Source organism: Equus asinus, chromosome 16 (assembly GCF_041296235.1).
Source record: "Equus asinus isolate D_3611 breed Donkey chromosome 16, EquAss-T2T_v2, whole genome shotgun sequence".
Classification (NCBI taxonomy): Eukaryota; Metazoa; Chordata; class Mammalia; order Perissodactyla; family Equidae; genus Equus; species Equus asinus.
Window position 1 is genome coordinate 25935076 of NC_091805.1, and position 144179 is coordinate 26079254.

Here is a 144179-nt window from a genome sequence, read left to right on the forward strand (position 1 = left end):
TGACTGACACCTAACAGGTGCCCTCCCTGGCATGACCTTAGAACCCTTGCTCATGCACCAGGGCTGACCTGGAGGGCTTGGCCCAGTGGCCTAGGTTTTCTGTGAGAACCAAAGTAGTTAGGGAAGATCCTTGAAGGAGGAGCTGCCACACCCTCCAGCCTCTACACAAAGAAATGTTCTGCCTCAAGCCCCGTGTTTGCAGTTGTGGTGTCACAACTGCTGAACCTCACCCACTCTGCACTTCCTCTCACCATTCTTTTATCCTTCTCCGTCCAATGATTCTGCCTGCTGTCTACAGCTTCATGCCAGTGTTGCTTTTCTGATGCCCAATTCCATTTCCCTTGGCTTCTGATCCTAATTTGCCTCTGGAAACTTCTGAACGTCTCCTTGCCTCCTTGGTGCAGCCTAGTGCTAGAGCACTCTGGAGACAGTTGCCTTGGGGTTTAACCAGGCTCCTGGCACCACACTGCTGTTTTACGTCGTCCCTGGGCACTTTCCCACCATCTATGCAGGTATCCTGAAAAGTAGGAGGATTCATGAGAGGCAGGTCTTAAAGACTGGGTCAGAGTCAGAAGGGCGAATAGGAAAGGTTGGCAGGTAGTGAGAACTACAAAAATTGGGCATGAAGAAAACAGGTTTTTCATGAGATGGGGGCTTTGGATCAGTCTTCTGAGGATTTCGCCCTGGGGCTGGACCCTATTTCAGCGCACTGCTATGTTTAATTAGTGCACCAACTATTTGCTATTAAGGGCCAGCTTGTATGATCATTCTGTTGTATGTACTAATAGAAAATCAACAGGTTTCTAGATTTCCTGTGGCCACACCCTGGAGAACTTGGCAGAGCCAGCAAGTTCTGAGCACATCTTTTGGGACTAAATTGATATGAAGCAAAATGATAGTGTGAGTTAAGTGGCTCTAATTCTGTGAGGACTAGAAAAGCTGTGGACAGCATATGCTCTGTACAGAGCCCTGGGAAAGGAGCATAGTGTGTGGAGTCAAGGAAACAGACTGCTTATGGAGGCTGCAACAGTCAGCTCTCTCTGGGCTACCCTATGACAAACAACCTCAAACTCTCAGTGGCTACAGTAGCAAATGTTGCTTTCTTGCTCGTGTTATATGTCGTCTCATATGAACAGGAGATGGGACTGCCTCCTCCTATAAGTCCCCGTTGCCCTAGGATCAGCCTCCATGCTGGTTGTAACTCTTCCACATTTTCTTCATCCTAAGATCCAGGCTGAAGGAGCAGCTCCAATCTGGCACATTGCCATTTTCTAGGAAGAGGGAAAAGAAAGATGATGAGAAACCAGAATGGCTCTTTCTCAAAAGTGGTACATGTCATTTTCATTCACATTTCACCGGCCAAAGCAAGTCACATGGCCAAGCCTGAAGTCACTGGGTGGGAAACTATAATTCTCCCACAGAGGAGGACAGCAGGTATTGGGAACAACATCATAGCATCCACAAGGATGGACCTTGAACATCAGACCCACTAGTTTATAGCTAATGCGTCAGGAAACCACTGTAAGTTTCTGAGACAAGCAATGGCACCAGGAAGCTGTATTACAAGGCCATCTGCTTTTCCTGTAAATACAGATTGGAGGGGGCACAGAGTGCTGTGTAAGGACCTCAGCTGGAGACCATTAAATTAGTTCAAGAGTGAGCCAATGGATTTTATAGAGGGAATGGAGAGAAACATTTGGGTAGAATAGTTCTTTAAAGGAAAAATAGGATAATTCACCTGGTTAGATATGGGGGCTGGCAGGGTATGAGTCAAAGATCATCCAAGATTTCTCCTCACTAGCTGGGCTGTGAGGCATTGAAACATGTTATTGAGTTGATGGTAGAGAACATTCTAAAGATTTCTCAGAATGACAGCATATTGACTTTCAAGGATGATTTGCAGCAGCTATGATGTGCCATAAAGAGCAGTGAACTTTGCCTCAAAAATGTGGGCTTGGTTTCTGGGTCAGGCATTTATTAGCTGGGTGGCCATGGGCAAATCCCTTCACTTCTCTGTGCCTTGGTTTTTGCATATGTAAAAATGGAGGTAGTGATACATACCTTACAGGATTGCTTGAGGACTAAGTTTCTCTGAAAATATAATGATTTATAAGGTATGAATATCAGAGTCCTAGCTGGAAGTACCTCCTTAGTCTAACCATCTGATAATTATACTAATTATTTACTGTGCTGCGCTTTTGGGGGCTTAAGGCATTCCACCATTTCATTTTTGAATTCTGTTTAGATGTTTCCTTTCTGAAAACCTGAGAAAGCAGCCAGGTAACACAAACCATGGATCACAAGCTCAAATTCCTAGAGCAGCCGGATAGGCAGTTTAAATGTCGGTTGGGTATAGGAAACGTGAATCACTTTTGTAGGGAATATTAAGAATGGTACCAAGAAATGTTTCTCTGTTTTAGAAAAAACAATAGTGTACACAAAATAATAAAGGGCAATTGTCCCTCTTGGCTTCAGAGCCAGGGACAATGGGGAATGGCCCAGGCGCTTGTGAATTGCAGTGAGAACTAGCTGGAAGGGGGCAGGCTACTCAGTCCCAGGAGGATTTGCTATGCAGGAATTAATCCAGGTTTTCCAGATGTTTCAGTTGTTAAAAGTGCTGGCAATCTGGATATTTATGTGACATTTCCTGATTATTAAATATTGGCAAGTGATTAAAAATTTTTTTTAAGAAAACACTATGCAGTTGAAACATATCTGTAGGCTTTGGGTCTACAGGTTGTCACCCACATATCACACAAAAAGAGAAGAGAGACTCACATAGTTAACTCACAAAATTCTTACTCCATTAGAAGGAGAGAAAAAGAGTAGAGATTTTTAGGAGATCAGGTAAACACTAACGAGGAAAGAAGGAAGAGGAATTATCTATTAGAGCAAAGGAGATAAACTTCAGGGGACATCATAGAATCTTAGGAATGGAAGGAACCTGGTCACCTAGTCTCATGTGTTCAGATTTAGACTCACAGCCTTAGGTCCCCTTGGGCTCAGGTGCTCTACCTGGGCTGAGCAAAGGCTCTGACTTCGAGAATGATCAGGAACAGGAGATGGACTGCTGCCTCCTCCTATACAGCTGCATTGCCCAAGGAGCAGCTCGCATTAGGACAACGCTGACTCTCAGTTTCATGAACACAACCTCTCAGTCTAAATTTTATTTTCAAATCATCTCCAGCCCGCACTGTTTTCAAGAGCTGTCAGATGTAGTTTCAGACAGTGCCCAGACATAATAATCTTTCAAACCAGAATGCTAGAATTTCACCCATGAGTAAGAAAACCCCACACATTGGCTTCTCTCTTCCTGTCCTCCACATTCCTCTCTCCAGCCCAAGCACTGCTCAGCCTCATCTTGACATTTAAGGTTTCTGGCTGTGCTCATCTTCTCTTCCCACAGACAAGAGCTCTGACGAGACATCCTAACAGACTGAGTTCCATGAGGATTTTTAAACAGTCAGCTCACCATTTGGCAACAGCAATTACTCTTTCTTCCTCTTTTCAAATGACCGTACAAATTAGTTTGCTTTGGGGGCTGATTTTGTTTTGTTTTGTTTCAAAGTATTGCCCAATTCCTTTTTTATGGTGCTTTTTCTCAGGATTTTTGTGTCATTTCAACTTTCAATCAACAAAACTATAATTAAGATCCCCGCTTGCTATTTTATGTCACGTCTACGTCCCTTCATTTCACTTAAACCTTTTCTTTTAGCCAGATTAGAAGAGATAGCAACTTTACTACACAATATGACAGTTTTAAAGTAAGTAATATGTTACAAGGAAGTGACTGTTTAATCTGCTGTAACATTCTTTTCACTATTGTGTTACTTTGCTTAAATAGTTTCCTTAATAAGAATATAATTTAGGACTTTGGAATTATTATTTTATAATTTTTTCTGTTCACTCAGGTCAGGTTGTTTTCCTTTTCCTGCTTGCTAAGGGACTAGCAAAAAGGCAATATGTTTTGCTGTTTCTTCTTTGCCACATAAACTACTCGGTGCTGTTCTAGTAAAAGGTCTGAATTTGGAGACTCTGACTATGAACGGCTTTTTCTCAGTTAACAGATACTTAGAGAACAGCATATGAAAAAAATCTCCTCCTCGGAAAAATTTCCCTGAGTTTACGTTGATTAGAAATCTGGAAAAAATTCATTCATTCATTAAACCATAATTACTGAGTGCCTACTATGAGCCAGACACTATTCTAAACACATGGGATAATGAGTGAGCAAGACAAACTCTTTTTTATTGAGTTCATAATAGTTTACATCAGTGTGAGATTTCAGTTGTACATTATTTCTTGACTGTCACCACATAAGTTTTCCCCTTCACCCACAGTGGCCCCCCCATACCCCTTCCCCTGGTAACCACTGAACCGTTTTCTTTGTCCCAGTACTTGTTTATATTCCGCATATGAATGAAATCATATGGTGTTTGTCTTTCTCAGTCTGGCTTATTTTGCTTAGCATAATTCCCTCTAGGTCCTTCCATGTTATTTCAAATGGGATGAATTTGTCTTTTTTTCTGGCTGAGCAGTATTCCATTGTGCGTGTGTATATATATATGCCACATCTTCTTTATCTAGTCATCGGTCAATGGGCCCTTGGGTTGCTTCCATGTCTTGGCTATTGTGAATAGTGCTGCAATGAACATAGGGGTGTATATGTTACTTTGGATTGTTGATTTCAGATTGTTTGGGTAGATGCTCAGTAGTGGGGTAGCTGGGTCATATGGTGGGTCTTATTTTTAGTTTTTTGAGGAATCTCCATACTGTTTTCCATAGTGGTTGCATCAGTTTGCATTCCCACCAGCATGTGTGAGGGTTCCCTTCTCTCCACACCCTCTCCAACATTTATTTTTAGTCTTAGTGATTATAGCCATTTTAACAGGCGTAAGGTGGTATCTTAGTATAGTGGGGATTTTTTTTTTCCAGGAAGATTAGCCCTGAGCTAACATCTGCTGCCAATCCTCCTCTTTTTGCTGAAGAACATCCGTGCCCATCTTCCTCCAGTTTATATGTGGGATGCCTGCCACAGCATGGCCTGCCAAGCGGTGCTATGTCTGCACCCAGGATCTGAACTGGCGAACCCTGGGCCACTGAAGCAGAATGTGTGCACTTAACCCCTGCACCACCAGCCGGCCACCTTAGTGTAGTTTTGATTTGCATTTCCCTGATGATTAGCGATGTTGAACATCTTTTCATGTGTTTATTGGCCATCTGTATATCTTCTTTGGAAAAATGTTCATCTCCTCCACCCACTTTTTGATCGGGTTGTTTGCTTTTTTATTGTTCATTTGCATGAGCTCCTTATATATTATGGAGATTACCCCCTTGTCAGATATATGACTTGCAAATATTTTCCCCCAATTGGTGGGTTGTCTCTTTGTTTTGGTCCTATAAACTGTCTTTTTTTTAAAGGACTTATATTCTAGTAGGGAGAGATCGATATTAAACAAAAAATATATATAATAATCAAATGATAAGTGCTCAGAGGAAAGTAATAAAGCAAGGTAAGAGGAATGAGAGTAGGCAGAGAGTTCCAATTTTAGATATGGTTGTCAGCGTATGCTTCCCTGAGTAAGCAACATTTGGGGCTGGAGGGAATGTAGATCATGTGAGAACCTTGCAAGTCACTGCAAGGACTTTGGTTCTACTCTGAGTAAAATGGGGAGCTATCATAGGGTTTGGGCAAAGGAATGAGATGATTAGACTTACATGTTAAAAGGGTCACTTTGGCTGCTGTTGAGAACAGACTATAGGGAGGGATGGGCCGAGAGTAGAAGCACATAGACTAGTTAAGCAGCTAATGAGTTCATCCAGGAGAGAGGATTGGTCGATGGAACTAAGGTGGAGCAATGGAGGGGTATATTTAGAAGGTAGAGCCAACAGGATTCCCTGATAGTTTCAATGTAGGTTGTGAGAGAGAGAAGAGTCAAGGATGACTCCAAGGCTTTTAACCTAAACAGTTGAAAGGATGGAGTTGCCGTTTACTGAGAGGGGGAAAGCTGTGTGAGTTGCACAGGTTTTGAGGGGAAATCAGGAGTTTGGTTTTGAACTTAAGTTTGAGATATCTATTAGATGTCTAAGTGGGAAAACCAAGTGAGCAGTTAGAAACACAAATTGGAGCTCAGGAGAGAGAACTATGCTGGGGATATAAATGTGGGGTTGTGGGCATAGAGAGGGAATTCAAAGCTATCTGACTGGATGAGCTCCTCAAAGGGAGTCAGTGCATGGTCGTGGAAGGCAAGACAAGGCAGTTCACCAAGGAGAAGGGAGTAGTCAATGGTGTCCAACGCTGCTGAGAAGTCAATTAAGGACCAAGAATTGAGCACCATATTTAGCAAAGTGGAAGTCACCAGATACATTGGGAGCATCAGTTTCAGTGATACATTGAGAGAAAAACCCTGATTAGATTGAGTTGAAGAGAAAACGGGAAGAAAGGATTTAGAGACAGTGGGTTTATACAATTGTTTTGAGATATTTATACAATTCTTTTGAGATGTTTAAATGCAAAGGAGAGAAGAGGAGTGGAGAAAGCAGGGTCAACAGAAATTTTATTCCTTAAGATAGGAAAAGTAATAACATTTTAAAAAAATAGTGCTGGCGTTCACCGAGTAAAGAAGGGAAAATCAATGATATAGAAGACAGGAGACAATTTCTGGAGTTATCATTTGAGATTGGATGAGAGCTGATGCAAAAGTGAAGGGACTGACTTTTGATAAGAGCATGGATAAAGAAGGCAGGGGATATGGGTTCAGATCCTCAAGAGGTTGAATTTGGTGTTTCTTTATGTTTTTTTTTTAATTTCCCCAGTGAAGGGCTATCAATGAAGAAGCACTAGTTTACCTAGATAGGCAACCCTAATTTTATCACTCTATGAATCCATTTTAGAATGCATAAGGCCACTTCTTTCTGCTCATTGTGGTTGATTAAGACATGTACCCTTAGTTTTTCTGGTTTCAATTTCACCATGTTATTTCTAACTATAGCAGTCTGGCAATTTCTCTTCCTCTTTGGACCTTACTTTATGTCAGAACTCATGGAGAGTTACCCCACACACTCTGCCCAGTTCCATTTCCTCCACACTCTTCTCCTCCCTCAACCTGCTCATTTCTAGTCTAGTCTCCAGAATTGTCCAGAATTTCATTTTCCTCAGCTATGAAGAAGGGAGACAATTTGCTTCCTACCTCTAAGGCTGAGAGTTTAAATTAGTCTAAGAAGTGAAAAGGTTTAACCTATCTAAAGAAATAGAAAGAAGAGGAAATTGGGAGGCAGTGCAGAAGAAGAAAGCTGAGAAGACAACTGCTTTACCCTTTGCTTAGGCTGAGCCCCTCTTCTATAAGTGTAAACATATGTATATGAACTCCCAGATGTCACATATTATGTTAGCTCTAGTATTCATAGAGTCACCATAGATTAAGAAATCTGGTCACACTTATAATACATAGATACACTTATAATAGGTAACATTTCCTGAGCAATGTCTATGTTCTAGGCACTTAGCTAAGCCCTTTCCATACATCATTTAATCCTTGGCCTCAAAATAACTTGATATATGTTATTATTATTTCCATTTCAGACCAAGAGAAGTGAGAGAAAAAGAGAGAGGCTCAAATAATTTGAAATCCTGCATCTCTTTAGCTCTTCAGCATTACTGCCACTTTCCAAGCAGACATAGTCTACATTTATCTGTGTACAATTATGCAGGTATATTCAGACTTAGCCCCTTCCCCCCAGGGCTATTTTTCACTTTACAAGGAGTTCATCATGATACTATTCATAAGCTACCCCACTGTATTTGGGACCCATTTATAAACCTTGATCACTGCACAGTATTTCAAAAACACGTATACAGATTATTGAAATTCATATTGCTTACCACATGTTGGGCACTCTACTAGCTGATGAAAAAAGGAACAATGCAAAATCACTCCTCCAAGGGGCTCAGCTTCTTCTCTAGTAGGAAAGTCAATTATTTATTCATTCAATAAGTATTATTGAGTGCCTTATGGCATGCCAAGTGCTATGGTTTAGGTAAACAGAATCACCTCAGAATTACAATACTTGGTAGAAAGAGATGCACATACATTGGCATTTATCTTACATGGTCCTTTTAGACAGTATTGTAAGTGCTTGGACTTCTGGAACCAGGCTGCCTGACTTAAAAGTCTAGCTCTGCCACTTAAAGACTGTGTGATTTTGTGTTACTTATATAACCTCTCCAGGCCTTTGTTTCCTGTCTAAAAAATGAGGATACTAATAGTATCTACCTTAGAGGGCTGCCGTGAGGACTCAAAGTGAATATCTGTAAAGTACTCTGAGCCATCATAGGCATTGCATTAGCTGTTGTTAGTTTGTACAGATTTACCATGTGCTGGAACAGTTGCTGATCCCTGACCACAATAACTCAGCAGAAGACAGTAGGTGCGCTCTAGGTTTTCGTTCCCTAGAACTTCCTTGAAGCCTTATTGCGTTTCCCCCAGCTCATCCTTTCAGACATGTCTCAAGTAGCCTCAGATTCCTTTTCTATCATATTTCCTAACTTTGAATCCAATGTCAAATCAGTCATTGTCTTTTGCTGCCTCCTTCCTGTTTGTTTTCCTTGGGGAATAGGGGAAGCTGACAATTTTTTACATCCTAGACCGTCAGAGTGACCTTTCATTATTTGTCATGGGTAGAGCTTTTACCAATTTTATCTTTAAAAAATTTTTATTATTTTCCTTATTATCAAAGTAATATGTGCTCCACATAAAAACAATTCAAACACACAGCACTTTTTAACAGAAAGTGAACAGCCCAGCTAATCTCACATCCAGACAATCACTGTTAACTGCCTGATATGCATGCTTCCAGGTTTCCCCTAAGCATACATTTAATAACATGTATATTTTATGACAAAAAAAATACAAATAAAAATGGGGTTATGCTATTGATAATGTTCTGCAACTTGCTTTTTTTCACTTACAGATTTTGGACATTCTTCCACATTGGTATCATCTTATTTTTAGTAATGACTGCTTGAGGTTTCCTTCTACAGATCAAGCATAGTTTGCTTAAGTAATTCCCTACTGGGATTTTGTGTTTAGACTTTTACACCATTACACACTTCCTCTATTACAAACAATGCTGCATAAACAAACTTGCACACGTGTAAATATTTCTGAATACATATTTTTTGCAAACATATTCCCAACGTATAAATTCCTAGATGTGCAACTGCCTGATCACAAAGAATACACAGACTTATTTTATCCAAAATTGCCAAATTGTCCTCCAAAGGCAGTCACCCAATTTGCACTCACATTTATAGTGTATGAGATTACCTGTTTCTCCACAGTTGACTATTTTCTGAATATTGCTTTTTTCTTTTCTCAATTTATACCCATCTTGAAATGACATTTCTCTCAAATCTAGAATCATAGTTTAAAACCCAGGGAAGATCAAAACGTGGAACAAAGTGTTTTTACAAACAACAAAACATTCCAAATTAATTATAATAGTGGGATGTTTTCAATCAAAATATCACACCACTAGATGTTGACAGTTGTAAAAGTGTTTTAACCTCCCAGATCGGCAAATCTGGTCCGGGATGAGATCACCCGTCACACAGCCCCCGCCCACACACCTCCTTCTTGGCTGGGTGTGTGGAATAGGAGAGGCTGCTGGCATGAGCGACAGGGCAAGGGAAGTGAGAGAGCAAGAGAAGGTCAGAAGAACTCAAAATCTAGTGTCATCCTGTAAGCAGTCTAGGACAGTCCCTCGAGTGTGCTCTGGACCTCTCTGTTCATACTCTTTCCTGTCAGGCTGCTCATCTTTACTTCCAGCGCCTGGTGAACAAGTGCTCACTATCCAAGAGTCAGTTCTATCACCCCTTCTCTCTGAAGCCTTTCCCGAAACCTTGGAAAACCACTCTCTTTAGTGCCTCGCTACAGCTGCGCCCACACCGTCCTATCTGTAACATTTTGCGCAGCCAGCTTATGAAGACCATTTAGATGCCGAGGGAATGTTGACTGAACATTCAGTGACACGGAGAGATCTTGGGAGAAAAGAGATGAGACTTCCCATTGTTCACACAAACGGGTGGATTCAGATAGAAGGAGAGAGGGATCAAAGTACTGGGGTGGAACCATTGGTCAACAATTCCAAACATCTCTCCTGACTATTTCTCGACCCCTGCTTCTCCCCACCCACGAAAAAGACTGCAAATCTACTTCGATCTTATAACAAAAACCAGAGGGAAAACTATCAGGTTGGAAAACGCCTCCAAGCAGAAGACAATCTTTCATCCGCCTGCGTCAGATACAAGATATTTTTGGCAAAAAGCAGTGGAAAAAAGAGTAGACTCAGATTAAAACAAGAACTTACTGTCTAGTATATTCTAATAACAGAGACCGAACGAACGTGGCCAGGAAGCTCTTCGTGCCGAGATAAAATTGTGTGCGCCCCAAATCCCACGTAAGTACTTTCTCTTTAGGGTTGGAAGCCGCTTAGATTACTTTTACGCAAATTTCCCCCCACCCTATCATTGCATTTCTCCCTAAGTCCTAATATCCGAGTTTTGGTAAAGAGGACAGACTCAGAAGAGGCCACCTTGCCGCGCTCCCCGCTGGCCACAGCGGCTGCCTGGCACCGCGCCCTGCCCAGGTGGCTGTTTGACAGATGAGTGTTTCGGCGACGGCGCTCTGCGGCTGCGGCTCTTCCCCGCCCCACGCACCTGCTAGGCGTCTAGCAGCCTGTCGCCGCCAGTCCCCGACCGTGGGCCCCCTCATTCGCCACACACGCCCCTCTAGTCAGCCCGGCCGGCCGGCTGCGGAAGCGCCCCTACCCTCGGCGGGCGCCACAGGACAACCCAGGGAAAGCGCTCGCAATCACATGGAGGCCCGGGCCCGCGCCATTGGCTGCGGCCGAGCCAGTCGCGGCGCTCGCCGGCTGCGGTTGGTCCCGGAGCTGCAGCGCCTGTACGGGCCCGGAGTCCATGTTACGCTTTGTCTAATTCCCCCCGTTACAGAGTCATGTGCTGCTGCTCCCGTCGCCGCCGCTGCCGCCACCCGTGGTGCCCCGGCTCCTGCGCCGCGCTTCGAGGTGGCAGCCGCGGGCGGGGCCGCGGGAGCAGGGTCCAGGGCGCCGCGCGTCTTCGCCGCCCCGGCGCGTCCCGGTGCAGCCGCCGCCCGCCGCAGGTGATGCCGCCACCTCCCGCTTCAGCCTAAGCCGGGGCTCGGCGGCCAGGCTGCCCGGGCTGCCCCCCAAGGTTGGTGCGCCCCTCTCGGGGCAGGGGCCGGGGGCTGCGCGGGCGGGAGCCGCGCCGGGGTCGAAGCGCGCCCCCCGGCGCCCGCGTCCTGCCCCGCGGCGCCGCGGCCTGAGCCGAGGCTGCAGCCGGGAACTGGGGGCGGGGGATGGGGGGCGCAGGCGGCGAGCGGGGCCGGGCTGGGCTCCCGTCTCTGACCGCCCGGGCCCGGAAGATTGTTCCGCTTTGGGCAATGGGAGCGGCGGGCGCCTCGGCCGCCGGCGGTGGGGCCTCGAGAGGAGCGCGCGGACGGCCTCCCTCCCGCTCGCCCTCGCGCGCGCTCCCCTTCTCGCCTCCCTCCGCCCAGTCGGAAGGGCGGGGAGACCCGGTTAGGGCCCCGCGAGTTCCTCCAGGAGGTGGGTGTTCGGCGTCGGGCCTTGCTGGCCCGGGGCCCAGAAGGTGAGCCCTTTAACTTCTCCAGAAACGCCTCCCCTTCGCCCCCTTCCCTCACGGAGCGAGCTGGGCGGGGAGTGCGGGCCGCGCCCCGCCCCCGCGCCAGGGGGAGGGCGCAGGGGGCCCGCAGGTGCAGCAGCTCGCCGCGGGCCATCTCCGGGTTGGGTACCGGTATAATCCGCTTCTAGCTTGTTTGGAGGCGTGGGCACTCGGGAGCGGGACTTCCCCGCGAATCCTGTCCTGGGTCTTGCAAAGGAGTAGGATTTGGGGGTGGTTGCCCAGAGAACCATCACCTCCGCCTACTGGAGGGTTGAAAGGGACCTTCCTCTTTCTGTCCCCCTTTATCTGGGGTATCCCTTACGGGTTAAGAAATGAGTTCTTTTGGTTTGTTAAAAAGCCAGACACAGTGAAGAAGAGCTGCTCCAGGTCGAGGGGAGGAGAGGTAGGTCCCTGCTGGAGGGGGAGAGGCGGGGTGTGCCACCCCAGCGGTTACGCGGTTGCGGGGGGTGTGGCCCGGGTGGGAAATAGGCTTGCCGGAAAGAAGCTCAAACGTGAGAGGGAGGGAGCTTTCCGGAGGTCGGCAAAGAGATGGGGAATAGGAGTGAATTGGGGAGCCCTGGCCGACTGTGAGCCCAACTTGAGCCCCTGTGCTTTGCAGAGTTCATTCTTTCCTCCTCCTCAACTTTGAAAAATATTTCTTATTCTGCAAAGAAAAGTGTGAGGACATATTTTGAAAGAGACACCGGAGTAAAGAGAGAGAGAGAAAACTTCCTTAGCAGCTTTGATAATAAAATTCCATTTAGGCAACGTTTATTGAGCAGCTATTACGTGTACTGTGCTGGACGTTGGAAGACTGGACAGGCAGGGAATTCTGGTCTGCAGAAATGGTGAGGGCTATTTACCTCTATAAACAACCAACGGGCACTTCCAAGTGCCAAGAATGACAGTGATTCAGATCTTCCCCGTCAACGCTTCTGGGGCCTCTGCTTACAGACCTGTGGGAAGAGTCCTGCGCCATAACCAGTAAACGGGGTCTTCAGACAGCATTTATGTTTACGGTCCATAAAAACTGACCAGATACGGATCATCTCCCAGGACAGGGATAGAGTTGTGGCTTCTCCTGTCTTCGACATCAGTTGACTAAAACCCTGTTAAAATGCAAGAGCAAGATAGGAAAGATCCTGAGATGAAAATTAGGTGGTTAAAATAGGGATCCTGTAAAGGTGATTTGGAGTATTTGATGTCTAGGTTATTTAGGGAGCCTCCCATAAAATGATTAGGTCGTCCACGGAGCTGGGGGAAAAAAAAATCCAAAATCTTGACTTGGCATGGTTCATTTCTATATGCGAGCATTTTATTGTAGGTTTGTCTCGTTTTTATTGAGGGCGTGTGAGTGTGTACTTTGTTGATTAAAACTGAACACATTAAAAGGTTGGAGAGGAAACTGTCCTTAGCTGACCCAGTCCCCTGGTCCTTTCGTTACCACGTTGAGTAGTGTATGATGCAACAGTTAAAGTATTGAGCCATACTTCTATCTTTTTCTCCCTGCCAAGGTTTACAGAATTAAAAAAAAACTTGGTCAAAACTTGGCCTTTTTTCCTTATTTTTATATTGTACAGGGCATTTTTTGATTACTTTTAGATAATGTTGATGTGTTTGTCATGTTCCAATAGCTAAATTGTTTTGGTAGCTGTGTTTTGGAAATTAGTCTTGGTTCAGTCTCACTACCGTAGGAAAATTGGCACTAGCTATGAAAAAGTCAAAGTTTTGTCGAAACCGTACTCATGATCACACATGTTCTTGAAGTGGTAGTTGGTAAGAAATTTCACATATTTTTAACTTATAATTGGAGCTGGTGTTTGATGTTCTAAGAAACACCAGTCAGTGTTTATTGAGTACCAGGAGTAAGCAGAGAACTAGAGTGGGGGCTACGATGCCTTAGCAATGAAAGAGAGGATTCTTGTCCTAACAGAGAGTGGACAGGTACCGCCGAGGACACCACCAGAAGCAAAGGATTGTGTTTGTCTAGGAGGTCAAGGAATGCTGAAATGGAAAGGGTGTTTGGCACCTGAGGGGAGTGTTCTGTGTGTTGGGGAAGGGGGCAGGAGCACGGATTAGGGGAAGCTTTGAGGTGTGTCATAGGTCAAAACCAGTAAATAGGTTTGCCTGGCTGGAGCAGAGAACAGGACTGATGAAGGAAAGTAGAGGGAAGCTGGTTAGTGGAAAACTTGAACCACAAGGCAGTAGTGTTAATCATTTGCCTCAAGAAGAGTGGTTCTCAACAGGGGGTGGTTTGGCCTTCCAGCAGACATCTGGCAATGTCTGGAGACATTTTTGCTTGTAACTGGGAGGGAGGTGCTGCTGACATCTAGTGGGTAGAGGTCAGGGATCCTGCTAAACATCCTGTAACGTGAAGGACATCCCCCCACAGCAAAGAATTATCCTGTCCTGACTGTCAGTAGTGCCAAGGTTGAGAACCTGGCCCTAGAGGGTGAACTTAAAGCCTGCTGTGAAGTTGGATCTTGGAACAGGCACTGAGGAGGGTGGTTCTTGATGCGTGAGTAGGGACGCTGAGGTTAGGAAGCCAATCTACGAGACTTCTGTTGTGCGTAGGCCTGAAGTGCTTAGGATCTGGGCAAATCCTATTCAGAAGAAAAGGGCATTTTCAAGAGATCATGGCAAATGAGCTAGCAGGGCAGTATAATATTGGGTAAGTGGGGAGTCATAGATTCAGATTTGGAATTTTAGAGAGGCCCTGGTCTGACTTCTTTATTTTAGTAAATTCTTACGCTTGCTAGGCAGCCTCTGTTTAAACACCCCCAGGAACAAGGAACCCTGTACTTGTGAAGACATATCATTATATCTTTGGACTGTGTGTATGATTATTATTTGAAGTGAAGACTGCCTCCTTGAAACTTTGTTCCATTGATTCTATTCCTTTAGAATGACCCCCTTCCACAGGACAGCCCTTTGAAAGCACAAAGACAGTATGATGTCCCCCCTTCCCCCAATTAACTTTTCTCAATGCAAAATAGTCCCAATTCTTTTCTCAGTCCTGTGTGGGACATGGTTTCTAGCTGTCTTCTCAGTTTGTCAGCATCTCTCCTGAAGACTAACGAGTGTCTGGAATTGAAGATGATAATTAAGATGTGATCTGGTCAACAAAGAGTACAGTAGGACAGCTCTTTCCTGAGACCAAGGCATAAGCATCTACTTATGCAGCTTAAGCTTACAAAACTGCCTTTTTTTTTTTCCAAGCAGTGCCTAGCACAGACTCATGTATAGGTTCTGGATAGTCAGAACTCCCAGATATTTGTTGTTTGGGCTGCTGCATCCTGTATTTGTTGAGCAGATTTTTTTTGAGAAGTTGAGTGGAAGTTTTTTGGTCACTTTGTTTGTTTTTTGTCCCTGTTCAGTGCTATCCTGTTTATTTTGGTCCAGTCTTCAGGTCTTTTGAGATTTTAAAATCTTGATTCTGCCTTCTAATCAATATGACAGAGGAGTGGAGGATGACTTTGCCAAAAGCTTTGTAGTCACTTGTATTAATACTATATGAAACATGGTAGTTTGGCAATGCTGGTCCTATTTGAGAGCCGAGGGTGCTAAGTGATGGAGATGAATTGCAGGGGTTGCTTTTAGTTTAGGGGCTTCTGAGAAATCTGTGTTCGTGGCCCAACTACATTGCATTTAGCTCTTGCAGATGTTTGCACCTAAGGTGCCCTTTTGAAATTATTTGAGTCTGTTGCAAGCTTCTGAAATCCGTACTCCATCCTCTGGGGTCTTTGTAATTCTGTTTAGACATCTGGAAGAGAATTTGTAATGTTCTGTGCAAATCTGAAGCTTGCCAGATCAGAGTTGCTTTTGAAATTTGTGAAGAGGTAAACAGGATAACTGGTACTGGCAAAAACCATGTATGAGCTTGCTTCCCACTCAGGATAAGTTTTTTTTCCTTTTCTTTTTGCCACTATGCCCAAAATACTTAATTAGTGATAGCTTCACATTTGGGGAAGGAAAGAGGGTTGGGACTTAGAAACAAGCCTTTTTCCCAGAACTAGGCTTTAGCTTGTCATCGATGTAATTTTATACTTATCAGATTTCCTGTGTCTTCACTGAGAAGACATTAGGAAATTACGATTCTGAGGTGTCTTTTGAAGCAGGCAGGTCAGAAATCCTAGGTAACGTAGTGTCAGATTCTCCAAATGTTCTAGATCTATCCAACAAACTAGATTTAAATAAATTACTTGGTTCAGGTGGTAGCCATCCAACAGTGTCGAGAGTGCTAGAACAACATTCCGGTTCTCATAGCCAATATGTGCACCCTCTTTGTTGTGAATGTCCATTGTGCCCAATCCCTTGCTGGTGTGTTATCTGTCCAGATGGTACAGTCTGCCTGCTCTCACTTCTGTACTGGCCACATGGGAAACCTGTCTATATCCTCTGGAGATGAAGGCTATGCCTGTGAGAAGAAGGGATGTTTTGTGAATAGATGAGATTTCTCAAGGGGGAAAATACTTGAAAACCCTCAGATATTGTCCTTTTATATTTTCAAAGGCTGTATCAAAGTTGAAGTCATCTTGGAATTAAGGATGCAGTGTATCATTTTGAAAAGAAAGAAATAATTTTATAGATGGAAGGGATCGATGCTTGAATTTGTGGGTGAGCAAATGGAGGCACAAGGAGGTGATGGGATTAGCTGCAGCTTACACATGTAGTGACAGAGCAGGCATTAGAATCTATCTGCCTTAAAGACCACAAATAATGGCCTGAGGATAAAGATTTCTCCTCTGCTTGGAGGTGTGTAAACAGTGGGGTCCCTCAGGTCTTATTTACATAATTGATCCAAAAGAAGATGCACACAGTGGAATTTCTAGGTTTACAGTTGACAGTAAGCTCTTCTGAATTATGAAATCTCTAACCAATGGGGATTTACTCCAGGGAAACCATACTAGGATATGTTAGTCATCAAAAGATTTGCAGGTGAGTTTCTTTGTGGACAAATATAAGGTCAGGTATTAATCTTGGACCTGTCGTAGGATGGTATTTTGGTGGGAAAACCCAGGGAAGGGCTTCGAAAATACTTCTGTAATGTCGTCCCAACTTGCTGTTGCAGATTAAAAAGGACAGGAAATGCTAAGCTTCATCAAAAAGATTTTGGAAACAAAATAGAAAATACAGTATTAAGTTTCTACTATGCTCTCTTCATAGCATGGACACCTGACTTTAGGAAAGACACCAGGGCTGGTTGACCAATGTAATGGTATATATGTAGAAAGTATAGACATTCCTGCTAGATGGAAGCTCCATGAGCACAGGGCCTTGCCCATCTGTTTTCTGATAAAAATCTTAAGATTTTTAGTATCTGGAAAGAAGACAGCTGGGAGGAGAGATTATTGAAGCCCATAAAACCACTACGATAGGGACAGAGGAAACCTGGATTATTCACCTAATCCCAGCAAATTAGAATGTGGTATTTCAGTTGCCTGCTTCCTTGTCTTACAGGTTCCAGTGCTCTGTCAACGTGGTAAAGGCATAATATACCTGTCTTGTTCTCCACTAATTTCCTAGTGCTCCTCACATGTCAGGCCCTCCATCCATACTTGTTGCCTGAAGGAATGCATAAAGAGGTATACCTTAAAGCCTTATAAGACGTCAATTCAGGATGAATGCAAAAAAATATGGTACCAGTTTTTCGAAACTCTGGCTGCCATCAAAATCAGTCTGGGGAATATTTTAAAGTTACACAGCCCAGACCCTCCTCCATTCCTGTTGAATCAGAATTTCTGGGAGTGGAAGTTCATTTTGAAAAGAGTCTTTTGTGCCCACAAGGGAGTCTGATGTGCAGCCAGGACTGAGAACCATCATCTTACATAGTTGTACACAAAGGCTGGGGTCTGAGTGAAGATGCTTTCCAAAAGGTTTTGAAACATCTGTGGCTGAGCAGCCCACAATTCGTTATTAAGACAAACAAGGAGCTTTAAGGATACATCTGTATCCTTGGAAGGTGATGACCAAGACAGCGGATGGTCCACAGTGTGGCCCTTGGTGCCTCCATGAGATACTGCATCCTGGACTGGATAGCGTGATGGGGCCAACTCGCAATCCGTTCTTGAACAGTCTTTTCTAGAGTGGGTGCACAGTTTCGTTAGCCTGTGGAAAAGTAAGAATAAAGACAATGCAGCAATCTTTTCCATTTTAATTTTAGTGCTAAGTTTATTCAATTGAATTTGAAGGGCCTTTTTATTAAAAAAAAAAACTTGGGTTGTCCTACTTTGAGGAGTTAATTTTTTTTTTTCCTTTTATGAAAGGATGGTGATGGTTTGCTTTTTGTTGTCACTTCTTGGTCATCTAAAACCTGGCAATTTTAGGATAGTCTTCCTTTTGAAATTTTCCTGATCTAGGAAATCAAAAGTGTAGCAATTACCACTGCTCTGAGGTTTCCAAGATGTCTGTATCCTCCTCTTGACACCTGCTCTTGGGGAAGGCTCATATATATCGATGTTAGATTCCATTAGAACATTTCTTTTCTTAAAAACCTTTTTACTTTCCTCCTCTGCTTGCTGGGAATAGTTAGGAACATTGCCAAAGAAGGCTTCACTTCCCCAGCAACTCATAAATTTCGCTGCTAAATCTCAGCATCAAGAGATCACCAACACTGCAATGAATTGTACAAAGCAGGGAGAAGAAAGGAAGTGCAGACAACCCTTCTCTCTGAAGGATATTGACCACCAGGAAGCCGTCTCTCTAGATCTCACACCATGGGCACAGGACTGTTTCATGGCCATCACATTGTGTATGAAATGCCATCAGTCAAAATTCTCTTCACGGATTGTTCCCAACCCAGTTCTAAGAGATGTTTGAAAATTAAAATTCTTTGGAAAATGGCTCCCATGGTGCTTGCAATGGCACCCTACTGAATAAGCTTTTAAAATCAGTTTATTATATATAACTAGTTTTTTTAAATTTAACTGGTCAGGAAGTAATTGGACACTTTATGGAATACTCAAAGTTAACAATAATAGCTATTTATTAGGCATTGACTGATTGTCCAAACCTATGCCCCTGGAATTTACATGCATTCTCATTTAATCCTCAGAACAGTCCTGAGTGGGAGGTGGATTTATTCCCACTTCACAGATGAGGTAACTGAGGCTTGAGAGGTTATGTGATTTGCAGAAAAATCATACAGAAGTGATGGAGGTGGAACAGTAGTCTTGTTTATTCCAAAGCCTATTCTCTTATCTACTGTTCGCGTTTCTCTTAGATTTCTTTGTATTCATTTTATAATACCTATTAATATCTCTGTTAAAAAAACAAAAATGAGAGTCAGATTTTGAGGTATAGAGACAACTCATCTAATTTGTGCTCCTCATTTATGGATCAGCTCTGAAAGGTGAGAACCCAGCTGTGAAGAGTAGAGCTGTGCTGGCACCCAGGTCTTCAATGTTCTCATCAGCCCACAGCGGTTTTAGAAAATATCAACCTGTTGGTAAAACCACTTGCGTGAAAGTTTATCCTAGAATTGAGAGAGTAGTTTAAAACCACTTGTTTTGGTGCTTTCTCTAGCCCTATTCTCTTTTGTCACCAGTATTGGTGATAGAATGCCACTTGTAATAACACACGTTAAGCACCCTCTTCCCAATTAGATCTGACCTTACAGTAACTACTGTACACAAATATTAAAGATGTAGCTAATATTTGTTAAGGTGTTATATCCAAATACTTGCTGACTAAATGCTATATGCCATTAGGAACAAGTAATCATGATCCATCTTCTCTCAAACTGCTAAGGTAGAAAGTTTAACGTAATGAATCTACTCTACTGAAATGATCACACTTGTCTGTTTTACTTAGAGGTTTATTATGCTCAAGTGTGATCATTTCAGTAGAGTAGATTCATTACGTTAAACTTTCTACCTTAGCAGTTTTATTTTTCGTATTAACATGAGCCATTAATGAGGTACAAATTGGGAAATGGTCTGCAGTGTTACACAGCTCGCACAAGTGCTCCCCCTTCCTATACACACTCGTACGGAGAGAGACTTTCCTCTTTCTTTAACTTGGTTCTTTTCAAATATTTTTCTATTGTGGAATGTTTTCCTTTTTGCTTAGTTTTATGTTCTTTTCCTTATACATTATTTGTACCTGGAAAATTCTGTACCAAACAGAAACTTTATAATTACATCTGTAATTTCTGCACTAACCAAAGAGAGAGAGAGCGAGAGAGAGAGTTGGAGACTAGCTATGGCCTGGGGGTCTCCAGCAAAGACCAAACAAGGCCTCCTGTGAGATGATTTATGGCAGCTGGGACTCAGCCTCAGGGAGGGTGATCAGGAGGGAGTGGGGGGTGGACCTGGGCTCAACTAGAAAATGCAGGTCCTGTCTAAAGGGGTCTGCTTAGCAGATCTATTCAGCAGCCAATTGTTGCCATATGGGAATGTGGGCCAATCTTGCCAGATCTTCTGATTTTTCACTGTAAGTCAGAAATCTGGATTATTACTTAAGTATCTCCTGATTTTAAAGATTGGCTAACTCAACATTTTAAATAAGAACTTCTTGCAGACCAAACAAAATAGCTTTGTGGGCTAGATACGGCCCACGAGCTTTGGCCCTTAGAGGTAGATAGCCCTTTCGTGGCCCAATAAACAGAAGCATAGGATTTGAATAAAAGCACAGGACACTTTTAATATCAGTTTAAGTGGAAACAAATCAAAACTTGATTTCATTGTTTTATGCTTCTCTCCCCACCCCAAGCAGAACAAAACAAAACAAAAGCCCCGTACTTGTAATGGTAACAGTTTCTGCCCTTTAAATTTGGTCTGGAGTGGGTGCATTTGAAGATTGTCCTGTCTGAGGAGTTGTAGATTCAGGGAGAAACATGTAGAGTTTGAGAGTGAAGCAGCTAGAAGATGATAACAGGTATGGGGGCGGGGCAGGAGGCGCAGTAATAAGAATGAAGGGTAAGTGCCACTTGGAGGTGAAGAATGGAGCTTGGAGGTGAAGAATGAGGTCATCTACCCCAGAAGATGAGGGAAGAGGAAGATTTATTTATATCTTAAAATTGTTTGAGGGACAATAGGGAAGAGAGGGAGAAAAAAGAGGAGTCCTTACATGAGAAAGGGAAAATTATGACCGGATAAATATTTAGAAATAGTGCAGAATCTACGTGGGTGGGCAGGATGCTATTAGTTTGCCATACCCAGTGTGTGCACGTTCATTTGTGTTATGGCTCCTGCAAAAGGAGAATTGGCATGAAAAGGAGGGGAAAGTGTTTATGTCAGAACTGAGAATATGGAGTAAGGGAAAGAAGAGGGGAGCACAGAACAGCCAATAGCAAAAAGCCAGAAAGCTGGAAAAGGTTTGCATTGTAGAAAGTTGGCTATGTTCGAGGAGAAACCAACAATTTTTTTTCCCAAACCACAGCATTGACTAAGGGGGTATGCATGGCAGCCCCCAATTCCCAGATGCCTCTGGACGCCAGCTTGTTTTGCTTGTGGAGTGCTGGTGTGCTCAGCGCCTCTTGCAGCAGCCCCCACAGTCCTTTGTGTGAGGTTCAGGGCTGCATGGCTGGGCTGCATCTGCCCCATCAGGCATGCTGCTCGGAGAATGGCGTAGGCTGAATGGAGAGGGGTTTGAGCCCCTCTCCTTGACTGGGTGCCCCTGTGCAGGATGGGACCCCAGGCCTGTGTTGTCACCCAACTAGGGCTCCTGTCCTGACTTTTATCTGCTCTTCTGGGGAAAATCCTTGTATCATTGGAGTATAATTTGTTGTACATACGTCCTCTCTGAAAGAGAAGGGAGGTGGTATTTTAGTAGATCTCTATCACCAGCTGAGTCGAGACTCTAGCCTGAGAGGGGATTTTTAAAAGCATTTTTCTCTTAATCATCCCAAGTATAGCACATTGTTCCTGGAATTTCAGCATTTTCTGGGAAGGAAACCTTTTGATTCATCAGCAGGTTTTATTCAGTATTAGGGCTGTCATCCCTGTGTGACCTGAACCTTGTCTTTCTCAGCTGGTGTAACTTTAAATTTTTAACACTTCAGTTGCTTTCAGAATAAAAAGCACATTTTAAAAATGCACCCCACATTAGTTGGTTTAATGCAATGAGGGTCTTAGTTTTTTGCTCATTATGGAAGCCAGTTTGTAGTATTGGGAGAATGGGTATGGATTTCCTTGCACTGTTGCTGGGAAGAAGAAAAATTCTTAGAATTCCACTGTTTGTTCTTCCAGAGACTCTAGTCCACAGATGGAAATCATGGAAGGTCCTATCAGGAAGCGAAACTTGTAAATAATCTTTATGCTGGTTTGGCACATTATGGATCAGCGAATTGTACAAGAAGACTTCTTTCACATTTTTATAAAGATGCACTTGAGAAAAGAACACAATCCTAGAAACTAACCTATTCTGGAAATAATAATAGGAAACACTTAACGTGGTACTCACGCATGCCTGGCACTGTGTGGAGCGCTTTATGTATATTAGCTCATTGACTCCTCACAGCGTCCCATTTTGTAGCAGAGGACACCAAGGCCCAGGTGCCCAGTCTGACTGCACTTCCCCATCACTGTGAGCATCACCGGGAGCAGCCAAGGAACTCAAGCCCACATAGCTAGAAGTGGGAGAGCTGTGATTTGAACCCAGGCAGTCATGGCTTCAGGATCTGTGCTTCTGAGGACCGCATTATTGCCTCTGGTATTTTCTCACAACAAGGATCACAGATTTGTTTTAGAGAGTCTTTTGCTTTCCACATCACCTCAGCTTTAAACTCAGGATCAGGGTTTGATTAAAAAAAAGAAAGGAAATTATACTCCTTCCCTAATACCTCCTCCCCAAACCAAAAAAACAGACAAAATTATGGGAAGACAGTTTCCATCCAGGAAGAGAAAGCTAAAGGGGCTTCCTGGAATGCTGTGCTAGAATGCTGGCCTGGTCACTCTCAGGGCTGCAGTTGAGGCCGTGTGCTGTGACAGTCCTTACTCTGGGCACTACATTGTTTTTAGGAGCAAAAAAACTATTTTAGCTTGACAGCTAGTGGATTTGGTGAGTTGAGAACATTTTTAAAATTACTTTTCACACTTACTGTAGGGCAATGGGAAGGACCAAAGATTTGGAGTCTAGAAGACTTGAGTTCTGGTCCTGGCACTCTCTTCTGCTGTCTGTATGACGTTGAATATGTCAAGACTTAGGTTTTATCCACTGTAAATGGTGGAGGAGACAATAACAGCAATATGATTGGTTTGGAGAGGAGAAGAATCTGTTAGATATGACAATATTTTATTAACCACAATAGCCATGTATGTTAGGCAGTGCGTGGACCAGCGTGTCCTCTGTGAGTCTTGGGCGTCCTTTTCCATGGGTGAGTGGTGAGGCAGATGCTTGGGAGAGTTGGGGAAGGTCTGCCTTGATCTGAGCCTCTTTCCTTTTCTGTTCTCTCCTTACCTGTGTTATAGTGTGGACCGTGGTGCGGGTGTCGACTCAGTTTCTGGCCTGAACTCCTTTTCTTGGTTTTTCCCCCTCCTACTTTGGGCTCGCCTCCAGTTTGCCTACAAAGTACTGTTTGTTGTAAGGGTGAAGCGGGCGATTCTCTGGGCAGCGACGCTGTGGCTGCAGGCAGTTACTGTAGTCCAAAGCAAAAAGCCAAGCTGGAGTAGGAGGGACACTGACTGGGCTTGTTAGTTAGAATTTTGTACGAAAGGAAGGGGAGTAAGAGATGACTTCTCAATAGAAATATTATGAAATGCCCTTCATAACAGAACAAAATTGGGTAAGGAGAAAGGGCTTTAAGAAATCACTGCTTATTACTTTGAAAGCAAATGCTTTTTTTTGTTTTAATGAAAACAAATGCTTTTTGAGCACTTACTGTATCTGCAGTGCATTCTAGTACGATAGGAAATAAATTAGTAATAAAAACAGCTGTCGTTTTGGTGCATTTTAGGTGGTCCACTTTGGGCTCCCTTTTCATGTTTTATCCTCACATCAGTTATGAAGGCAGGTATCTTTTTTTTTTTGTCCCTTTTCAAAGATCATAAAATTGAGGCTCAATGTGTTTAAATAACCTACCGAGGGTTGCAGTGCTAGTAGGTAATTGGAAGAACTTCAGTTTGAGCCTAGGTGTGTCTTTCATCCACAGTCGGAAAAGTGAGTAAGATACACCCTGCATTCGGGGGGAGACCAGCCTGTAAACAGTTGAGTATAAGTCAGCACGGAGTGCAGCGTATGCTGTAATTCCTGCACGAGCTAAATGCTTTTGACCTTCTCTCAGAGGAAGGAGAGGCTGATTTTGACTGGAAAGATCAGGGAAGATTTCACAAAGGAAAATGACAAGCGGGGCCTTGAAGGATGAGAAAGATGGTGACTGGTAGGGAAAGAGTGGGAGAGCTGAGGGCACATTGGGGCAGCCAAGTATGGAGACGTGGAAGAAGTAGGTGATGTGTTTGGGGAAAGGTGCTGTGACAGAGTAAGAGATGCAGGAGGAAGGGAGGACAGGAAAGTAGTTTGGGATGGATTACACAGGGCCTGGAGCTCCGACTAAGGAGTTTGGACTTCATTCCGTTGCCTTTGAAGGTTACTCCATTAAAGGCTCTTGAGCAGGGAAATCATTTGCTCTCGTCCCTGACTCCAGTGACTGTGGTGGTGTAGTGAAGAAGAGTAGAGTGTCTGCAGCAGAGGGCCCCAGCCGGGCTGCACCTTAGGGTCACCTGGGAGTTTCCTAAAGGTACAAACTCTGAGAACAGCCTCCCCACCCCAGTGACTCTGATGCTGTGGATCTGGGGTGGGGCCTGGGAAATTGTGTTTAAAAGGCCCTGCATGTGACTCTGAGTGCAGCCAGTGGAAGGAATAGGACATCTTGGAGAGGGTTCTGGGCTGAGGCTAATTGTGGGTTTGTCATTGTGTGGATGATTTTTAAACCATGGGGTGGGGACCAATAATCACACCTTGGGGAGGATCTGTCTATTTGGTTTTATGCTTTGCTTTTTATTCTCTATAAATATTAAATAATAATCTCAGATCATCGTCATTTTCATATAAATTTTCCCATTCGTATCTAGAATGTAGTATGGCTCTAATCTTTATGTCTTTGTGCTATATTTCCCTTATTTTTGTTTATTTAGAAGGAAATGCAATTTGTAGGGTTTCCTTGGTGACTGCCTCTTCATCATAGAGCTCAGGCTCTATGAGAGACCATCGATGAACAGTCACCAAGGAAATCCTACATATTCCATTCTAAATAAACAAACAAACAAAAAAAGATGGTTACAGAGCTAAAAGTTCAGTTCTTCAATCTCTTAGGAGTTGAATGAAATGATGCTCACTTGCACATTTCCTGGGACCCAGCCCAAATTTAGACTATTTTTTCCAAATGTTACAGACCTCTCTTACTCCCATTTCTTGAGTTCTAAATCAACTACTGACTTTCAAAGTATAATTTTTGCTGGGAAGGCAAACACTTCTACCAAGGGAGAAGTGATTTCTCAACATTAAAGAAATTAGAAATTATAATTTATGCTTAAAAAAATAATGTTAGTCCAAGTTTTAGCTCTCTTCTCTCTTCCTTCTCCACTGTTCTTTATTCTGTTGTATGTTTGCAAACCATTCTCATGACCTTCTGCCTGTGCAGCATATTTGTAGTGGGGCCAGATTATACATACACCACTGATTTTTTCATCTGACCTCTAAATTCAGTCTTTGAGCCTCTTGATTTCTTAGAGTTTTGCTAACAAAGTCTTCTTGTTGAAAGGAATATTATTTCCCATGAAACTTTACTGGTGGCGTATGAAATAATAAGATCATACTTCCTAAAGTTCAGACCTAAGGTCCTAGAATTTTAAATATATCAAGCTTACTATTGCTTACTTTATTTACTTATTTACTTATTGCTTGCTTTACTTTATTTACTACTGCTTGACTTTGCACAGTCTTGGCATTTCGGGTCTAGAGGCGGTTCCTAGCCATTGGGCATCTTGGCCCCTCCCTGAAAATTAAAGGGATCTCAAAAATGAAACCGAACTTCTTGTTTTCCTTTACCTCTCTGTTAATTTAACTAAGTCAAATGGCTTGCCCTCATTTGCCCTTTTCATACCTCCCAGATTAATGTTATGTGCAAATTTGATTATAACAGTGTATAATTTCTGTTACGTTTACATACACATTGAATGCTGTTCCCTATGGTTCTTTCCTTCATCATACTAGTAGATAGATCCAGGCTTTTTCTTTCTAGCCTGCTTAATTCCTGTGTAGTTCTTGTAGCCACATAAGTTTCAGTTGATTTAGTGATCCTGATTTCATGAGACACTGTATCAAATGCTTCTCCAAGATCAAAGTACACGGGGTTCATTGCGTTCCTTTCTTTGCTAATTCAGTTGTGCTGTAGCCAGACAGTCCTGGAGCCTTGCAATCCAGGATTCTGGTCAAGGTGAGGAAGCAGCCCTTCTTCTTGGCTTTTCCATTCTGCAAATATCTTTTCAATATTCATTATTCAGCAACCATGTAGCAGGCTCTGCATCCTTGACCCCCTGCAACCAGTGGTTACATTCTTGTTGCAAAAAGGAAAACTTCTGAGCCTTTCACACTGCTCCTTCTGCCATATCCATGGGATAGTCCCCGTGAACTTTCATGCTGGAGAAAGCAAGCCCAATCCAACTGTGCCCTGTCGGTAGTAAAATGTGTTGGTTGAAAGTAGACTCTGTGGCCAGCCAGGCTGCCCAAGTTCTGGTATTTGCTAGCAGTGTTATTTTGAGCAAATTATTTAATATCTCTGTGTCTGTTTCCTGATCTGCACTATGGAGGTAATGGTAATTCCTGCCTCATAGCATTGTTGTCAGGAATAATTGAGTCAATGCATGTAAAGTGGTTGGAATTCGTTTAGCTAGGTTTAGTTTAATAGTTGATGAATAATCTGTCAAAAGTTTATAATAACGTTTCTGGATTTTCCAGGCACTTTGTTTCTCTTTCATGCTATTTGCCTTAGTCATTCCATTGCAGGCAAAGGAAAGGAAAGGAAAAATCAAACTACCCGATTTTGCCATCCTCAATTATTCATAAACTGCTTTTCTTCTTCAGGTCTTCCTTACAGTAGGTAATTGATAATTGATACGTTCCTTAGACAGTGATGTGTGTAGCTTATTCTCTTTCAGCACGTATATTTTGCTACCTTCTGATGTGTTGTACAGATGCTTATATATTTTTAAGTCCTTTTTAAGACCATAATTCTCTTAGTCATGAACATTATGTTTATTTGATTCGTTAGGACCAATCCATTTAAGTTGTTGGATTTTTAATGTATATATTTTAATGGATGCCCAAAGAGAATTAAAAAATATTTTTTTAAATAAGGAAGCAGAAACACCCACCACAGAAGATGAATAGACAAAACATGCCTTCCAAAGAAAAATGTCGCATAGGACAGTGTTTAGTCTACACAATAGACATCACCATCAGCAGTCAGTAAATAACCCAAGGCTGCTCGTTGCTGGCAGTCTATGTTGGACGCATTTTGAATGCTCTTAACTTATGTACAGGTATTTGCATTTAGTCAAACTTTTGTGGTTTCTTGCTATTCTTTCATATTTATGCCCACTAAATCACAGTACATCAGTCAGTATGGCCCACTTTACACATATATTTGCATACTAACTGAAGAATGAGAGAGAAGACTTGGAAAACATGTATTAAGATTTTGTCCATCACAGTTTCACCAGTGGATCTGCCTTGTTTATATTTTATAAAATAATATTCAGCTGCAGCGCAAGAGCATATTTAACTTAATTTATACTGACTTATATTGTTGGGGCTTAAAATCAGTTGGGCTGTTGCAAAACACAAGTTTAGAGTTTACACTTTACAAAAATTTGGCAAGGTGATAAAGTGACATGCAGTTGAGAGAGAACATTGCAAGTTGTGTTTTAAAAGTGAGATTCTTCTGAGTAAAGAATGTGTAGCACAGAATAATAAATCCACAGCCAAAGTGCACCCACTCATTTCTCTTCAGTTAAAAGGAGGAAGAACAGACACGGGGTGAATTTTAGCTCTATTACCTACTGCTTTGAGAAAATGACTTAACATCTGTGAGCTCCACTTCTAACACCGTGATAAAGACTCCTTCCTGCACAGGCAGTTCTGAGAATTCAGTCAGGCAGGGCACGTGAGGGTCCTATGTAAATGTTGCTACTTCTGTGCGACGTGGGTGAGTTCATATGTGTGTGTTTGGAAGCTGAGGAAACTGAATCACCGAGCTGAGGGACTTACAGCTCAGGCCTGTAGCTACCCTGGCCCGTGTTTCTTACTCTCGCTGGGTCTTCCAAGTCATGCTGTGGGCTGCTGTAAGTAGCTTTCCTTCTCTCCTTGCTCAAAACCGGGAAACTCTGTGCCCAGGAGGGAGCGTAAGCCATCTTGCAGGCAGATTTTTTAAAAAGATGATTTGCGCCTTCTTGCTACATTTTTTCCATGAAATGACACTCTGGCTCATTGAAGATGGCTAACAACCCTCTGTGAGTAAATGCCAATCAAGCCAGCCAGTTGGCTCTGAGGACATCTTCCTTGAAAGCCAGGGCCTAGGTTTTGCAGAGGCCAGAAGGTGAGTGTGAGTGCCAGAGACCTCCTTCACAGAAAAGCCTGTTGATTGTGCTACCCTGGAGGTGAAGACAGAGACAGGGACACGGATGTGAAGGCTGCTGGTACAGAGGCAATCTCTTAGGTAACCAGACAGCTTGTCATTTTCTTATTCTTGTTTGCAAAATTCAGCTATAATAATGGCCAAGCATCCTCATAGAGAGAAATCTTGTGAGAAACGTTAACTACCAAAGTAAGGTCTTTCTCTTTTAAGATGAAGAAAAATAAACAGCATCGTTCTTAGGTGTGAGTTTATCACTTTCTCCTCCACACCCATTAGTCCTCAGAAAAGCTGTCTCTTGTCAATTACTTTGGAGCCTCTAAAATGGCTTTCACAATGTCGCTCTCTTCATCCATGGACTGTAGTACTTAGGGAGTGGAGATTTTCAAAGTCAACCCCCAAAATTCTTTCAAAATTAATTTGCCCTTTTGTGGCATTATTTGTGCCTACATGGGAGCATATTTTTGCTCATCTTATGAGATTGTGATTTCCATATTGTTTTTCCTACTCAACAGCATTAAGGAAGAAACACTTCTCTATGAAAAGCAGAAGGGGCAAGAGAATAGCTGAGCCATGGGAAAGTACGACGATGCTCACGCCTTGTGCTTTTTAGGAACGTCAGGAACTGATGTCATCTTAGGAGTGTTGTATTATTTGACCTATGAACTTTGGGATCCATACATGTTAATTTTAAGCATGTTTCCTTTGCTCTTTCTTAAGAATTTTATTTTTTTTCCAGAGTTTTTCCTCCTAGGCTCTTGGAGTTATAATGAGTAACAGAAATGAAGGTAGGGTAACAAAAGATATTTTAAAATAGAATTGGATGTAAAAACATGGTAATTATTGACAGGGTTTTTTAAATGAGAGAAGGGAGAGAAGTTTTGAGCTGAATGCCCTCCTTCCCTCCCACCAGGTTCTTTGTGGGAAAGAAATGGCAGTGCTTTGGGAAGAAGCATTACGTTTGTGAAAGGAGATGAAGAGTTGACAGGTGCAGGGTAAGCAAGGGACAGAGAGAAGGGAAAAGCTGGCAGCAGAGGCAGAGCTGGACCCTAAAACGATGCTAAGACCCCTCAAGAAGTTGTTAGTAATGAGCCCTCATTCAACTGTGTGTGCCTGAAGGATAGGAATGGTCTCAGCCTTGCCCAGCCACTGCCCTCACGCTTGGACTGCCCTTGCCTGACATTCACTCTCCAACTCCAGAGTGTGTGCTGCTTTGTGAGGTGGTGGGGAAGGGCAAGTGGGATGCGGTTCATCTGGAGGCAAGACGGAACCACTCACTGTCTCCCTCACTCTCTCTGCGTGTGTCTGGGGTCTCACATTGCCCATTTTTAATCACCGTTCAGTAATATGCTGTTTCTTGGCTTGTCAGGATAGTAGCAGCAAGCTACTGACAGGTGAGTGTGAACTAAGTGCTAAAGCAGAAGGAAATGGAAAATGAGAGGATTTCTACGGGTTCACTAAGTTGAGGCCATGCATATTTCTTTTTCTCCTTAAAAAGGCCCGGATAGAGAAAAAGAGTTCAGGGAACAAGTGTTAGCTGATTAGGTTCTGAACTGGACAGACTTTGTACCTTGACATATGAGTTGCTATCCCAGAACCTTTTGAACTTTTGCCACCAAGTAATTCTGAAAAGGCTGACAGAGCCAGTAGTAGATAACTGAAAAGGGCACAGTGTCCTCTGCTCAAGTATTCAAGGTACATATTATTCAGATGGATAAGGAACCTAGCTAGTTCAACAGAGTAATAGCATGTAAATTGCAGGGTCATTTGGAGATGAAGGAATGGATCACAGATGGTCACTGTGCTTGATTTTTCTCCCGGAATTCACTATGGTTTTGAAAATTAGCAGTGTGTAGAGGAAATAGCCCAGATTTTACACTTAGGAAAGACCTATTATTCAACTCTCCATTTGACCGCTTTCTAGCTGAGACACTGGGACAGTTACTTGGCTTCACTGACCCTGTTTCCTCAATTGGGAATATGAGCATAGGACTTTTGCAGATCTGTTGGGGAACGTTAAGACCAAGAGGAGATTGAAATGAGATGCCGTCTAGCACTGAGTAGGAGCTTAATGTCAGTCAGTTTCTTTGTACTTCAGTCAAAATTTAGCTTTTAGTGAAGAATAAACATCCTTTATAGTCTGTTCTCCATATCGAGTTTTGAAACATGAATAAATTTTATTTAAGTCATCAGCTCGATGATAAAAGAACTGTTTATCAGAGACAGTCCTATAAGTGCCATGTAACTGGATAGATTTGTGGCAAGGGCAGGCAGGGTACAGATGGAGCCGTCCACACCTGGAAGCCCAGAAACCCGGCACTGAACACATATGTGAACTCCTAGAGCTGGCACACTCTGCATGTGGCAGATTCTTAAACCATCTGTTCATTATTTTTTAAACACTACCCTGAAGTTTGCCTAAGTCAGAGGGTAACAAAACTTTGGAACTGCTCTGTGATTCATACACAGAGAGAAATACTGAATTGTTTTTTCGAGGAATGCACTTACACTATTATCTTTCGTGTGGAATTGGTGTATATAAACGTTAGGAGACTGTGAGGCTGAGGAGCCCAGTAGAGAGAGAGCCTAGGAACCCGGAATACTTTTTTTTCCTTTGCAGTTCGTGGCAGCTGTGTGCACGCTCTGTCTTTTGAGTCAGCGAGGCGCAAGACAAGTAATTTCCCATCCTGAGGCTCTTTAGGCTGCTGAGCTGTAGTGGATATACTGGGATGTGGCTCTTAACTTTAAATTTTTGCATGAATCCAGCCTCCACTCCCTTGGAAAGGCTGTCTTGTCTTTTACACCTTCTACAGGGGATTTTTTTCTGGGGCGGGGGCGGGGAGGCGAGGAAAGGAGGAAAAGGCAGGCAGACTGCACTCAGGGCCGGGAGGAAGCGCGGAGTCCATCGCCTTAGGTACAGAGGGGAGAACCCAGGCCGGAGCTGGAAACGGAAGGGCTGCGAGCGCGCGGGCGGGCGGCGAGGCCGCCGGCAGGGGAGGCCCGCCGGCCGCGGGAGCCACCTCGCGGGAGGCGGCGTGGCGGGTCGCCGCCGGCCCGGGGGAGAGCGCCTGGTCCCGACCATGGCGATGCTGGCGGCGGTGCTTATGCAACCCGCAGCCCCCTCGTCCTCGCTCGCCGCGGGCTGCGTCCCTCCCTCCACACTGCCGACACTCGGATCTCTCTCGCTCTTTCTCTCCCCCGTGTTTTCAAACAGGAAGTGCACGGCTGTCTGTAGCGTGCTGCCGGGTCCCAGGATGGAGGAGTGAAGAAGTCTCCGCGTCGCCGGTGCCAGCCTGCGGAGCCCGCCAGAAGCCGAGTCCCCGGAGAGCGCCCTGAGGGAGCAGGGTGGCCGCCTGGTCCAGGTGCGTGGGACCGGGCTGTCACTGGCCGCCGCCCCCAGTGTCGCTGAGCCTGATCGCTAGCTCCGCGCTGCAGCCTCACTTGCATGCTTCTTCTTGGTTGCGCCCCTTTACTGCTTTCTCCCCCAAGGTCTCTGCCAAGCTCTGTCGCTGCGCCTCCCGGGTGTGCTGAACCCGGGTGGGAGGGCTTGGGGCCGCACGCTGCGCCCGCGGGACCTGCGCGAGCTTACCTTGGGCGGGAGCTGCTGGGCTGCCTGAGCCCGGGAGGCCTCCGGAGTCCTCAACTGCCCTCTCCACCCTCTCCTCCTCCTCCTCCTGCTGCCGCCTGAAGCGGCGGCTCTTTGTTCCTCCCTCGCCGGCCTGGAGTTATCTACATGTCTGTCGGGGAGGCTTGGGTGTTACTAAGAGTGTGAGAGGTGGGGCCGTAGGGCTTTCTCGAGAAAGAGGATGAGTTGGGGGTGAAGTGTATGGAGAGCAAGAGTCTTGGTGTCCAGGCTCGGAAATCCCACCTCCTCAGCCTGAGGAACCCCTCTCTTTGCTTTCTGTTTGGGGAGAGCCAGGCCGTCAGGAACTGAGGGAATTAGTGATGCAGACACACACCGGAAAGGTAGCGACCAGGAATGAGCGACAGCTAGTTCTGAAGTGTTTAGTCTGGTGTCTGGCTTGTTAACTCCAGTTGTGGTTTCCTAGCCGGGCTCCCTTGCTGAGACAGAAAGCACTTTTAAAGGTAGGAGCCAGACATCTTTATTCATTAAATTCCATTTTTCATCAGAGTAAAATTGTGAATGACTTTTCTCAAATTCACTAGGTAGATTGTAATTTCACATGCCTGTCTTCCTCCATCTCACATGTTCATAGGTGGACAATAAAACGCTAGAGAAAAGATTGGTTTTGTGTACAGACTTCTTGGTTCTTGCTTTTCCTGGCAGCTCCTCTCTCTGCAGACCGAATTATATTGGCTTCTCCCCCAGTGAAATCCTGGCCTTGTTACTCCACCTATATTTATCTACCTGGTAAGACTCCAGTCTTGTGGAGGGACACTAAGGGGGGTGAGGTTGAGAAGAATAAGTTTGATGGGAAGATTGTATGGTTTCAAATTAAATATTTGAATAAGGTTAAAGCCAGTAGCATCTTCTTACCTCTATTTTGGAGGAAGGGATGTGAACAAAGGACTAGAGGGGAGGAAAGTGAGATTCTGCAAAGAGGGAAAGTACCTAATCACCGTACTGCATGCGCTTTGCTCTTTCACCTTATTGGACGGCCAAGCTTCCTCAGGAAGCAGGGTTAGTTGTAGGCTTTAAATTCCTGGTGTCGTATGCCGACTGTGCCATTCTAATTTGAAAATTTTATGATAAGTTATATTTATTCCATAATTAATTTTGCTCTGAAAGGAAAATCTTTTGTAGTCAGGTAGCCTGGTAAATTTGTACTAGCCCATCCTCTCTTTTTTTCCCTAGCCGTATGGTGGTAATTTGAATTATAAGATCCCATTATTCCAATAGTCCTTCAGAACCTTAATCTCTTTCAAAATGCAGCTGCTTTGAGCATTGCAATAATATCAATAAGTGGCATAATTGTATTAGCAGTAAGTAGCCAAGATACACTATGAGAACTGAGCAATTTTATCTTTTTCTGGATAGATAGACGTGGACTTCTTAAATTTGAATTTATTTATGAGATATCTGTGTCTATGCCTCTTCTCTTGCCAAATACATCATAAAATTAAAAGTGAAAACTAGTCGTTAAGAGAGACTCTTGAAAGACCTTTACAACCATAGTATTTTGCCTCTATTTTTATACCCAGGTATACTCCTGGCCCTCTGGTTCATTAATTTATTTGAAGACTTTCTTCAGTATCTATCACTCTGCTTTAAGATAAAATAGAACAACCTCTGTGACCTCCCATACCTGTCCCCTATTTTGGAACAGGATTTACTCCCACCTTCATGGTATTTCATAGTAAATAATAATCAAAGAGTAATTATAACTGGCCTTTAGATCCTCGTTTGCTGTCTACAGAACACGTTTTCTGTATCTCATTTATGATTTGTTACTCCTTTTAACACTCTGGTGAAATAGGATTCTTGTACTCCATTTTCTGCAGAGAAAACTGAGGCTGATAAAATGTGGCTTGTCAGTGGTCACATTAGTAAATGGAGGTGCTGGGACTTGAACAAGAGTCTTCTGATTTATAGCCCTTGGCTCTTTTGTAATCTGGGAAGGTCTCCACCTCAGGAAGAGATGACAGTGATGATTCAGGTAGTCCTTAGCCATTCCAAAAGAGAGCTGGTAAACACTGGCTCATCATTAGCCTGATCTCAATCTCCAAATCTTTTTCCACTTCTCTCCACCCAGAACTCGGGGTGTTTGGGGTTTTTTTTTCCATGTTTGAAATTTACACTTCCTCTATGTTACTGACTAGAGTTAGCTGTGTTTAGATCCATGTGGTTTGTTTATGTCAAGTCTTAGTGAACAGTATCTTTTTTGAAGGGTCAGATTAGCATATTTTAACTTTTCAGAATAAAAAAATAACACTTGTGGTTTACCCCAGGACAGTTTACGTCCCAGAAAAGAAATAATAAATTGCTAATAAATGAGGTATGTGACTCTCCCCATATCCCACTACCATATATACCATACTACCACCATACATAGCCCCTCAACTCGCCCACCCCAGTGCACGATAACCTACTGAAAAGCTCATATTGCAGAAAGACATGGGCAAACCCATATACTCTTTAAATTATATATTAAATATTTTTGTAATATTCCTCAGATAGATATGTTTATTTTTCTTATCTTTGCAGTGCTTAAAATTGATGCTCTCTTTAGCTAGGGTTTTATGTTGCATCAAGAAGAATATAAATTAAAATTAGGAGTATGTTTTCACTGGGAAGTGCTGGATAAAATACTTTTCTCTTCAACACCTGGAGTATCTGTAGTGATCTATAACTTCCCCTCTATGGAATTGTGTCAAAGCATCAGAGAAGGAGAAGAAGGTGGCAGGGAGGAAAGAGAGATAAAGTGAGTGGTCTTTCTTTTGTAAGTGAGGAATGAAATGATATATGTATATTTTCTTAATTACACAGTCCACTGCCATTTCTGTCTGTTTTGGACAGTTGCAATGGCTTGTGAACTAAGAATGAAAAGGTAACTAGCTTTGATGTTAAATGCCAAGGAAAAGTTTATGGCCAAGAGAGAAATAGGAGTGGAGATAAAAGTGTGTTAGGATTTTCATTTTTTCAAAACCCTCTCTCTTTTTCCTTCATGTCTATTATAAAATAAAAATTATCTTCAATAGGAAATTGTAAACTTTAAAGCAGTGGTTCTCAGCCCTTGTAAAAATAGGGAAACTTTTATTTAATCCTAAAAGATTTTTGCTTGTTTAGAGTTTTACTCCTTATATCTGATGATTGTTAATATTTAGTGACAAAGTTACTATTTATTATCACTCAGCTGAATATATATTGTAAATAATGACCACAGCATCTTCCTGTATTTGTAAAATAGAAGTACCTATATGTGTGAGACGGGTTCAGTCCTCAGACCTCTGCCAGTGCCCCGAAGTCCACAGGTTGGGAATCAGGACCAAGGTAAATAAAGCAACTACTCCAGGCTGAAAATGCCAGAATGGTGATATGAAAGGTACAGTGTGTTAGCCATCAGGTTCTGAAGAGACCCAGGTGGAATTTTTCCTCTTTGTTGTACATTAAATAGGTGATGTGTAAAGTCTTGACTTTGGATCTGATCTTGTTTCTGGGTTGTTTTTCATGGTCGGCTGTGAGGTCTTGCAGTTGCTCAGTCATGGAAAACTAGTTTTCGTATAAGAGCGTTTTCCCTACAGCTGCGAATATTCCTTCCTTGTGTTTATAGAGTCAGGACGCTGACACCAGTTGCAGCATCACCCCGTCGTAACTTTCACCAGCCAGAGCCTTAGATTCATTTCTAAGAAGCTGAAAGAGGCCTCCCAACCTTAACCTTTACAGTTTTTGATAAGTATATGGAAGGGGAGATATTACGTATCCCTGTTTTGTAGTGGAAAAAACTGACTTAAAAATTCATATTGAATCAGTCTCTCTGGTTTCCATGCCTGTTGCTGTGACTTTGCTATTCTATTTAAGAAGGGTTAGACAGGGCACCAAAATCTATGAGGGTTAGTACATGATGTTCTCTTTTCTTGTTAAAAAAAAAAAAAATCATTCCTATTTATTGAATACCTTGTATGTCCTAGACACTTTACGTGGATTATCTTTAATCCTGATATTGTGCAGGGTGGGTAATATCCTTGTTTTATAGGTGAAACCGAGGCAGGCAGAGATTGTAACTTATCCAAGTTGTAAGTGGACAAGCTAAGGTTTGTGCAGTCCCCTTGCTAAAACATTTCCCTCATCACGTCTGCTGCTTTTTCTGTCCTTAACCTCCCCTATGAAGAGAAATGGTAACATTTTGTTTAGTCTTACCCATCTTTTCAGCAAAGGTTCAGTTAAAACCAGAGAGAGGGGCTGGCTCCGTGGCCGAGTGGTTAAGTTCGCGCGCTCCGCTGCAGGCAGCCCAGTGTTTCGTTGGTTCGAGTCCTGGGCGCGGACATGGCACTGCTCATCAAACCACGCTGAGGCAGCGTCCCACATGCCACAACTAGAAGAATCCACAACGAAGAATATACAACTATGTACCGGGGGGTGTTGGGGAGAAAAAGGAAATAATAAAATCTTTAAAAAAAAAAAAAAACCAGAGAGAATATGCAGATGTTAGGAATTGGGACACGGAAGAGTCAATATTTTAATAAATATTTTTGGCTTTCATGCCATATGTGTTCATTTTTTTCCTAAGAAGCCTGGGTATATTGGATCTCTTGGTGAGAGTTTCTTGAGGCCATACAGTATTGCTCACAAGCAGTTTTGCTAGATCATAGGATGTAAGGACACCAATTTTACTTTATGTTAAATAGTTTTATTTTAACTTAATTTAATTAAATTAAATTATTAAAAAATTAATTTGATTTTAACTGTGTAGATCTTTGTCAGTTTATATCTCCACCAGTACTGTACAATGATTTCATTTTTTAAAGAAATAAATTTCCTGATTTTTGCTAATCCAGTAGATGTTAATTGTACCTCATAGTTGAATTTTACCTCTTTTTGGTTACAAGTGAGGTTGAGCATATCTTCATTTACTTGACTTCTCTTTTCTATGAATTGAGTCTCTTCCCTTTTTCTTGTAAGAAGTTCCTTGAAGGAGTTCTTCTGGAGTTTCTTGTATGTTCTAGAAATTAATCCCTTGTTAGCTTTGGCTATTGTGAATACTTTCTCCCAGTATGTCACTAGCTTGGTAACATTGTATTAACAACAACAACAAAATCTTTAATTTTAATGTATTCTAACCCACCAATTGTTGTTTTGCTTTTTTTGTGAGGAAGATTGGCCCTGAGCTAATGTCTGTTGCCAATTTTCTTCTTTTTGCTTGAGGAAGATTGTCACTGAGCTAATATCTGTGCCAATCTTCCTCTGTTTTATGTGGGATGCCGCCACAGTATGGCTTGAGGAGCAGTGTGTGGGTCCGCACCTGGAATCCGAACCTGTGAACCCTGGGCTGCTAAAGTGGAGCGTGTGAACTTAACCACTATGCCTCGCGGCTGGACCCTGAACCCACCAGTTTTTAATGTTATTATGGTCTGTGCATTTTGTGTCGTTTAAGAAATCCTTCGCTATTGTGTGCTCACAATATAGTCTCTCTGTACTTTATTAACTTTATAGATTTACTCTTACTTGGGTTTTTAAACTATTTGAAATTTAAGATATGAGGTATAAATCCATTTTTATATTTAAAAAACTGGTCATATTGTGAGCCAGTTTCCCCAATGCTAGTTACCAAATAATCCACTCTTTGTCCACAGATTTTTGGTGCCATATTAGCATATGATTGCACATTTGTATGTAGAGATCTCTTTCTGAGATTTTTGTCGAGGTGGCTTAAATGTATATTCCTGGCTCATTGATACACTTTTTAAATTACTATGGCTTTGAAATATATCTTGTTACATGTACATTTATTTATTAGCACGGTTGATATAAATTTAAAAATTCAAAAATATTTTAGATAGATTTCTTGCCCTTATTTACATGTGTTCATGCTTTAACCTGCAAATGTATTTTCTAGAAGTGTGTTTACTTTTCTGGGAACATTCTTTAATTTATTTAGTAACAATTTAATTCAATTTCAACATTCCTAACCTTACATTTCCTTCTCAGTTTTATTGTTATATATATATCTATCTATCTATTTTTAGCAGTTATAGCTTCCCTTCCAACTTGGTCATTTATGTAGGGTAGTCGGTGTCTCGCTCAAAGCCTTCTCTTTCTTCTTCAGTGCTCTGCATGTGCTTATGCAGCTGGGTTGTGTCTTCCTGGTATGGCTTTTGAATGAATGTTTTATGAGGTGTGATGCCGTAATACAGGGCTGAATACTCTTGAAAGCCTGTTAATTATAGATTATTGGGAATAAACATTGCCAGTTTTGGTTTTGTTTTCTTCAAGTTTACAGTGCTCCACTCTGTTCTCAGTTCGTTGGTTCTCCTTCCTCCTGCAGTCTCCAGTTTATGTCACACTGAATACTAGGTCACTTTATTTGATAAGCCGACATTTACATGCCTATGCAGAGTACAGTGTACTTTTTCCTTAGTTTATAAAATGCGATGAAACCATGTTGTTCATAACATGGCTTATTATTATAAATAAATTTGAAATTATTGTGAGGGATAAATTGTGATCTCAACATAGATATTCTATGACATGGTTTGTCTAGGCAAAAGATGTTACCCTTAGCCATCAGTTCTAGGGTTATATGGGTGAAAGGCTCTTTATTTTTCTTTCATCTAGTTCTTAAGGTGCTTTATGGATATGGGAGAGGGTTGTAATCTAACTATTGAAATTTACTAAGCTTGCATGAAGTCTCATAAAATTACAGTGTAGAATGTTCTAGGGTCCAAAACCTGCTTAGATTGATAAGACCGTTGTCCTTGGGCTGTTGGAATTGTTCTCCTATAGTGCTTCAAACAGAGTGTATTCACCTGAGTTTGATTATAACAGGCCCAGCTACGGACCTGACTGAACTTGCATACTCAGGAGAGGACTTCTTCAGTGTGAATGTTTTCCATTTCTCATTCAGGTTCCTCTGTGTTCACCTCACCAGCTGTCAGATCCACCTGTCTTACCAGCCTCCTCTGTTACTCAATTATTCTAATATAATTGACAGCCAAGCTACTTCATCCGTTTAACAGACATTTGCTGAGCTCCAAACTATTAAATCTTAGTTCCCTTGTTTCTCTTCCTCCTGCCTGCTGTGTACCAGTCATTGTGCTAAGTTCTGAAGAAAGAGTGTGAGTGCGATAGAGTGCCTGACCCTAGAAGATAGACACATAAATCATTAACTGTAACTTAGAATATGCGACACTTGACAGCAATACATTGTGATAAATAGTAACAGAGAGTGGGGCACAAAGAAGGGAGTGATTGGTTCTTTCTTGTTTGTGAGGAAAGAATCCATGAAGGAGGTGATTTTGATGCTGAATTTTGGAGGAATAGGATTATTTACCAAGCACTCAACAACAGAAGAAACAGCCCAGGTTCAGAGCCCAGAAATGCTCAGAGTGTGAGGAAAATGGAGTATGAGTGACTGGAGCAGAGAGATCGTGGGGCAGAGCGGGGAAGAGGCTAGAGGTCCATCTTCAGATTCTTGGTCCAGCCATGTTTAGGCCATGTCTAGGGCCATGCATGCTGTTTCTGAGGACTTGTGTGGACTTTTTCCTGACAGCATTGTGGAATCATCAAAGGTGAAATAAATGCTTAAATCACTGTCTTAAGGTATGTGAAAAGGAAGCAGAGAGAAGTCCAATGGCTACTAAAATAATCCAGGTAAAAATAATGAGGAACAGAGCTAAGGTGATGTTGGAGGGAAAGGAAAGGAGAGGATGGATTTGAGAATCATTTAGGAGAAACAGTTGGTTACCGATTTGATGGAAAGTCGGAGTGGGGAGTAAGAGGGAAGAAGAAAGATGACTCTTGATGTTTCTGGTTAGGAAGATTCACTGTCTGAAGGTGTCATGAGTCAGGATGGAAAATGTAAGAGGAGCAAGTTTGGAGAGAGAACAGTGAGTTCAGTTTGAAGTCAAGTTGGGGTTCCTGTGGAGCATTCAGCTGATCTTGAGAGGACTAGGCCCCAGGAGAGAAGTCGGGGCAGGAGAGTGTATCAGGGAGGGACTGGAACTGGTGGTTGTAACCCTGAATGTAGCTGAGATCCCCAGGGGTTGCCCAAGGACCAAAGACTGAGCAGACAAAAGAAGGGGAGAGAGGATCAGGAAAATCCACAAACATGATGATAATGTTGAGCACTAGGGTTTTTAGATTTTCTTTCCATATATCATGTCATACAATCCTTATAACAATACCATCTGAGATAATTATTGCTACTGTCTTTTACAGATAAGCTATCTAAAGCTCAGATAAGCAACCTGCCAAATGACCCAGGTAGTAAGTGGGGAAAATCTGGCTGGTCTGTCAGAGGCCACAGGACCATCAGGTAGAGTTAAAGGTTGAAAATGGGAGATTGGATTTGGCAATTAGGTGTTCAGTTGGTAGTCAGAAGAGTTCTGAAATCTAAATCTAGCATATCAGGGGTGAGGAAAGAGGAGGAGTTGGGAAGGCAGGGCAGCAAGTGGCATGTGCATGTGTACACATTTGTCTGTGAAGGAATACTTTTTGTGTGTAGTGGTGACTGGAGCTTATATTCTGGTTGAGGATAGTGGAGAGGAAGTGACCAAAGGTAGAAGAGAGAATAACTAATGGAGTGAGGTTCCAAAAAAGAGAAAACAGCCAGGGTCTGGTGTGCAAGCATGCTGAAAGGGTCGTCTTGGGAGGGAATGGGGACATTCATTCCTTTGAGACAGGAGAGGAGGAGAAAACGATGTGTGTGACTGTAGATGAGTGTGCAAGTGGAGGGGAGGGAAGTTGAGAAAGTTCATTCCTGATGGCTTGAGTTTTCTCAGTAAAGTAGGAGCAGAAGAAATCTGCTTCGAGTGGGGAGGCCTTGAGAAGACAGTTGACAGTAACAGTTAACTTGGAAAAAGGAACTCACTGATTTAGGATGAGTAATAATCATGCCTCACTGAGGGCCCTGTTGGGGTTTTGTCAGTGGGGATCAGGTGCTGATGGTGGGTTGTTTTTTCTGGTTGATAGAGTAAGATGACTACCATGAATGACCTTTTAAAACAAAACACACAGGCCTCGCCTGAAATGTTAAGTTTAGATGGTGATTTAAGGAAGCTTAAGGATATGGGGGGAAGGGAGGAAAAGAAAGCGACAAGGAGCAGTAGATTGAGCATTAGGGAGCCTGAGTTCCACTCTTAGTTCTTCTGTTAACAGAGGATGGCCTTAGGGAAGTCAGCCACTCTCTCTGAGCTTCAGTTTCCTCATCTTTCAGTGGAGGAAGTTACATTAATGTCCTCTCAAGTCTCTTGTAAGTCTGAGAACTTCTGGGAGACTTGTACATCATTAGACGGAAATGAGTGACCGAAGGATAAGAGTAGCTAGATTCGTGTCAATTATCCTTCATGAATTCTTCGGATAGCAACTCTAACACCAGTGCCTTTGGGGGAGTTGACAGCGTGAGACCAGGACAGCTGTCAGATGGCCGTGCCCAAGTGTCTGCGACAGGGGTGCGCCTGGCAATGGGAAAGAGGCAGCAAGTCAGGAAAGGGGGAACAGGAGCATGGGCTGTGATGGAAGCTGTGTGAGGGGTGGACAGAGTAGGTTTGCTGTGTGCCACGGCTCCCCAAGACATCTGGGTCATTTCATAAATGTGGTGATGGCCATCGCATTCATCTGTGTTGTTTCTTTCCCTGCAGGATTACATTTTATTTTCCCTGAGTTTATTTCTCCCTCTTAATGAAAAGTGTAGCATTGTAGAAGAGAATTTAACAGTTGAAGAAGGTCAAGCTTTACTTATAGTGTCTGCCTTAAAAGTCCTTTCTCCTTCCCATCTCCTTCAAGACACCTTCATTTTCTTTGCCTATAGAGAAATCAGAAACAGTTTGAAGCATTTCATCTCTCCTCACTTGGTCATGTTCTTCTCCTGGAAGGTTTACTTTTCAAAGCCTTTTAACTGTCTCTGCCTCCTATTAAGAAGAGCGATGACATCTTAAAACCCGCAAGGTATGGCTAGCATTAAAAAGTGAATCCCGATCGAGTGAGTGGCTCCAGAGATTATTGTAAGAATTTAACAAGCCTAAACAGGTAATAAGATACTCTTTTTAAAATTAAGCCTCTAATCTTTCTCTATGCTGTTACATATTTGAGAGAAACTTGGGTATTTCCTTTTTTCCTCATTAAACTATTACACAACTTAATGCTTGGAAAATTCTTCACAGGAAGAAACAGGGTGTAACAGTTTGTGTGAGACATTTTTTAACAATTTACCCTTTTAGCTGAAGTCTGAGAATACTATTCTCTCTCCACCCCACTGCTCTAGTTTCTTTCTGAAAGTCTTAATTTCTCCACATAATTAAATATTCTTCAAAGTGAAACATAGTTAAAAAATTAAAATGATTTAAACACGAAGTTAAAACATAGTGTATAAATGTGTTCTTCTATTTCCTGAGAAACAACAGGAAAGATTTGCTTTCTCAAAATAAACTAAGTAGCCTGACTGTGAACTCAGAGTAGTAGAGATCAAAGATTCCAGCATCATCACACAATGGGAAATTGTTAGTCACTTCTTCTAATCTCAGAAAATCAAGTCTAATACTGTTTTGTTTTGTTTTTTTAAAACATGAGGAACCAGGATATGTATGTACAATTCAGAAACACACTTTGGTGTATGTGAAATTGTCTTAGCCTCAATGTTGACAATCTAATATGTCTGGGACAGTCCATTTCCAGGATGTATATGATCAGCATAGGCGTGCTGGACTTGCAGCAATGGAAAATATCCTTCTTGCGCATTACATTTAGGAAGAATCGAAAAAACCCAACTGAGTTCTGCATCCATATGGCGTCTAAACTTGCTAGATCAGTAAATTGTTTTACAGCTCTGCTACTACGAAAAGTTTAGCAGCTCATATTGAATGTTGAAGTACAGTCAAGAAGGAATCTGCTACAATAATTACATATATATGCAGTCTCAGGTAGAAATAAGGACATTTATTAGTATTGCTGTACTTTCAGACACAAGGAGTGAGAACCCGTTTTAAAGAAAGGGAAATGTGTTATGGCTGGCAGATTTCTATTTGTGAGATACAAGCAAGATTAGGGAGAAATAAGTGTGTTAAGTATCATTAATTGGTGGGCTCAAATAATATACAGTTCTGTATTCCTCAAATAGTATAAAATAGGTCAATATTTTGAAATATTTGTTAATGTTTATATATATTGGGAAAATTATATATACATTGAGAACTTTATAGAATAATCTCAACAGACTAGTTTTTTTCTGCACTTGTCTTTCAAGAAAAGGTAGAAAAACATCTCAAAGCAGTGTACAGCTTATGATCTCAGTTTCTATCTCAATCTCTTTATTTTTAACCTCAGTCATTCTATTTACAGTGGGTCTCTTGGAAACAACATATATTTAGGTCTGGGTTTTCTTTTTTAATCTTCTCTGACAATCTTTGTCTTTTAATTGGCGTATTTAGATGATTCACGTTAAAAGTGATTATTGATATAGTTGGGTTAATATCTACTATGTTTGTAACGTTTTCTATTTGCTGCATTTTTTCCCCTTCTTCTGCCTTCTGTGGGTTTAAGTAAATGTTTTATATGATTCCATTTTTATCTCCTCTTTAAGCATATCAATTTATACTTCATTTACAAAAATTTTAGTGGTTACCTTAGAGTTTACAATTGATCTCACTTTCTTAAAAAACAGAAAGCAAAAACATGTTTGTGTCTTCATAGAAAAAAAATTGGGAGGTTATATACCAAAACATTAAGAGTAGTATCTTTGGGTGGTAGGACTGTAGAAGATTTTTACTTTCTTTTTATAGTTTTCTGAATTCTCTGATTTTTAATAGCAAGAAGGTATTACTCTTATAATCAGAAGCAACAGAGCCCTTTTCATTTTGAAGAGAAAGGAAACGGCAAATCTCAGCAAAACAAACCAAAAGTCTTCCCTGGTTCTGAAATGTACACCCTCTCTCTGCTTCCGGCTTGAGATAAGCATGTTGTCCCCCAGCCACAAGTGCTCTACTGGTGAAAAGGGAACGGGTTGGCTGCTTCTCACCTTGCACTGGAGGGTTGTTAGCCCCTATCCTGTGCCGTCTCTGCCTGCACAATGAGAATGAACCCTCAGAATGACTTAGGGTCCATCCACCCTGTGGTTTGACATAAAAAAGATGTCCTTTAATACACTTAATACAGAGTTAACCAAAAGCCTCTATTTCTACGTAACTCAGTTCTCCTCTACATGGAATATCTTTATGCCTGTTAAATCTTTTTTGAAAAATAGTGCAGAATAAGGACACTTGAAAACCAGTATACAGTATAGCTTTCTCTGCAAAACTTGTACGAGTTCTTTGGTTTGCTGGGATGAAACCGCTCTTTGGGGCAGGGTGGGGAGTGGGGTGAGCGGTGCTGTCTGTGCAAACAGTGGAGAGATTGTGCTTAAGGTGAGGCTCTTGGTCTGCCTACATTTCAGGGAACTCAATAACCCTGGTGAAATTTTAGAGAAAATTACCATTACTGTTCCTTCGATGTTGATTATATCTTCTGAATTTATTTGGGTTTATATGCAAACCAAACCCAAATTAAGGTCTAAGTGGCATGGCCCAGTGCAAACAGGTGAAATGTAGATTTTTGAAAAAATAGTTTTATTACCAACTAACCTGCCAGGTGTTTTCAGGAGAGTCAGAAATTTTATAAATAACGTAGTTGGTTAGCCTGTAAAATTGAGGCGGTTACCTTTTGCTGCTTACCTGCTGCATTCAAGTAAAAAAAAGACAAGTGAAGCTTTTTGAGTCTTAGAAAAGAGTCTAAAAAAGCAAACTGTTTTTCTCTACTTCCAGATGAAAAATTATAGGTTTCCATCTTAATATATCTTATTATTAGAGCCAGAAACTATCGTTTAAGGTAAGAAATGAAATAGTATTCATATTCGTTTTAAAGGTGATAGAACTAAACATTTTGATATAAACAAAGACAATTAGAAGAAATATGAAATAAGTGTAAAAAAGAATTCATTCAAAATACTTTGTTTATTGTACCTGTTACAAGTATATACAAATTTTGAAGGAAATACAAAAATATAAACAATTGCTATTTAAAGGATTATGAGTAAAATTTAATAATTTTCCTTTTAATATTTTCATGTTAGATATTTCACAAGAAGTAGGTCAGAAATCAAGTTTCTGGGATGCTTATTAAGATAAGCTTGAAATGTTATTAAATTTTTATATTTGCAGTACAAATCATTAGTATTCGGTAGGTGTGGAGAATAAGGGTAAAGTAGTTTGACTCTTTTTTTTTTTTTTTTTACTCATTTTTGAATGACAGACTTGATACATGGAGATATTAGTGGAGAAACAATGGTGAAAATTCTAGGGGTGGTTACAATGTTAGCCCATTATCTAAGCATCAACTGTGTTGGCCTTGGCACGTTTGACTTGCTGCCATTGGTCCCCTCACTCTAGTTTTAACTTGTCAGAAGTCTATATTGTAACATTCTGTCTGCCTTTTAGCTCCTCAGGTACAGCTGTGAAAATTACTTAAGTGAGAAATGGACTGGGGCTAAGAAGTGTGAATGGAGGAAAGAAATAATCCTCTTATTATTTTAAATACAGGCAAGGAGGCTTATCTGCAACCCTAAGCTTTCACCCCAAAAGAACTGATAGTATAATAGGTTATCTTTACTTTTATAAATGTAAACCATAATGCTTTAATAACTACTCTTAGGCTACTAATTTCGATCTGCCTTTTCATCCATTTATTTCAGGAGGATTCCTCTCTGTGTTTCCTAATCATTTACTCTTTGAAAGAAGAGCTTGTGATCAGTCCTGCAACAAATACCCAGTGTGAGGTCCTGGTATTAGAGCAGTACATTGACAAAGAGGCTAATTCCCATTTTATGCTTTCAGGAGATGGTTGCAAACAGTGAAGTTGAAATTTAAAAATTGCAAAAATGATTTGAGCAGTGCCTTGTAAAAACACTGAGCATTAAAATAATATTTATATAATTGCCAAATTAATATACATTTTGTAAATACATATAATGTATAAAATATACATGAAATATATATTTGCTAAAGTAAATTTCCCTTCCTTTTTTAGCATTTAATTCTGATGAGTAATTCATATGTTTTAAGGAATGGTGAGGCATAAAAGTAGCAGTTTTAGGACAATCTTAAAATATGATTTACCAAGTAATGTTCCCACTTTATGGATGGACTTTAAAAGCCAAGTAAAAGTTGAATGTCATACATTAGATGAGTTTTCATTCTTTAAGTAAGCTTTCCTTAGTCCTAGAAAAGAAAGTTTACAAATCTCCTACTTAAGGCATACATTTTTCTGAACCATTCCAAGAAAAAGGAAATTTAAGCTTTTCTGGAAGAAATGAAAACCTCTGCACTCTGATCTGTCTTAAATCAATAGTATTTTAAACTAAGTCGTTTTTAGGTGAGAAAGGTTGACCCTGAACTAACATCTGTTGCCAATTTTCCTTTTTTGCTTGAGGAAGATTGTTGCTGAGCTAACATCTGTTCCAGTCTTCCTCTATTTTGTATGTGGGCACTGCCACAGCATGGCTTGATGAGTGGTGTGTGGGTCCATGCCCAGGATCTGAATCCACAAACCCCGGGCTGCTGAAGCGGAGTGCACGAAGTTAACCAGCATGCCATCAAGCTGGCCCCTAGACTAAATCTTTTATGCTAAAACTGAAGGCAACTCTGATTGCTTGCTTAATAGAAATAGGTGTACATTATCCCCTATAAAATAGCTAAGTGAAGACAAGCCCACCTTCAGTTTTCTCTGTAGCAGGTTTACTAATCCCAAGGCTCTTTACTTTTGCCTTACAAGTCCTATTTTGGAATGCAGACTGTGGCTTCATATGAGGAATGGACTTCCTTCCAAGCCATGCAGAGCTGGACTGAACCACCCGGCACCAGCAACGTCTGAGGCCAGCCCTGAGGGCACCTCGGAGAGGCTGTCCATCCTTGGCCAAGGGTATAGGGAGACTTGAAACCTCCTGTGGGAAGGTGGGCCAGAGATGCTTTCTGAGGTCACAAAGCACACACAGACTTTCAGTCTCCAAGCTTTGTGCTAGAAAAACTCATGTTCAAATACTAACTCTGCCATGTACTCGCTGTGTGACCCCAAGAAAGTAAGCTAAATTCTCTAAGCTTCAATTTGCTCGTCTTGAAAATGAAGATAAAATGATGGTGAGGCTTTTCACGTGAATTTAATGTATGTAAAAGCACTTGATGTAGTTATTCCTTCCAACTGACTGTGATGCTGTAGCTTTTCACTCTATGCCCCTTTTCTTTCTCTCTGATCTTCTTTTTCTGCCCTCCCATTCATTCTTTTAGAATCTTTAATTATTTTTTCTCCTTTTATTGTCGTCTTCTCTACCTGCTACTTAGGGCATTCCCGTGGTGCCCAGGAATGCCCCGAGCTCCTTTGGTAGCATTACCATCAATGTGTGATACCTGAGCAAGCCAGTGAACAGCTATTGATCCCCTTTGGCTTTTGGATTTTGCTCGAGGGGCTGCCCTGAAGACCTTGCTGAAGCCGGGCTGCCCTGCTGCTCTAGCTTTCCTGTGAGCTTTAACTGGAGCACCTTCTGCTTCATAGCTGATGATCTTAAAAGCATTAAATGGGAGTTGGAGATGAGAAAAATCTTTTTATGCAAAGGGTTATGGAGGTAGAAATCTGTATTGGTAGCATTTAATTTTTCCTTTATTTAAGTTTCTGTTTTGGAGCCAGGCTCCTAATTGCAAATGTTGTATTTGAGAGAGAATAGTAATATTGGGAGCAGAAGGGCCAGAAGCATTCTTTGTAACAGGAACATTTAACATACTTTTGGGGAATTGCTGTGGGTACTAAAGGGGCAACATAAAAAATTCAATTACAAGCTCTTTGAAGACCCACTTGCTTGACAGAGTGGTATCACCTAAAAATTTCATGGGATCTCATTTGTACGTACTTCATGACTAAAAGAGTTCTGGTTATACCACTCAAGAAATACAGATTGTTAGAGCTGGATGGAATCGTTGGGGCCACTCAATTCAGTGATTTTCATTTATAAATAATGAAATGGAAAATCAGAGAGGTGAAGTAACTTGTTCCTTGTAACATAACTCTCCGTATTGAAAAAGCCAAAGCAGGGAGATATGGCCCCTGACAGTGTAGTTATTTCTTACATTCCAATCCAGCACCATGACTCCCGCCTCTGGACCTGGGAGTCATTTCTTTGTGGCTCAAAGATGATCTCTACCCTGTTGGCCCTCATTGCTAACTAAGGCGTTGATAACAACTTTCTGTGTTCTTGCTCAGATTCTTTCTTTTGTCCATGTTTGATGATTTCATGAAATCTTTGTTTTATTTTATTACTCTGGCCAAAGAATAATCTAAGTAGGCAAATATTTGGACAATTTAGTTCTCTGCTTCAGTTTTTTGACCTCTTACTCTATACCAGGCACCGTTAAGTTTTTAAGTGATTTACGTGAGTTAACTCTAGCAGACAGGTATGACTATACCCATTTGTCAGATCAGAACACTGAGGCTTACAAGGCTTAAGCAACTTGTTCCAGGTTATATAGCTTGTAAGCTGGAACTAGATCCCAAGTCAGTTTTCCAGACCACGTGTTCACAATTGCTGCCCCTTCTACGTTTTCTGCTGTGTAATGGAGGAACCGGGTGTAGTCCTGAAGATTTTGCAGCATGTGATTCAAGGAAAATCATCTGGCCTATCCCCTTGGCCTCCAGCAGATGAAGTGTTTATTCCTATGATTTCATACATAAGGTATTTGAACCTTGTTTTTATTTATTTTTTATTTTGCTGTTTCAAAGTAAAAATGATCTTTTAGTTTTTTGTTATAAAAATAATAAATCCTCATTTAAAGAAAATATGGAATATAAGAAATAAAGGAGAAAATTAAAATAACCTTCATAACTCCATAGTCAGAGATAGTTATGAGTGGGTTCAAATCTCAGCTGAAGTACTTACGAGCAGTTTGACTTTGGGTAAATTTTATAGCTTCTCCATGCCTTAGCTCCTGTATGTAAAACAGGAATCATCATAGTGCCTGCCTTATACAGTTGTGATGAGGAGTAAGAGGGTTCTTGTTTGTGAAGCATTTAGCATGGTGCCTGGCACATAGGAAGTGCGACTCAAGTGTTGCTTAAATAAAATAAATGATCACTCATGTAAACAGTCTTCCGTCTGCAGCCCCTGGAGGAGCAGGTAGAGAGGCTGAGCCCGAGTGTAGATCGCACGGTGCTGTGAGGCGGTGCTGGGTTGGGCTGTGTGGAAACAGGCAGTGGAGGCCGGCCTGGGTCCTCCTCTTCTGTTTGCCTCCTTAGTATCCTAAGAACCTGGAATATTAATAAAGTTCTACTGTCTCTCGCTGTCAAGATGTTAAAAATGATTGTGATTCTCTTTTTTTCTACTCCTTGCTTTTAGGGAGCCCACAGAAACCAAGCTTGTTATTTGAGATTTTTCTGTTGTAGGCTAGACCAGACATGAATTTCCTCTCATGTGATATTTTCTGTGGTCTGTGTTGGTTTAAGTCTTCCTTTGTTTTCTTGTGCCTTGGTGTGAAGAAGATGCCCTGTTTATAAAGGCTTGGTGTCTTTCAAGTATAATCCATTATTAAACTAATTCCAGTTGCTCTGACCCTTTGAGATTTTTTAATTGCTTTGTTCCAGTTCATAAGCATTTTTGAAATATTAAAAATGTTCATGTGGGAGCGGGTCGTGGGAAAATTTTCCCAGAGTTGTTTGTTCTTAAGAAATTGTGAATTTGCATGAAGAGGTTTAATGCTGGGTTAAATTCTGCCAGGTGCATTGGTCACTTGAACTTGAGTTCCCAGTTCTTTTGATATTTAAATCCTTGTTTCTTAGGCATAAAGTGTAGAGCGGGAGCCTCTTAAAGTTAAGTGCCTGTGTTGAGCTGTTGCCCATTGTACCATCAAAGAAAGGTCTTAAGTAGTGCTTGGTTTGCATTGAAGCACCATGTCAACAGTAAGGATCAAAAGATTTGACTGGGGAGCCAGGAGGCTGGTCACTCTGGGATCTTGACAAAATAAAAAAAGATTTGTCTCTTCTCTGATTTTTCTCTTTGAACCAAGACTTTCCAAAAAGAACACAGACTTGTTTTGAATATTGCCGCCTCTGGGTATGAGTGATTATATGCAAGTCAGTAGTATTTTTGTTTTTAAAAAAAAAAAAACAAAAAAACTAGTCATAATAGATGCAGAGGTATGAAATTGCAAGAAAAACAAAAATGCTTTTTCAAACAACTTGTACAAAGAAGTCTTTGAATGCAGGTGGTCCTCAACTTACAAGAATTCACAGTTCTTCCTCCATCATGTGAAAAACACCATCCACCACTAACCACATGGGCATTTTCCATAATAGATCCTTCTCATTTAACTCCCACTGCAGTGATTGCTAAGTTGTCTCAGTTCTATCTTAAACTTAAATTTTATCTGATATCTCTTGAAACTCTAATATGCTGCTCCAGTACACAGCGTCAGTGTGGCCGCCCTGGGATCTTGCTGGGACTGCTGACGTTGCCTCCAGCTGCCCTCCCTGCCTCTGACCTCCAGTGCACTCTACCCACTGAAGCCTGAGGGTTTTTGCAAAACAAAACTCAATATGACAGTGACCTATGTAAAACTGTCCAGTGACTTCTCATTGCCCTCAGACTCCTTCATAGGGAGTTAAAAGCCAGACTTCTTAAGAAGACTTCAAGACCTTGCAAGAGGAAGTCCCCACCTCCATCTCTGGTCTACAGCTCTTGCCTACCTTACCCATCACTTTTTCAGACACACACTCCATTTACAGCCTAACAGAACTTCTTTCTGTTCCTCTAATCTGCTATGCTTTCATGACAACAAGCTTTTAGGGTGTGTCTAAGGCTTAGAACACTCTTTCACCCTCTGCTGCTTCACTTTTGTCTAGCTACTTCCTGTTTCTTCCTTTACTCTGAACTTAAATGTCAGATCCTTCAAGAAGCCCTCAGTAACCCTTAAACTAATGAGGTCCCCCTGCTATTTGGTTCTCTAGTACCTTGTACCTCCCCAACATTTCACTTGTTACATTTACTTGCCTTTTCTAGTAGATTCCAAGCCCGGTGAGGTCATAAACATGTATGGCTTATTCCTCACTGTATCCTTGCACCTAGCACACAGTAGGATCTCAGATGTTTTTGAATGAGTGAACATGTTCCAAACCACTCCCATATTACTTCTTATACTAGTGCTTATCAAACAGCCCGTTCATGCATTTCTTTCCTTTAAAAGGAGTTTTCAGCAAACTCCTTTCGTTGACTTAAATTAGCTTTGCTTAATTGTGCTAAATATGTACCAACATGAAATAAAATGTATACTTCTTTTACTTATAGCTTTTATGCAACTGTTGAAACATTTGAAAAATCACAATGCAAACCATTTTAAAACCATTGAAATTCAAACTAAAAATATTAATATGATGAATGCTTTTACTGAAGCTAAATCATCTATGTTGATTTTTTAAAATAATATTAAGTTGTTCCCTTGGGTTTTAATATATACTTAATGCCTGTGAGTCTTTGATTTTGATAATAGTAATGCAAACTTGTTTGCAATAAATATATTATCAGAAGCACATAATGGACTTGAAGGCCTTGCTTGCTGTCTCAGAACCATCAGACTACAACTCTATCAGTTCTTAAACTACAATTTTATGATTTCTGATTTTCTTGCTAGTGCTATAAATGTCTTATACATTGGAGCTAGTTAGCAGTACAGAGTTACTTAAATCAAGATCAAACATATATCTAATTGAACTATTACTAGAATCAGAAACAGGAATATAATGTTTGTTAATTTTAGTTCTTACAGATGTGAAAATTTTTTAGTTTCAACATGCAGCTAAGTGTCAGACTGCTGAAAGAAGTCAATAGATAACAGAAGTGACTCTTTCATACTATTTTGAAAACAACTTGAACATAACTCTTGTTCTTATTATTTCCTTTTTGTAATTTTTGAGCCACTAAAACAAAATCTTTATTCTGCGACACCTTCATGCCATTATGAAGATATTAATATGAATGCCTTAATATCATTTAACCTTCGCTTGATGTGACTACATTGATTATGTATCAGATCTGCCTCTGTCCTTTCCTTATTAGCCTGTAGTAATTAATACAGAACAGTACTCCACTGCCTGTCATTTCATGGTGTCATGAAATCAAAGTCTTACTCGATAAGTCAGTGTCTTAAACTGACCTTTATCATTGCCATGTGTGCTTACCAGCACATCATAAGTGCCATCGGTGATGAGGTACACTCAGTGGCCCTGCAATGATAAATGCAGACTGGGCACTGGTGATTCAGATGGTCCAGTGTGTACTTATATCAGTTTCTTTTAGATTAACCCTGAAATGAAAACACAAAATTGAAAGATTATTTTGGAGAAGCCACAGACTTTTGAATGTGTCTGTGGTCCTCTAGAGATCCTTAGACGCCCATTTGAGAACACTTGCTTGTAGCACCTGTAGCAGACCACAGACCATGCAAAAAAACATAGCCAGATCATTGTGTTTCCAGAGGTGTTCTGGCTCATGTGGGTCATTCCCTTGGTTTTCTCCCTTTTTCTAGCTGCCTAGCCTATCTCTGCATCATACAAAGCCCCTACTTGGCAAGAGGGATGGAGAAACCTTGTTTTCTGGTCTCACTAAGGCCTTACAGGTGCTCTGTTGGGAGTCTTTCTCTGGCTATTTGTGGTTACCTAGGTAACCCTGCAGCCCTGTCGCTCAGGAGCATGGAGCGCCTGTTGAGGAGGGAGTGTAGTAAGAGCATAGCAAGAGTGGCTAGGGGAGGCAGTGAGGATTTCGAGTATGTCAGATCCTTATACTTAACATTAAAAGGAAATATTGCTGCAAAACTGCTGAGGTAGAGCCCAAAGTTGAAGGCATTTTATTAAGCCAAACATAGCATCATGCGTTTAGCCTAAGGACTTAGCAAGTCACTTAAATTTTTTTGCATATATATTTTTAATAGCTTTATTGAGATATAATTCACATACTATACACTTGGCCCATTTACAATGTACAATTCAGTGGTGCTTAGGAATTCATAGAATTGTGCAACCATCACTGCAATCAATTTTAGAATATTTGATTGCCCATGAAGAAACACCATACCCCTGCAAGTCATGACCATTCTCCCCAGTCCCCCAGCCCCTAGCAACCACTGATCTACTGCCTGTCTCTATAAATTTGCTTCTTCTGGACATTTAGTATAAACAGAATCGTATAATATATGGTCCTTTGTGACTGGCTGCTCTCACTGGGCATAATGTTTTCAAGGTCAGCCATAGTGTAGCATGTGTCACTATTTCATTTCTTTTTATTGCCAAATAATCTTCCATTGTATTGACACACCAGTTTTATTAAGTATACTGTTCAGTAGTGTTATATGCACATTGTTATGAAACAGATCTCCAGAACTTTTTTATCTTGCAAAACTGAAACTAGATATTCCAAATTTTATTTATCCATTCTCCTTGGTTGATGGATATTTGGGTTGTTTTCCACTTTTTGGCTGTTGTGTATAATGTTGTTATGAACATTTGTGTACAAGTGTTTGTGTGGACATATGTTTTCATTTTTCTTGGTATATACCTAGGAGTAGAATTGATAAGTCATATGGTAATTCTATATTTAACAATTTGAGGAACTGCCAAACTGTTTTCCTAAATGGCTGCATCATTTTACATACTCATCAGCAATATATGAAGGTTTCCATTTCTCCACATTCTGGTCGACACTTATTACTATCTGCGTTTTTGATTATTAGCAGGGGTGAAGTGGTATCTCGTGATTTTGATTTGCATTTCTCTCATGACTAATGATGTAGAGCATCTTTTCATGTGAAGATAGTGAGTTAGACATTTATTTTCTTTCCTTAAAAAGAAGTTTTCCTAGATTCTCAGGATTACAACTGAAGAAGGTAACACACCGTTTGGGAATTCTCAAAAGATGTAAATTGTGAGCCAAATTACTATGATTTCAAGGATTGGAAGATCGAGAGAAAATAGCTGGCTTCATTGGAAGGACTGACTATTGGCAGGTGCATTTGAACAATCTCTAATTCTCAGGAACCTGTTAAATGGTGTCCTTGTCTGTAATAAGCAAAGGAAGGAAGAGAAGGTGTAGGACGGGCCCAAATGTAAGAGATTCCCTTTCAAGGTGCTAAGTTACTGGTGCAACCCAGCCAAAGACTGGCCTTCAAATGGTGGGACTGTGCGGAAGTCATCTTTACATTCCCCAGTACCTTATTTGGTATCTGCCACAAAATATTTATTCTTAGTTTTGAAGTAGATGTAACCTCGAATGCAGCAGACAAACCAAAATATAAGAATTAGAACCTAATGGTCCTAGCAGGGAACTTTCCATTATGTAAAAAGAGGTTGCAAATACAGCATCCCTAAATTAAGTTCTTAAAGGTATCAGACCCCCTCAGACTACAGATTTCTTTGAAAATATCTGCCTAACCTCTCCCATAGCTACCACCATACACACATGAGAGAGATTTGTGAATTCCTTAATGCCAGTGAGGTTTCTTTATATAAACATATCTCACTTTATTCCCCCCTAAATAAGACAAATCAACTCTTTTTTTTTCCTGCTTTTTTACTCCCCAGATACCCCAGTATATAGTTGTATATTTTAGTTGTGGGTCCTTCTAGTTGTGGTAAATCAACTCTTATAGTAATGAAGAGCTAATTGTTGAGCTCTGAGTATATGCCAGGCATTGTACTGTAAGCAGCGTATATTGTGTCACTTAATTGACACAGCACTTCAGTGACATCGGTGCTACTCTTATTCCCACGTTACAGACAGGAAAATGTAGGCTCAGCATCCGTTAAGTAACTTGCCCATCCCAGCTCTAAAGAGGCAGGCTGGGAGGATTCCAGGCTTCCAGCCAGTGCTCTCAAGCACCATACTCAGTACAAAAAAGTCTTCCTTAGCCCTCTGAGTCTGCAGCAGGAAATGGGAAGTGTAGAATGAGAGCTTTGTATACGTGTTGATGCAGTATTATTTTGATGGAGATTTAGTCAGCTCCCTTGGCCAGCCTGCTCGCTGCAGCTGCAGTTGAGTGCGACTTCCTTCACCTGAAGTGGTCCTGGCCCCTTTGCGCACACCTGGGAAGGTTGGACTTGATCCTCAGACCAGCAGAGGATTTTAACCTGGAGGGAATCATGATTAGATTTTCTTTTTCTTTTCTAAAGAAATGTAACCAGTGGCATTGTTGAGGACAGGCTGGAGTAGGTGGAGGTGGGTGGTGGGAAGTTCAGTTTGGGTTAAAGTCTAGTTTTCGGTAATGAGGAGAGGACCAATGTGAAAGATTTCTAGGGTGATGCCATTAGGACTTGGCAATCTTCTGGATGTGAGAGTTGAGAGAGAGGACTTGAAGATGACATCAAGAATTCCAGCTTGGGAGACACAGAAAAGATGCTATATTGTTGCAGAATTGTAGGATTGGGGGAGAGATGGGGTGAGGAATATAGAAGTGGTAAGCTTGTGTTCAAGGCTCTGCTGTGATATCTGAAAATCTTTGTGGCTCTCATGATTTTGAGTACTTTAGTCAATTCACTAGAAGATAAAAGAAGTTAAATTGTTTGCCTGCCTTTTAGTTTTTCTGGAGAACTGGTGAATGCTCAAGTTTCTCCTGGTCTCAGATAGTTGTATAAGGCAATAAAAGTGTTTAGTTAAAACTTGTTAAACTTTTACTACAGTTTTCCTACATTTTTGCAAAATTTTCTTTCTTTCTTTTTTTTGTTTGAGGAAGATTAGCCCTGAGCTAACAGCTGCTGCCAATCCTCCTCTTTTTGCTGAGGAAGACTGCCCCTGAGCTGACATCCATGCCCATCTTCCTCTACTTTATATGTGGGATGCCTACCACAGCATGGCTTGCCAAGCTGTGCCATGTCCACACCCGGGATCCGGACCAGCAAACCCCAGGCCACCAAAGTGGAACGTGCAAGCTTAACCGATTTGCCACCGGCCAGCCCCATCAAAATTTTCTTTTAAGTAGGAGCCTTTGGAAGGGAAAGTCAAGAAACGGCATTTTGTCACTGAGGAGATGAGAGGTGTTTTACACTTCACCCCTCTACAAAGGAATTCAGTCTGATAAAGCAGGTGCTTTCCCACTTGTAGGTCCCAACATCCTTCCTATCCTTGGCCGTAAGATTCCTCAAAACTGAGCTTTAGTTCAAGAGAAACAGAATACTGTGGGGGAGCAGAGACAGCCCGGAACTGGGTACCTCTGTCGATTCAGCTGTATGAACATTTGTTCAGTTTAATTTTCTTAACAAACTAATAGTATTCTCAGTATTTTATTCTTCTGAGAAGAATTAAATTTAGATAGTTTCTGTAGGACACTCCATACCTTCACCTTAGGCGTAGAACTGAATAAGTCTACTTCAAAATGTCTTTCTGAGATGAGATACTTAGTAATAATATAGCATTGAAGTGGTAGATGATGAAGTTGCTTCCTGTGTTGTTTCGTTCTGCCTCAAGGTTGCAAAGTTATGTAAGTTGTTTACAGATAAAATCCCAGTGAGGAAAAGTTCATTGGCCTCTGCTGGAAGGTACAGACCCCAAGCATTTAGTATGATGAGTATCTTTGGTCTTTTCTTGCAGCTGTCTTGTGTTTACAGTCAGATTATTTTATGTGTATCTGGGGTTAAATGTCACAGTCTCATGGATGATACAATGTAACAAGGTTTCTATTTTGTACTTTGTTAAAGACAGTGAATAGATGATTACCTGAGGTTGAGTTGGTATTTGGAGCCTCATTAATGATTAATTAAAAACACACAGGCACATTTCTTCAAAGTGCCTGTGTATAACGGTCTTTCGGGGTTCAAATATTCAAGAGCTCTCCTCTTACCACTCCTAAAAAATATATTTACTCTTAGACTTAAAATATATTTGAACAGAATTCAAAGCTTAGAGTTCTTAGACTGTCTGCATTTATATTAATTTACATAGGGCATAATTACTCTGAAGTCTGACTGCAATAGAGTTCCATTTGTTCATTTACTCTCTTGTTTCTTTCGGATACTTGGAGGAATACTAACAAGATAACCTGAACTGTCACCTCAAGAGTTAATGAGCTATGTCAGTCAGCTTCATTATCAAACTTGCTGGTGATTTGCAGTTGGAAAATGTAGTGTCTGTTTACCTATGAGGTGGTACCAGTGGTGGACAGATTTATTTCAGTACCTTCAGTGGCTCTTTTCTGTAGTAAACTTTATTGAAAATACTTTGAGGTGTTTTTTGGTGCTTTTATTGTCTGTATTTTTACTTGTTTCCTTTCAAGTGCTACCTCCTATTCCTCCAGTTTTCCTTTTGGGCACCTGTAGCTTTTACCTACATTTGGCATCAGGGCCATTTTATCTCTGTTGGCCTAGTACGTAGTGTAGCTCAGTTTCTCGAATGATCTCTTCCTCAGTACCTGGCAATCTCTTGTAGAATTTCACATTTATATTTTATAAATTGGGATATAGCTTGGGTCTATACATAATCACTTCACTGAGAATACATTCCATCTCCATTAAATGAAAGTTCTTTGGGACAGTTCATATAGTTTAAATGTAAATTATCTGCTGAGAGCAAGTAGTGTGATGCTAACTACATGGTGTTCATGGTAAGTGCTCACTGAATTGAGTCGCCCTGGCTGCATGATGGACAGCTTTATTATCTGGAAGTGGAACATACAGTGTTCTACTAGCTGTCTTCAGAAATCCACACCAAACTACTCATTGCCAAGACATGAGGTCTGAAACTGCCCAGTGAGGTGGGGAGTAGAGGCAGGCAGTTAGCTGTGGATGCTCTCTTTACTCTCTATGGGAGTCCATCTGCTGTAGTGACCAGGACTGTTATTCATTACAGAGAAGCCCAGCCATATTCCACACCAGACACACTAATGGTCTGTTCTGCTTTCCCCAGCTGTGGTTTCTTCCTTCCCCATCTCTGGTTTCTTCCTTCCCCATCTCTGAGAGAGTTTCCATAAGGATAGGCATGGTCTGAGAAATATGTCCAGTTGACATTGCAGGGCTACCTCTGTGCTCTCCTTTGGAGAAACTAAACAGCATCTGTATTTAGCTACTTGACTTTCCTCTGGGTTCTATCTGCTTGCTTAATGCAGCTGCATTTTTCTGAAGTGAATGCTACTCCTTTTTTGTTAGCTTCCCAACTTTGCCCCTCCCCTCTTAGGTGACTAACCACAGGGCCAGTACCATTCTACCTCCTGCTTGTGCCTGGTATCTAAGAAGTGCTTATGATTTTTGTTTAAAGCTTGCGTGAATGAATATTTCTAAGATGTTTAACTCTTAATTAACAATATTTTGCTTAATTTACACATATTTAAAAGAGGATTAGTATAGAGTTGAAATTGGGATAGAATCTTGGGAATTTTAGTTGGGAATAGATTGTGACCTGAGAGGAATAAAGATGGATTTTCAAGCCATATTACCCCAGGCTTCTAGTGCAAAAGATTTACTTATTCTGTCCAGACTGTGAACAGTTGTCTTGTTCTCACCAAAGGCAATTTTGTTGAAATGTTCTTAGAAACAGTGTGTACAGACTTCTGTAATCGTGCAGAGGAGAGATCATACAGATCCAAGGAACATGAAGATACTAATTCAACCTGTCCTCTTTGAAAAATATTCGACCCCTTCCCTCTAACTCAGCAACCCCTCAAAGCTGTCAACACAAAGTTGCAAAATAGGAAAGAGATCAAAATCAGCTTCTGTGTTACAACCTTCTGGGAAGAGGATGCTAAGAGAAAAAAAAATTTCTAAATGTGTAATTGCATATATACTCTTCTTAGGTTCTCTTGTATTTTTAATGATCAAATACCATGAGCATTCTTTTGTTTTTGAGGAAGATTAGCCCTGAGCTAACATCTGCCCATCCTCCTCTTTTTGCTGAGGAAGACTGGCTCTGAGCTAACATCCATGCCCATCTTCCTCTACTTTATATGTGGGACGCCTGCCATAGCATGGCGTGCCAAGTGATGCCATGTCCGCATCCGGGATCTGAACCAGCAAACCTGGGCCGCCAGAAGCGGAACGTGCGCACTTAACCGCTGTGCCACCGGGCCGTCCCCACCATGAGCATTTTTGATAAGTTTAGTTCATACAGAAACACAGAACTACCCCCCACAAAAGGCAGCTGGAAGCAGTGAAGGGCTAGGTGGTTATTGAAGCTCATGGTACTTTCCATGGCTTCTCCTTTGTACATCGCTCCACATCGATGTCCAAAATGGGCTGACATCATTGTTATATTCCAAATATGCTGGAGACAGTAGAGGAGGGGTGTCACTATCATATAAAACAAGATCATTCTGTAAAGCTAAAACCATTGAAGAATTAAAATATGAGATATGTCTTTGTCATTATGTAGGATTGAAACTATCTTGATTTAAACTATTGAATCAAATTTCTGATGTAGTTCTCACAATCCTAAATTTTATAATTCTGTCTGAGTTTGTTAATAAAGACCAAATGTTTATCCTTATGTTTCTAAAACAAGTTTATAGGGTAAAATATCAGCTATATCATAGAACACTTAGAGTGCCTTTTAATGCTCAATGACCTAATCAGTTATTAATCTTTTCTGTGGGGAATGTTTTTTTCCTCATCAGCTGTCTAAAATATTTAGGAAAGTATATCTTGTGGGAGTTGCCATTCATCAGGAAATGCTTGTTCATAGATGTCAGCCAGACCACATGCAGCCGTAAATGTTATTTATCACTATGGAAACCAAAAATCACAAATGGGATAGTCTTAAGTATTAAGCATTCAGCTTCTTATGGGGATAAGTCATATCCATATTCGGTTCAGTTCACTCAAATATTTATGGGGCACTTAACAATCAAAAGGTCTCTGGGTACTTTGTTTAATGACTAATTTTCCCCTACACGAAACTGAAAAGATCATTAAAGGAAAAAACTAGGAGGAAAAGTTCCCGGTTTAGATGGATTATCAAGCTTGTATGTGAAGAGCTCTGGGTTGAAAGGCAGGAGATTAGAGTTTGAGCTCTGGCTCCTCCAAAAACTAGCTGTGTGGCTTTGGACAAATCTTTTAACTTATTTGGGTCTCACTTTTCTCATCTGTAACAAGATGGAGTTGGACTATATGACCCCTGATGAATGACTGTTTTCCTTCATTGTTCCTTCAGTAGTATGAAGTTATTTTTTTATTTATTGAGAGAGGTGTTACATTTGGATGTGTCTCATTATATCAAGAGTAATGAAAATTGTTATTATCTGCAATGACTTTATCACCTAAAAAAAGGAAAAATCCGTGCTCAGTAAAGATCGGGGCCTCATGTCCACTTGTTGCCATTTGTCTGTGGATCTTGCCTCCCTCTCCACTCAGGATGTATTGACATAGGATACCAATATCATCTAGTAGTAATGAGGTATGCAATCCTATGAATTGTAGATGTTTAATTTGACTTGTAGCCAAAAGGTGGCATTTAAAGAATGCAAAAGTTAAAAGTATACCCATTTCCATTCCAAATGTACATCCAATATCCATTTAATTCTTAGTTCTATTAAGACTTTGCCATGACTATTTCAGTAGTTTCTATAATAGGAGTATCTCATAAGTGGAATTTGAATCATTTGGCCCTAATGATTCAGCAGAACTTGTGAGACGGGAAGGGTGTCCCTATTTCCAGCCTTGTTCCTGATCTGGGTGTGTATGGACAAGGCAACTTCCCTTGACCATTTTCCCATTATTAAGTGGGGAAAAGATCTATCCGTCCTTACCCCTCAAGAACATTATGAGGATAAATACAATACCTACGTGAAGCTATAAACAATGTTATTTAATATGTTAAGTAGCCAAGTAGAATCTTTGATCTTGACTCAAAATACAAATCTCCTTTAGATAGTTATTGCTGTTTTTTTTTTAATAAGGGAAGAGTTTACTAGATTACATGTTTTAAAATATGCATGTGATTAAAAGTGAGAGGCTCCGAAGTATTTGACTACTTGGCCTATACAAAATACCATAATATGATAAAGGTTCATTAAATGTTCTTCCTCCACGTGTTAGTTCATATCATAAATAGTTTTTGATTGTTTTTATGTACCGGGTACTGTTTTAGGGGCTGGAGATAGAGCACTTAGCGTAACAAAGCGCTTATCCTCCAGGAGACCGTGTAGTGGGTGGGGCTGATAAGCATACATCCTATGGATATCTGTTAGCTCTGCTGTGATAAGTCCTAGTAAGAAAAATCAGGGATAAGGAGACAGAGCAGCGGAGAAGCGGGTGTTTGTGGTCAGAGAAGGGAAGGCCTCTCTGATGAGATGACACTTGAGCAGAGACCTGAAGGAAGTGAAGGTACAAGTCAGATGGGATGTCAGGAAAAAAACATTCTGGGCAGAGGAAACGTGAGTGCATGTGCCTTATGGCAGCAGTGAGGTTGAGGAAGGGCACCCTGGCAGGGCAGAGTGAGCGTTGGGGGCAGAGCAGAGGAGACAGTTCAGAGGAGGGTACGGGGAGCTGAGGGCCTTGTGGGCCACAGTGTGCACTCTCCATTTAGGTTTCTTTGATGGTGGTTGTTTGTTTTTTAGGATAATTAGAAGATTTTTATTTTTTGACAGCTTGACAAATTCTTACTCTAGGAAGATACTACCACATATCACAAAACGCACCAACCACATAAATTCGCAATGAAAGTGATTACTAAAGAGTCTTTGTGAAACTGTTTTCTCGTGGAAGCAAAGTAACTTATTTGTAATGTGAGAGCCAAATAGTCAATTTCCTTAAAAAAAAAAGTTACCTTGATTTTGATTGATAATATTAAGTCCCAGTAAATGATATTAAGGAATTAGTGTTAAGATGTTGGTTTTTTTTTTTCAACTGCTAGAGATTTAATAATGAACAAAATAAACACATCTCAGACTGCTAGCCTAACTCCTATCCTTCCCATGTTTCTTCTCCAAGCTCCATGCCTAGAGTGTCTAGAAATCCAGTCTTCTACTTAGAAGCTGAGTCTTCCATGACATCCCTTGTGCATCCCTCTTGCTTCTGTCCAATCCCAGATTACCCTGGTCAACTTTCCTTCCCGTCTCCTCACACCCTCCCTTTAATTTTCATTTGTGATTTTTTTTTTTTTACTGTGCTAAAAAACACATCACATAAAATTTACCGTCTTAACCATTTTTAAGTGCACACTGCAGTAGCATTAACTGTGCATATTGTGGTACAGCAGCTCTCTAGAACTGTATCTTTTGTGTTCCCACAGCACTGTATTTTATGTATATAGTACATAGTTTTTTATGAATATAGGACATACAACAATGTTTCAACTTCCATCGCCTTTGAGGTTCTCTTGGTTTCTGTATCTTTACGTCTAACACTGTACCTGACACATAGGAGGAGATTATTAAATGTTAAATGGCGTTTTTAATTTATTTAACAAGCACTTACTCTGTGCCAAGCAGTATTCTGAGTGCTTTGCAAATAGTCACTTGATTTTCACAAGAATTCTTTGTATATTTTGTTTCATTTTAGGAAGAAACTGAGGCACTAAGATGTTGAGAAACTTGTGCAAGGTCACAGTGACCTAATGAGTGAATCTACTTATAAAGGAAGAAAAAATAATGTGAAGAAAGATAGACTCTTGAAGATTGTTTGTGCTGCCCCTGGGCTCCAGGAACAGCAGGCAGGGTGGGACTCCACACCCTGGGAGCATGGTGGTGTAGAGCATGTCAGCTCCTGAGGTCCTTTGGAAAAGCATCTTTTTTTTTTTTTTTTTTTAAGATTTTGTTTTTCCTTTTTTTCCCCCCTGTACATAGTTGTATATTCGAGGTTTGAGTGCCTCTAGTTGTGGCATGTGGGACGCCGCCTCAGCATGACTTGATGAGTGGTGCCATGTCTGCACCCAGGATCCGAACTGGCGAAACCCAGGGCCACTGAAGCAGAGTGCACGAACTTAACCACTGGGCCACAGAGCTGGCCCCTGAAAAGCATCTTTGTCCCTTGCCTTCCAGGCCAGGCTGACCCTGCTCTTCCCAGGCTTCCTCCTACCCAGAGCTCTTTCTGGCTGGAAACAGGAAACCCATTGAGGCTTCATTCGCACTCTCATCTGCTCAGTTGACACTTGGACTTTCTTGGGGCTGCTGGGTTTAAGTGATAGCTTCTCTCTGTGGTTTGAGGATTACAGATTCTAGAGGGGAATTTACCACCTAACCCACCATCCCTTCTCTCACCTAGTGTTTAAAAGGCTAGTAGTGTTTTTCATACTGTGGTCCCCAGACCACACCATGGGGTTCATTTAACATGCAGATTCTAGGACTCCACTTCAGACTCACTAAATCAGTTTTTACAGGTAGGGCCCCCAAATCTGTATTTTAAGTTTCTTAAAAGCTACTGATTTACAAGATGCGCACTTACCTTGAGAGGGGAAAGATGAAATTAGAAGAGAAAATTATGTGATACAAGTTTCTTTCCACAGAGAGCGCAGGGAGATTTTATAATCCTACTGTTCTTTTCTCGGCTGATTATGGAAGAGAAGTTGCAGAATAGTGGGAGATCAAAAATAAAGGGGGACTCTAAATGAAATCTCCAGAGTCATCTGGAATAAGGGTTAGTAAACTGTGACCTGCTGTGCCTCCTTTTGTTTATGTCTTGTCTATGGCTGCTTGCACTACAATGGCAGAGTTGAGTAATTGCTACAAAGACCGTACAGCCTGCAAAGCCTAAAGTATTTACTATTTGGCACTTTACAGAAAAATGTTTGTCAGACAGCTGACCTATCCAATAGAACTTTCTGTAAAGATGGAAATATTTTGATCTGCTCTCCCCAATATGCTAGCTACTGACGCTTGAAGTTTGGGTATTGAGCACTTGAAGAGTGGGTAATGTGACTGAGTAACTGAAAATTTCATTTTATCTAGTTTTAATTTAAAGTTAATTTAAATAGCCACATTTGGCTAATGGCTCCTGTATCAGATTGTGTGGATAATTTGTACATTAACCTGGCTAATGTAGTCTGTTCGTAATTTGGAGACTGGCTATGCTTCACATCCTTCCATGTAGGTTCATTATGCTTAACCTGGTTGGATCCAGCACATGACCTATGTGGTGTGGTATCATCTGAGTTTTACTGATGGTCACTGTAAACGCTGATCGATGGCTGGATTATTTTGCAAAAACTCTTTACAAATAAACTAGGCATATTTAATTAGAAGCAGAACATTTCTTAGTGTTAGTGCTTGTTCCTAAGCTGAAGAAATCCTAGTAATATTTGAAAGGAAGTATGTTTCTATTTGATCTTGAGCCGTGTCAGAATCTCCTAACATGAGTAAGCTTGATGTCTTCCCTTTTATAGAAGCATGAGTGGGGCCAGCAGGAACATCCTGGGAGGTGGGAGTTGCAATTGTTTGTGTAAATGATAACAGCAATACAAAACCAAAATGGCAAAAAAAAAATATTCAGAATGATATCACAATGGGTTTTTTAAATTGAGTAATTGTTTAACTTTCTCATCTTCAATATTGTCTGCTAATAATCCAGTGCTATATAATTGCCATGGCTACACAATATCACTTTAAAGACTTCTCGGAAGCCGATGAATGGGGCCTCTTGAAAATCTACTTTTAGGTTTTCTGAGACAGTAATGATGTAATAGTACTTTTCAGTCCTTAGATCTGTTCTCCAAGGCTGGAACAACAGAGTGTTCAGCAGATATGCTCAACAGTTGTTCTCCAAGGCTGCCTTTTTGATCTGTAAGACTGTGTCGCAACACTCCTTGATAAGCAAATAGTAGAAGAAGAAAGCCTTGCCCAGATGACAGGGGCTGCTGCATTATGCAAGTAGTGACCCCATCCTTTAGGCCAGAGTATCCTGTTTGTTTTCTATTTTCAAATTCTGGATTGTGTTTGAATGTATCTGTGATGTATTGAACCTGCTGAGAGTTTTCCTGGGCTCATTTTACATAGAGCAGAAAGAATGAGAAAATAGTCAACTATTAATATCCTCTAGCTTGAAACCATCTACAGCCTGAAACTTTAGTCATCGTAGGGAGGGAGGCTATGAAGTATCCAAGTCTCTGATGTGATGTGGCCCGTGAGGGGTTGGGTTGACCAGTAAGCACAGCTGTTTGACTGCAGGCTTTGTGTTCACGGGCACTTCTCTGCACCTCCCTGCTCTGTATCTCCCCGCTGCATTTGCCTCCTAGACTTTATATACTGCTCTTCTAGCACATGTATCTGCAGCCCGTTGGCATCCATTTGCATCACTTCACCTGAAAGAGTAAACAATAAGAACTTTTTTCCTGCTCTGAATTCCATACTTTTCCCTCGCCTTTTGTTTGAACTGTAGAGAGGGAATGCACCTTGCGCTTTAGAAGGCTGTGGTTCCAATTATAAATTTCCTTGAGGTAGAAACCTTATTAATAGAAATTGCAGAGCTAGAATTAATAAGTAGAAGTTAGGAGAAGACTGACTGAAGCTCAATATAAGGAAGCATTTGTTAAGCACCTGAGCTGGCCCGCAGTCTGCTATTAACAGACCTTGGACGTGCTCAGTCAGATGATTCTGTTAGAGATGTAGAAATAGGTAGGAACCTAGATGAGATGGTACTACATGCCGTGATATTGTATGGTCTGAAGATATTATAACAAAAATAAATGTTTTCTTATTAAATTTGTCCTATTACCTTACTTATAGTTTTGTGTACAAGGAACTATTTCTTTTTTCCTAAACCTAGGTAAATGAGACTAACTTATTAAATGTGGCACTCTACTAGATACATTTGTTCTAATGATGTACGTTGTATAAGCATTTTCCCTGCAAATTCATTTTAAAATTAATTAGCAATTTGCTAATTAAGTATACATGAATAAATTCAGCAGTTATTTGTTTGGGACCTGCTATACCCATCACACTATGCTAGCTTCATGGAAGGTAAAAATATAAGAGAGATACTGCCTTTGTATTCTAATTGGAAAAACAGACGTGTGCCCTTTAGCCAAAACATAAATGAGACTATGAAAAATATTAAAATCAAATTGCAAAAAAGTGAAGAGGGAGTCATTTAATTCTTCCTGGAGCAATCCAGGCAGTTGATATGGACTGAACTTTAAAAGACAAATAAGATTGGAAGGGGCAGATTTAATTATTCACATTTATTTGTTATCTGCTATATGTGTGACATTTTTTTTTTTTTTAAGATTTTATTTTTTTCCTTTTTCTCCCCAAAGCCCCTCGGCACATAGTTGTACATTCTTCGTTGTGGGTCCTTCTAGTTGTGGCATGTGGGATGCTGCCTCAGCGTGGTTTGATGAGCAGTGCCATGTCCACGCCCAGGATTCGAACTGACGAAACACTGGTCCGCCTGCAGCGGAGCGCGAGAACTTAACCACTCGGCCACGGGGCCAGCCCCTATGTGTGACATTTTTTATGTGCTTTGCATGTCTCTCTGAGGTTTGGTACTGTTATCATCATTCTGCAGATCAGAAAACTGGTGGGGGTCAGGAGAGAATTCGGTCAGGATAGGTGAGGGAGGGAATGTTGAGTAGTCTAGTGTAGCTGAATGTAGGGTTTATGGGGATGGGGAACTGGATAAGAGATGAGAAAAGTATATGGGAATCAGATTGTCGACTTTCCAGAGTCACTGCTGGGACCATCAGAGGCAAGTGTTTCATGCAAAGTATATTGGCGTTGGAGTGATGAGCTTTAGATTCCAGTTCTAGACTGTACTACAGAGAAATCTCATTAGGCTAGACATTGGTCATAAACCAGAAAGAATACCCAGCTAGTAGATAAGAAACTTGGGTTTGATTTTTTCCCCTGCCACTTACATGCCGAGTGTCCTGCACTTAGTCTTTTCATCCATAACATGAAGGGCGATAATACTGCCCCATGAGTATGTGACAGTTCCAGGCTTGGTGTCTCATGTATGTGCGTGTGTGTGTGTGTGTGTGATATATTGTATCATATGTATATATATATTTGAAGAACTTAATAAATATCAGTTGCGTCTAAATCAGAAAATGGGATTTAAAGCAGCAGCTCTTGCCCAGCCAGCCAGATATCCTAAATATATTTCCTTTCTCTCCTCCTTCAACCTCCTGGGTTTAGCACCTTATTTCTTCTTGCATGCTCTATTGCAATAGTCTCTAAACTGATTTCCATGCTTGCTATCCTGAATGGAGAATGTCAGACTAATTTTTTTCAAGTACAACATATACCATGTTATTGTCATGTTTAAAGATCTTCAGTGGCACCCCATCTCCGACAGAATGAAAAGCAGGTTCTTACCTACTGGCTCCAACTGTGCCAAAGTTAATCACTCCTTCTCACCTGCCTCTCTTTGGCCTCTTCTCTTTTCCAGCTACGTTTCTATCCCTAATCCTCTAGTCCATACTAATTTCTCCTTTATTGCTCTTTATACTTCTTGTGACATTTTTCATTCAATCATATATTCAGCCAACATTTATTGAGCACCTGATAGGCATCACACACTTCCAGGTGGTGAAGACACACAGGTAAATAAGATGGAGTCCCATCTCCATGTGAGTCACCTCATAATATTTAAAAGTGTACATATCTTATCACTACTTCCAGACCATAGGCTCCCTGAGGACTAGAACTACGTATTTGTACGTTTCTATGTAGCACTAGGCATCTTCTATTAGTGACATCTAAATGTTTGTCAAATAAATGGTTGAATTTATGTTAGTTTAACAAAATGATTCCAACTTCTTATATGAAATTCTAGATACAGTGGAATTTTTAGTGAGACAATGAACCACTCACTAAAAATTTACAAAATAAGTATATCATTCCTTTATAATTAAAAACATGATGGGCAGTAAAGGAAATGGCTATCCTTTGGGATTCTTCATACAAAAAAGTGATATCAATAGGCGTTTGTGTGTAATTTGGTCTGTTGAAAGAGGTTACATTTCAAGGTGTCTGTTACCTTCTGTATATATTTTTAAGTTGTAACTTTTATAGAAATCTAAACTACTTGGAAATTAAACCAGCTGTGAAGTAGAGAAGATTGAAACATTTAAAGAGGAAGTTAGGAATGACTGAGGATTTGGAACAGCGTGTGGACTCAAGCCTCAAGACCCAGTAGGTCACAAAATAGCAGGTGTAATTGAGCCTTTTTATGTTAATATGTTTGTGTCAAAATTGCCTATATTTTCCTAATTAAAAAAAATTTTTACACACTTAAATCGTAAAAGCAATATGATAAATTTTAGAAAATAGAGAAATGAAAAAAATACCTTTAACACAATCACTATTACCATCTTGATGTCTTTCCTTCCTGTTTCTAAAACTGTAGTTAAGGTTGTGGTATTCAGCGCCTTTGTGATACTACATTTTTTCAAATTAATATATAACCAGCACTGTTATATGACTAAATAATCCATTTGGTGGGAACACCATTGTTTTTCTATGGTTGGAAAATCAGGTTGTTTGCAGTGCTTTATACTGTAATGCAAAAATGCTATAACCTGTAATGCTGATTACCATGTGCCTATATTTTTTCGTAGGTTTTGGCATATTTCCTTAGGTGAGATTTCCAAAATCTCTACTCTTTTCTTTCTAATGTTAAAAATAACAGCTGAACCATTTGATGGAATAGTTTTTCCCAAATATAATGCTTGTTTTACTGATCCCCTCCCTGGATAACTGATGAAGAAATGATGGCATCATTTTAACCAAACAGTAGGTTAAATGTGTGACACGGACCACAGCTTTGAGTGATTTGGAAAAAAGAAATTTTATGCCTGTGTCCACAAGTGACTTTAGCATCTGAATGGTTGTGAAATCATCTTGAAAACATGGCTCACAAGCATCTGATTGAATAGAGTTTTACACTCAGTACAGACTTCTTTGTGATTTAGTGAGTGGCAAGTTTGTGTGTGATCCATCACTTCAGGATATCTGAAGACTCGCGTTGAGTTCTAACTACACTCTGTTGGAATGACGCATCTAATCTGCTTCCTGTCAGCCTTCCAACCCCTCCTCATCCAAGAGGTGCAGATGTGTCTCCCCATAGAAAGGAGCCTGCTGAAGAGTGCAAGTTACGTATTTGGGATTATCAGCCTCTGGATAACCCAGGGAGTATGCTGTCATCTTAGGATATCCACAGGTCATACAGAATAAAAGCCCACACACATTTATCATATTCAAAACTTAATTGTGAGAAAGCTAGTGAGAGGGGAGAGAAATTTAGAATATGTCATGTGGTGATAAGGGCTACGGAGAAAAATAAAACACTAGACGGGGAGAGGCCGTGTCAAGGTGTGTGTATGAGAGGACGGCGGTCAGGGAGGCCTGGTGGAAGTGATGGTAGGAGCCATGAGGATCTGTCTCGGGGAAGAGTGTGCCAAGCAGAAGGCCAATGGAGGCAAAGGCTCGAAGGCAGAGGAATCCTTGGTGTGTTTGAGGATCAGTGAGGAGGCCTAAGTAGCTGGAGTGGAGTATTCTGGGGGAGTAGAAGGGATGAAAACCTATTAGATGGGTTTTAAAGAGAATGGGAATGAGTGTAGACATCTCTTTTGAGGAATTTTCCTATAAAGGGGAGCAGGGGAGTAAAATAGAACCTGAAAGAGGATATGAGATGACAGGGGGTTTTTAAAGATGGGGAAAATTTTAGCATGCAGTTGGCCAACAGGTGCGGTCCAGCGTTGAGAGGGAGATTGGTGACGGAGGAGAGAAAGAGTCCGTTGCTAGAGGAATGATGGTGTGGAAGTTAGACCTGTTGGGATGTAGTATGCAAACACAGGAGTTGCTTTAGATGGGGGCCGATAGTTCATCCACAGAAACAGAGAGACAGAGAGTGTGGGTATAAATGCAGGAAGGTTGGCAGAAGTAGAAGTGGGAGTGGGTGGAAATTCTCCTTCCATTGCTTTGTTTTCTCAGCAAAATACAAAGCACACGGTTTTGCAGCTGAGGATGCGGAGGAGATTTCTAAAGAGAGGAGAATGTAGGAAGTAGTCATCCAGGAGAGGGAAAGAGTGATGGACTTGGGAAATACAGTAGGATTGCCAAGGCTAAACTAAGGACCCACCTGAGATCAGTGGTCATGAATTTAAAATAGAACTTGTCGGTCAGCGTGAGTGTGTGTTTCTCTCCAGCCATGTGCAGCAGCCCGGGTACGGACGCAGAGTAAGCGGAGGTTTGGGTTTATAACAAGAACTATGGTTTGCCAGATGAGTAGGATGAAGAAAGAAAGAGAGGCGGGGGGAGCTGAGGTGGAGGGATAGAAGGACGGAAGGACGGATTTATAATAGAAGGCATGTGGAAAGAGAGGACGTGAGGGGGCTGAGTGACAGTGAAAAAGTACAGGGTCAGCAGATTGTAGTCCCAGAGGGAGTGATTTGGAAAATTAAGAGTTTCAGAAATGTTTGGAAGATAAGTAGAACTTTCTAATTGATTAGATGTGGGGAGTGAGGGAAGTTGGGGAGGATGTTCAGGCTTTAGCTTGGGTTGACTAGGGGAATATGGTTTCCAAGCTCAGGTATTCAGGAGGCCAGGCAGGTAAGAATATCAAAAAAATGGGTGGGTGGGACTGTGGTAAACTGGCAGGCACGTGGTCCTTCTGAAAGGAGGTGGCTCAGCTGTAGTTGTTATTACCATGGGGTATGTGGGTCCCAGGCTGCCAGATCTTCCAGTTTTTTAAAAAAATGAGTCAGAATTTTAATATGCAATCTCCCAATTTGTAAATGCTGGCTACCTTTTGTTTATTTTTTTTTAACTGAACACAGTGGTAAGTTGTATTTCGACTCCTGACTGCCGCTTTTTCCCATGAGGATATTCCTTTCTGTCAGGGAAATAAGAGTTATATACATGGAACTGCATCTGTACCTCACATTATTCAGGAAAGAGTTTGAAGCCACGTGAGGTGGAGGCGAATGAAGTACTGAGTTGTGTTGTCCAGGCCACAGACACTAGAGCAATTCTGAGAAGGGGCCTGTGAGAGGTTACAAAGTGCGCGGCAGCCCCATGCTGATTATGTGCTATCTCCCAGAACCACGGGCCTTGCCCTCAGGCCTGAATTCTTTGTGGTTTGCATTCCATTAACCTTGAACAGTTTCACTGAACTTTATTTTTAACTTATGCTTTTCATTTCCAAATTGATAACCGAGTGAAGCAGTCATTGGCCCAGTGAGCCTTGGCTCAGAGCGACAAGGCCATGCTGAGGGTACCTCTGGCCATGAGATAAGAGGTGGAGTTGGCCCCGGTCACTTGAAGCCTTTCTATGAGCTGTCTAGGAGTCTCATTCTGGAAGCAGTTCGTCCGTGCCCCTGCCTCAGTGATGGAGGGCCTTGGGAGGGTTGAGTGCTAAGGCTCTGCCCGGCAGGGCAACTGCCAGGAGGATGGACGTGAGACTAAGGCCTTGCTCCCATTGGAGGTGGAACCAGGACTCACAGAGCTTCCTTTGGCTGCACGCTGGGAGAGGAGACTAGAAAGCTGATAGTTGGTTGAAAGACAAGTTCTTCAAGGACAGGGGCTATGATTATTTGCTAAATGTTTATGTTTCCATTATGTGCCAAGCCCTGTACTGAGCCCAGGGACACAAAGGTGAACAAAGCAGACATCCCTGCTATCATGGTGGTTTGCTTCTTGCTTCCTTCCATTCGTTCATTCCTCAGATTTACTGAGTGACCACTAGGTGCCATACGCTGGACTGGCTGTTGGGAATGTGAAAAAATTAATGTCAGTCTGCCCAAGGATAGGCAGGTGTAGTGTGCTGTACTGCACTTAGGTTTATTCTGTAATTGAGAGAACTTGAGAGTTCTGTGATCCACAGGTGGTATTAAGTGATGAGGAAGCTACTGAAGAGAAGGGCTCGTTCCCTGTCCCCAGGGAGTGTACAGTCTACTCAGGAGAAGAGGAGCCACAGTACCTCCAGAAACACATGCTGCTATTTAAATTTTTCACTGTTTGATCATTTGTATTTCAGACTGCAAGTGTCTTTGTATTCCCAGCAGACTACGTGATGCTTATTAATAATTGTTGGTTGAATTAAAGAACAAATATGTGTGTGTTGCAAGACAGAAATTAACTTGTTGCTATAATAGCAGTTCTTTTAGAAAGGGTGACATTTGAGCCAGGCCTGGAAAAATAGGTGGCAGTTCCACATGAGAAGAGAGGAGGTGGCCTGAGGCATTCCAAGCACCAAAAATGGCATGAGCCACCCTTGAAACCCAGCAAACAATGTGGGGTTCTGTTTGGTGGTGAGCATAGGGCCTGGGGAAACGTGAGGAGATGAGAAAGGATGAAGGCAGATAATGGAGGGGCTTCGACTGCCCATCAGGTGAGTTTAAATTTTATTTAGTACACAATGGAGTTTTTAAAGGGTAGTCCAGAGGGTACTTTCAGAAACGACTTTTGATGGCACTGTGATGGGTAGAGTGGAGGAGTTGCAGGATCAAAATAGAAATTGATTATTGATGGACTGATTTCCAGTTTTACTGAGATATACTGGGTTTTGTTTTTTAGAATTGGGGGAGACCCAAGCATGACCGGAGGCTAAGAGGAAGGGACCAGTGGGAGAAGGAGGGTTTTTTGAGGTACAGAGTCACTCCGAGATGGTGAGAGAGGGTGAGATGAACAGCACGCTGTTTGGGGGGCCCAGTCAGCACAGGTGCAGGACACCCTCACAAAGCCTCCGCTGGAGAGAGATACTCCTGGAGGAGTTGGCCTAGGCTGTGGATTCTGGGCCTTTGAGGCGACTGTTAAAGTGGCTAACCTTGGAGTTTCAGTTGGGCAGGAGGACAGGAAAGGAAAGCCAGAAGAGACTAATGCTACACCCCTTGTGTGTTCCACAGCATCTAACTTGTACCAGTGGTGTAACTGGAATGTTGATGGTTGGGCAGAAGATGTAGGACACTGAGCACTCATCTCTTGGGGCCTTAATTACCTCCTTTGTCAGATAATCCTTCAGATCCTGTTGAGCACTAGCCGTCTATGAATCTGTCAGCAGAGACGTAAGGGACTTTAGAAAAGCTGGGTGCTGCCACCCCCACCAGCATCCGGCTCAGGGAGGGCATCTGACCCAGGCAGACATCCCTTTCTGATCCCTTTCTTGCTTACTCATTATCACTAATGCTTTGTAGGTAAAGTTTATAGGAAAACAAACCAGCTAGTTTAGAGCATGTTTGATGTTAACCGATTTTTCCTTTGTCATTGCTGAAGAAAGTAGGGCATGTTGTTTGAACAGCATCTGTCGCGCTACAGCTGGTACCTAAAACTGCAGGTGGGCCTTTCTGCAAGAATCCCAAGTGCGTGAACACAGACTCCTCGTTTGTTCTGTGTATCTTGGTATAAAGGAAAATGATCTCACAGTAAGCCTTAATAAGTTCATCTTTAGGGTGGGCTGTAGATGAGGTAGACTGTAGTGCAGCCCTTTCTGTTTCCTGACATTAGTCACTGAAGGAAAACGCCCACATAATAATAAAAATAATACCTAACATCTGTTCAGCACTTTAGAGCTCCCAAGTGTCATATATAGTCACATCCAGATATCAGAAATCATAGATGTGACATTATACTGTAAATTAAGGACAGCAAGGATAGGCGTTAGGTATATAGGGGACTGTGTTAATTTGGGTAAGGATTTGTGGTGAAGAGCAGAGGCCTTCTGTTTTTTCAAGCCTTGACGCCAGGGAAGCAATAGGGTGGATAAAAGCCATGGAGTTAGACAAACATGGGTTCAAATCTTAACTTGCTCAGCTCGGTGACCTTCTTAATGTCTTAATGTCTCTAAGCCCCAGGTTCCTCATTGTAAACTGAAATGATAATCCTCTCAGAGTTGGTGTGACAATGGAAAGAAATCAGGTTTATAAAACCTCTCAGACACGGCCTGAACCAGAGACGTGCACAGACTGATGAGTAATAACATGGATCACGTACTTAGATCGCATACTGTTAGATCTTGGCATCAGTGGACTTTCCTCACCTTTGTTCCCATGTCCAGACTGGCACAGTTCCCACCCACGTTTCTCCTTGTGAGACATGACATTTGCTTTTTCTGCCTCAGACCCATTGATACTGTGCTTGACCTCATCTCCTGCTAAATTATGGCAGCAACCTCCCAGCCAATCTCCAGTGTCTCTCATCCCCCCACACCCCCATCCCGTGTTGTCCCCACCCTCTATCTCATGTATCATGGTATGACTGTGCTCTCTAAAGCTCTGTTTCATGTTGTCATGAATTTGTACTGTCTCTCTGTTGCCTGCTAAATAAAACCAAACTCTTTTTGGAATTCAGTGTCCTCTGAAATCTAGCTGAAGCTTACCCTTTTGACTTTGTTTTGTATGACTCTTCAGGAGGAATTCTTTGCTACCGTCACACCAGGCGTCTTAACATTACACATATAATGAATTCAGTCCTGCCTCTGTGCCTTTGCTCACCTTGTGCCTCCTGCCTAAAATGCTGCATACAGCAGTTTGTTTATATTTTGAAATATGCATGTCTGTATGTAGGTATCATTAGTCATGAAAGAAATATGAAGGCTCAGAAACATATCTTCTAAAAAATGATGAGCAACTTCCAATCTTGACACATAGCCCTCTGCTTTCCGTTTTATTTCTGCCTTGGTAATGAATTTTCTGACAGTGTTGGGTTACATTACCTTCATAATGGCATCACTACATCCTAGTAAGGATAGTGCTAGCATATTAAACTGTGCAGAGGAAGATGTTTTTGAGTTAGGAGATTTAAAAAAGGGCAAGAAAGCAAGAATAAGTTTCCTGTTTATGTGCACTAAGAAACATTTTTCTAGACCCCTCAGAGAATCCTTATTTTGCTCTTGCTGGTATTACCTGTCTCTCCTTCACCCTTTGCTTAGATGGAATAAACACATCGGCTTAGGCATTAGTGAAGATCTCGTTTGGAGCCCTGTAGAGGAAGAGCATGCTGCTGTCTGCCTCTGCCAGGAGCCTCAGCTCCTCAAATCGTGGCTTCATGCCGCAGGCTGTGGAGGCAGAACAGGCAAAAAGGCGTTGAGGTCAGTCCCCAGGTTTCTTTCCGTCAGTTTTCTTTAGGCGTAACCAGATGTTTCTTGGACATATAGGCAGATGATATTTGGCTTGGTCTTCACAATTTAAAATTATTCTGGTTTGTTGACATACTTGACCTAAGGAGAAGGTGACAGGGATATTAATGAGACAATCTCTTCCATGTCACACCTTATCCATGTTGAATTCCATTAACCTTTGAAATTCTCTCTCCCATTTTCTAGAGTCTAGTGCTCCATCTATGGTAGGTAGAAGGAACTTAAATATCCTAAGATTTCTCTTTTTGCCAATCCATTTAATCTCTGAAGAGCAGGAGACACTACCTTAAGACGGGGAGGTGCTCTTCTCAAGAGGCCCAGACAGGGTGGTAATTTGTAATTGCCTAAGAGATAGCAGTCACATTTAGGATTTTTTTTTTTTTTTTTTGGTCCAGGTTTCTTCTTAAAAGTTTAAGTAGTGGAAGAAGGATCTGGTAGCTCTTGTGGTGTAGCTCACTCAGTAAATTTCTCCTTATCCAATATGATAAGTGCTCCTTAAATCATGGTAGCAATTAAGAGGCTGCTCCTCTTTTTTTATTAGCATTGATTTACAAGGACATCTTTTTAGAAACCTTAGAGCATTTAGTAATAAGTGATTTTAAATGGGGTGGAGGAGGAGACGTTTTCCTTCATTTTTATCTCAAAACATATGGCATATTCACAGCCCATAAGTTGACAATAACACAGCCTATTTAGTAAAAGAGGAAACTGTTTATCAGGTTAACCGTGTCAAATACAAATATGCATATGCAGTGTGATAACTTCAAGGTAAACTGAAAACCACAAATTTATTCATAGCACAAAGTACAGAGGAACACCACAAATGTTAACACTGGTTGGAAAATTATCCGATTTGTTTCATTTCTTTTACTTTGCTCTATATGTCTATATTCTATATTCTCTAATTTTTCTTTGTTGAGTGTTAACTTTATAATCAAAAAGTCACTTTAAAAAAGTCACTTTTTGAAAAGTTATGCCAAATAATGACAAGTGTGTGCCAATTTGGTGTTTAATTATTTAAATTTTATTTCTTTTAAAAAGAAAAATGAGGGGCCAGCCCAGTGGTGCAATAGTTAAGTTCACACATTCCACTTCAGTGGCCTGGGGTTCTCCGGTTCGGATCCCAGGTGTGGACCTATGCATCGCTTAGCAAGCCATGCTGTGGCAGGCACCCCACATAGAAAGTAGGAGAAGATGGGCACGGATGTTAGCTCAGGGCCAGTCTTCCTCAGCAAAAAAGAGGAGGATTGGCAGCAGATGTTAGCTAAGGGCTAATCTTCCTCAAAAAAAAGAAAAATGAGGGAAAAGCATGCCATGTAAAATGTGGGAGAATAAGTGATTAAATATGACCTGTTGAATATAGTGATTGTTTACTTGGGCAGAAATCTGGAAACTCAGATATCGAGACAAGTCACCAAGAAGCAAAATAAGTTATCTGGTTAAATTAATTAATATATAAAAAGTGTTTTGAGATTGGGATATGATAAGCTGGTTATTTTCATTGTTATTATTTTCATCATTATGACCCTGGTTGCTAGCACATTTTAGAAAACCTTGAACAATTTGTAGGGCTCACTAAATGCTTGTGGAGTCAGTTTTTCTAGACTCCTCACAGCTCTGCTTCATCTGGTAGTGGTGTGACATTTGAACTTTGATGCCCAGAACTAAACTGAACACAGAGTGGCAGGCGTGATCTGACATGTGCAAAGGTTAATGGGACCGTCTCCTCCCCTGTCCTGGTCATTGTCCTTCTGGTAATGTTTGTTTCATCTTTGCCTCATATTAAGCTCCTGATCTATGAAAGCATCGAAGTCTTTCTCATTGGTGCAATAGCTGTTAAGCCAGTTCTCTTACACTGATCTGTGCTGTTGAATTTTTTTAATTAAATTATTTAACTTGATCCCTGCTAAATATAACCTGTTTTGTTTTGGCCCGTCTTTAAGCCTCTTGTGGTATTTTTATTGCTAATTCTCTTTCTGTTCCACTTGCGGATCCTCTTCAGCTTTGTACAGTGAAAACCTTTTCTGTAACAATATCACTGATTTAAAATGTGGGCCAGAACAGAGAGCCCTGTGCAGTGGCATTCAAGACTGTCCTGTGGGTGGCATGGAGGCCCTCATTCACTACCTCTTATTGTTATTTCTGTGTGTGTGTGCTGCTTGCTACCTAATTTTATTTGAAATTAATATACACAATAGCTTCAATATAATTCTGTGTCTAAAAATCCAGATACATTTTATTACTGATGATACTGCTATCTAGGATTAGATATGAATAATCAATTTTTGATCATTTCAACTTTTTCTTTTAATCAATTTCTATTGACTAAGTATAATTTCTATTGACAAAGTATAGACAAAAATATAACATCTTGTATTTTTTTGTTCTTGTTATTTTATTTATAATGCTAACAAAACTCATCTGTTTAGTTTTTTGCCTAATGACAGATTAGGAGCCACAGTTGAAGAAGGACAGAGAATTCTTAGAGGTAGATGGACTGACTGAAGCCTGAAATGATAGTCTGATGCCTCAGGGAGAGACAGACAGATGTAAAATGGTCCCAGGGAACACATGACATTTAGGGGGTTGGAGGATCCCAAGACAGAATTCAGGCTATAACAAAACAATCTAGTGGTATTGGAAATCTGTGAAGTAACCTTACCGAAGGGAGTGGGTGAAACAGGTACTGAACTCAGTAACTTTGGAAATGAGTGGAGACTGCAAGTCTAAAGGTAAAAGACCTGCACATAAGCACTTTGTCAACTTCAGTTGAAAAACTTATTCCCATGAGGGTAAGATACAGGTTAATGATTCTGAAACCGCTATATATGTAAACTGGAACTGAAGGATTAAGGAAATGGAGAGTGGATGGTGAGAGCCAGGTGTCTCGTTTTGGAATGAGAGGTTACAGACAAGCCAGGGAAGGAATGATCCATGTGGTAATGGATTACAGGTGGAGATGTCAGTATGAATTCATGTTTAGCTTAATATAGATATGCATGGATACATACAAAAATATTTTTAGATATGCATGTATGCACAGGTTAATATACACATGTATATTTCTTTGCTCTGTCAGCTGGGAGGGCCTAGAAGCAACAGCACCCCCGTAGCAACGAGCATACCTAGCACCCACCTCTTGGTTTCTAATAACTTTCTCTAATAAAAGGAACCGGGCCTCCTTGCAGAATGGCTGATTCTAGGGCTCGGGCAGGGAATATAGAAGATGAACCTGGAGCATCTTGTAGTATTGGAAAGTAAAGGAGTGCTCTCAAAAACCTTCAATGATGAAAGTTTGTCAGAAGTGCACAGGAGCTAACTGAAATAGCTGAAACATTTGAGCCAGAAAATGAAGTGGGAATGAATTATAATCTGAGTTATAAAATAAATACTCATGAATCCACACTGATATAAATAAATTATTGAATCAGTAAATAAATGAGGGAGGACAAATACATCTGTGCAGAAAAATTGCAGATGATGTATGTAGATACTCCACCCTCAAGGGAGTGAATCATAACTTGCTACTCCACAAGTAGGGGGCTTGCATAGTGACTCTGCTCCAAAGAGTCCAGTCTAGAAAGGGAGGAAACCAGACAAATATGACCTCAGCCAGGTGAGCAGGGTTACCATCAACCGTGATATGTCAGGGCAGTATTTCCCCTTGATATGATGTGATGAAAATGGCACTTTACCTCTAGGGTCTTCCTCCCCAAAACCTGTAATTGCAGCCTAATCATGAGAAAAACATGAGACAAATCTCAACTAAGGGACATTCTACAAAATACCTGAATAGTACTCCTCAAAATTGTCAAGGTCATCAAAAACGAGGAAGGTCTGATGAACTGTCACAACTAAGAGGAGCCTCAGGAGACAGGACGACTAAAGGTAATGTATCCTGAAACAGAAAAAGGACGTCAGGTAAAACCCAGGAAATTTGCGTAAAGCATGGACTTTAATGAATAATAATGTATTGATGTTGGTTCATTAATTGTGACAATTGTAGGACTGATGTAAAATGGGGAGACTGAGTGTGAGATATATTATAACTCTTGGTATTAGCTTCACAACTTTTCTGTTAATCTAAAACTATTTTAAAATAAAGAGTTTATGTGAAATAAAAAAAAGGCACCAGGTCTCCCAATGCATTGCAAGAGAGAGTCCCTGCACACCACATTCCAGGACCCTGGGGGCCTCCATATTAGAAAACAGTGTTGGTTGACGCTCTTGATGTTGGAGCTGAGTCATCAACAACAGGTTCAACTATACCCCGCCTACTACTTCAACTCAGAATAGTTCTCCATACACATTCCTGGTCAGGGCCAACTTTTTGGTATTTCTAGCCATGGGCTCCGTATACACTCTATCATCAGTTCAATCTTCCTGATATCCTTTGGCCTAGGAGTCCCGATATCCAAAATTCAGGTCTGACAGCAGCCTCTTCTCATTTCTCATATCTCCTGGCAGAATCTCTGGCTCCTGGCTCAGGTACATCCACTTTTTTAACCTTTTATTTTGAAATATTTTTAGACTTAAGGAAAAGTCACAAAAATAATACAGAGAGTTCTCAAATATCCTTCGCATAGCTTCCCCTAATGTTAATGTCTTACAGTTATAATTGTCTGTAATGCAGAACAATTATAGAAACCAGGAAATTAACATTCATACAATATGATTAACCTGCAGACTTTATTCAAATTTTGCCAGTTTTTCTACTAATTTTCTCTTTCTGGTTCAGGATCTGCTGGATCCCACTTGGCACTTCGTCTCCTCCCTTCTCTGGTAGTTCCTCAGTTTTTCTTTGTCTTTCATCACTTTGATACTTTGAAGCATATTGGCCAGTGATTTTGTACACTGTTCTTCAAATTGGATTTTCTGGTGTTTTCTGATGATTAGATTGGGAATGTGCATTTTTGGCAAGAATACCACAGATGTGACATGTTCTTCCCAGTCCTTCATACCAAGAGGTACATGATGTTATGTCTTATCTCTGGTGATGTTAACTTTGATCTCTTGGTGAGGATGCTGTCTGCACTGTAAAGTTGCTCCTTTCCCCTTTGTAATATGCATCTTGTGGAGAGATACTTTGAGACTATGCAGATATGCTATTTCTCATCATACTTTTGCCCACTGATTTTAGCGTCCTTCAATGATTCTTGCCTGCAACTATTATTATATAGTGTTTGCCTTATGGTGATTTTGTGTTTCCATCATTCTCTCTACGTCTACTAATTGGAATTCTGCTGTCAGGAGAGGTGCATTCATTTCAGGGTGCATTCATTTTTAATAATAACCATAAAACAGCAATAATTCTGATTATAATAATAGCAGAAGTACCCAGCATCATTATTATGACTTGCTATGTGCCTGGCACTGTGCTGAGCTCTTAGTTTCACTTACTTTTCACAACACCCTCTGAATTAGGTCATCCATCCCCAAGAGTTATCTTTTCTGGAGAACCTTCTCCAGCCTGTTCTCTGTGGATTGAATAACTCTCTTTGTTCCTGTAACTTAGAGTTTGCCCCTCTGCCATCGGGCGTCCACCCTCTGTGGTAGTGCCCCCGTACTAGACCTTTGGTTTCTTATCCCTGCATCTCCAGGTCTGTGTGTTGTGCCCATCACATTGTAAGTGCTCAGAAACGTGAATGAAATAATTTGTTCTTAGCGCCTTTGTAACTCTGGTTCATCCTCCCTGATCATGCTCCATTGTTCAGTTTCACATTCTTGTAGTGGTTCTTTGGTAGCCAAGCCATGTTTTTGCCCCATATGAAGCTCACGGTCAATGATAAAAACTGGACTTTTTTCATAGGTGCTGCTGCTGTTAAGTCAGGTGTCCTGAACTCCATCTCTCTACTCTTGAATTTTTAAATTAAGTTCAAAGCATTGGGGTGATTTCTTTATAAATTCTTCTTGTTTGTTTTAGCCTGTCTTTTCAGCCAATGGGCATCTTTCTGATACCAAGTCTATTCTCCAGCCCATTTGCTATCTTTTCAGCTTTGTGCAAACTAAACATTTTTCTCCTTCCATAGTGATTGATAACATTGATTGATAATGATATGGGATAAGACAGGACCAAGTACACGGAGAAACACCCCTGCATTCTTTAGCATTCTGCAGGTGCGGTGGTTCGACCTGGGAGGAATCTACACAGCTGTCACTGGATTGATATTTCTATCAGATTCACAGTTATGTTCATCTTTGTTAAAGACTTGTCTGAAATCACAATAGACCGCTCTTGTATTCCTTACGAGAGCAAAGAAAGGTAAAATTCGATGAGACAAAGTTCATTTGAAATACTGTTTTCTGTATGACCTTTAGTTAACATCTGGTTAATTTTTTCTTTCATTTATTCATTCATTAAACAGATAATTATTGACCATATGACAGACACTGTTCTAGATGTAAGACTATAATGTGAACAATAGACAAGGTCCTGGCTTATGGATAAACAAGCAAACAAAACATAAATAAGATCATTTCAAATAGTTATAAAAGCTGTGAAGACAATAAAGTAGAGTGGCAGTTAATTAGGAAAGACTTCAGTAAGAGGTGATAGTTGAGTTTGGGTCTAAATGATAAGAAGAAGGAGCCATGAGAACATCTAGGGAAAGAACAGTCCTACAGAGGGAAGAGCTAGTGCAAAGGCCCTGAGGCATCTGTGAGCTTGGGCATACTCAAAAACAGAAGGGCGATCAGTGAACTAGAACATGCTTATAGCTTCTAGTTGCTTGACAGATATACTTACTGCTTTTTTTCCTAGAAAGCATCTAATTTTATATTAATTTTTTTTTAATTTTAAAATTTGACCTTGTTTGCTCAGATAGCTAGAAAAAAAGGTAGAACAGAATTGCAAGAAGGAATTGGCACATTTCCCCAGGAACAAAGTATCATCTGAAAACAAAAACAAAGCAAAATATTGCTCCAAGTTTGGTAAGAATAATCCTATCTTTCCAAGTGTACATTTCTTCCCTAGGGTGGATACAAAGATATTTCATAAGTAGAAAACCCATCTGTACTGTAATGTTATTGTTTTGGACACATTAATATCTAGTGTAAAATACTGCCTTGAAACATGCACTTGGTTTTTAGACAGAGACGACCTGTTGATGATTGCAGACTTGGTATAAATCAGATGATTATGAAATGCATTTTTAGTCTTTTCAATAGAGCATAGTGGAAAATAAAAGTTTTGGTTAGATATATATCTGGAGAAATTTAATTATTGGTTTGAATTGTTGTGTTTTGGTATTTGCAAATAATTGGTTTTTTGAGTTTTTGACTAATTCTTTCCAAGTGGATTTCAGATTATAGTGTAGTAAGCCTTCCCTCACAGCTGTCATCAGAATAGTATATGCCGAAAGCAGAGCACGCCGTATCTCCATGGCACCGCTCGCTTCTTTAATCTGCGTCTCAGAGTGGGCCAAGTGCATGGCAGTGTTGGCATCAATAGCACAAGAGTATAAAAGGAAATGCCTAGAAAATGACTGGAATGCACAGTAGTACACAGTGCTGTAAATAAGAGTCAGTGTCTGGTTCTTATTTATCTCTGAGTGTTAACTTTTAGTACATAGGAAATTCACATGGTCCCTTATTTTAAACATTCTTTTAGAGGGAAATTGAGAGGTGAGTTAAATCCTTTTGGTAAATTGGACAGGGTCATATTCTTTGGAGTTCAGAGGTACTTAGTATAATCAAGGATGGTGGCATAGATTGGCTGAAAGTGAATTGAGAGCATAGTAAACCAAGAAGATAAAGTTCATGTACATTATCAGCACAATATTAAATAAGCTGGATTATAGAAAAATAATTTATACTTATCACTGTTTGAATGTGTGACATAAGCATATTTTCATAAAAGCAATTAAAATAACTACTTAAATAGTCGTTTCTTTCCTTTCTTCAGGATACAAGCTATTCCGTATATTATAGCTAAGGAAGCTCTTGGCTTACATATTCTGGAAAGTTCTATCAAGTTCAGAAAGAACCATGCAGTTGAAAAAGGAAAAAGCTGTATTCCCTGCAACATACTCATGTTCTTTCCTTGTTAGCCCCAGAACCTGAATATGTCCCCCCGACCCCACCTGCCCATTACTCACTGAGCAAACAGGCTGGTATTTTGGTGGCTACAGTGAATAGTATTCATTGACTCCTATACTTGCTTGTCTGAGGACAGATAGATGTGCTGGATAATTAATAATGTGTATGATAATATAGTGACCATTTTTGAGAAGCAAAATTATTACATGTTCCTAAAACTATAACAATGTACTGGGAGCATATTACATTACTACTCAAATAAGATAAGCCTACTATATTCATAGAATGTATTATGAAGTCTCTTAAATGGTGTTTAAATTTGCTTGTTTTTCTTATTTGATGAGAGTTTTAAATCTCAGTGTATTTACAAACTTGGCATATTTTCTTCAAGCTATTGTTGTAAACAAGCAAACAGAAAAATTTAAAGCTAGGTAATTTTATCCCAAATATCTGCTTAAATTTCAAAGGCAACTTAAGTTAGCCCTGAGCAAGCTCAGAAAACTGTATATAAATGTGTATAGTGAAATTTTTTTCTGTGTAGTACATGTAACTTCTAAGTAACATGTATGTCGATTTGAAAAATTTATATAAAGATGTATCTGTTAATTCATTTTTTAACTTTAGTTTCTTATTTTCTTGTGAATAGCTTTGACTTACGTATTTTTTTTTTAAGATTTTGTTTTTCCTTTTTCTCCCCAAAGCCCCCTGATACATCGTTGTGTACTTTTAGTTGTGGGTCCTTCTAGTTGTGGCATGTGGAATGCCGCCTCATCATGGCCTGATGAGTGGTGCCATGCCCGCGCCCAGGATCCAAACTGGTGAAACTCTGGGCTGCTGAAGCAGAGCGTGCGAGCTTCACCACTTGGCCACAGGGCCGGCCCCTGACTTATGTAATTTTTAAAATTATTAAAAATAACGTCATATCCACAAGTTTCTATTCATGTATATTTCATTTTATACAGCTGTTGAGCTTCTGAAAAGTTGAGACTTTGAACTTTTGTAAACGAAATTATTTTTAGATGTCCTAAAAGAGCTCTTAAAACAAGAATAATCATCTCTAATTTTTTTTTATGATTTTAGTGATCTGTTTCTCATGTTTTCTTAAAGTGGTTTGCATCTGTGCATAATTTGTAAGGCCCAGGATAGAATGTCTCTGGGTCTGACACTCAGAACTCACTCGCAGCTCTATGCTCTATGGGGGTAACGTTTCCATGGGAAACACCAGGAGAAGAAAGGAATACCAGAAAATGTTTATTAAACATTTTACATAGTGTATATATTACATTTTCTCCTAAGAGGCAATTGTTGGAATCATAGTAGACATTATAGTCTTAACATAATTTCGGGGTAGTTTACAAATACATTCTCTAATAGACATACTATGATATATGAGTTTTAAGTTTCCAGATTAGCCTCCAAAAATCTGTGTCTTAAGTGGCTTGTTATAAATACTTGGCCACCAGTAGTGTGTTTCCAGGGCTTGGGCAGAAGTCAGAGTGCGGGGAGAGGGTAGGTACTTGAGGACTTCCCTTTGGTGAATGGGAAGGCAGAGGGTGGATTGATAGTGGAAGGATAGCTAGGAAGAGGCTGGGAGCAAGAGGGTTGGGGGTGGGGGATCGTAAAACTTTGAATCAGGAAGAGACCTTAGAGATGATATTGTCTGATGCTATCATCTTATAGAAGGGGAAACGGATCCAAAAGGTCTGTGTGGCTGGCCCAAGGTCACATAGCTTGTGGCTGAGCAGGACCTAGAATCCAGATCTCCTGACTCTCAGCTCACTGTATACACCAGCAGGTGTTGATAGAAGCTGAGAAGTCCACCTGGGACTTGGAGAGAGAGAGGCTGTGAGGAAGGGCAGAGGAAGGGAAGGGGTGGCCCCTGTATGGGGATCAGGTTTTACCTCCCCTGGAGGACAGAGATGGCAAGAACTAAGCAGAGAGATCAAGACCCTAGCCAAATAGATTAGCATTCAGGACAGAGTCTAGTCTAAGAATGGGAAATTGCCATCCCACAGTAGTGATGATAATAGTTCGTCTTCTACTTTTTGGATACCTGTTATGTACTAGGCATTGGGCTGTGCATTTTATTGTAGTATATCACTTAATTTTCATAGTAACCCCTGTAGAAAGGTGCTGTGTTCCCATTTTCACAGAGGTGAGTGCTGATATTCAGAGAGTGAAATGTCTCGCCCAGAGTCACATAGCTTGCTCTGAGAGACAGCACTATGATCTGAACCTATCTGCATTAGCAAAATCTCTGATTTCTGCAGTTTTATGCTGCCAAGCCACAATCACAGATGAAAAAGGGCTGGGCAAATGTAACAGAGGTCAGAGATGGAGTAAGACACAGCGTGGTGTGTGCCTGGTCCTGGAGACTTACAGCAAAGGAACAGCGTCGTCATGGTGTAATAATTGGAGGCCACCCCTCCCAGCACAGCAGATAACCGAAGGAATTCCCACCTGATCCCCATACTTATCCCGAGGAGCTGAATGAAGATGACTCATTGTCTCTGAAATGTACCTGAACCTCTGTTTATGGTTTAGTGCCCACAGGCAGCTTATATCAGGAGGGAGAATCTTGGGCTCCTAAAACTCGTAAATCATCTGATATATGAGCCAGTATGCAGTTGATGTATACCACATTCACTGTACCAGAATCCATCGATTCTTGAAGTGAAGCCACTGCAGACATTTGTCAAATCTAAAGAGTTCAGAGGAGAAGAACTGTGGGATGGTGATGAATGGAAAAACCACAATCTGATGAGGAGTCATTAAATAAGTGTGGATTGCTAAACGTCATGGATGTTTAGCCTAAGAAGGGAGAATTTTGGGGGAAGACTTGCACTCCACCTTTCTGGGGAAGGGAAGGAAAGCATTCACTCAGCATCTTAGTGTTGAGGATATTAGGTGCTTTCCAGCCCTCACAAATCCTACAAAGGAAATACTCCCACTTCCTATGGCTCAGGAAGCTTATGAAACTTAGAGAGAGATCATTTGCTGTGGGTCGCTTAGGTAGTAAATGGACTCAAACCCCAGTATGCCTGAATCCAAAGTCAAGTGGAAGAGGAATTAGACTTAAATCTGAATGGCCCCAGTAGTAAAGCTAGAACCAGTAGGTATAACATATAGCATGCTTAATCCAAAGCACTTGTAATAAGTGCTGTTCCCAAAATGAAACAAAGTGCCTTAAAAATCAGCTTTCCTGAGATATAATTTATATGCTATAACATCCCCCTGTTCTAAGCATACAATTCCAAACTGCCTTTTAAGGTAGCAAGTTTCCTGTCATTGGATATGTTTGAGTAGAACATCTCCAAGTCAAGGCTATAGTAGAGAAAAGTTGGTTTTAAGTAACTCAAAAGCGGTTTCAACACTCCCAGAGTGCTGATCAGCAATTCGCTGAAGTGTTGTAGACTTTGATGGACACGTGGGAAAGGAGGAGCCGGAAGATGTTGCAGCTGTGCTGGTCTTCCTAACTTGGGCTGCCCCCTAGGATTGCAGACGAGCTTGAGCTTCCGAACACTTCAGATGCAGATGTGAGGGCCACACCCCAGGACCAGGCAAGTCAGCACCTCTGGGGGTGGGACCCACATTGGATACCTTTTAGAGCTTATTCTAGGGTGCAGCTGTGCTGAAAACAACTTTCATCGGCTGAGGAGAGGCTCAAGCGCTCTGAGACGGTCAGGAAGGGTCAAAGACCCAAACCAACCCGATCCTGCCAGCTGCCCGAAGTGGCTGCCTGTTGTTGCTTCTCTGAGCCCTAATGGTGAATCAGCCACATCCGAGTTACTTGTGGTTTGGCAACCCCTGCAGCCGTCCCACATCCTGCTCTTTCAAGATGTGGGGGGCAGTGTTGGCAGTTTAACTAGACACGGTTTGTTTCATGACCTTTTAACCAGATGAACCTGTATCTGTATCGAATTCATGTCCACTAGACATTTCTGCAGAGCTTTAGGATGGAAAAGTCCTCAAGAAAAGAATTAGTGGAAACTCCATCTATGTCTGATCAGTGTTCCTGCTTCAGAACACTTATTTAGAAGTTTTTGTGTCTCTTCTCTTCAGTTGGGCAGGTCACTATGGATAAGTCCACATCAGAGGATCAGTGCTTTCTCTTTAATCTTCTATATATAACTTCTTCAGTTACCTGATTATAAAGTGGTCCAGTGAAAATCTAGCCTCAGAACCAAAAGATGTCAGATGGCCTTGGGGAGCCTATAAAGCCTCTCCTAGCCTCAGTTTCTTTGTACAATGAGACCAACAATTCCTGCCTCAGTGTCACTTTAAGAGTCCAGTTAAAGAATGTGTGTGATAATGCCTTACAACTGTGTGTTGGTTGCCCTGCTGTGTGCCGAGTCCTGTACTGGTCCCTAGGGAAACAGACATCAATAAGTTTTGCTTCCTGCGCTGGAGAATCTTAACAGCTTAGTGAAGGACATAGACTCAAAACTGGATATTCATGAAAGGGGCAGGGAGGAGGGCGTGAGCAGAAATGCACAGGATATTGTGGGAGCATCAAGGAAGGATTAGGATTTCTCTGTCTGTCCCAGTTTTACAGCCAGCAAAACCACAGCAGCGTCCCTTCAAGACTATTCTTAAAGCAGCTGCCTTGGTTGGTTTACATGCCTTATCCTCACCCTGTGCATCCTTCACAACTGTACTCTATTAGAAATCACAAAGCCAGGTATCCAGTGGTGATTTCATTTCTTCTGCAATGGCCAGTGAAGGCAGGAGGCAGGCAGGGAGTATAAGGGGTGTCTAATTCTTGTGTTCTGTGCTTTCATGCCGTGAACTGTCAAGCCTGAGCCTGAGCCAGCCAGCCTTCCTCCTGCCTGGGGAATAGACTGTACTCATACGTCTCTAGTCCCTCGAATCCTATCAGAAGGCCAAATGGCTTCACCAAAACAATGTGATAACCAGGGGCCTCATCTCCGTTGCCTCTTCTGATGACTCTGTCAGCAGTCGGCATTGAGGCAGGGGAGACTAGAGGGTTTTGTCATGGCTGCATGAGTTCGGAGCTCTTTGTCTGAGCCCTGATTGCGCCTGCCCTGTGAGCGTAAGGAAGAGATGTGCTGAATGGAAAGAGCTCTAAGGAGGCGGCCAGGAGACCCAGAGTTCAGTTCTGGTCTCAAACCAGCAGCTTTGGCCTTGAGTAAGTCATCATCTATGGGTTATAGTTTCTCCTCTGTAAAAGGAGAAGATTGGGTTTAGATTATCTGTGATGTTCTCTCTAGATTTAGGCTGGCAGGAATCAAGTCGCCAGCCTTACTCTAACTGCGTCATTGCCCTATCTCCAACTCTCCTCATTCTGCCCCTCCCCTTCGGGGCCCACTGTCTCCTTCATTCTTCCCTCTCCACTCCCTGCCCCTGCCCGACTCCATTCTTTCAGATCTGCCTCTCTATCTGGAGGGAGTCCTTTGGTACCCAAGTTGGGCTAGATTACCAGATAGGCAAACTAAACACGTGTTCAGTGCACCTGCAAAGCAAAGGCACCAGTAGAAGATGTTTTTAGAAGAATTTGATAGTCACTGCTAAAAAAAGTATGGAAGCAGTCATCATGGGAAAAAAGCTGGACTTTCTTATTTTTGTTTTTTGGCTTGTTAATTTAATTTCTGTTTGGAGGAACACTATAGTCTTTTCAGTACTTAGGACTGCTGAAGACTTAAAATCTTCCCCTTCTAAACTTCTTGGACTCAGCCTTTTCACTAAAGCCTCACAGAGGTAGTGCCCTTTCTCTGTACCAGCCCTTTGTGTGCTTCTGTTAGTACCGCAGCCTGTGCTTCTACAGCACCAGCTCACTCAAAGCTTTCCTTTTTTTTTTTTTGAGGAAGATTAGCCCTGAGCTAACATCTGCTGCCAATCCTCCTCCTTTTTGCCGAGGAAAACTGGCCCTGAGCTAACATCCATGCCCATCTTCCTCTACTTTCTATGTGGGACGCCTGCCACAGCATGGCTTGCAAGTGGTGCCATGTCCGCACCCGGGATCCAAACCGGTGAACCCTGGGCAGCCGAAGCAGAATGTGCAAACTTAACTGGTGTGCCACCAGGCTGGCCCCTCAAAGCCTTCCATTTTATTGTGTATTTTCTGGTTGAATATTCCCATGGTGGGGGTTAGGCCCTGGAAGAGGTAGGCCAGGAAGAGAGACACGAGAGTGTGAGACACACTACCCGCCTCCAGAGTTTATAATCGATTTGAGACATGTTATTCTCCAAAACGGTTAAATGCCAAAAGTGGCCATAAATATTTGAAGGAGTGCTATAGGAACTCAGAGGCAGAGCAGTTTCTGGAAGATGCTCCCTGCCAAAGGGACCTTGAAAGAAAGGTGGTGGAGAGTTTTGCCATGTTAACAAAATGTGCATATCTGAACAGCCTGTTACTTTATTTCTAAATTCTACATCCCATGATTGTGGACTATTGGCAGCTACCTATTCTCAGAGCTGCCCCAAACTAGTTTCTCCCAGTCTCGGGCCCTCTGTCTCTGTTCCTCCACATCTCTCCTGCCCTGGCGTTGGTCCTGTGAGCCTGCCCCTTCAGATAAGCTGCTGTAGTCACTGAGAAGAAGAACCCAGTTGAGTCCCCTGGGCGCACAGAATAAGAGGGCTTTTTTCCAGTGGACTCTGTCTGGTTGGTTGCCTAGGGGAATGCTTGGCTTTTCCTGGGCCCTGAGGAGTCCCCAGTTCCTTATTTTCACCACAGTCTGGTTAAGCCCATGCCTTCGTCATCATCATCATCATCAAAGTTAAATGTATTGAGTGCTTATTATGTACCAGGCTCCGTACTAAATGCAGTACAGGGATGAGTTTATTAAATTCTCACCACAGCCTACGAGATGAGTGCTATTTCTTTATCTTACTGATGTGGGAAGGGACCAAGGCACTAATAATGATGGGGCCAGGATTTTTACTCCAGCAGTGTGATTCCTAAGCCCTACTTTAAATCCTTCCATTGCACTCCGTGTTCAAAGAAAGAGGAGCTGGGGCACTGTGGTGGGCTGGGGACAGCGAGGAGCAGGTAGTAGAACTTTGAGGAGAGGAGAAACTGATTCTGAGTTTCTTTCCATCAAGATGAAAGTTGTTTGAATTCCAGCAAGTGCTTCCTTTTAAATATATCAGATGTCTTTTCTCTGTAATGCCATCTTTACAGTTCTCCCATCACTTTTTTTTACCCAGTATTTGATCAAAATAAAAGTTGTCTGATATGGATGCCTTTTCAATGAAGTGCACAGTATCACATTGCCAAGTGTAATTTCCACTCAGGTGACACTGTTCTCACCACTGAGGGAAATGGCAGGATAAGCCAGAAAGGGTGGTGTTCGATGTCTTATCGCTCTCATTTGACAAGCAAGCACAGTTAAACACATTGAAATGTGTCTTTTCAGGATTCTGGTGTTGATTGATTTAGGAAGGAGGGTTTCCTTCAGAAAGTTAAACATCATTTCTTCTTCTGCTTTACCACACTGACTTTTTGGGGTGTTTGTTGATGTTCATAACTGTGGTGATAACCATGATTCACAAAAAGGAGTCTCGTACTTTATGAACATTTCAATCTGCTACTTCCCTTCAGTGGAGTTCTTAACACCAATTTAATGTCTCGAGTTGAGCCCAGAAATTTTATAGTCAGCTCTGAGGTGATTTCTTCCAAGACATAAGTATACCTTTAAGATTTTCTTAATAACTCTGGTATATAACATCCACTTGTCATTCCATTTAATGATTCTAGTGGTTTAGGAGGCTTCGATTACTTATTGTTTTTGCCCCTAAGAGTAATTATCTTCGTGGAATTTCAGCTTTAGTCTGAGAGCACCCACCTTCCCCCAACTCAGGATTCAAGCCTGTTGCTGTTATTCCAAGGACAAACCAGAGAAGGTGGGGTCTAAAGATTTAAAGTGAGGGGTCAGGATGAAAACTTAACAGTAGAGACATCTTTCTAAGCACTCTGGAAGGATCTCTCTTACCTTCCTCCCATACTTCTGTCAAAGCCAAAGGCATTTCACCCTTTGCTTGGCTCCCTCAAGGGTCCCCAGGCTCAGCTGTGGTTTTCATCACAGCTGTAATGACCATCTGACCGCTGGAGAATTCAAGAAAGTTGGACCTTCAGGTTCTCTTTAGAGTTACTGGAGCATCCTATAGTTTTACAGATGTGAAATTGTTTTTAAGAGCTATCAGCTGCCCACTGGTCTGGTTCCTGGTCTGTGTCTTTGTGGGTCAGGCCAGGGAAAGGAAGAAAGGAAATAAAATGAAATGAGTTCACTCGCCTTTCTTCCTTAAAAGGACCTGCAGGAACACAGAAGGCGGGGGGAATCTGAACTCAGTGAGCTAGCTTGCTCTTCTGTCTGCTCCAGGTTTCTACTTTTGGTTTTTGCTGGCATGCCCTACCTGGAGCTCTGCTTGCCACTCCTGCAGTGCCTGGGTCTCTGTAAAGCTGCAGGGAAGGATGTTCCAGAATCATGACTTCATGGGAAGCACTTACATTTTACCATCAGAAGACCTGTCTTTGAGTCCCCGTGCCACCACTGTGAGTTAGCTGAGTAATCTTGGGCATGGAGTTGAACCTCTCGAACACAGTTCCCCGCCCCGCCACCCCGCCCCGATCTGAGATTGGTAGTAACGCTTATTTCACAGGGCAGTTGGGAGGATGAATTAAAATGATGACACATGTTACACTTACTTAGTTAGCTGTCCAGTATCCTTGCTGTTAAGGTTCTACCCATGGCTGGAGTTTTTAGCTGCAGGCAAATGGCTAGCTACATGAATTTCTACATGGAAACACTTCATTTTGAAGTTTTTAATAACTCTTATAAAGGATTGATAGTGTAAGATATCTGGCTGTAAAGTGGGGAAGAACTGATGAAGAAATGTCATGGTGCCCTTCAGTTTACTTCAGCACATACAAAGAAATCATCCTAAGGGTTAAGTTTCCGCCTTTGTCATTTGGCTTGTAAAATATTTAGCAGAAACTTTCCAGGTGGTTAATACTCGTCAAAGGTCAAAAACCTGTTTCCATGTGCTAAGACATCAATAATAATTTTGAGAGGGCTGTTTCTCTTTTGAATATACTTTAGATGAATTGTTTCCGTCTAAGAATTCACACAGAAATTGGATACCTTCCCAAGAATTTGGTAGGATGGAGTATGGTCACATACCCACCTATGAACAAATAAGACTAAACAGATTATTTTAGTTTCCTCTCACCACATTTTTGCACATATATCTTTGATAAATAGTCACTAAAAATTATAAGATATTGAAGCCAAGGAGACCTACCCACTCTTGAGGTTTGAGGGGACTCATAAATCCCCCTCCTCTATGCCAGAATTAAAGAGCACTTGAGAGAGAGAAAGGAGTCAGGCTGATAGACAGCAAAGTACCATCTTTATTACTGAAAATACTTTTGCAAGAATGTGGCTTTGGGTCTGCAGCCAAGTAGGCCTTCTGAAATTTCATCCTTGAGTTGGATAGACTTGCCCACTCTTTCCCTGGCATAGCAGGACAACGGAAGCTGGCAACCAGCAGGGAAAGCCTCCTACCTCCAGCAGGAGAGGAGTCCAGAATTCACTATCTCTGCAGGCAGGCACGTCCTAAAGAGAAGAAAGAGGAAGGAGGAGGTGGAGAGAGGGGCCAAGTCTAATATTGTGGGGAATTTTCTCCAGGTGATAACATGAGGAAAGGGAACAAAGTCCTCTCACGACACCTGCTGTGGAGCCTTCAGACGTAGGTTAGACCTGGCCCTGCTCACCAGGGACATTCAGTGAGGGACGGACATGAGGCGTCTGTCCAGCTGTGCTTGAAACTGAGATGGCCCTTTGCCCTGCTTTAGCTAAAACTTTAAGTGTGGAGTAGGAGTACATTTTATGTGGCTGCCACGTTTTTCCCTGGTATTTTAACTGGCCCCCATCCCTTTTCACTTCTTGCCCCCTTCCTACATCTGAAGCTTCTTTTACACATCACTTTTAGGCTTTAAAAAATTAATTCTTATTTGACTGAAAAATGATGAGAGGAACAATTCCTCTTCATAAACTGTCAAACGGTGCTGCCTTCCAAACATCTAGTGGTGGATATAACTTAGCCCAAGGGTGAATTTTACCCTAAATGTAAGCGGGATCCAGAGTATATCGCATGGTACCACTCAGCTCCAACAGAAGCAAGTGCATTGCAGCGGCTGAAGAACGGCAAAACCTAGAGTCACTGTCATCACCGAAGGGAATTTATTATTATTACTGTGATGAATTTAATAGCTTTGGCAACTGATTTGTAGTACTTGACTGACAGAACCCCACAATCCCACCTCCCACCAGTCTCCTCATTTCTTCTTTCTCCAACTTCTGTGCCCTTTCTAAAGCACAGAAGTTAAGGTAGACCATGACTTTTTGTTGGTGTTCTCAGCCAAACTTTTGGAGCTGGTTGTCAACCAAGGCCTGGGTCTGCCTGTCTTCCGAAAAACCTGCCCGTGTATTGTGCCAAGTTGTGTTAGCCACTCCATGGTGTTCTCAGATGGGCTCTGGAGTAAAGCCAGTCCGTGTGTGTGCATTTGTAGTAGCCACTGGATAAGAACCAGAATAATGACTCCAGAAGTAAAGGGTCACAGCTCTAACCTGCTGAGTCATCTTGGCTCAGCCTTGCTGGCAAGGGCTCTCAAGCTGCATTTTGTTTGCTTAACTGCTCCTTCCATTCCAGCCTGTTAGAGACTCTTTTGCAGATCTGTGGGGGCTCATGGAGAAGCGGGTAGGTCTGGGTGGAGCCCAGGAATCTGTATTTGTAATATGTACCCAGCTCACCTTAGAAGAAACACAAGAGTATGTTAGTTAAGCTCTTCTATACAAACCTGTCAGCGTTTATTCATGTGGAGAGGCCGTTGTGATTTGTCATGTTCAGAACACAAAGGGTCCCAGAGGGCTTCTTGGCCATCCTTCAGGAGCTGGGCTTCCTGTCTTCCACTGTGCCTTCGTGCACAAGTGCCAGCAGCCTTGACTCCCTTTTGTTCCTAACCGAGAGGGATGTGCATGAACAAGAAAAATAAATACCAAAGAACAGACAAGTGTTACATGAAATTGTGTTTTGGAATTGGAAAGCTAAACACTTCAGGCCAAAAAACATATATCTTTACTTCTTTTCTTTTCCCTGCCCTGGCCTGATGTAACCTCACTCATAACTTACACCACCCCATTAAAATTTCTTGTTGACTTTTCCTAAACTCTTTCTTTTGCTTGTCTTGAAGTGTTTTAGTTTTTTCCATCTCTGAATCAGTCTCTACCCTTTTGAGACTGTTTTTTCTCCTGAAGAGTTGAATCATTAAAGATAAGATAAGCATGACACAGATTCATGCCCATAATATAGAAGAGGAATGGAGGAGGAAAAAATGGTAAGGCTCTGCAGGGTGGGTCACAAAATGGGAAAGCATTGAAGGATCTTAGAGATCTTAAACTCCAAGAACCTGTTTTCTCCTAGGGAACTCACTTAAACTTATGACTTAAAGTGTACTAAACTTTTATTATTCATCATCACACGATGGCCCTGCTTCTAAACTGCACATACTTTATGGGTGGGAACTTTGGTATATCTCCAGAATGTGGTCTAGGACCCAAATAAAGAGGTACCAAATGAATGCTTGATAGAGTGGTTCCAAAAATTTATTACACTTATTGCATATCTTTTGTATACTAGGCAATTAGAATCTGTTAGATGATGAATGTACAAAGATCAAAAAGACGCAGTCTCTCCTCTAGAATAACTTGCAGTCTGTTGGGTAAAAAGATAATTATATCCTAACGATGACCCTGATAAACTGTGAATAAAGTAGTGTGGGGACTCAGCTACTCTGACCAGCTAGCTCCCCCTTGGAGTGGGGATGGGAGGCAAATGGCTTTCGCTGAAGGATATATTTGAATTTGTATTTTCAGCGTGACTGAATCTTAGAATTTTGTATCAGGAAGGAAGAAACAACCTCATACAGTCGTCCAAATTTACAGATAAGGAAACTGAGACCTGGAGGTTTGAATTGCCATTCCTAGGATCCAATAGTTAATCAGTGTCAGAACTAGAGTCCTACCAGAACTTTACTATTTCTTCTAGAAATAGAACTTGGGGCTACCCAAAGAAGTAAGTGTTTTGAGAAAATGAGATTGACTTTGAATATAGTTTCTCCTGGAACAATCTGGTGTTCCAAGAGTCACGTTTATCGTAAAGCTGTCTTAGAAGGATTGATTAACTGTTAAATTCTCTTTTGTAGGAGCCTAAATTAACAGCTCTCTTGGTACATGGACTAGCTGCCTTATTTTAATATTTTGTTACAAAAACAGTAAAAGGCAGGGCAGTCTAGAAACTTGCTAATTGGAATAGTTTGTGGCCCCCCAGGTAATCTAGGAGCTATAAATCATTGTACCACATGTACCAGAACATCACACAATATAATTAGGCAGATGAAAGAATGAATGAAAGAATCTTATTCATCTACCTTCTGAGTATAACTCCTGGTACATAATAGAAACTTAATAAATGGCACTGAATTATTTGAATGTTGAATCCTATCTTAAATAAACCTTTTCTATAAAATTATTATAATATCACTGTACTTTTTGTATTTAATTAATGTCAATTATAAGGATTGGTTAACTGAGTGGCCTTTTGATCTTCTAGGGGTACCTAAAATTATCTGTTCCTGTAAAGTTTATTCCTAAATTTTTGATCATGTGTCCAGAAAGCAGTTATAAATTTATGTTATCATATAATTTGTGATTCCTGATTACTAGAATTAAGTAGACTAATCTAATACTCTCATCAAGAAACTTTTGAATGCCTTCCTTCTTTATATTTCTCTAAAATGATTACCTATACAACTTGCAAAACAGTGTGTGTGTGTATGTGTGTTTAGTTTTGCTTCCTGGTCTATCAATTTTTAGCTCTTTAACTTTACAAGGACATTATCTAACATTTCTAAGCTTTACTTTTTTTTTTCACGTGTAAAATTAGGGAAGAAATTTGCCTCAAGGAGTTGTACCCATTAAATGAAATAGTCTTTGTAAAACCCTCCTCCAGTGTGCCTGGCACATACTTGACTCTCAGTACATTATAGCTTGAATTATTTTGCTTCATTTCCTGTGGATATGTTATAAAGCATCAAGAACAGTCAGAAAGCAAACTTGTTCTGTATTGAGAAAAATTGTCCTATTCTTTCCAGAACATAGTAAGAGTAGGATAAATATCCTGTCCGTCTCTTTATTCTTTTGGGGTTCTGGTGAACATTTTTTGTAGCACCAAGTTTTAATGATTAATTTTGAGGCCTGAACCTAAGCATTATTGACTAATAAAAACCACAGGTCCCAGGAGTCAGTAAGTATTGATGTTGGTTGAGAGCCAGTAGATGAATGATGTTTAACCTACTAAATATTAAATGCAGAATCTTTTGGTTTGGTGAGTGTTGCTAATGCTGCCAATTAAAACATGCAGTTTGGTTTACAGAAGTTTAATTTTATCTGGATATGGTCCATTTCACCTGACAGTTACTATATAGTAATGATAAAATACTGTTAGCGACCCAAATAATTTCCTAAAATCCTGTGTGAATTTAGTGAGAAAAAATGAAAATAACTTTGTTATTTAAAATGCTCATATTTTTGATGGATGCCTAAATTTACATCTTTAACATTACCTTGAATTCTTTTAATTCTGATGTACTGTAAATTACATTTTAAATATAAGACTAAAACAGTAGGAAAAAAGAAATTTTGAGAGAATATGGCCATCCCTCCCCTTTGTTTTCTGCTTTTCTGTATTTTTCCAAAATATTCAAAACTCTGATGTAGTCACTTTAAAAGCATACAATTTTCTAAAATACAAACATTTCCGATTCTGTTACCTTAAACCTATATTGTCCATGTCAGTTTCATATCTGCCACTGGAAATAAGTTTTTAAAATCATATTTAGTGTATTACATTCCCCAAAATTCTGCTTAAGTGTATTTCTGACCTATATTTCAACCTATATTTCATCATTGATTAATTGAACTTCCCATAAATTTCTAAAAAGTGAAAATTGTGAATTGAGGCCAAATAAGAAACTTTCAGGCTTATGAGACTATTTTTATAAGAGCTATCCAAAAATGCCAATTACTATACTTTCACGGATCACAACAGCAACTAACTTAGAAAGCCAATATTGGGTGCCAAGAACTCTTCTAAGTCTGTATATGTTAGCTCATTTAATACAACAACTCTATGAGGAAGGTGGCATGATCATTATTATTATTATTACTACTCCTCCTCCTACTGCTCCTCCTCCGACTACCACCACCAAAGATGAGGAAACTAAAGCACAGAGGGATCAAGTAACTTGCCTACTACAGCTAGTAACTGGTAAAGTCAAGAGTTTAACCTAGACAGTCTGCTCTAGGATTTAGTCTCATAATTCCTACATATCGGGCTAACTTTGACCCAGCACCCACAAACTTCCACAGACTTACAAGTATGATTTGTATTTGAGTAATATTCTGAAAAATCTTATTTTTCAGAGTTTTCTAAAATACGGTTTTCTAGCACTATAGATATCTAAATTATTTTAAATGATGTATTGGCTGTGAGCAGATGTGTAAGAGAAGTTGTGCTGTGTATTGATAATTGCTGACAAGCTCTCTAAGGCTAGTTTTCTCAGAGATTTAGCCCCAAAAGGGACGTTGACAAATATGTAGTCTGATTTCCGTCTTTTCCCAGTTTACAGATGAGAGGAATTCTTCCATGAGTCCCCCAGACAAAATTAGTCATTTCCTGCTTTGTGATCCCAAGGCACTTTGTTCATACTCTATATTTTAAGTAAAAGCTATTTTGTAATTAATCTGTTTATATGTCACTTCTTTCCATCCCCCACTCTTTCCTCCAAGTGAGTTCTTCAGGAGCTGAAACCAGGTCTAATTTATTTTTGTCTTCTACCAGCCTGGTGACAAATGGATGAATCACATTGCCTGGAGAGGTTAAGGGACTTGCCCAGAGTAGCAGACCTGAAATGTGAACAGCTTTTGTAACTCCCAATCTAGTACTTACCACTCACGTGCTGCCAGAAATGTTTTCATATGATTTGGATGCTTGTTAAAGAGTTAGGACACAATTCTCCAATTATGTTCCTCTAGGCTAGCTTATTTATAAAACAAGAATAATAATAGTGTTGATGATGGTGGTGATGACAATGCCACCATCACCACCTATCCCACTCTTATCAATTTGAGGATCAAACGAAATGATAATGTTTGTGAAAGCTTTGGAACTGGTAAAACTCCTTCTACAAGGATGAATATTGCTGTTACTGTAGTCTGTTATTATTTATGTGTGATCTACAAAGTATTTTCACATTCCACATCTCATTTACTGTTCTTTGCACCCCTCTGAAATCAGTGGTCTCATTGCTATCTCACAGATGAGAGAGCTGAGGCCGAGAAAGATGGGAGACTTCAGCTACAATCACCAGTGGCTGAAAGAAGCCTGAACCCAGCTCTCATGCTCTTTGCAAGATAGCCGCCAGAACAAGGCTGCAGGGTCCCTCAAGATGAGTTGTCCTCCCGAAGCCTCCGGGACTGAGCCCAGGAGAGAGAGACCTGCAGGAGAGATGAGAGCCAGGCTCTTCTAGGAGCAGCACAATTATATATGTGTTTTTAAATTCTAGTCAGATTTTTCATTTTATCAAAATGCAACACCTGGGCACAGAGAGCTCTCTCAGATTAAGTGAGCAGTTTGACTGCAAGTGGCAACCGGCGCTGTAACAGTCAGCAGCAGCGTGCAGGTTGTGCGGGTCCAGGCAGGAGGAGGCTAACCCTCCACTGCTTGTGTCTCGCTGGGGAGTTCCTTACGACCATCCTTACGATGAGTCTCAGAGGAAATGAAGGATGATAAATCCAGCTGCTGCTTCCTGTTTCTATAATTCTAGATTGATTTATTTTTTAATGGTAGAAAGCTTTATCTTTAAACCAGTGGAAAATACCCTCAACCTGTTCCCTGTTAGTATTTCCTTAAAAACTAGATGTCCTCATGGGAGCTTTAAAGGCTCTGTGTGTGTGTGTGTCTGAAATTGCCATGATGCTGCCTGGGCTGGCTCAGTGTCTCTGTTTTTCAACAACAATAACAGAAAGAAAACCAACTAAGGCAGATTTTGGTGGGCAGGAAGCTCTCTGTGAAATGGATGATGGTCTCTGATTTAGAGAAGGCCTGTAATTTATGTCAGTGGTGTTCCTGTCTCTCGGCGATGCTAGTGCTGTTCAGGTCTGATTTTTCTTCTGCTTGTGATTGTGTTATTAGTGAAGAAAGACTCAAGGCATTTAAGAAACACGCTGCCTCCTCATGTGCCATATTTTATGGAAAGTAGCCATTAGGTATAGGTTACTAGGAGGCAACTTGCTGAGTTTGGTTATAACCAATGACTCCAGAATTAAAAGTAATAGGTAGAAATATTTTTTTCTAATGCCAATTTTTTCATTGCCTAATTTAAGAGAAGAGAATGTTTATAGGGGCACCAGCGGTGTATCATCATCTCAGAAGCACTAAAGGAAATTTATTTGGCAAAGTAGAATTATAAGAATATAGTAAATATAGCCTATCCCCTCACTAAGAATCTTACCTCTAATGTAGGTCCATTGGCCCCTCCTGTAAGATTCCTAAAATCAGAGCTATGCTGGTACTTTATTCACAGTGGTAATCAGTACATATTTTGCACTTGTGAACTGGCTGGCCCAAGTGAGTTATTTACTCTTTAAGAATTACAGTTCCAGGGGCCAGCCCCGTGGCTCAGTATTTTAAGTTCCTGTGCTCCGCTTCCACGGCCCAGGATTTCACAGGTTCGAATCCTGGGCACAGACATGACACTGCTGTCAGGCCGTGCTGAGGCAGCATCCCACATGGCACAACCAGAAGGACCTACAACTAGAATATACAACTATGTACCGGGGGACTTTGTGGAGAAGAAGGAAAAAAACAGAAGATTGGCAACAGATATTAGCTCAGGTGCCTATCTGTAAAAAAGAAAAGAATTACAGTTCTAGTTTCTATTAAAATGAATTCAGAATAAAAAGGAAATCTTCATAACTTAAGTTTAAAGAAGAGCTTATACTGAATATTTGCTCTGACTTTGTTAACAGCTCCTTCTGAAGATATGTGAAATTGTGAGACACTTGAACACTTATTGAGAGCCTGCTCTAGGACACTTGATGTTATAGAACTCTCCGTTTGTAATCTCAGCTATGCCATTTCCTTATTGCAGCAGTTTCTTAGCTAAAAAATGAAGCTGACCCTATTTCTTTGTCTCTCAGCAATTTGTAAGGATCAGATGAGTTGGAATCTGTCCAAGTGCTTTTAAAAACCAAGATGATGGTAAAGACATTAGGTAATACTGTTAATAAATGGCAGTCAGGTTGTAATTTCACTTTTTAGACTTTGTTCCTTGTGTCCTGAAGCAGCCTTCGAACCTCAGGGCCTTGTCTCCTTCACTTAAGGATTCCTTCTAAGAATTTGTAAATTTTAATTTAATTTGAGCTCATCTCTAACTTAAAACAAGCTGAAGAGGGCAGGGATGGGCTTGGTCGGGCCAGTGAGATCTGGGTTTGAATCCTGGACTGCCATATTTTCTCTGCATGACCTTGGTCAAACTCCAACTTTCTAAACCTCAGTTTTCTCTCAATAAAAACGGAACAGAAATAGTACTGCTTCGGGAGAATGTGACCATTTGATGAGCTCCAGTATGTGAGAGCTTGGTTACTCAAGAGGGCTGGTTCTCTTCCTGTCTCCTCCTGTATATTTGCAGGAGCCTCAGTGTTGCAGGATGAGGTACAGCCTGGGATTGCCACTCAAAGACGCCAGCCGTGTACACCACTCCGCCTGACATCATCTTTTCCCCTCCGTACTGCTGCCAGGGAAATGAGAAGTAAATTAAGCTGCTATGGGTCACTAACACTCTCCTGAGGAATAATAAATATTTCTTTTCCCACCTTCTTCCTTTCAGTGTAGTCTGACTTGAGTTCTTTCGATGCTTGACCTTCACAGGGAGTTTCAGCGGGTGAGGAAGCCCGCCACTGTTTGGATTACTTGAACATATGTCCATGTGCTGTGTTTTCTTGTCAGAGTTACATGAGTTGTGGAATTACTTTTGCAAGGCACCTTTTTTTGTCTTTAGTCTTTTCCCAAAAAGTACCCTTTAAAGTTTTACAACTGGATAAGTGATATGGTGGTTAGCAAGGTTAATGTTTACCAACTTAGTGAAGGGAAAAGCACACAATATATATCCTAACTCTGTTTAAGACTTTCCGCAGAACTATGAATTCTTCATTCTTGATACCTTTATTTAGTCAGAACATATGCTACATACTTGAGTTAGAGCTCCAGTAGAAATGTGTTTACTGTATATGTTTTAACTTTATGCTCAAAATAAGAAACAGCCGTATGAAAAAACATCTCTGTACTTTCTCACCCAGTTATTTTTAACTTCTAGTTCCCTGCTCCATTCCCATCTTAAAAAATGCCACGCTTCCATCCAACCTGCCTCCCCTGCTTGCTGTTGTCCCAGCCTTTTGTTTCCCTCCCCAGGCAACTTCCCAGAAGCAAAAGTTCCCTTTCCCACTTACTCCTTGCCCACAGTGAGCCAGACTTCTTCACTGGGGGTGCTTGGGCTGAAATCTCCATGACTCTCAACGCCAGATCTAGCAGTCACTCTACTCCTTAACTTCTTGACCAGCTTGTGATGTGTGATGCCGCTTGCCACCCTCTTCTTGAAGTGTTTGCCTCCTTTGGCTCCCAGGACAAAGTTGTCTTCCTCCTTCTCTGCCTCTTTCTTCTCCCTCTCCTTTGCTGAATCCTTTTCTTCTGCCTCTTCCCTAAATGTTAGTGGTACTCAGGATTCTTTGACCTTTTTCTCTATATGTACTCTCTTTGGGTCATCTCATCTTCTATACTAATTTATGATTAGTCATAAATGTGTAATTCCATCCCAGATACTTCTCTTGAGATTCAGGTCAACTGACTACTGGGCATCTCTGCTTAAATTTATTACACCATGCTAGCTATTCAACCTGAACAATTGAATTTACCTGGAAATCGTCTTGACTAGTGTAACTTTCTCATTCATTTCCCTTCCTCCAGTCTTTCCTCTCTCCAGTCCCACTTCCATACTCTGTGTAGAATTCTTTCTAAATTGGAGTGCTGATCTCATTGCCCCCTTGTTGAAACCTTTCATGCGTTCCTTATTGCCCATTTCTAATTTGGGTCTGACAATATTGCACTTTCCTGACCCCTACTCCTGGAAAATCCCCCACCCTTTCATGTTCTGGGAAACCAAAAAGGAGTACTTTGCTGTAGAATATTCTGAGATAAGACCCATCTCTATTCTTTCTTCTAACTCCCATAAGATTCTCAGATGACTTCCTCATTCACCTGCCTCTATAAAACTCCAGGCCCCTTTCTTGTCTTTGAAACAGCCCTTCTTAATGAATGTTCTCCATGTTGCAGTGGCCTGAATAAAATCATCTCCTAATTGTCCAATGCCTTTTTTCTCTCACAGGTCTTACCTTTTAAATTATTTATAGTTATTATATAATTTTATGATTACTTATTTTTAATATAATGTCTATCGTATATTTATTTGTAATAGATTATAATTATAAATGATTTTAATTAATTTATTTAATATAAAATATTTATGTTCTGTTTATATCTTCCACTGTGAGTCCTCAGTAGTTATGAAAATTCTTGTATTATAGATAAGGATCAACTTTATTTATTTATTTATTTATTCATTTATTGAGGAAGATTAGCCCTGAACTAACGTCTGCCACCAATCCTCCTCTTTTTGCTGAAGAAGACTGACCCAGAGCTAACATTCATGCCCATCTTCCTTCACTTTATATGTGGGATGCCTGCTACGGCATGGCTTGATAAATGGTGCATAGGTCTGTACCTGGGATCCAAACCAGCAAACCCCAGGCCACCTAAGCGGAACGTGTGAACTTGATCGCTGTGCCCACTGGGCCGGCCCCAAGGATCAACTTTAAAAGGAGTCTATCCAAATCTTTCTATTTCTAAATGCTTTTATTTAAGAGGTATTTTTTAGTAGTTTGGAATTTTATTAATTATGGTACCAGCTAAACTACTGTAACAGAGACTATTTAAGCCAATTGATTGGCTTAAATAAGATAGTTATTTCCTTCTCATGTAACAGTTCAGATGTGAGCAGCCAGGGGCTGGCGAGACAGCTTTGCCGTGCCTCACCTGTGGTTTCTAAGGTTTGTGCCTGTTGCCCATTTTCTAGCCAGCAGGACAAAAGGAAAAGGAAGGCCAAATCAAGTAGCCTTGTCTTTACAGAGGTTACCAGGAAGTGAACACTCACTTCTCACATCCTGTTGGCCCAGCTTAGTTGCATGGCGGTACCTGCTTGCAAATGGGGTGGGAAATATTATCTCTGGTTGAGCAGCTAGTGCACCCAGCTAAACTGAGTGGTGATGGCAGCAGGTGTCTATTACTAAAAAGTAGAAATGGAGAATGGTTTCTGGAGGATACTTAGTCATCTTCACCACAGGAACAAAGAACTATGTCGATTAAAAAGTTAAACTGGGAGAAAATGAGGTTTTTGGTTTTTTTAACCCATCTGGACCTATTCTGGAAGGTTTCAGCAGTTACCATATACAGTAATGGGATTCAACACCTCTTAACTTTTTTCCTTCCTCTTCCAGAAAGGATATATAAATGAAAAGGATAGTTTGTGGCTCTTATCCTCAACTAATGCATTTGTGGTAAAAATGGTTGGCACCGGATACATGAGCGTAGATACAGACCAATGCTTGTTGCATAGACTTTCCCCCTATGCTTTTTTGTCTCATCACTTATGTTTTCACATTCGGTACAACTTTTGGTATCATTTTATCACCATCTTCAGAATGTTTTATTTATTCTCTTAAGTGGAATTATCATTCATTTCCTGCCATCTTGTATTCTTCACTCAGATGTGTAAATAAACATTATCTATCAATGTGTTGCAGAATTTGGGTCGATTTCTCGGCCCGGTGGGCCATGGCATACTAGTAACAATAAGTATGTGTTTGCCGAAATACAGGTCCTCTCAGCCCACCATGCAGGGCCCCAGCCGTGAGCAGCTTCAGCAGTTTCCCACTTTGTGTAGTAAAAATATTATCATTTCCTAATTTATCCTGTGGAAAAGGTGGGAAATGTTGTTTAGATGGTTTATGTTTATTTCATTTTTTAAAAAATTCTAGACTTCCTATGATTGTAATATCCAACATGGCACCATGTTAAAAGGTCAGTCCCCATTCGTAAAGACTATCCTGAGACATCAACTGCTTTGAATCAACTATAGCATGAAATATCTAAGGTAGGATGTGTCTACAGATAATTTGCCTAGAAAAATCTAGACTTGTGTTTATGCATCAGCCTTACATAATGACGTCAGCTGTTTCTAGCCCATGTGTCCTGTACTTTGGTTGAGAACACTCCTGGTTTTCCTGGGAGAGTCCCAGTTACACCTTGTCCTGGCATCTCACCTTGTTTAGCATTTGTCACTCTCAAAAGTTTTCCTGTTCAGATGGTGAATTATATGTGTACTTATTGCATATTGCCGGTCTCAGCTATCAGTTTTCTTGGGATTCATACACTTACTTTGTTGTCATTTTAGATTAAGATGTATTAGGATGTTTACTCTAAATAATTCTGGGCAGAATGGTGGTAGTGGTTCATGCTTCATCTTTTCTAGAATTCTTAAGGTAAACACGGACGGATCTTTAAGCTCTGGGAGGGCAAGGACTGTATTTATCTTGCTCTACTGTGTATATGTTCTCAGCACCTATTTTATTACCGAAGCCAAATCTTTGTTGGAAATGTAAGTGGTATGAGCTTGACGGCTTCATGACAACAAAGGTTTGAAGTCTATGATGGGTAAGATAGATTGTCTTCAACTACAAATCTCTAATGCCTAACACAATGTATAGTATTTAAGAATAAATTGATGACTGATTGAACAGCCAGCCTCTATCTTAAATGTTTCTTAGCATTAGCAGCCTCTACCTAATGATATTGATCCATCAAGACAGTAGCCATTATTATAATTATAGTTCTGATGTGTCGCATGTAAAATCACACAAATGAGCAAATTGTTTCTTGGTTATAATGATCTGTTTTACTGTTTTTCGCCTCTCATGGGGAAGAAAGGAAGATAACATTTAGTCATTCCAAAAATTATAACACCTCAGATGAATTAATTCTATCATTTATAAGATTTAGACCTTAGTTTACATCTGATATCTGATACTTTAGTCTGGAATTCCCAGGGGGTGTGCCAGTGGGTGTGAAACAGCTGATAGGCACACCTTAGCTAGTGAAGGGCTTACAGTTAAGTGTCCTGTCAGACCAGCTTTTCTAAAGATCATCTGTGATTTTCACAAGAGCTATACAAATAGACGCTAAGTACTTAGAAACAGGATTAAGTAATTTGAATATGAATAAAACATTCCCCTTTTTCCTCAAATCCTTTGAAATAAGGCAAAACTGATACTCAGATAAATTTATCACTAAAATAACGCTCTATTTTTATTATTTTAAAAGCTAATCCTTTGGAAGAGTTTTTAGTTAACTTTAAGATGGTTTCTGATGTCAATAATGAATTCCACTATAATAGAGATTTTATTGTCAGAGGCCATTAATGATTTTTGGGCCTTGATTATCCCTAATGTCTGCAGTATTTGACTGATTTATACCTTCTTTCTCTTGAAGTCCCTTCCTTATCTTAGTTTTCTTGATTTTCTCTTTTCTTCATGGATTGTTTTCCCCCCTCAAAGCCGTTAGGGTCCTTCCTCCTCTCTGTTGCCGCCACATTCCAAATCGTGGGTTTTCCTCAGTGTTCCCAACCTTCCCCCGATTTTTCGGGTTGTGTAGAGCCAATTTAGAAGAGTAGCTGAGGTGAGGACATTCAGTGAATGTGCTCAGCATTATACAGGGTGGTGTGTGTATCTCATCACAGTAGTGTTTTGTCCCCATTTCATTGATGAGGAAAATGAAGGCGCAGGTTTACACAGCAAGTGATGCGAGACATAATTTGTGTTCCCATTTTACAGATGAATTGGTAAGAGGTGGAAATGGGATGAAAACTCAAGCAGACTAACTCCTTAAGCCACATTCTTATCCATCATGCTACCAACTTGCTAAGAATTAAAATTCTATTTTAAATTATTAGCTCAGTACAAAGAGACTCTAGATTATTTGTGCATGAATTATGTCATTTCTTGATTACCTTTGTACAGGTTTAAAGTATTTGGTTTTGTTTTCATTCTGTTAGCCCCCATATATCTGTGCTCCGCCTTCACTGCTATCGCACTGCTTGGCTGTCGTTTACTTATAAAATGTAGACTAATTTTAATATTGACCTAAAGAAAACACAGTGAAGAATGAAATGATGCTCGCTTTCCCTATCTCCACTAGAAGGTACAATGAATATTTCTTGGTGTTATGGTGTTGGTTTTTGTTTTTTCACACTAGTTTTTGTTTTAGTTTATTCCAGAAACCAGATTTTACTGGCATGAATACTCACAGGCTTTGACTGTAGGATTCTTACAATATTATAAGCTAGCTCCCTTTTGATTAGATTATATTTAATGTTGTGCAGTACAGTGCTTTATATGTATGTGTTCTCTAAATATAGATGAAGACAGAACTATTTTTGGTTTTAAAATTGTGGTTTGCTCCAGAAGTGTTGTAGAAAGATAGTTATCAACCACCTGTATGTTGATAACACTAAGATAATGTTTTTCAGACAATGCTTGTAGAGTTCATGGTATATTTTCATGCCCAAGCCCGTGAGGACTTATGTGTCTTTTCATTTTTTACATCTAATCTGCCTACTTTTAAAAAGAATTAAAAAACAAAAAGGATTCTGAAAGATGTGTGAGGAAAAGAAGAATTTGAAGGGTTTATGAAAAAAGATTCAGTTAAAATAAAATCATGTAAATGTGTATAAAAGAACAAAGGGGCAGCACGATGAAGTGGAGAATTAAAAGAAATCTGGGAGTCATCCTTGACCTTTCTCTCCTTCACCCTCCCCCTACAATCTATTATGAAGTCCTGTTGTTATTACTTTGGCCTCTTAGCTCAACCATCCACCCATTTTACTCACTCGCTTCTCCACCACTCACAGCCTAGGCTTTTCCTCCATCCTTTTCCCAGAGTAATGCAATAGCTGCCTCCCTAATCTCCCATGTTCCCTCACTGAGCTACACCAAGCCCACAGTGATCGCTTAAGAGACACAAATCTGATTTTCACCCATCTCCCATCTCCAGCTAAAAATACATCAGTGGCTTTTCACTGCCCTTAGTTTGATGACATCAAAAACTTTCACTTGGCTTATGGGGCCCTGTGTCATTTCATACCGCATACTCAGCTCTCTCCCTCCGCTCCAGGCTACTGCCCTTCTCTCAGTTCCTCAGATGCTCTTTGCTCTCTTTCTCTCTCTCCACAGGACCTTTGGACATTCTGGTCCAGCCTACCCCTGCACCCTTTCTTCACACCTCACTTCAGCCTGACTTCTCAGAAAGTTCCTCCCTGATCTTGCCAACTGGAGGAAACTCCCCTATTATCTGTCTTTATAATACTGTGCAACCAGGTGAAGGTTTGGGTTTTCTGATCCAAAATTTATGCAATTTGAGGAGCTCTTTCTAAGGAAAAGAACACAAAGTTAGAGATAGAAAAGTAGGCTTGAAAGCAGCCTGTGCAAGGGAGGGGTCCTGAAGCTTCATCTTCTTAGACTGCAAGACACATCTGCCTCAACCTGTCCCTCTTCTTGGTAGCTCTTCTCAGTTGACCATTTTGTATATTCAGCTAGGTGAGTATTTCTCTCCCCTTGACTGAATTCTGAGAGAGGAACTATGTCTGAATCTGCTCACCAAGGTTTCTCCAGGAATTTGCATTGTGTTAACACTTGAGTATATATTTCATGGATGGAGGGATAAATGAATATGTGAATAATTAAATGAAAACTCAGTCTAAGGGTTAATGCTTATAATGCTTATATAAAATCTAGCTGAATTTCCTGGAAGCCAAAGCTAAGTGGAGAACATCTGGATTCCATGGCTCTTTATATTAGTACATCGTGAAAGACAAACTTCTCTTAGTACCTAGTGGTAAAGAGAATTTTTATAGAGTTCTTTGTATAAAATGCCTTATTCAACACACTGAATAATAAGAGCAGCTAACTTTTATTGAGCACTTACTGTGTCCTGGGCACTTGCTCAACATTTGGACACGGTATTCTGATTTAAGTGTTTACTGACCCCAGTAAACTGTGCATACACATACAGCCAGAACTTACGCATCCGTTGCCTATGCGGAAGGGCAGAAAACCCAATGAGGACAAGGAGAAGGAAGGCCTGAGGCTCTGGCAGCTTCATTGTCTCAGGGAGTCTGCCTCTCGGGAGCTCCTTCCTCCCTGGCTTTTTATATCACCTGGCGGTGTGCTAAAATGGTGCTCGTTTGCTTCTGCCCCAGAGCTCATGCCAGCTTATCACCTGCCCTCCATCAGGAAGCTGATCTTGGTCTTATCTCCTGGTGAGGGTGTGCCCAAACTTACCTTTGTCTCTGTTTTCCTATAGAATGTTTAATTATGAGCCAGACTGCATGCAGATGGTCTATCAGAATGAGTTATCTTCAGAATAACCTGTTAAAAAGGGTTGTCCATCTGGACATTGAAGAACGTCCATCAGAGCTGATCATCTTGACTGTGGCATAATTAATAGTGACCTTATATGTCACTATAATTAATAGTAACAGTCTTTAGCGTACAAGTTCACTGCCCTCTGAGACCTCTCCTAGAACTCTGTTCTAGTTCTGCGTGATTTATTCTGTTAACAGACCTTTATTAAATGTCTGTCCTGTGCCATGCCCTAAGGACATGCAGATAAAAGAAACTCTCCTCCCTTGAGGGTAGGAATTCAGACCCAGGTGGAGGGAGAAAGGGAGACAGATGGAATTTACCGTTCAGCAAGTATCATGAGTAAGCATTGTCTAACTGCCTTCATTTTAGTCCTGATGGCTAGGGTCTCCTAAGATACTGTCGAGTAGCCTAAATAAGCTACCTAACAAAGGCATATTGTATCAGTATCTGAGCATCCTTGTCTCTCACTAACTTTGAGAAGTTTTTTGAGGGTTGGTAAGATGAGCAGGGCAGGGTCCTCAGGTGCTTCCTGGCAGTCTTTACCAAACAAGGAATAAGTACTGGTGGGCTCCCAGCTGTCCACATCCAGAACAGATAGCCATGAGTCGATGATCAGAGGGGCTTTCTGTCCCAAAGACAACTGGAGGAGAATGTGGCAAATGTCCCGGGACCATGGAAAGCTGCTCAGGATATCAGGGAGCTCTGTCCTAATTTACTTTCCTTAGGAACCTGTGAGTCAAACTCTAGAGAAGCAATATTAAAGGTGAGTAAACTTAAAAGGAAAATGGGCAATTTTGGCTTGAGATGTCTGTCTTACAGATGGAAAGAAGCAGAGAGTTTAGAAATGCACACAAAGTTCCCCTGAGAAATCCTATTGGCCGCCTCGCCAACTGGACGAAGTTAGAATGGTAAAGGTTGACCAGGCCTTCACTCTGAGTCCAGGAAGGGTTTCTCTGGAGCCTTTATTAAGGTCCATTAGGCTCTCGTTTTAGGGACTAACCAGACCATTGCCCTAGCTCCTTTTCTGTTTGTTTCCTCTAGGCTGCTTTCTCAGTAAGGACAGCTTCCAATTTTTTTTTTTTAATATTATTATTCTTTTTATCCCCAGAACCTGTATCTAGCACATAGAGGATACTCTATAAAGATTTGTTGAATGAAATAAAGTTTCTGGTAGGGGGTACACTAAGTGAGGCCTGTAGATATTGAAGCATTTGTGAAATTCTGTTGGCCTGAGCTCATGGTTAAGGGAATGCTTGTGATAACTTGTAGAAGAAACTCTGATTTGTATGGAATAAAATGTGGAGGACATTGATTTAGAGGCTCTTTTGTATTGTTCCATGAATAAGGTCTCATTTTCTAGCTCTCAAACGTGGGCCTTGACTTTTAGAACTAAGAGCTAGAAGAAAAAGCAAGAAAATTCACAAGAGTGTTATTAATGCACTTTTGTTAATTCCTGAGATATTTTGCCTTAGATCTACTAAAATGTATTTAGAGTTATATTCTTTAGCTTTGAAGAACTCTAGAGAGAAACTCCAAATAGATACTAAAATATAGGCACTAAAATGTACTTTGTGTAAAGTGTTTTCTATGGTTCACAAGTTCTGAATTCACTGTAATCCTCTAGTTTCAGTGTTAAATGGATTTATAAAAAGCTTTTGGAAATTAGCAAAAATGGGTGGGTGTTGCCCACTGTGAAATCTGATTTTGGTAGGTTTTCTATAAGAAGTGTTTTGTAAAATCTGAGGGTTTTTTCCCTAGACATTATTTTCAGTTATTTTTGAAGTATCTAAACCAAAGTAGTACTAGAATAAAACTATTTTTTAAAGTGTAATTTCTTATCGTAATCTTTTAAAAGGGAGTAACTAGTGAATTGTTTTATTTGTATATAGAATTATATCAGCTATAGAGTATTTTGCATAATGGTAATGTCCGTAACTGTTAACACTTGTATAATACCTGTAATATATGGCTCTCCTGCAAAAAACTGCATCATTCCTTCTTTCTCATTTTGCATCTGAAGCATTTGTTTTCTTCAACCATATGAATTTTTGACATCTGAATTGGGTGTGGTGTATGCGTGCGCCCATGTGTATATATATGCTTATGTGTATATTGAGTGTTGAGGAAGGTTATTTGTAGTGATGGTACAGTTTGCTACCTCTTCATGAACTTTAATTTATTCTCCTTTGACTTGTTTCAATGAAGTGTTTCAGAATTTGATCCTCACCAGTCTTTTGGGTATTCTCCCATTTGCCCAGTTTGGCCAAGAAAGCTGTTTTTTCACAGAACCTAGAAAGAAAATGAAAATTGGTATTTGATTGGGTAGGGGAAAATTTATGTATTAGGTTGATTAATCAAACTATTTGCTTCTTCACACATTAAACTCTTTTCATTAAATAACGTTTCAAAGCCATTTGACTTCCTTCTTTTAATAGGGGTACTGAAGACCTCCTAGTGCAGATGGGACTAATTTTTAAAGTTTTAAATTCAGTTAGCATATTTTTCTGTTTTGATGCCAGAATTTTGATGTATGCTAATAATAATCTCATTAATGTACATTTTCCAGCAGACACTAAGTTGCCCACATTTACACTGCTACTAAATGTGAACAAAGAGCAAGATTTGAATCTAGGTCTCTTTGCCATCAAAGTTGTGCTCTTTCTAGTATAATTTGCCACCTCCTAACGTAAGTAATTTTAACTGAAATGTTTTTGAAAGAATAAATGAAATTGAATACAAAGTTTTATTGTCAATCATTTATGTCAGGATTACTTCAGTGTACGTAATGCTATATGCTAGCACAAAACTCAAGAAATTGGCCCAGTCATCTTCAGTTAAAGACTGTTAAAATGGGCTTACTTTTCTGCTCAGTGATTCTCTCTCTCTGCATTCAGGTTCAGCAAACATCTTTGGGGGCTTGCTTTATGTCACACCCTGAACTGGGTGTTTCCAATCCACAGCCCTGTGAAGCAGGTATTGTTATTATGATTTGATAGATGAAACATGGATGCTCAGAGAGGATAAGTCAAAAGCTAAAGACTTTTGTCTAGAACCAGTTCCACGTAAGCATAATAACATAGCAATCATTTAAAAACATATTTGAACTTAGAATACAGTCTGGCATGAGTATCTACAATTGGGCTGCAATCCTATGTAGTGTCACTATCCCACTTCTGTTGGAAGGCAGTTTAGCAGTAAAATAAACAATGATTGAGGTCTAACTTCTAAATTTTAACAGCTTTATTGAGATATAATTCATATACCATACAATTCACCCATTTAAAGTATGCAATTCAGTGTTTTTTAGTCTATTCCCAGGGTTGTTCAGCTATGATGGCTTTTAATTTTTGAACCTGTTGGATATTGATTTATTCCTTTATTATTGGCCATATTTTAGGATAAGAAAACAGAATCGTATATTATAAAAGAATTTAGATTCAATTTGTTATTTTCTGATTCATCTTTGTCCAACTGAAGTCCCCATTTCAGTTCTAGTACAAAAGTCTGCCTTGACTTCCATGAGAAACGTTTACTTACAGGAATGTTAAGCTGATTTTCATTACGTGCTGTAGACAAAGAAGCCTTGGAATGTGAAATCCACTTCCTCATACTGTCATGCTTTAAGTCTTTTGCAACAGACGTTATAGAGGAGAGCCGAAAGAATGTATGCAATTAATACTTACTAAATGTGCCTTCCTCGGGTTAAAGAAAAAAATCTCCCGATAACCGTTTATATCCATTCTGAGTCCCGATTCAATGAGGAGATCAAACCTCAAGATATGGGATTCAGAAAGCTAGGTACTGATCTCTCTCATGGACTTGACTTTCACATTAGAAAGTTACTGGCGAGTCATAATGTACTTAATATACTATATTATATGACTATATGTTTAATATACTTTGTATGCACACACAATAGCACACTTATTGCTTGTCACTTCCCATTAGACTGGGAGCTCCTTGAGGACAAGGAATAGGTTACATCATTTCTGTATTCACCTCCATGGTGCCTGGCTCATAGTTTCCTTGAATTCTGAGGGAAAGTCATGAAAGGTTGCCTTAGGGAAGGTGATAATTACATAATTTCATTCCTCTGTCTCCTCAAAGCCAAGGACAACAGTGAGAAGGTCCTTCCTTCAACAGTCAACCCTTAGATAACAGTGCAGCCATTGAATGACTGCGTGATAGAGAAGGAGATGTGGAGATGAAAGATTCTGTTAGCTGTCTCAATTAGCTCAGGGAGGCCATTTAAGTTTTTTGTGCCTCAGGTTTCCTCATACTGTTGTATGAGGGCAAGAGTAATGCCTAATTCACTGGGTTATTGTGAGAATCAGTTGAGATATTTTATAGAAAAGTAGTTTGCAAACTGTAAAGCACTGCGAATTGAGAAGTAGAGAAGAGTGGCAATGTAACCTGGGAGAAAGAACATGTGGTTTGGCCTTAGATGAGATTTTAAATCCAGACGCCACCACTAATTATTTGACTTCCACAACATAACTCCTGTGAGCCTATTTCTTTATTTGTCAAGGGAAAATAATAACACTTTGGCAGCTTAGAGTAATGTTGTGAAGGTTAGATGGAATTCAGGCAATGTTCCACTTGGGTTCCATCTGTGTATGTTCAACTGTTCCAGCCAGAGCTTCTGCACAGTCTGTATTCGTACCTCTTTTCTGCACCCTCTTTTCTGTGGCAGTTTTGGTCCCTTGTACTCCAGCAGGCCCCTTCTCTCGGGCCAGGGAGATAGACAGCAAGGGGAGGCTGCCAGAGGAAGGCTATGGGCTTCCTTGACCTGTGACCCTAGCCAGCCTGGGTGTACCTTGGGACGGGGCTGAGGCAAAGCCTGTCTTCTGCCACAGTCTGGTGTCACAGCACGTTCCTAGGGCAGCTGTTTCTGCTGCAGCTTCTCTTGCCATTTCTTTTTGAAACTTTTTATTGAAGTTAAAGCATACATACTAAAAAAGACATATAGCCTAAGTGTACAGATCGCATTCTACAAACTGAACACACCCATGTAATCAGATCGTTCATTCTCATTGCTGCCTGACATTCCACTGTGTGAAGATACCACATTTCATTTTTCCATTCTACTGTTGACAGGCACTTGGGTAGCTTCCAGTTTACAGCTATTCCAAAGAGTGCTGCTGTGAATGTTTTTGTACATGTCTTTTGATGAGTATATGTGTTTTTCATGAGTGTATACTTAACAGTGGAATTGCTGGATCATAGAGTATGCATATGTCCGGTTTTAGTAGACACTAATCCAAAGTTTCCCAGTACGGTTATATCGGTTCACACTCCCACCAGCAGTGCTTAAGAGTTCCAATTGCTCTACATCCTCACCAGCTCTCAGTATTATCTGTCTTTTTAATTTTAGGAATTCTGGTCAATTTTACAATATTGTGCAGGATTTTGGAAATGGAACTATTCCCTCAGTCCCCAAAACCTGAAACTCTGAGCTTTCATGCATTCATTTTCAGGAATGCACTCTGTACAAAAGCAGAGAATTGTATCAGGTGTGAAGCTCCTAGCAGAGTGCTTGGTATATGGAAGGAAGATGACAAATGATAATCATCATCATCATCATCACTAAATGCCTTCTGTGTTCCCAGGGGTGAGAGTAGGACATGGTAGATACAAAGGTGAGTAAGACATAGTCTCTGCTCCCCAGGAGCTCAAGATCTAGTTGAAGAGACCAACACTGGAAACAGATTATTATTAAATAGTGTGATAGGAGTTGGGGAAAGAGGTGCCCGAGCTGGGACCTGAAGAGTAAGTAAGAGTTCCACAGCAAGAAAAAAGGGAATGGGCTAGAGGAAATGGCAGAGACGTAGACCCTTGGTGGCAAGAGGCAGAGCAGGCAGCCTGCTGGAGAAGAGCCCATCTGAGGCTGGAGTGTCCCAGGCTGGTCTCAGTTGTTCCGTGTTCGGGTGTTGTTGCCGGTGCAGAGACCAGAGGGGGTCAGTGTCAAGTTACAGTCCTCTAACACTATGCTCTCTGGCTCCACCTTTTAATTCTTTCTTCTTCCTCTGGGAAAGTAATCAGCCTCCTCTTCTCTCTCCTGGAATCAAAGCCTGTCCCGAGTACAAGGTGCTTGAAAACCACCATTGAAGCTTTCACAGCTGCAAAATACTACTGGTTACAAGGATCCCACAACTTCTCTGCTGTGTGGTCCTTTAGTTATTTATTTTTATGCTGAGGCTTGGCTTAGAGTTTTTATTCTTGTGTGGGCCCAGGTTGCTTTGTGGTGACAATTAAGTTTAATAAAATGCTCTTCTGCCCAATACCGTATATAGACAGCTAATAAGTGTTCTCATAAATCTTGGTGATGATGATGATACTGCTGAAGAGGATGATCAAGAGCCCATACAGTCTTTCACCAGTTGGGCACCTACTTTGTGTCAGGGACTGGCTATATGGCAATAAGGAAGACGGACATGGTCCCTGTCCTCGCTGAGTTTACAGTCTAATAGGGAATCACACACTAAACAATTGGTTCTACCATGGTGTGATAAAGGCTGTGATGGGTGGAGGTAGAGAGTCCTGTGGGAGCGTATCACCCAGACTTCCTGGAAAAGGTGACAGAAACCTGATAGCCTACTGAAGGGGAGTGAGGAGGAAGTATTCCAGGTAAAGGAAACAATGTAGGAGGAGCTGAACACAAGAGAGAATGGGTGGTTGGAGAAGCTGGAAGAAGTTATCAACCCAGAGCATAGAGAGTGTGAGGAAAAGAGGAATTTAACCAAAGGGGCAGCGGCAGGGTCGAAGATGGATTGAAGGAGCTCAAGACTAGAGGCTGAGAAACCAGTGTCATAATCAAGGCTTAAAAGACAAGTAACCAACATGCCCAGTACAGGAGCTTTCAAAATTCTCTTCTCCCTCAGTCCTCCAGCCCAAACATCCTGGTGTCTCTAGAGCCCAGTGCAGCTATTTGAAGAGTAAAGAAAAGTCCTATTTGAAAGAATTGTTATGTGCAAAAAAATTTAGCTTTCCTGTCATCCATACGAATGGCTCTTTAAAACTGCGACCCCTGGGTGTGACCATACAAAGTTCTTCGCCAAATGAACCTGTTCGAGGTGCTTTCTCCGGTCTCTGTACGTGAAGCAAGAGTCACTCTGTAACCTCTGGCTCGGAGCTGGGTTTTGTACATTCCAGTAGCCTTGCTTCCTGCTTAAATTCCCAAGCGACTCACAGAAGGAAAACACACACACGAGACAGGAGCTCAGAATAAAGGGGTTCCCCTGTGCTTATCTCCCCCTTTCCCTCCTGAGGTACAAATATTTCTGTGTCTTTTCCCCACTTCCTTGGTAATTTTGTACAAAGACTGGGCCCCAGGCATTTCATACTTAAGCCCTGAAATCTGGAAATGTGAGTTCTAGCAATTTTCACAAAATATAAGTACAACTTAGTAGTTTAGGTGCGTTTGGACTTCTTGGCCTCGTGTTTACCTGATTACATAAAAGATATTTCACTTAAAAAAAATGATATGAGAATTGCCAGTACAACTGAATAGATCCTCATTGTATTTTGTTAAAAAATACTATGCACCTGCTCTGTACGGTACTAGGTGGGTGGGAGAGTTTCAGAAAAAATAGGACATGGCCCCTGCTTTCAGAGACTTATCTACAGCAGAGAATGAGCAGAATCAAAGTCCTAAGGCCACCACTCTCCATTTTGTCATTCCAGAAGAGACTCTAGTAATCAGTCATAACACTATTTCCTAGTGAAGCCAGAGTCAGCCTCAGAATCCTTTTCAACACAGCACTCCAGGCAACTTTTGCATAGATAGGTAAAAATCTTCCATCTTTTATTTAAAAAATAAATGCATTCCCAGAACCTTGGGTACTTGCCTGGCCTTTTATCTTTTTGTTTTTTACTAATTTTTTAAAGAAGTAAATCATTTTACACATGAATATTGGAACCCAAGAACCTCCTGAGAAAGCACAATGTGGTCATGTTGCTTTTCAAGAAGTTGAAACTTCCAAGTCCAAGAATATGAACATTTGTTTCCCATACCTGATTAACGAAGCCGGTTGCCATTACTTCCCACTATAAGCATCGTGTTTTTCTTGGTTACTTCCAGAATGATTGTCCTTGTACTTTATTATTTGTATAATTAGTTTCAGGACTGTAAAGCAGCCAGCTGTTAGTGAATGGTGACCACATTTTTGAGTGTTCTGGCACCAGGATTCTCTTTGTTACTGCTGGGGTCACCAGCTTTGGTAGAGATCAAAGGTCTTAGTGGTCCTGACTTGGTGTCATCATCACCGATCATTCCATGCCCGCCTGTGTCTTTGGCCCTGTTCTCATTCCACATGCTTTCCATAGGTGCTGCATCAAAGACCAGAGTTTCAGCTACATATATTGATAAATTCCAAGTATGTATACTAGGACTCCTCTTACACTCTAGACCTTAATTTCAACTGTCCATGGGACATTTCCACCAGGGTGATAAGAGGTAATATAAAGAGCTAACAAATACTTGTGGCCAGGGGATGTACAAAGAGCTTTACATCGTTACTTGATTTAAGCTTTCCAACAACCTTTAGAAGTTATCATCCCCATTATACGGGTGAGAAATACAAGCCTGGGAGAATCACACCATTAGTAAGTGGTAGGTATGAGGCTGGTACACAGGCTAGCCAGAGTTTATACACAGACCCTTCAATTTTGGCTTGTACAAAATAGAAGTCATCCTACCCCTCTACCTCAACACTTTAGTCCACACCAAATACCATCCTGTTCTCATATCCTTCTTCAAGGTCCAGTAAATTACACATCTTTCAACTTTGTTTGCGAAATGGCATTCAGATCCCCTCTCCTCTTTCTACTCTAACTGCTGTGGACCTTGTGCAGACTCTCATTATTTCTTACCTAGAAGGCAATTTTTATTCCCCAACCATTTTTTTCTCTTCTCTCAGGCTAGAAGAGAAAAATCTATTACAACAAATCACTGTTTTTCTCATATACGTTCCTTTCAGTTTATTTTCTACTGCACCTATCCTCGATAAAAAGATAGCACCTGGATGAGAAAACTTTAGTTTGGACCAGGTAAAGGGTTTTTCTCATTTAATGTTTTTCCCTTGCATCTCTGTAATAATGTCTTTTGTTTGCTTGTTTTCTAGGAATGTTTACCCTTGCAGAAGTTGCTTCACTTAATGACATTCAGCCAACTTACCGAATCCTGAAACCATGGTGGGACGTGTTTATGGATTACCTGGCTGTCGTTATGTTGATGGTAGCCATCTTTGCAGGAACCATGCAGCTTACCAAAGATCAGGTGGTCTGCTTGCCAGTATTGCCATCCCCTGTAAATTCAAAGGCACACACCCCCCCAGGAAATGCCGACGTTACTACCAACATCCCGAAGATGGAAGCAGCCGCCGACCAAGACCAGGATGGGGGGACGACAAATGACATTTCCTTTGGCACATCTGCTGTGACACCTGACATACCTCTCAGAGCCACATATCCTCACATAGATTCCACAGTTCCAAATCAGGAGGCAAAGAAAGAGAAGAAAGATCCAATAGGTCGACAAACAAACTTGGATTTCCAGCAATATGTATTTATTAATCAGATGTGTTACCACCTGGCCCTTCCATGGTATTCTAAGTACTTTCCATACCTTGCCCTTATACATACTATTATTCTCATGGTCAGTAGCAACTTTTGGTTCAAATATCCCAAAACATGCTCCAAAGTAGAACATTTTGTTTCAATATTAGGAAAGTGCTTTGAATCTCCTTGGACTACTAAGGCGTTGTCTGAGACAGCGTGTGAAGACTCGGAGGAAAACAAGCAGAGAATAACAGGTGCCCAGACTCTACCGAAGCACGTGTCTACCAGCAGTGATGAAGGGAGCCCCAGTGCCAGCACCCCAATGATCAACAAAACTGGCTTCAAGTTTTCAGCTGAGAAGCCCGTGATCGAAGTCCCCAGCATGACCATCCTGGATAAAAAAGACGGGGAACAGGCCAAGGCCCTGTTTGAGAAGGTGAGGAAGTTCCGTGCTCACGTGGAAGACAGTGACTTGATCTATAAACTCTACGTGGTCCAAACAGTTATCAAAACAGCCAAGTTCATTTTTATTCTCTGCTATACTGCAAACTTTGTTAACGCAATCAGCTTTGAGCATGTCTGCAAGCCAAAAGTTGAGCACCTGACCGGTTATGAGGTCTTTGAGTGTACTCACAATATGGCTTATATGCTGAAAAAGCTTCTCATCAGTTACATCTCCATTATTTGTGTTTATGGTTTTATCTGCCTCTACACTCTCTTCTGGTTATTCAGGATACCTTTGAAGGAATATTCTTTTGAAAAAGTCAGAGAAGAGAGCAGTTTCAGTGACATTCCAGATGTCAAAAACGATTTTGCGTTCCTCCTTCATATGGTAGACCAATATGACCAGCTCTACTCCAAGCGTTTTGGTGTGTTCTTGTCGGAAGTCAGTGAAAATAAACTTAGGGAAATTAGTTTGAACCACGAGTGGACATTTGAAAAACTTAGGCAGCACGTGTCACGCAATGCCCAGGACAAGCAGGAGCTCCATCTGTTTATGCTGTCAGGTGTGCCCGATGCTGTTTTTGACCTCACAGACCTGGATGTGCTAAAACTTGAACTGATTCCAGAAGCGAAAATTCCTGCTAAGATTTCTCAAATGACTAATCTCCAAGAGCTTCACCTCTGCCACTGCCCCGCAAAAGTCGAACAGACTGCTTTTAGCTTTCTCCGCGATCACTTGAGATGCCTTCACGTGAAGTTCACTGACGTGGCTGAAATTCCTGCCTGGGTGTATTTGCTCAAAAACCTTCGAGAGTTGTACTTGATAGGTAATTTGAACTCTGAAAATAATAAGATGATAGGACTTGAATCTCTCCGAGAGTTGCGGCACCTTAAGATCCTCCACGTGAAGAGCAATTTAACCAAAGTTCCCTCCAACATTACAGATGTGGCTCCACATCTTACAAAGCTAGTCATTCACAATGACGGCACTAAACTCTTGGTATTGAACAGCCTTAAGAAAATGATGAATGTCGCCGAGCTCGAACTCCAGAACTGTGAGCTAGAGAGAATTCCACATGCTATTTTCAGCCTCTCTAATTTACAGGAACTGGATTTAAAATCAAATAACATACGCACAATTGAAGAAATCATCAGTTTCCAGCATTTAAAACGCCTGACTTGTTTAAAATTATGGCATAATAAAATTGTTACCATTCCTCCCTCCATCACCCATGTCAAAAACTTGGAGTCGCTTTATTTCTCTAATAACAAGCTCGAATCCTTACCAGTGGCAGTGTTTAGTTTACAGAAACTCAGATGCTTAGATGTAAGCTACAACAACATTTCAATGATTCCAGTAGAAATAGGATTGCTTCAGAACCTGCAGCATTTGCATATCACTGGGAACAAAGTGGACACTCTGCCAAAACAATTGTTTAAATGCATTAAGTTGAGGACTTTGAATCTGGGGCAAAACTGTATCACCTCCCTCCCAGAGAAAATTGGTCAGCTCTCCCAGCTCACTCAGCTGGAGCTGAAGGGGAACTGCTTGGACCGCCTGCCAGCCCAGCTGGGCCAGTGTCGCCTGCTCAAGAAAAGCGGGCTTGTTGTGGAAGATCACCTTTTTGACACTCTGCCACTCGAAGTCAAAGAAGCATTGAATCAAGACATAAATGTTCCCTTTGCAAATGGGATTTAAACTGAGCTAATACGTGCACATGCGTGTGCAGGAACAACTTCCTAGATTGCAAATGCTCACGTACAAGTTATTGCAAGATAATGCATTTTAGGAGTAGATACATCTTTAAAAATAAAACACAGAGAGGATACATAGAAGGCTGATAGAAGACATGACTGAATGTTCAATGTTTGTAGTGTTTTAAGTCATTCATTTCCAAATCTTTTCTCTTTTTTTCTTTTGGGGAAAGGGAAGGAAAAAATTATAATCACTAATCCTGGTTTCTTTTTAAATTGTTTGTAACTTGGATGCTGCCGCTACTGAATGTTTACAAATTGCTTGCCTGCTAAAGTAAATGATTAAATTGACATTTTCTTTCTATACCTTTTCTGAGGTGTCTTGATTTACTTCGCTTGATTGGTGCAATATTGCTCTAACCCAGACCGCTTACAGACACGTCAGGTCCAAACTTGTAACTTTGGATTTACGGAAATGTTGATTTATTTCCTATTTTAATTTAAAGCGCCTCAAATAAGCACTTCTTATAATATTTGACTGGTGCTACTGCTTCTGAGAATCCCATTTTATAGATTTTACACTCTTAAAGGCCTGGAATGCAGTAAAGGTTGTAGATTGTTTCAGGGGCGGTGGGGGGTGGGAGGGGGTGGGGTTTGTTTGTTTTTAAAGAATACTTGACAAGCAAAAAGTAAAATAACATTCTCCTTACTAATAGCTGTTTTTCCATAGTCTGGAATTCTGACTATATGATACATTTTTCTATCAATACTGTAGGGTTGCCAATAAGTAAAATGTGTTTTCTAAAAATAAATTAATTACAACCAAAGTAAAATTTTTAATGGCTTAATGATTAACAGCCTTCTAATATATCACAGTTTGGGAGCTAATACAAAACCAAAGCAAGTATCATTTAATTTCTTTCCCTTTTCACTGTTGTGAGGAAAAAATAGGACTCGTAGTTCATTGAGTTGGACAAGTGACTTTCTCTATTCATTTTAGTGACAGGCTGTATTTCCTGTGTTTGCAGCTGGGAGGGCCCGTTTCCAGGGAAATGCTAGCAGAATGTACTTTTTAGATGATAGTTTTCTTTCTTTATCTAACTTACAAAGTTTCTAAATCCATCTCAGAAAATCAGAAACTTCCCTGCCCCCTGCTTAGGCATTGGTTGGCAGGTATTTCACAGATCTTTCTACAGGAGTGTTTTTTCAAGAGAAGAGAAGTGTTTGGCACTGTGGATGACAAAGTCGTGTCCTCTCCGTAGAAGAGTGGACTCAACTAATGAAACACTGGACATTCTCTTGTCACACCTCAGTATGGCTTGAAGAATTTCACAGACAATGTGAAAAGATGGACCCACATCCTTGCTTTTCCTTCCCAAAACTGACCTCTGAGAGTACTGGCCTGTTGCGAGTGGTGGTGAATCTTTGCCTGCTGTGGAGCTTATAAATACCCTGAGAAGTGTTATCACTGCTAGAAAAGTCTTCGGCCACTGGGGCTGAATCAGGAACTGACCCCAGCTCTAGCATCCCGGCCACCCCCTCTCCTCCTAAAAGACTTGAGGTAGAAGACTAGCTTATGAAAGCCCAAGTTTAGAAAATCAGAGGACAGCGGTGAATTGTTGATATAGGCAAGTTCTCTCCCACGTACACATCTTCCATTTCTGTCAGCATTCATTGATATATTCACAAGTATTGATTATGCACCTACTGTGTGCCTGGCCAGTTCAAGGAACTGGGGATTCACTTGGAATAAGTCGCAGCCCCTGGCTACATTGAGCTTTATTGCAAAGTGAGGGAGATAATATTAAGGATGCAAATAATACAGATGATTAATTACAATTGTCGTATAGAAGGTTTCTAGAATCTATGTGAATGAACCATGCGTGGAAGGGGACGCCTAGTTAAAGAGAAGCTTCAGGGAAGTTTTGCACTTGCAAACTCTGGCTGTAAACACTGCTGGACATTTCCCTCCACCCGCCACAAAGGGCACTGTTCTTCCCGCTTAGTAATGCCCCCACCAGAAATTGGTGTAGGATTTTTAGAAGGATGCCACACTGTCTTGCTTGTGAGATAAACAGGCCAGATCTTATGATCCTTGCTTTACAAACTAGGGAACTCGTCTTCCATTCTTAAAACAAATGTGTGTCATTTTTGAAGGGCAGAAGTAGTAGGACGCCCACCGCTTACCTTGCTTTTCAGAGGAGAAACCTCTGTAGCGGTCTGTGACACTCCCAAAGCTTGACCACTGGCACCTGTTTCCTAATGGACACTTGGCTTCAGTCACTTAGAACTGACTGGTGTTACACGCCTTCAGACAGTATCAAGGGGTATCTTTTCTCTTACGGAAACTCCTATTGACTTTACCAGCCCTTAATGATTTCCTGGAACTCTGAAGAGTTCAGGGTCGATTGATTTAAATGCCGAGTTCCTTGCCACTGTTCGCAAATAGAAATATTTTACAAGAGGTTTCCTAAGAAATGCTGATTCATTGAACAGACTTTAAATATAGTGAGTCTTGGAGTCTCAGCAAAACAGCAGATGAGAGAATTATGCGCCCAAATATACCGTTAACCCACGTATCTTCACAAATTTGTGTCGGCACCACATGCAAAGACATGGCGGGGGAAACAAGTAAGAATGTAGAATGTTAATTTTGGCTGACTAGTATTTTCATATCTTTCTCCAAAGTCCCTTGAGCACCCATCTGAAGAAAATTATTTTAAAGTGTCTTTAAATGACTATTATGAATGATCATTTAAACCAGTACGTCTGGAGCATTTGACATTTTTCATATATGAAGGAAAAAGTCTTATATTTCATTAATATTCTTGCTAGTACTTTCTCTGATGGCCTCCCCTGGACTCTACTTGAATCAGCAACTAAACTGTAAGTTGCTGATGGCAGCCACTCAGAGTGCCCTTGAGACCCACGCCCCGTAGTTGTTTCCATTCACCTTGCTGAATGGAAGCCAGGGTGCTGTCCTCTCACTAAGATTTCTGGCAGCACTTACGTCAGTAATTCATTCCAATAAAATGGTCCCTTTATCAACTGAATCCCTAAACAAAGGCTGTGCTAACAAAAAGCCCCTTTCATGAGAAGAAGAAGAGAAGGGGGGTGGGGACCCTGGAAAACAGTTTGGAAAGGTTCTCTGACTTGTGACTGCGACACAAAGAAGTGGCTCCATCTGGTCCTAGCCAGCTGTGGCTCTCCTAGGACAAGTGCACCAGGTATTCAGAGTGGGGTCTGCTGCAGGGCAACGGGGAGAAGAGGGGGCAGAAGAGCAGCAGGCCACAAACTGTTGCCTCTCAAGTCTGGCCTCAGCTAGGGTGACAGTCATGCTGCCAACATCAGGCGAATAAGCCGCTTAGCTCCCAAATCTTAAAATTCCCAAGAAGAACACTTGTCCTGCCTTCATCCTTCTTCCTCTGGAAATACAATGTATCAATTGTCCCAGGTAAGCATCATCTTTCTCGTGGAAATGCACAAGATTTTTCGCTTAGTCTGCAGGATTTCATCTCACAGACCCATGATCCACCACCCTCCCACTGCTGTGGGACTCCTGATGGTAGAAACCGCCCCAGTCCTGCCTGCTGGACTGCCTGGCTGGAGTGAATGCTGTGAATCCTATGCATCCTGTCTCAACCTCAGCTGTACGACCACAGCAAGCTACTTAACCTCTCTAAGCCTCCATTTCTTTATCTGTAAATGAGAATAATAATAATGCCTACCAATGCCGTTCTTTGTGAAGACGGAATGAGGTGATTCATTTAAGGTACTGTGCCTGGCAGATAGTACTTCATAACATTGTGCTGTTATTATTTTTATCCCCAACTGTGACAGAGTCTGTTAGCCTCCGCTAATATGCATTCTGTCCTTTGGTCATGGAATTTTCAGGGGACACCTGGGAACACAGAATAAAATGTGTATAAAACATTTCCCAACTTTACTTGGGGCTAAATGTGGCCATGTGACTAAATTCTAGCCCAAAGAGTGGAATGTGCAGTTTCTGGATGGGACCCTTAAAGGGAAGGGCACGCCGACCCCTTCCCTGTGCCTGCTGGTGAAACTGCCGGTATAGAAGCGAGTCCAGTGTAGACTGTGCAGACCAGGGCAACAAACCAGGCATGGCCTACCAACAGGATTAGAAGAAGCCTGGACCCCTGACAGCTTCAAGGAGCAGGGTTGCACAAAGGAGGAATAAACTCTGTTTTGTTTAAGTGTGTCTTGATTAGGGGGCTCTGATACATGAAGCAAGTTCTAAAGAACTTGCCACTCACACTGCCATGCAGTATTTGGACATGTATTTGGGAGCTTCTTAGAAGTGCAGAATCTCAGATGCCTCCCCAGACCTATCAATCAAAAAGTATATTTTAACAAGATGATCTCCAGTTGATTTACAGGCATATTAAAGTTTGAGAATCATTGTCCTCAATTACATCCCTATCAAGAACAAGCCAGCTCGTCATCATCAGGAGATGGGAAGAGGATGGTGTGTTGGTGACCAACAATTCTACCACCATTGGGTTCTGCCTCTCCCATCAGCCTGCTGGGAGCTAGTTGGAGGGGAATTGGGGTTTTGCTGGTGCTTGTAGTTTATATCAACTTCCATGCCCTTTATTTGTTCCTGTTGGCAGCCATACCATTCATATCACCATAGCAACCACAGGAAGGAGGGGTGATAGATTGCCATTGTCAACTGCTTGAAGAAGTACTGGTAAAATATATCATCCTCCTGGGAGTATGAGGTTTTGAAGGTCCTGTGACTGCTTTGATGACATATATACTCGTGCTCAGCCCAGGGATACCCTTCACAAGCCGGGGTAGCTAACCAACCCCATTCCATTGTTAAACCTTCAGGCTGGTTCTGTGTTAGCTGCTTAAAGCTCACTCAACCGTGGGATAACCTGCCCATTTTAAGCCTTTTCAGAATGTCCTTGGGAAACTGCCAAATAGCCCGGCAGGAAAATTGGCTGGGGTAGGTTCACCAACTGAGCAAGACGCGCCCAAAAGAATCACCCAGGTGTTAAGCCAACCTGCATAGATACTGTAAAGAAATATATTTTTTCAATTTGCCACTGGAAAGCTATAAATAACAGCCACATAATTCAGTACTTTAAAATGAAGTGCTGCCTGGATAGAAACCTCTTCAAGATGTGTCTTCAAGGATTTAACCCAAATCTTTCCTGCAACTTAGGCCTACTGGCTCTTTATCTGGCTTTGGTTGCAGTGGAAACAGCTGGTCACCATCCAGATGATAACCTTTCATCTTCTTGAAGATGGTGATTAAATCACTCATCATCTCTTCTTCCCCAGGATGTTGTGAAGATTATGTCAGCACGGTGCCTAGAGCTCCCTGGAGATAAACTGTGCATAAATACAGTTTGCTATTAATTTATCATCACGGTAGGCAGGAAATTCAGTTGAAGACAGTATTTTCATCTCTGCCTGAGAAGTAGCTGACGCATATTCAAGCCTACACCTTCCACTTTATCAATTCTAAGTAACTGCTATTCTTTAGGGGATTATGTGTTGCAGGTCTCCATTTCTGAAGGTGGAAGAAGACATCAGGAAGTGGACTGGACAATATGAGTAGCAATAATAATAGCTTGGACTATGCTACATGGGTACTTGACCTACTCTGATCCACTTGTCACAGCAGACCTGGGAGGTGTGGATTATCCCCATTTTACAGATGAAGAAACAGGTTGGGCAATCTGCCCAAGGTCACCTAACCAGCAAGAGACGGGTATTGCTAAATTAGACAACGTGCTTATTTTATCTCACTTACTCCTCACAAGACCACTAAGAGAAAGGCTTGATTCCCATTTAAGAGATGGACAAACACACTGAGAAGCTAACTTGTCTCTGGTTCCACATTGTAAGCAGACTGAGACTAGGCTGAGTCTCAGGCGTGCCTACAACCAGAGCTGTGCTCTTCCACCAAGCTACAGGGCAGATGTCTGGTGCTCTGTCAGCAGTTCAGAAAGATATTTTGCAATCTGTGTTGACATCCGGTTATGTAAATCTGCCCCAAGCTAGGATTTTCCTTCATTCTTTAGGATTAGAGAGAAGTTTTTGATGTGTCTCAGCATCTGTCCTTAGCGTTACTACTTGTTTGCTCCGTTAGGCTGTCTGATGGTCATGAAAGGGCAGTCCACCCAGGGCAATGTAATTATTTTCCCTCGCTAAATGTTTGAGGCATGACCATCTTTACTCATGGTCGTTTACGCAGAAATGAGAAAGCTCTGTCTCAGCTATTTGATGCAGCGTAAATGTGGTGGACAGTGACATTCAACAGGTCCAGAAAGGTGGGTGCAGGAAAACCCTGTAACATTTGCTGGGCCCTCAGGCAGCTGCGGCTTTTCTTTCCACCGTGGCATTTCAGACACAGATTCTCAAGCTGTTACCAACCCAGGCGGCACCCGGCGCCTACATCGTCCTGACCTTTATTTTTACTGGATCTATTTCTTCTTCTTCTGACAGTCACTGTACCCCACCATCTGGCCTAGGACAAGAATCAGGTATTTGTGGTCTGTGAGGACAAAGAACCTAGTTTTACATGGAAGAAACTGCTTAGAAGCGGGAAAAAAAATGAAGAAAGCTGAGGAAACTAACATTCCCAAGCCCTGCTGGTACATACGTATCCTACCCCCTCCAGATTTGCATTTCAAAGCCTCCCTGTGTTTTGATTTTTTTTTTTTTTTTGGCTTTTCTTCTTGCCTTATCCATTGTAACTTGTCTTAATACCTTACCTCAGGTGAGCTCAGATTGGCAGAGTGAATTTTAACCAAAACATGAATTATCATTTGAAAAACATTGGTGTGTCTTTTATATCTATGACCCCTCATGAAAGTGAGTTGAGCTTTTACAAGATAACACAAGTCATATACAATCAGTATGAGCCAAAGAATCTTCTCATTCACCAGGACTAAAATTAGAGTCAGGAGTGACCACAAAAGTCTGCAGATGGAGCAATAAGAAGGAGTCCAGAGGAGGCCTGGAAAGAGGTAGGGATGTTTTAAAATATTATAAACAGTTATCCTATTATTTACAGAATAAAATTAACCCAATGACACATTCTAAGTATGGCTTCAGCTCTTCCACCAGCCAGAGCTAAAGACATTGTAAATAAGATGTGTGCTCAGCTGCAGTGGATCAGGACCTGTCGTAGTCGTTTGGGGGAAGATTACAAGAGGTAGTAATTTAACTCTACTCGTATGAAATTCTTAGTTGCTAAAGTTCTCCTAACTGTATGAAATTAAATTAATTTTCTTGGCCTCAGACTTCATTCCCTGTGTATAAACAGAGCATCCTGCCAACAGTTCAACCACCTGCTCTTTGTCACTGGAACTGAGAAGCTGCAGATTCTGGTGGCTAGGGTTCAAGCTACTGGAACTGCCTTGTAGGTAAGTTACTTAACACGGGTGTGCTTTTGCATCCTTGTCTGTGATATGAGGTTAATGATAGTATTTCCTCATAGCAAAGTTGTGTGGATTAAATGAGTTAGCACATATGAAGCACTTAGGACCATGTCTGGCACATGTAGTGCTTTATTCGTTTTAGTGGTTTTCATTAATAATGTTTCTAAAATATTTGGGAGATGTGTCCATAAACAAAAAATAAAGTAAATAAAAAATCTGGGAAATAAAGGTATTCAAATGTAATATTAAAGCTAAGGAAATGGACACTGCTCAAGAACTAATTGTGCCTCTCTCCTTTCAAAAGACATCAAAGACCAGTCATTGGTGACTTAATGTCTCGCAAGCAGCTTTTTATACCCTTATTAATTTGTTTATTTTGCTTAGCAAATCAAAGTAACCAGACTTTGTAGTATTAAGAACCCTCTTTGGTTGGTTATGAATGTTTCTAAGTAGTTCTCTAAACTTGGGTCGGACCCAATGACCCATCTGGCCAAAGGCCTGAAGACAGATTTCCGAAGAACAGCTGCAAGGAACTCTGTCTTGGGCTAATTTATTGGGTTGTCCATAAGGAATGTTGACTATTTTAGTTGTACAGAGAATAAGGAATTAGATGCTGGTATAGGGGAGAAAAAAAATCCCTCTTTTCCCTCCACCAATCTTATGATCGTTGGCTGGGGCTCTGTAAATTAGACTGACAAAAGATGGATTCACAAGAGAAAAACAGAAGTTTGTTAATAAGTGCATTCTGCAAACACATGAGCACACCCAGAGATGAGTAACTCAAAGGGGTGGTTAGAACTTGGGCTCACATAGCATTGTAACAAAAGAACAATAAATTTTTAGAGAAGTGACAGGACAAAGGAAAAGGACTTTGAGCTTCTGGAGGTGGAAAATTGTGGAAAGGCAAATATATGGGGAAATTAATGGTAGATAAGGGCTAGTTTTAGCAAAGTTTGTTTTGTGGATTCCTCTGAGTTGATCAAGGTCTAGAGGTGTTTCCCGTGATTGACTTCTATCCTTCCTGGTAGAGAGGGGAGGGCAAAACCTTCACACATACATGGCCTGCTTTTAGGCAAAGGAGGAGTGGACAGAGAGCTTTTCTTGTATCTGTTTCTTCTCAGTTGCCTTCAGCTCAAAATAATCCTTATGCCAAAGTGGCACATTTTGGGATGGCATATTTCTCCTCTTCTCTTCACTGGGCTGATCAGTATTTTCTAATTCTTTTTGGTTAACTTGCAACTTGTACTAAGACTGGTCATTGGGGCTGACAGACTTCAACCTTTTCTATTCTACTCAAAAACATGAGAAATCATGTCTATCATCACAAATGGTTGGTCATTGCTGCCTTTAAAGAATTCATTTCAAATATATATGTGTGTACCCTATTTTAAAAACATCTGATCCATAAAATTCCAAGTTTATAGAACAGATGACTAAGGGGATGATCATTTGCAAAACAAAAGGAATGTTTCCTTCTGTTCATCAGAGTTCATGGGGAACTCAGAAAAAAGTAGGTTATACACAATGTTTAGGATATGTATCTGTTGGTTACAGCAAAGTACACTTGTACTTTAGACAGAATGCTCTTCTAAACAGTACTCTTTGTCCGGGCGTGCACTGAGCATCTTTGTCTATTTGTCTATACCTTTGCCAATCAAAGAAGGGAAAAAAAGTGAATAGAAATTTCACAAGATAACACAACTCTTACAACGTTTCCACTGCACTTTCAACTCTGCCAGTCCCAATCCACACTTAGATATAAACAAGATAAGATGTAAACGGTTATCTGAGAACCTGTGAGATCTCAACTTTACGTGAAGGTTCAGCTCAATTTATGACATTTTTAAAACTAGACATAGACCATGAGGTAAGCAGGGTTAAAATATGCAGACTTTTACTGCAGACGTTTTGTTATGTCAAAGATCAACCCTCCACTATACCCACTCTTTGTTTTAAAGATCCACTTTAGAATTCAACTGTAGCAACAAAGAAGGAGGATGAAAATGGGGAGAGTGGAGTGCAGAATAATTTCAGGGACACTGCTTAGTCAGTTCATTCATTTCTTCAACAAGTAATCTAACTCCTACCCCATGCAAGCTGGGCAATGTGCTAAATGCTGGGGTAAATCAGATGTACTTGATTCCTATCAAGAAAGAATTCAATCCATGCTTTGTTTTCTGTTCTTGCCCCACCCCCTGCTCCTTGCCCCCATCTCTTGCACAGCACCATTCCACAGAGGTGCAATTATCAGTGGGAGAACAGTCAGAGAACACAAGTCCTTAAAGAATCCAAGGGGAGTGACAAGGTGAGACTTGCCCTCTAATCAGCGCCATCTCTCCCCCTACCCTTTTATTTCCTCCCTCCCTCTCTCCTCTTTTCTGTGTACCCACATGTTGGCATTAAAGGACACAGCTTGTACTTGTTTGCTTATTCTTATATAGTCTCCTAAGTATTCTGATGCCTTTTTTTCTGATTGCAAAAGTAACACGTGTTCATCGTTACATAAAAGTCAAATATTACAGAAATGCATGTCCTTTGAAAACATATCACTCCACCCCTCAAACTCCACACAGACTTTGCTTTTAACTTAGAATAAAAGGCAAAGTCTTTAAACGGCCTCATGATTTGTACACCCTTACCTCTCTGACCCCGTGTCCTCCACTTTGGCCCTCATCTGCTGGGCTCCAGCATCACAACATTCCAGCTTGCCTGCACTTCAGGGCCTTTGCATCAGCTGTTCCTTCTGCTGGAATACTCTCCTCCAGATATCTGCATGGCTTCTGTCTTAGTCTGCTCAGGCTGCCGTAACAAAATACCACACGCTGGGTGACTTAAACAACAGGAATTTATTTTCTCACAGCTCTGGAGGCTAGAAGTGCAAGATCAAGGTTCTAGCTGATTTGGTTTCTGGTGAGAACTCCTTCCTGGCTTGCAGACAGTCACCTTCTTGCTGTGTCCTCACATGGCCTTTCCTTCGTGTAACCTCCTGACCTCATTTAACCTCAGTTACTTCCTTAGGGGCCCCATCTTCAAATACGGCCACACTGGGAGTTATGGCTTCAGCTATGAATTTGGGGGGAACAAAAACATTCAGTCCATAACAGCTTTCTTCTATTCTTGTTTATATATTGCCTTCTTGGAGAGGCTTTCTCTGACCTCCTCTTAAAAACATGGATTTATTATTTCTCACAATTCTGTGGACCAGCTGGGTTCAGTGGGGTCAGCCATGAGCTGCAATCATCTAGCAGCTCAACTGGGACCAGAGGGTGTAGCCTGCCTCGCCGACATGGCTGGGGCTCATGCTGCTGTTGGCAGGGCCCCTCTCTTCATGGAGTATCTCATTCTTTTACCATCTAGTTGGGCTTTCTCACACAACAGCATGAATCTTTCAGAAGGGCAAGAGTGGAAGCTTCAAGGCCCCTCAGGGCCTGGGCTCCTGAGCTCCTGGTAAGCAAGTCAGGAACAGTAGAGTCCATTGCAAGGGGATGTGGACACAGAACAGTAAGATTTGTCAGGGGCCATGATTGTAACAATCTGCCACATGATCTCAGTTAAAAGCACAACTCAACTCTTAGTTGTTTTCATAGTGACTATCCTTGGCAAACAAAGTACAAATTATACACAAATAGAGATAAGAGATATTTATCTGTTTTTGTTCACTGAGGTGTCTCCATCACCTAGAATAGAACCTGGCCAAAGGTGGGTGCTTCATAAATATTTGTTAAGTGACTGAAAACGTTAATTTGAAAATGTTTTCCAGAACCCTTCATCTTTAATAATTTTATAACTTTGCTTTTACTGTTAAAAAGCGCTTTCCCCATAAAATCATCCCATTTTACTTTTCACAACAACCTCACAAGGCAGGCAGGATAAGTATCATTACTCCCACTTTATAGATGAGGAAACTGAGACCTAGACAGGGAGATTGACTTGCCCAAGGTCACACAGCTGATAAGAAGAGAGCTTCTGAATTCACGTCCCAGGCTTTCTACCAGCCGTCCTACAACTTTCCAGGTGAAATGCACTCCCTGCCTCTTATAATTCCTTCCCCAGGGCTTTGTGCTTACAGAGCTCTGTGGAGTAAATAGATTGGGTTACCCACCTAGCTACAGGCCATCAGCCGAGAGGAGAAGCTTTCTCTCTTTGAAATCGCCCCTGGAAGCCAAATTCTAAAGGTTTCAATGATCCAGAGCCATGAAGACCCTAAAAGGGCAGGGTGTCAGGTATCTTTATGGACCTTGCCCTGCACTGCACTGCAGTGTTTGTGTAAAGTTAAATTTTAAAGCCAGCATCTAACCAGCAGTTGCCAGGTTGTTCTGGTCCGGATAAGCCTTGGTTCAAGCCTGTTGGGAGCAAGAAACAATCTCCTCTCAAGCTTTGAACTGCTATTCCACTCAGAGAAGGTTTGATTAGTAAGCGAATCTTAATATCAAAGGGAAATGGTACCAGATGAAGAAAGTTCTTAACTCTGTACATTCAAACTGGGTTGTGAAGCACGACCACTTATGCTTCAAGGGGGTGGAAAGGAAGCCCTGTCCCCTTTAAGAAAAGCCCCCGAGAGACAGACTGTAGCTAGAAGCAAGTTAGAGGTTCAAGTTAAAGAAGCCATTTTTCAAATAGAAAGTTTAATCGTTTCTGTCTCATTCTTTCTCTCAACTTGTCATGGTGTTTTTAATTTACTATTTAATGTCATTCTAAGTAAAGAAAAATTAAAATTTTAGATTATTAGCATAAATTTTACCATTCATCTTTGTTTTGTGCAGTGTCCATTTTGAATGCAAATACAAGCATTAAACTTGTATGCAGAACAAAGTAATCCCCCCCATCCAAGGGGGATGCGTTCCAAGATGCCCAGTGGATGCCTGAACCTGAGGATTGTACGAAACCCTACATATATTATGTTTTTTCCTATACATATATACCTATGATAAAGTTTAGTTTATAAATTAGGCACAGTAAAAGATTACCAACAATACTAATAATAAAATAGAACAATTATAACAATACACTGTAATAAAATTTACCATAGATCTTAGCAACTTCAGTTTACGAGTTTTTTTCTTTCCTTATTAAGTAGAGAACTTTCACTCTTTCACTTAAAGGAAGTACTTTATGGCTTCCCATTGGCACATCCAAATTGCCAGCATCACTGCTCTTGTGCTTTCAGGCCAGTAAAATAAGGGTTACTTGAACACAAGCACTGTGATACTGCAACAGCTGATCTGATAACTGAGACGGCTACTAAGTGACTAATGGACAGGTAGCATATACAGTGTGGATGTGCTGGACAAAGGGATGATTCACAGCCCCAGGCAGGAGGGAGCAGGAGGGCCAAAGATTTCATCATGCTACTCAGAAGAGGGTGCAATTTAAAACTTATGAATTGTTTATTTCTGGAATTTTCCATTTAATATTTTTGGACCATGGTTGACCAAGGGCAACTGAAACCATGGAGAGTGAAACCGTGGATAAGGGAGGACTACTATGGTGAAATTAAACAATTTGTAATTCATAGTTCAAACATGCATACAGATTTTGTTCTTGCCAGAATGGTGTAAATGCCAGACAAAATTAACGCAACTGTTTTTATTTCACCTGTTGGTACACACGCTTTTTACTAACACTATACCTTTGGTTTACTGGTGAGTAAGGAAAGACTTGAAAGGAAAAGGAACTTTCGGTTGCCATCTTTCCCTTTCTTTCTAGGTCATCGTTTTCAGCATAAGTGGTTGGCTAATTCGGGGAAGGAACATGAATAAGAAAGGATATGATAGGGTTCTTAACATTCTTTAACATTTGTTAAACTGCTAACATTTACATTTAGAGCACCATTACTTTCTTTCTGCATTCAAATCAAGTTCTAGTTCAAACAGAAAGCAAGGCCTCACAGGACTGAGTGCCCCCACCCCCTGCTCCACCCTGTTATAGATGGAAATCACTTGCCTTGAATCTTACTGAGTGGCCCCCATCGTGGGGATCCAGGGGAATTCTGTGCTCATCAAGAATGTTATATGCAAATGGAGCAGTAAGGAGGAAGAGTAGACACTCATATAATACCTGTCTCCTTTGCCCTCCTTGTGCTCACCACACAGTGTCCGTCTTTGGCCAGTAGAGTGTTAATGTTTGTTTATGGAGTTACCTATCCTGAAAGAGAGCAGAAAAGGGAATCATTCTTTTCTTAATTCATTCAGTACATAGGTATTGCTTGCCTATTGTGTGCAAAGCATATAGTCCTCATGTTTAATTCCTCAATTTGACTTTTATAGAACCTTAGGTTTTATGTTTCAGGCCTCAACAAAATAGAGGGAAACTGTCCTTAGTATGGTTACTAAAATTTCAGATTTTCTTGCAAATGCTTGTCTTTTGAATGCATCCTGTCTCCAAGGTATGCCAGGTAGAGCTTGGCCTGAGCATAATTAATAAATTTCAACGAACATTAACATTTGTCACATTTCAGCATTATGTTTCTTTCTCATTAACTGCCTTTATTTATTAATTTGCTTTGTGTGTGTTTGTTAACTTTTTACTATGCAAAATTTCAAGAATATACCAAAGTAGAAAGAATATTATGATAAACCCTAGGAGTACCTCATCCAACTTAACTATATCAACTTACGACCAATGTTGTTTCATCTGTAATATACTCAACTGTAATATAATCAACATATTTTCCCTGATTATGTTTTTAATTTTTCCCAAACTTTTAATTTGGAAAAATTTCAAATCTACAGAAAAGTTGCAAGAATATTGAAAGAATACCCATATATTCTTCACCTAGGTTGCCCAGTTTTTAACATTTGCTTCATTTGCTTTCTCTCTCTCTCTCTCCCCATATAAATATAAATATATGTATATATGTGTGTATATATTATTTATATATAAATATATATAAAATATATATTATTTATGTGTTATACATATATTTATGCACCAAGTTGTCATGTAATTAATTTTCTTAATTGGATGTTGTGAGATAATAGAAAATACATATATTCCTCTCAGCCCCCAGTTCCTGACACAGGACTCCCGAAACCCTTGCGAGTTCTTAGTGATAAGAGCACTGAGGGCATCTTTTGTTCTAATGAGGTGACTCTAGGTGGGCTCCTGGATGGCTCCTAGATGGGAGCTGGTCACCAGAATGACCAAGCCAAGATTAGAGGCTTGGAATTTTCAGCCACATCCCCCATTCTCCAGAGAGGGGAGAGGGGAGAAGGGTTGGAAATGGAGTTAGTAATTGATGATGCCTACATGAGGAAGCCTCCATAAAATCCCAGTAGTATGGGTTTGGAGAGCTTCCAGGCTGGTGAACGCATCCACATACTGGGAGGGTGATGCACCCAACTCCATGGGGACAGAAGCTCCAGCTCTCTGGACCCTCCTACATCTCGCCTTATGTATCTCTTCATCTGTATCCTTTATCATATCCTTTAATAACCTGGCAAACATAAGTTGTCCCCTGAGTTCTGTGAGCTACTCTAGCAAATAATCAAATCCAAGGGAGGAGAGGTTGTGGAAACCTCTGATTTGTAACCAAGTCGGACAGGAGTTGTGGGTAACCTCGGGACCTACTGCTTTTGATTGGCATCTGCAGTGGGAGGCAGTCTCAAGGGACTGAGTCCTTAACCTATGGGATCTGACTCCAGTTCCAAGTAGATAGTGTCAGAATTGAGTTAAATTGTAGGACACACAGCTGGTGTTGCAGAACTGCTTCGTGTGGGAAAAAACCCCTCTGACATCTGGTGTCAGAAGTGTTGTGAGTGTGGCAGTAGTGTGAGAGTAAAAGAGAAACTCAGGACTGAGATTTTCCCTACATAGATGTTGTTAACTACTTTTTCCGTCTTAATTCCTAACTGGTGATGTGTTCCTGGCAGTACCTATTTATATAGGAAATATAAAGCTTCAGTTTTCAGTGTTTTACAAGCTCTAGATGGTGAGAAATTAGCATAACTTACACCATGATGGGCAGCGCAGTATGATCTTCTTTGTCTTGCCTCTGCAGTCCTATCCGCTGCAGTCCTTTGCAAGGCTGTCTCATTGATCACCATCTCATGGTTCAAGGCCAGCCTTCTTTCTTTTCTTCCTTCCTTCGTGAAATTCAGTTAGGGTACTGCAAGTGATTTGTGCCAAAGCAAAGGATTTGACTCATAATTTTTCTGGCTGGCATTTAGGTCAGAAAAAGCCAGATAAACAGAAATCAAAAACTTTTTCTATTTCACCATCTCTTTGATTAAGATTAAATATGTATTTGAATATTCATTCATCTATCAAATATCTATTGATGAGATAGGTTAGGTGGTAAAACAGTAATGGATGATATAAACATGGCCCCTGCTTTCATAGATCTTACACTCTAATGGGGAAAAAAACAATAAAGACATTAGTTAATACATAAGGTATTTTCATCTAAAGTTAATTGCCGTAAGAAAAATCAAATACATGGTGTAATAGAGAGAGACTTGGGAAGCTGGTTTAGATAGAGGAGTCAGCTATGCCTTTCTGAGGAGGTGACAATTGAGTTGAGACCTAAGCTAGAACTTCTTAAACTATAACTTGCATATGAATCACCTGGGGATCTTATTTAAATGCAAATAATGATTTAGTAGGTGAGGAGTTGTGCCTGAGATGCTGCTTTTCTTATAAGGTCCCATGTGAACTTGGGCTGCTAGTCCATGGAGCAGTTGTTGGGTAGAAAGGATAATGAACAGAATCTCGAGAAGAGAGTTCCAGGAAGAGAAAACAGCAATTGCATAGGTGCTGAGGTGAGAAACACAGTTTTATAGAGTCTGAGAGTAGTGAGTGAGGCATGAGGGGTATGCAATAAGGTTGAAGAAACAGGCCCAATCATGAGAGGTCTTAGAGGCCTGAAGTTTGTATTTTATTTTAGTGTGATGGAAGACACTAGAAGATTTCAAGAAGGTGAGGAGAAACATGATCAAATTTAAGCTCTTGAAGATCGATCTGGCAGCTCTGGGAAGAATGAATTCTAGCGGAGCAAGAGTGGAAGGACAAGAGACTTTAGGAGACCAGAGTAGTTCTCCTTGTGTGAGACGTGGGCGGCTTGGACCAGGACAGTAGCAATGGAGACAGAGAGAAGCAGAACTTGCATTGTGATTTAGTGGCAGAGCCAGTGGAACAGATGGATGGACTGGATATAGGGGAGGTGGGAAAGAGAAATCAAGGATGTCAACTAAATTGATGTTTTGATCAATAAGTAGCAGGTGACACCGTTTCCTGAGATGCAAAACCAAAGAAATAAAACTTATTCTATGTAAATGGAGAAGGGGAAAATCATTAAGAATGACTCTTACTTCTAAAGCATCTATTTTGTATGTGTACTGATGCAAACTTCACTGAGAATCTTACATTAGAATGGAGATAGAAGGGCAAATACATCTGAGAATTCAGAATTATTTGGTCATGTATCATTAAAAAAAAAAAGAAGAAGCTACCCTGATAAGTGATGGAAGTTCTCTGGCAAACAAAGTTTTACATTATAATGCCTAAGCCTGGAATTTTCCAATAGAAGTAGATGATTTCTTAGAACGGGGATGGATGGAAAGTTAGGGTATTTCTGAAGACCCACTAGTAAAATAATAGTGCTTCTCCCTCAGAGATTGCTCCCTTTTGGATTCCCATGAATGATTTCTGTCATTTGAAAGAGTTTAAGAAAAAGTTGCTTTCTTTTTTCCCAGTTGAACCTCTAAACATTTTTCTGGTACCATTAACATGGTCACATTTCCAGTTGAAAGAGTGGTTAAGATTGAATATCGTTCAAGTCTTTTTTTTCCACTCAAACTTGTTTTTCCTTGAAGAAGTTTCTTTGTTACTGTCAAGGTTAAGTGAAGTCACTATTGAAGGAAAGAACAGAAGGAATTTGGAATGCTATTCCACAAACTCTGAACTCCGATGACCTATCCCATGAGAATCCTCAGTATGGCTCAGGGTTTTTTGGATAAATCATTTTGGGAAAATGTTTTCTTCCTTTGCTGTTAGGTTGACATGGCAAAAGAAATAATACAGTTTGTGTCAACCTTTGTTCTAGCATGACTTCTCAAAGCAAGTTTGTAGAAACAGTGAGAATTTTTCCGAGTGATATAAAATTTCATTGCACATTTCATGTGCAATACTGCACATAGCAGATACTCAGTAGATGTTAATTGAATTACACTGAATTCCAAGAATCCTCTAGAAATCTTAGATTTGTTCCTTTCATCTTGCAGATAGTGAGCTGGAAATGGAGAGGGAAAGGTTGAGAGTCTCGCTCCTAGGCAAAAAGACACATGTTGGTTAGGAATCTCACTATTTCCTTTGAAATTGAAGACATTAGTTTCTTAAGGACACTTTATAGATCAAGGCCCTGAATCCATAAACATTCCCTTTCCAGTTATCTTGTTAATTCTACATGCAAACTTCTAAGTTTCTATTTACTGCAGTAGCAGGATAAGCAGAGATGCCCCCACCCCGACTCCATCTGGGGAGATATTTGGAGATCAAAAAATTCTAACATAGGAAGTAAACAAACATTCTCAATTAACGATGGACCTTTGTAATGAACTAGATCCAGGAAGGAAACAAGAACTACTTTATCACAATATTGCCAGAGTTTTAATAATAGGGTCAGATGAAAAACATGTTAATAGGCTGAAAAATATTTTGTTCTTCTGTTACTGGCCTGCATTGTCTTTGGAAGAAGAGTAATACTGACCATGAGGAGACATTTGTCCTTCGGTAATTCAGGAGGAAACTCGCCCTTGTCAGTAGCCTTCACTGCCTGAGAGTGAATGCATTTAAGGTACATTGTGTTCTGCTACAGGACCAGCCTGTGTTCCTCCCACTTCAGAGTGAGCTGCAGGCTGGGCAGAGGAAATCTTTCATTAACATCCAGCTGAAGCCCGTCATTAATTTTTGTACTTAATAAGAAGAGATAGCAGCAACTTGGGACCACTTCCTCTTTGGGGGAAAGGGGTAGTATGGGATAGTTTTCTGTGGCAGAGGTGTAGGGACGTTACTTAGGGAACTTAGAGGGAGAATATAAGAGGAAGACAGCAGAGGCCTGAGGAGAGAGAATTAGAGAGCAATGTCTCTCCATTTGGGATAGCCCCTGAAGGCCTAAATTGTGTGTTCTTGTCCTGTCTGCTCACCTCCAGCTTTACCCATATGGTAATAGGGAGTAGGTTACTAAGATATGGTTATACCTATTGGTGTTCCTATTAGGAATGATTTTGCAATGCCTACCTAACTTTTTTGGTTACTCCATCAGTGTTCAGGGGTGTTTGGACTGAGGAAATCAGGTGAGGATGTGTTTGGGAAGAAAACAAGTTTCCTGGTTCCTTGGTGGACCCTGGTGGAGACAGATCTAAGAGGGACACAGGCCAGACTCTCCCCCGTAACTAACATAAAGAGAACTTTGCAGGCCAGCAGATGACTCCCTAATAATGGGAGACAAGATGGCTGCTATGCATTGGTACCCCCATGAGTGCTAGCAAAGTCCCTGCATATAGCAGGACAGAAAGGGGTTCCTGGCACACCTGGATCACTTGATATTTAATCATTGTTATTATTACAAAGACTTTATTCAGGATTGGTAGGTGCTGGGCACATTACGGCACTGAGTATTCCTTCCACAGATGCTAATTTAATGCCTTTAGATGGCAGCCTCTGTCCTACATTCTGGGGAAATTACTTCTTCTTGGTCTCTGACCTTAAGAATCTCATAATCTACTGGGGAAGACAACCATGAAGAGATCATTCATTTCAATTCAATTAGATTGGAGAAAAGACTGCCAAATGAGTCCAGTTAGTTCACCAAAGAGATGATAAGGATCTGAACAGATGCAGTGGCAAGAAGGATGTAATGGGAGAGGGAGGCTGAGTCTGAGCGACATTTCTGAAGTAGTTTCAGACAGATCTGATAGGCAATTGGATGCAGTGGGAAAGGGGGCGGAGTCTAAACATCAGTATTGTCAAAGCAAATGGAAAAGCTGAGAAGCTCTTTCTGATTCTACTTGATTGAATTGACAGCTGAACGATTTTAACGTTGGGGGCTTTTAATGTGGGTCCCAAGGAGTGTCAGAGCTGCCCTTGGATGTCTAACCCTACACTATCAACACCAGTGAAAACACTCAGCAGAGGTAGGGTGGGGCAAGGGTCAGGGAGCCACCGCACTTGCGGCCTCAGGCCTTAAGTATTCTGTGTCATGAACAAGGGTGTTGTTCTGCCTTTTTGGACAAGTATGTGTGTGTGTTGGAGAGTTTGTAGATTCTGGCAGTCCTAGAAAGGGTGAGGCAGGGGACTCACCTCAGGGAAGGGAGGGGAACAAAGAACATGGGCAGAGCAACTTGTCCAACACCAACAGCAGATTGATGGGGGTCAGAGCAGGCCACCCAAAATATACCACTTTGGCATATTGATTATTTTGAATTAAAGTTACTTAAGAAACAGCTACTACAAGACAGACACTCTGACCCTCCTTTGTCCCCCTGAAAGCAAGACATAAATCTTCCATGTGAAAGATATCCTCCCTGTACCAGGGGAAGGAGAGACATTCTTATTACCAGAGAGAGGGAATTCAGGGTTGAGAAGGCTGTATAAACAAACCTTGTTACTACTTCTTTAGTAATTTGCTACTCGCAGCCCAAACCGCTTTATCTTGTCAATTCTTCACAAATTTATTGTTTCTTTGTCTAAAAGGTATAAAAGCTGACTGCTCTAGTCACTTCTTTTAGCATCCTATTTTTATGAGCTCCCAGATGTATGTAATTAAATTTGTTTTTCTCCCTTTAATCTAGAAACCAGAAAGAAAAAGGGAAAAGTTTTCCTCCTCTATAAGATACATCATTTTCCTCTTGCAAAAAATGAAACTAATGTTGAGATGAGGAAGATACGATCAGTAGGACAGTAAAATACCACTTGACCGAGTACTGAGAGTATGGGCTCCTGAGTGAGATTGGCTGGTCTGACCTCTACTAGTCCTGAGGCCCTGGGCTGGTTACCCAAGCTGTTTGAACTCTTAGCAAGAGCCTGGCACATAGTAAGTGCTTAGTAAATATTAGCTTCTACTATTCTTAGTAATTTGGGGCAGGAAAGGGAAACCAGAACTATTTTTCTTCACTTGAACAGGAAGCTAGGAAAAAATAATTTTCAAAACAGTGCTAGATTGTAACTCCCAAAGCACAAGCAACAAAAGAAAAAATAGATAAATTGACATGATCAAAATTAAAAATTATGCTTCAAAGGATATCATCAAGAGAGTGAAAAGACAAGCCACAGAATGAGAGAAAATCTTTTCAAACCAAATGTCTAATAAGAGACACATCTAAAATATATAAAGAATGCTTACAATTTAATAATAAAAAAGGCAACCTAATTTAAAAACTGGACAAAGGACCTAAATGGCCCTTTCTCTGAAGGGGATATACATACCCATGACCAATAAACACATGAAAAGATGCTCAACATCTTCAGCAATCAGGGAAATGCAAATTGAACCTACAATGGGATACCACTTCACACACGCTGGGATGGCTATAATGAAAATGACAACTGACAGGTGTTGGATGTGGAGAAATTGAGATATTTACACACTGCTTGTAGGAATGTAAAACAGTACAGCCACTTTGGAATACAGTCTGGCAGTTTCTGCAAAGGTTAAACATAGAGTTACCACGTGACGCAGCAATTCTACTTCTAGACGTATACCCAAGAGAAATGAAAATATATGTCCACACAACAAGTTTACATGGATGTTCATAGCTGCATTATACATAATAGCCAAAAAGTCCCAAACAACCCAAATGTTCATCAACTGATGAATGAGTAAAGAAAATGTGGTCTATCCATACAATGAAATATCATTTGGCAATAAAAAGAAATGAGGCACTGATATATGTTGCAACATGGGTGAGCTCTGAAAACATTATGCTTAGTGAAAGAAACCAAACACAAAAAGACCACAGTTTGTAAAAATCTGTTTACGCAAAATGTCCAGAATAGGCAAATCTAATAGAGACAGTAGATTAATGGTTGCCAGAGGCTGGGGGTGTTTGAGGAGGAATAAAGAGTGAATGATAATGAATATGCAGTTTCATTTGGGATGATGAAAATGTTCTAAAATTGATGTTGTGATGGTTTCATAACTCTGTGGATATACCAAAATCCATTGATTTATACACCGTAACTTGGTGAATTGTATGATGTGTGAATTGTATCTCAATAGAACTGTTTAAAAAAAAAAACAGTACTAGGGCCATCCCCAGTGGCCTAGCAGTTAAAGTTTGGTGTGCTCTTCAGCTGTCTGGATTTGGTTCCCAGGCATGGACCTGTACTGCTTGTCAGTCAGTGGCCATGCTGTGGCAGTAGCTCACATACAAAAAGAGGAAGATTGGCAGCAGATGTTAGCTCAGGGCAAATCTTCCTCAGCAAAAAAAAAAGGAAAACAATAAAGCAGTACTAGAAGAAGGAGGTATTAGTATGTTAAGAAGTTTCCTGGTTAAGATACATCATATGTATTGCATATTTTAGATTAATAGTTCAATATCAAATGAAAAATTTCTAGTGGCTGTGCAAAAACTTTTCATTCATGGTCTTGGATGTGTTACATTTTAATTAATGACCCAGAAAAGACCACTTATACTAGATATCTTGCACTTGATCCTCCAGATCCACTCTCCACCCTCCATCCTGCTCTCTGTAGAGGCTGACTTGTGTGAACTGTGCTCCTGTGGCTTATGGTTGGGTCTGGCAGTGGTGAGCCCCAGCAGGAGATCAGATGGAGAGATGAGAGGGAGGAGTTTTGGGACGCTAACCAAAATATCAACAATGTATAAGCGACATAAAGCAGGATCCAAAGGGACTTGGAATGAGAAGAACAATTGGATGATTCTAACAAGATGATGTTTAATATAAAGTTCAAGTGAAGATGTGGTTACTACAAGGCTATATGAAGTTTTGATTATTGTCAACTCACTGTGAATCAGGAGTTGACATAATTCACCGTTTCCAAAATAAAATTCTAACTTCATAGTACCCCAAATAAAGGAATGTTTGCATTCTCTCCTTTGTGGCTAGACCATTCTTGAAGTACTGTGTTCAGCTATAGGTGACACATGAAAAAGCTCTCTGTCAAACTGCCACAGATTTTAATGCATCTATTTTATTTCCAGCCCCATCTCTTGGGTACTCAGACATAAATGAACAGAAGTGAGAATTCAGATAATTTGATAGGTAGACATGGGACTATTTTTAAAATTGCCTTTCTGTTCAGATTCTTAAGACATTGGTTTTTGAACCAAACTCTCACTTCCATTAGAGTAAATTCTTTCCCAGGGAGCTTCTGGAATCTTTGTACAAATAGACTTGATAACTCACCCTACAGACCTTAAAGAAACCCATACTTATGTACACATTTTAGCCTTAAACCTAGTGCATGGGGAAGAATTATCTCATCAATAAAGTTGACCAGAAATAGTTTCTTATAGGCCTAGTTTTAAGTATATGGTGAAATTCAAGTTGAAGTCAAATAATGTCAGAATGCTAGATGTGCCTTTGATATCACTCTGTACAAACCTCTGCTCTTGTAAGTAGGGAGACTGAGGCCCATAGAGGCTAAATGAGTTGCCTAAGTTCACTAAACTAATTGGTGATAGAATCCAGACAGCATCTGAGTTCTCCTGTTTTTAACCCAGAGTCTACTCACTACATTGCCTCCCTGATGAAACCATGCTTCTAAAATCTGATGAGTTTGAGCCGACTTGGAGCAGATTTGGTGGGTCTTATTTTCTCAATGTTTGGCATCTACATTGTGATAAGGCACCATGTGTCACATATCCAGGGCATTTGTCTGCCTTCCTTGGAACTGAAAAAAATATTGACAGACTTTTTTTTAAGGTTCCCTGACTATTCTTATCTATTCATTACACAAACATTTATTGAGAATCTATTATGTTAGGCAGTGTCCAAAGGAGTAAGCAAATTAAACAGAAAAAAAAACCCTTGCCTTCATAGAACTTATCTTGTAATTCTTATTTTTGTCTTTGGGGTGGAATTCAAGTGAACTGAGAGAATTCTTGCCTTACTTCCTGTGGTAGTTGTCCTCCAAGATGGCCTCCTGGTGAGGATCCTTGGCTCCTGGTGTTCACACGTGTGTATAATGTCCTCCTATGCTGCCCAGGCACAATAGAATAACTGTGAAAGCAACAGTGTATAACTTGGAGTTTCAGTCATAAAAAATATTGCAGCTTCTCTCTTCACATCTCTTGGATCAGTTACTCAGGAGAAAGGAATCTCAAACTGCCTTGTGGAGAGGCCACATATAGGGAAGAACTGAGGCCCGCTGTCAAAAGCTAGCACCAACTTTCCAGCCATGAATGAGTCTTGGAAGTAACTTGGAAGCGAGTCTGGTGCTGTCTTGGAAGCA

General features: G+C 41.0%; 1 protein-coding gene and 1 long non-coding RNA gene across 9 annotated transcripts; one reads left to right on the forward strand and one right to left on the reverse strand.

Moving 5' to 3' along the window:
- Positions 1–247: 247 nt before the first annotated feature.
- LOC106831570 (uncharacterized) lies at positions 248–10994 on the reverse strand. The gene is made up of 2 exons (XR_001398200.3): positions 10718–10994; positions 248–1271 (listed from the first exon to the last, which is right to left on the reverse strand). It is a non-coding gene; the product is annotated as an uncharacterized lncRNA (long non-coding RNA).
- LRRC8D (leucine rich repeat containing 8 VRAC subunit D) lies at positions 9659–120710 on the forward strand. Of its 8 annotated transcripts, XM_044748962.2 has the most exons (4): positions 10941–11251; positions 31504–31651; positions 32578–32661; positions 117770–120710. In XM_044748962.2, the coding sequence occupies exon 4, from the start codon at positions 117772–117774 to the stop codon at positions 120346–120348; it is 2577 nt and encodes an 858-aa protein (XP_044604897.1). In that variant the 5' UTR covers positions 10941–11251; positions 31504–31651; positions 32578–32661; positions 117770–117771; the 3' UTR covers positions 120349–120710. The 8 variants fall into 8 exon arrangements, with proteins under 8 accessions (XP_070342905.1, XP_070342900.1, XP_044604897.1 ...); XM_070486804.1 differs by lacking the exons at positions 10941–11251; positions 32578–32661 and adding an exon at positions 9659–10458; XM_070486799.1 differs by lacking the exon at positions 32578–32661 and having other exon boundaries at positions 10931–11251.
- The last annotated feature ends 23469 nt before the right edge of the window (positions 120711–144179 follow it).

Bases quoted from the DNA above. Each gene is read 5' to 3' on its own strand.
- LRRC8D (XM_070486804.1), top strand. From the start codon at position 117,772: ATGTTTACCCTTGCAGAAGTTGCTTCACTTAATGACATTCAGCCAACT.